The sequence below is a fragment of the Podarcis filfolensis genome, assembly GCF_964270895.1.
Source record: "Podarcis filfolensis genome assembly, chromosome: 4".
NCBI lineage: Eukaryota > Metazoa > Chordata > Lepidosauria > Squamata > Lacertidae > Podarcis > Podarcis filfolensis.
In genome coordinates, this window is record NC_139607.1 from 87,214,980 (window position 1) to 87,346,802 (window position 131,823).

The window sequence follows — 131,823 nt, forward strand, 5'->3', positions numbered from 1 at the left end:
AGTCCAGTCGAATACCAGTTGCACTGTGCCCCTGAAATCAAGGGTGGTGGTACCACGCAACGCGCCTTTTTTCTGCAGCAGTGCCAGGCTTGCAAGGCCAAGTACCATCTTTTAGATGCCGGCCAAGTCTGACCTTTTCGCCTGAGCCTTTAACAGCAATCTAAAACAGTTGCAATCTATCATCAATTTGTCCTGCCTGCAATTGTTTTTCCTGTTATTTGTAACACTGCTTGATTAGCTTCCCGCTTATCGTCAGTTATTTCTGGTTCTCATTTTATGTATATTTTTAAACCCTTGTTGCAAGCTGCCTTTCATTTATTTAACCGGGACTTTTTGAAACCTTAATGACATCACAAATGCTTTTTTAAAAAAAATCTGCCCTTTCTCCTGCTTGTTAAGCAGTGTTTTAGCTTGTTTGTCATACAGTGGTACCTCGGGTTACATACGCTTCAGGTTACAGACTCCGCCAACCCAGAAATAGTACCTCAGGTTAAGAACTTTACCTCAGGATGTGAACAGAAATCGTGCAGTGGTGGTGCAGCAGCAGCAGGAGGCCCCATTAGCTAAAGTGGTGCTTCAGGTTAAGAACAGTTTCAAGGTTAAGAACAGACCTCCGGAACAAATTAAGTACTTAACCCAAGGTACCACTGTATTGTACTTTGTAGTTTGACTGATTTTGATGAAAGCTGCCTTGAGTATTTCAGTTTTTCCTCTTTTCTTAAGGCAGTGTCTCTGCACTTAAACACACAAATTTTTGTGGGAATAAAATCAACAATATTCACTTGGGTGCACAAACATGAGAGACTCCAAAGACATGTATTTAACCAAGATGGTTGAGGGCCTGGTGCAGTTGACCTTTCCCCCCACCTACAAAAAAGGGTCCCCTTCTCCCTAAAGGAATGCATGAACTAAATAAACCTTATTTTATTTTAAAAATGAATGAATGAATTACGCCTATTAGTATAGTACAACACATGGAGATGAAGGGCTGAAGCACACTAGGAGCAAAACAACAGGCAATGAGGCCTCTTTGCAGGTCTCAACCCCAGGTACAATTTCTCCAATTGCACCACTATAATCCAGCCCTACTTTTAGCATCATGCATGAAGATACCCTCAGAGCATCTAATAATTTAGGGCACCAGGATAATGAAATTAATATTTGGGAATCTGTTGGTGAGAAAGAAAGTCTGCACAACTGCCAGAAAACAGGAAGACTCTGAAAAAACCAACAGCGAACAGATTAAAAAATAAATAAAGTTGTACTGGATGCCTAGTTCAAATCAAGCCATTCTGAGCTGGGGCTGGGTGGAAAACCAGGCAAGGCTGCTCTCTGTCGCCCATCAACACTGAGGACCTGGGCAGCAGGCTGAGAAGCCACCCAGAAACCACTTGGTCAAAGTCTTGTCCCCAAGAGGTACTAGGTGTCCCATTTAACTGATTGCAGCTATTTCTAAATTTGCATCTATACATACAAATTAATATGTGCAGATTTGTGCCACCTTTATGGTGATGCATTTTCGGGACTGTGGCGATCACACAGGGTCCCCAGACGTTTCACCGTCTATTGATCCCTGTGCCACCACTTTCTCGCTGCCACCACCCAGGCCCTACCTGGTACAATACTGAGTCCAGTCAGGGTTAAATCAGAACATAAGCTTCTGTTTATTTATTGCAGTTTAACAAGCGTGCGGTTTCATAAACAGTATCAGTCCATTACAGTCATGGGGTGCCTATCCAGTCCTATAACTTCCACTACCTGCTCTCACTAAACCACCTCTCAGATATTTATCTGTCTTCTAAGCCCCTAACTATTCCTGACTCAGCTTATTTTGCTACACTAACTCAACCTAGGGACGCGGGTGGCGCTGTGGGTAAAACCTCAGCGCCTAGGACTTGCCGATCGCATGGTCGGCGGTTCAAATCCCCGCGGCGGGGTGAGCTCCCGTCGTTTGGTCCCAGCTCCTGCACCTAGCAGTTCGAAAGCACCCTTAAGTGCAAGTAGATAAATAGGTACCGCTTTATAGCGGGAAGATAAACGGCGTTTCCGTGTGCTGCGCTGGTGCTGGCTCGCCAGATGCAGCTTTGTCACGCTGGCCACGTGACCCGGAAGTGTCTGCGGACAGCGCTGGCTCCCGGCCTCTTGAGCGAGATGAGCGCACAACCCTAGAGTCTGTCAAGACTGGCCCGTACGGGCAGGGGTACCTTTACCTAACTCAACCTACCCACAGACTCTATACCAATTCACTCCCACTCCAACCAACCACCCAACTCCCAACAAACTCCTCCCTTCGCCCTTCCCAGAGCTGCTTTTATAGTCCCTCTGACTCCACCCTTCTGCGTTCTGATTGGGTAACCTGTTTAACTATTTCACCTCCAGCACTCTCACATGTTAACATCACAGGGACTATATTAGCATAAGTGCAAACGCGATGCAAAAATGTGACTTCTTTCGGGTGTCCCCCAATGGGTGGCCATCCCAGAATGAGTCCAAGGTACCAATACATTTGTGGCACACAGCACCCAAACCACCTAGGAAGCCTTGTGAGTTTAAGTCCTTGGGGACAAACCAAATTCTGTCTCGTTTCCCCCCACCTCTCCTCATCCTTCAGAAATACTTTGCCAACGGGTGTCTAAGAACAAAGGGCATCTAACTCCAGCATCCTATTCTCACAGCGGCCAACTAGGTGCCTCTGGGAAGCCTTCTGCAGTTCAACAGCTCTCTCCCTGCTTGCAGTTCCCACCCAGAAACTGGTATTGAGAAGCAAACAGAGGAGGCAGAACTCCTGGCTTCCCCTTCAATGTCTGCATCCTTTATTCACAATGCCCGGTTTCCTCCTCCTCCTTTCCACTTCTCCCTTTCGTTTCCTGACAATTCTCCATGGAAGGGAATTGTTCAGATGTTAGAACAGCAGGTCTCATCCCACTATTCCACAGCCATCAGCATTCTAGAGAGGGCCAGCTGTGTGGCAGTGAGATTTTCCAAGTGTACACAGACTTGTGTGCATAGGGGATGGGGGGCAAAGCAGGGATCCATCAAAGCGATTGAACCATGTGAAACATTTTAAAGAATCAGTTTGTACACAAGTTCCTAGTCCTTACCGTTTATCCCACTTTCTCAGTGCCAATTGGCCAGAACACTACAGAAGGAAGCAGGGGCGTCTTACCCATCGAGGCTAGTGGCACAGGACACCAGGGCGCCAAGTTCTGGAGGGCGCCAGGGAAGAGGCAGAGGCTGAATGTGGCGCCTCCCGGCATCAGCTCGCCACTCTCGCCCGCCTCTGCCTCTTCCCCGCCGGAGGAGCCACCCTCCAGCCGCTGCAAGCCTCCTCCAGCCCTGCCGTCCTCCCTAAAAAAAGGTGGACAACTCTGGGAAAATGTGGGGGGCCGTCGGAGGGAGCTTTGCACCACGGCACTGGATATGCTTAAGACGGTCCTGGAAGGAAACTTCCTTCCTATGCCATGGCTCTCCAGAGTTTCAGGCTCTTTGTACCCAGTATACCTGAAGGAACGCCTCCACCCCCGTCGTTCAGCCTTGACACTGAGGTCCAGCTCCGAGGGCCTTCTGGCGGTTCCCTCCCTGTGAGAAGTGAGGTTACAGGGAACCAGGAAGAGGGCCTTTTCGGTAGTGACGCCTGTATAACGCCCTCCCATCAGATGTCAAGGAAATAAACAACTACCTGACTTTTAGAAGACATCTGAAGGCAGCCCTGTTTAGGGACGTCTTTAATGTTTTATCGCTTTTTATTATTAATATTCTGTTGGGAGCCGCCCAGAGTGGCTGGGGAAACCCAGCCAGATGGGCAGGGTATAAATTATTTTTTGTTGTTATTATTATTATTATTACAGTGGTACCTTGGGTTACATACGCTTCAGGTTACATACGCTTCAGGTTACAGACTCCACTAACCCAAGAATATTACCTCGGGTTAAGAACTTTGCTTCAGGATGAGAACAGAAATCATGGCATGGCAGCGGCGGGAGGCCCCATTAGCTAAAGTGGTGCTTCAGGTTAAGAACAGTTTCAGGTTAAGAACGGACCTCCAGAATGAATTAAGTTCTTAACCTGAGGTACCACTGTATATATATCTGTTACCTGGCACTAAAATGCCCTAGGGACACAGGATCTCCTAGAAAACTCCCTGCCACCATGCACTGGGGACCTGAACTGTGCATTTAAACCTTCTTGTCCCATCAGCTTCTGTACTAAACTTCCTCCCTATATCCAAAGGCCCATTCTAGGCCGGCATTCTGTTCTCATAGCAACCGGTCAGAAACACATCATGCCTGCTTCCCCAGTTTTTTATCAGGAGCAGCTAGCAAGATAGAGTCACATAACTTGCTTCAGGGGCTATCAAGCCGTCTGCTTGGAGGTGGCAGTGGTGGGTAGATCTGGGCACCATGGGCATGCCAGACTGGTTCCATTGGCATGCCCACCCCACCCTGCCCTCTAGCCAGCCAGGTAAGCTGAAGCAATCCTGCGGCCAGGAGGCCAGCACCGTCACAACAGCTCCTCATCCTTTTGCTTCCCAACAACTTGTACTCGGAGTCTTATCACCACTGACACTGGAGCCAGGACACAGCTAGTACAGCCTTAAACTCCACAAAGCTTTCCAGACCCCTTTAAAGCTGTTCAAATTGGTGGCCATTGCTGCATCTTGTGGCAATGAGTTCCGCAGTTTAATCCTGCGCCATTTACCGTAGATCAGTAAAGATTTTGGACCCCCAGTTCTTCAAGCACCAACAGCAACCAAACGGTGCCCCTGTGGGCATGGGCATAGCCAAGATTTATGCTGGAGGGGGCAAGACACCCGACTGCTGTCCTCATCCTCTGTCTGGCTCTGTCTAACACAGGGGTCAGCAACCTTTATCAGCAGGGGGCCGGTCCACTGTCCCTCAGACCTTGTGGGGGGCTGGACTATATTTTGAAAAAGGGGGGGGGGAGAACGAATTCCTATGCCCCACAAATAACCCAGAGATGCATTTTAAATAAAAGCACACATTCTGCTCATGTAAAAACACGCTGATTCCCGGACCGTCCATGGGCCGGATTTAGAAGGGGATTGGGCCAGATCCGGCCCCCGGGCCTTAGTTTGCCTATCCATGGTCAAACAGATTCGGAAGGAAACCGTCTCAACGACAGCTGTCTTCAATTAATTTCTTTTGACCCCGGACATAGCTCAGTTGGTTGGAGCGTGGCGCTGATAACGTCAAGGTTGCAGGTGTGATCAGCTGAATATTCCTGCCTAACAAGGGGTTTGGACTTAGGGTGATCCTCAAGATCCCTTCAAATTCTTTGATTCTATGACCCCAAGTGCTCAGAAAGGTGTGTCAAAATCTTTCTACGAGTATTTTTTTATTTATTTACTTGATTTGTGGGGTGCTGGGGCAGCCCACGCCGAACAGAGCTTAATTTCAAGACACACAAAAACCAGAGGCGGCCGTTTGGGACCAAAATGAAGACGATGATGGCGACAAGCGGGTCGTGCAAGCCTCTCCGCCTCCTCCTTTTCCCGCCCTCCCGGGCGCAGGAGAGATGCAGATTCCTCCTCCTCCCTTAGTGGGTGGAGGGACAGAGCATCATCCGCCCCGGCCGTGCGCACAGCACTGTGGGCTAACATGGCAGCTTCCTTCGCCACTCTCGGCTTCCCACTCCTTTGACAATCCGCTCTGCTCTTTTGATTTCCCGGGGAGGGGATTCCTTTCCCCCCGTCGGCAACACACACACACACACACACACACACACACACACACACAAAACCTCTGCACACCCTTAAGGAGATCCAGCATGGAGAGGAGCTCCAGCTGCGAGAGCATCGCCTCCAAGGAGGCTCCGCCCGCCACCCGCCAGCCCAGCCCGGATTCCCTCTCCAGGTAAAACCGCCCTTCACCCTCCAGGGTGGGAAAGCCCTGGAGGAGAGAGGGAGGGCGGGGCGCGGGGGGGAGTTGTTGTTTGGCGCTTTCGTATCTCTAGGGTTTGGTTTGGTTTGGTTTGTTTGTTCTGCGGGGGAGGAAGCGGACCCCCATATTCCCTCCATCCCCTTTCCATAACCTGCGCTTCTAACTGGCACAGGTCAGTGCTGGAGAGAGACGTGCGCTATTACGCACACACTGCGCCCGTTGCACCTGGGTGGCCTGTGTAGTTAAACCCAGGGGGAGGGAAGGGCCGGGTGCGATCGGGGAACTGCACATGCTCAGAGGCACTCTTCTTGGTAAACGCATGGGGGTTCCGGGTGGTTCCAGGGCATCCGAGGCCGAGCGCGCTCCTTGCAGCGGGATCCTCAGCGCGCTTTGCACAGGAGCCCATCAACCCGCGGAGGAAGCGCCGGTTTCGGTCCCCTGCGCTCGGGAGCGCGCCCTGTTTCCCCACCCCTCCCTCGGTGAGGCTTACTTCCGAGTAAACACGCAGAGGATCGAGCGCTGAATGGAACAGGGCGGGGTCGGCTTCCAAACATTTTAATGCTGCAATCCCGTGAGTGTATACCTGGGAGTAAGTGCCACTGAACACAGTGGGGCTTGTTTCCGAGTAAATGCGGAGAGGGTTGCGCGCTGTGAGGTTTTGGATACTTGGGCCATTCCGTGCTGCGCTATTTCGTGGTGGGAAATAGAGGACAATGCTTGTAGGATTGTGTGTGTGTGATTTTTTTCCGTATCTCTCTGTGTGTTTACTTTATTTTTATTTCGTCCTTAATGGAAGTGTTTGTATATCTTTATTTTAATTTATTCCATCAGAGCATATTTTCTTGTTTTATTTATTTTATTTCTCACTTTATATTGCCTTGTTTTTCCTGACCTGACTACCTTGTGAGGTTGACCACATCCTTGATTTGGAACGCTGAATTTCACCTATCATATTTCAAGGCAGGGTTGTGGGTGAGCTGGCGATCCACCTTGATTGTGGCCCCATCTGCACCAGACATTTAAAGCAGCATCATACCACTTGAAGCAGTTGTGACTTCCCCCAAAGAATCCTGGGAACTGTAGTTTGTTAGAGGTGCAGAGTGTTGTTAGCAGACCCCTATTCCAACCCACCCTCCAGCTGCAATTTCTAGAGTGGCTTACCAGTCTCTCTTCCCAGGGAATTCTGGGAACTGATATAAAAAGACACCTGGATAAGGGCCTCAACAAAATCTCTTCTGCTCCTTCAGGTCCTTAGGTAACCTGCCAGGGACTCTCCAGGCAGAGAAGCTACCACCTACTTTTTCAAAACCTGGAGATGCCAGGAATAGAAGCTTTGACCCTTTGAGTCAAATTGGGTCGTCCACCACCGAGTCATGATCCTTTCGCCATAAACCTTGGTCGCAAACATACCATACATTGTAAACACAGTGTCCCCTTTCTCTCCCAAAATCTTGGGGACTCTGGTTTGTTAAGGGTGCTGGGAAGTGTAGCTCTGTCAGGTGTAAACTACAGTTTCCATGGTAAAAAAGGCAAAGGACCCCTGGATGATTCAGTCCAGTTGATTTGGGGAGGAAACGATGCCTGTTAAAGGGGCGCCAATGTGCTTTAAATTGATGATTTATTTCCTTATTTCCATGCGTACATAATTTTTTTATTATTATTCTAGACTGATATGACAGTTGTTTCTTTTTTCATTTTTTTGTATTTTTATTTAGATTTTCCGTCATACAATTTAATTAAAAAAGCGAAAAAATACACAATAGAAAAGATACATCAAATCATTATACATTAAATTATTATACAATATCCAAAAAAGAAAAAGAAAAAACATAAACAAAATAAAATAAACCCACCACCCTATTTAACTTCTCTCCACTGCTACTCATCTTCTCTAGAATCAATTTTACCCTTTCATTGCATTCTGATTCTTTTTATTTTCTCAATATACATACCGTATTTTTTGCACCATAACACTCACTTTTTTCCTCCTAGAAAGTAAGGGGAAATGTCTGCGCGTGTTATGGAGTGAATGCCTGCGGGTGGTGGGGGGATCTGCTGCAGTCGTGAGCAGAGGATCCATGGTTCCCCTTCCTTCCTTCCTCCGTGGTTACAAAGCATGGATCCACATGGATCCTCAGGATTTTTGCATTGGGCTACTCCAAACTCACTGTCAGATCACATGTCTGTGGCCACAGCATGAACCACAAAAATCATATATCCACTATTTTGTTTAGAATATTTTTTTTCTTGTTTTCCTCCTCTAAAAACTACATGCGTGTTATGGTCTGGTGCGTGTTATAGAGCGAAAAATACGGTACATATATCATTGATAATTTATTGTTTTGATGCATTTACATTCTTAATCTAAGCATATTAGCATGTCTTTTTTAGAGCAATATAATACATAATTTTATTTTTATGCCGCCACTCCATAGTTCAAACCATGCTCAGGCAACATGACAAAAGTCCATAATCGTAACAAGGCTAAAGTCGCCATCAACAATAAATAAAGCATTAAAAAAAATACAACCAAACTGAACAGATTCCGCATAGCGATGTAGAAAGGCAAAGAGTTGTGCAGGGTACTCCTGCCTGACTCTGAGGCTGTGTACACATTACGGTATACTCTGGCTCCTGTGTGCTCCCACCACGGGTGTTTGAAGCTGAGTACGCATGATGTTCACCACAATCCCTAGGTGTTCTACAGCTTCTTGAGAAATGCTGCTGTTTGATGAATTTCCCCTCAAACCAGCTTCTAACCTGAGGTGTGTACATCTAAGACCACAGCAGTACATGCCCGGGTGGCAGTACACACAGAGTTTCACTGGCAGCAGGCCTGGATTTAGGTTTGATGAGGCCTAAGCTACTGAAGGTAATGGGGCCCTTTATATGTCCAGCTGTCCTTTTTGTTGTTGTTGTTTAGTCATTTAGTCGTGTCTGACTCTTCGTGACCCCATGGACCAGAGCACGCCAGGCACTCCTGTCTTCCACTGCCTCCCACAGTTTGGTCAAACTCATGCTGGTCGCTTCGAGAACACTATCCAACCATCTCGTCCTCTGTCGTCCCCTTCTCCTTGTGCCCTCAATCTTTACCAACATCAGGGTCTTTTCCAGGGAGTCTTCTCTTCTCATGAGGTGGCCAAAGTATTGGAGCCTCAGCTTCATGTAATTCAAAAGCATAAATTCTTCAGCGATCAGCCTTCTTTATGGTCCAGCTGTCCTTTGTCAACAACAAATTGTCCTTCTAGCTAGCTGCTTTGCTCTCAAAAGGGGTGGAATGCTGAACCTCCAGTATCTTTTCCCCCTGTGGCTGGCAAAGCAGGTGGGGTGGGAAGCAATTCTGAGTGCACCCTGCTAGCTTGGAAAATGCTAAACTCCACCTGTTTTTCCTGACTTTTTTCCCTTTTTGAATACAAAGCAGTTGCAAGCGTCACTACATAGTTTAGTCTTGAGGTTCTTCCCCCTTCATCGACTTTCAAACTTGCCTTCCATAGCCTTAAGGTCTAGAAACATGCTATTTTTAAAAAAGAAAAGAAAAGAAAGGGAAAACAAAAGATTCTCGGGAAGCTGGGTTCTATAGCCAGAACCAAAGGGTTGCACTCCTAGAGGCCTTTTGGCTCATGAATGGCCTGATTCACTGGAGCCTGAGGATTGTTCCATAGGAACACTGTATTGCATTTCAATGCCTGGTTGGCTTTCTGTTCTTGGAGTGGAGCAAAAAAGGACCAAACAATTCAGGCTTTGTTTACCAAGCGCCTTACACAGGCTGCAGGAATTCTGTAATTTAGCTTCCCCCACCCCACAAAATCCAGTATTTTTTTTTTTAAAAAGTCTAATAGTGTATGACTGCTGCTTGGGATACTGTAGGCTATTGTGTGATCATCGAATGGACGTAGCCAGAAAGAAGCTCACATGTGGTCAGAGTCTAGGGTACCTTTCTCAGTTTGCTTCTGGGAAAATATATCCTACAGATAAATTCCGCCGGGGTAACTGTGTTCATACGCTAGAGCATACACGAGGAAAGAGCATTGTGGTAGCTTAACAGATTTATTGTGGCACAAAGATTATGTGGACTGATCTGAACCTGGGTTGGGACATCCGTTTTGCAGAAGGCCAATCCCCATCCTCTTCAGGTAGGGCTGGAAATGTGGAGAGCTGCTGCCAGCCAGTGTAGACAGTATGGAACTAGATGGGCCAATAGTCTGATTCGGTAAAGGGAAGCTTCCTATATTGTTATAGCTCAGCTGGTTACAGCATGATGCTCATAGTGACAAGGTTACTATCCCTGCAAGGGACAACGGCATGTTCCTACATTGCAGGCGGTTGATCTAGATGACCGTCAGGGTCCCCTCCAACTCTATGATTCTATTATTGTTATAGATTTTTTTGGGGGGGGCCTAAACCAGGGGTCAGCAAACTTTTTCAGCAGGGGGCCAGTCCACTGTCCCTCAGACCTTGTGGGGGGCCGGACTATATTTTGGGGGGGGGAATGAATGAATTCCTATACCCCACAAATGACCCAGAGATGCATTTTAAATAAAAGGACACATTTCACTCATGTAAAAACACGCTGATTCTTGGGCCGGATTTAGAAGGCGATTGGACCGGATCCGGCCGCCAGGCCTTAGTTTGCTAAAGGTAAAGGGACCCCTGACCATTAGGTCCAGTTGTGGCCGACTCTGGGGTTGCGGTGCTCATCTCGCTTTATTGGCCGAGAGAGCCGGTGTACAGCTTCCGGGTCATGTGGCCAGCATGACTAAGGCGCTTCTGGCGAACCAGAGCAGCTCACGGAAACTCTGTTTACCTTCCCGCCGGAGCAGTACCTATTTATCTACTTGCACTTTGACGTGCTTTCGAACTGCTAGGTTGGCAGGAGCAGGGACCGAGCAACGGGAGCTCACCTCGTCGCGGGGATTCGAACCGTGACCTTCTGATCGGCAAGCCCTAGGCGCTCTGGTTTAGACCACAGCCTACCCATGCCCTAAACCCTAGAAATTAATAATATGGCAGGATTTTGATTACCGTATTTTTTGCTCTATAACACGCACCCGACCATAACATGCACGTAGTTTTTAGAGGAGGAAAATCCGTAGGCATGCCACCCGTAGGCATTCCCTCCATAACACGCACACACATTTCCTCTTACTTTTTAGGAGGAAAAAAGTGAGTGTTATGGTGCAAAAAATACGGTATTTGTGAAGAGAATATTGCAGGCCAGTGGGAAAATACAGGTCTAAGCTTCCTTTCCAAGGCAGGCCCTCACCTGAGATAGAGGCATAATGTAAGATCTGGACTCCATGCAGATTGAAAGTGTCAGTAGGTGAATAAATAATATATCTTAAGTCTGCCACAGTCTCTGCAGCATGTTCAGTTCTCCAAACACCACAGGGCAGTTCACAGTATAAAAATACCTTCCATCAGCAGGTATCCGTTCTAAGATGTAGCTGTAAACAGTGGATTCATATTAATCCATAGCCCCTCTGCTGTCCCCTCCACACAGAGGCTAAATGTGGGCAGGGGCTCTGCAAATACTGGCCTTCTCCCAGCCCCCTGATGTCGTCATGCCCCTCTGGCCCTCCCTCTAATTTCGACATTCAACAGGATGTTTGAAAAGCAGCCGTTTGAAAAGACTTCCTGTGTAGGCATTCCCCACACGGTCAGGAATCGCAGTTGTGTGAGATGATGATTTTGGATGTAACGTATAACCATCATCATGCGTAAGAAATAAATGCTTTATTTTGTCTGTTCGCCTCCTTCGCCACCCATCCAGCTTCATCCAAATGACCTTCGGTTCTAATATTATGAGAGGGAGAAAAATGCCTCCCTATCCATGTTCTCTGCAGCGTATATAATTTTGTACACCCCCAATCTGCTGTTACTCACCTTTATTCTAAACTAAGTAACCCCAAACAGGAGGGGCTGGTGTGGAAGACTGGCTGGCACGGAGGGGAGGTGCTCTTCTGCCCCCCGATTCCAGCAGTGGCATTGCTGATTCTGAACAGAAGGATTGAATTCTACCTCTAGAGCAGCCTTTCTTTCTTTTTTTTAATTTTATTTTAACCTTTATTATTTTATTCACATAATATACATTCTTTACAACAAACAACTCCAAAATAAACAGTCCCAAATAAAATCACATGTAGCAAAACCATACGTCTAATGTTTTCATTTACACTGATCTAGAGCAGCCTTTCTCAAGTTGTTGGACTACAACTCCCATCATCCATAGCTAGCAGGTCATGGACGATGGGAGTTGTAGTCCAGTGACATATGGGGACCCAAAGTTGAGAACGGCTGCTCTAGAGTTCCATTACCCTGCCTGCATTCAGATATCATTATAACAAACCTCGGCTTATCCTGACAGGCTCCTCCTACCTACTAACCTCCTTTGACGTGGCTTAGAAACTTTTGCCTCTGTTTCCGATTAGCCGCAGCTTGTTGTGTTGTATGACCGCAACAAACTGATTAATCTCTTAACTGTGCTTTGTTTGAAACAAACCAACTTCAAACTGTGGCTTGCGAAGCTGGCTTATTTCATAGTTTACATCGCTCGGATGTAATACTAAAATGTGATTAACTTCCTCTAGACTGCACCAGAGGAGATAGACTGCACAAGCCTGGTTGGAGGGTAGGCTCATTCCAGTTTATTTTGACGTCCAAATGAATCGTAATGTTTGCTCCTTCACCATACCCTCATGTTACGGCCTGATGAACTTTGTTACTTTCTCCACCTCAGAATAGTTAAAAGACTAATCACCAATTGTCCTTGGGCCTCTTGATCACAGCAGACCTGTGAAGAAATTTCTCCAGAATGTACAATACTGCAACACCAAATAACTGTCTTTTTTCTCCATCCTTCTCCCCCTCATTCTTCCTCCTTTAGTGCTTCCACCTCACATTCAGATCACTCAGCCCATACAAAATCTGCTTCCGTCATCTCATCGGATTCCGTCTCCACTTCCACAGAAAATTTTTCTCCGGATCTAAGGGTAAGCCAATCTGCATGTGCAGCAGCGGAGTCATGTGATCATTCATTTTTATTTTATTGAATTTGTAGTACGGTAATGTTTTGTTATGGGACGCGGGTTAAACCACAGAGCCTAGGGCTTGCCGATCAGAATTAATTCAGAGAAAAGTTGTTGAGGAGTTTTTGGTTTTTTTTGTCTCAGTTGTTGAGAACATCTCTCCTCCCCACCCCCCGCCAAAAAAACCCCTATTTTGGGGCTTTTCTGGGATTCTAAAACAATGCTTACTTTAAAAAAAAAAAAAAAACACCCTACTTGCCATACGTCTAGGTTTTCCTGGACAATTTGGCGATTCAGCAAAAATCCGCCCAGACACCATTTTCAAGCTTGTTTCCTGGCTGTGTTTGGGAAAATCCGGACGTATGACAGCCCTATATATTTCCCCACAGAAATTCTGAATGCCATAATCCGGAAGTGGGAGAGGAGAAGCAACGGGATTTGCTGCATATGTAGAATGGCTATTCATCTAGTATTGCCATCTCAAGATATATCTGAGAGAGTCGCCTGCTTGAAACCTTGGAGGGCTGCTGCCAGTCAGTGTAGACAGTATTGAGCTAGGCAAATCGATGATCTGACTCTGCGTAATGCAGATTCCTATGTTCCTGTGTGCTTCCGCAAAATGCGCTCAGGAGATTGATCTGCATTCTAGAGTAGGGGCTGGCAGGCTTCAATCCTCTTTGAAAGGCCACCCAGGTTCATGGCCATTACTTGTTCCTGTGGGAGGGAGTTCCACAGTTTAACTAGGCACTGTGCAAGAAGTGCTTTCTTGGATCTGTCCTGATAATGTCACAGGAGCGGCAGGTGTGGAGGAATGAGGTCACTGTCACTTACTGGGGCAGGGCAGCAGCAAGATCACGGCTGCACCCATGGGTGCTCCCACGCACCTCTGACCTCACTGACACCCTTCCCAGCCCTACACAATCCAACGATGGTGCTGTCGCGAGTGCAGCAGATTAGTAGTGCCCCTCTGCACCAGACACTCCTGCAACCCAGGCAAGGAGGAAGTTACCTGTATGAACTGCATCAACCACATTGGTACCATCTGGGAGAGGGTCAGCACAGGCCGCTGTTAGAATTCCTGCTCTATGATTGCAGTCATGGGATTGTTGTCTATCGGGATGTTTGTGTTACTGTGTTTCCTGAAGTGGGACTATTGTCCTTTGTTCTTTTTCTCTTTGCTGTCTGATGCTAGAGAGAGAGGGAGCCATCTTGCAGTGCTCCGTGTGTGTTTATATGTAAATAAAGTAGATTAGCCAAAATGCTGAGTTGCTGAGGTCTGTTACGCAACTGCACAAACTCTGCGGATCCCTAAGTGTGCCGGTGTCAGTTGGCATCAATCGCTGTGATGTTCGGGCTGAAGAAAGCTTATGAAGCTCCCAAACGATCGACCAGGAGGGAGAGAACATGCCAGTCGGGCATGTGTCTCTGCCAGGGTGCTACTCGAGTGTAGGCCGAGCTCTTGACCCTGTAGTGCAGAGGTGGGCAGAAGGGGGATCCGGATCTGCTTATGGTGACTTGCAGTGAGATCTGCAAAGGTTTCTGACTTCCAACGTTCATAGAATCATAGGGTTGGTTGCCATTGGGGTGGTTAACATAACACAAAATGGCTGCCATTGACCGGGTGGAGCAACACAAAAAGTGGCAGGAGCACAACGGTTAATTGGTGCCAGCAGTGGAGGAAGCCTCTCGGGCACCTGGGTTCGCATGCCCAGGGATGGGGCGAACCGCCCATAGGGGCAGGGCATGGTGCCCATAGGGATGGGGCATGCTGCAGGGCCTCAGCCGCCCTACAGCTGGGGGGGGGAGTTAGCGGTCAGACAGCGCCGATCCTGTGGGCACCGAGACACGTGGCTTGTGTGTGCTGCAGGCCCTGTGGTGAGGGCCGCCCGCTATTTTGTCAACTCCCCCGTCAGGATGGCACCTGGGCTAGGCCGCACCCCCCCACACACTTTTCCTACGCCCCTGATTGGTGCCCATTGTTAACTTTTTAATACGTTTATGTGTTTTTGTTAAAAACCACTTTGATCGTCTCTTTTTTATGAAACAGCGGTCTATTTTATACACACACACACACATATATATATATTGCACAGCTTATAAATCAATGGAGCAGGCATGCCGTACCCCACATCAAGTACCCCCTGCAGTAGGGGGTGGTGGAAAATAGGTGTGTTTCAGCCATTAATGTGCTCCCTCACAGAGGGGTGGCTCTTTGTCGCTCTCCTCTGTTCAGAATGGAAGGGGAGAGGCATATCAAGTCCTGGCATCCATTGAAATGTGGGCAAGTTTAAGGGTGCATGTTCAATGTAGGAGACACTGAGGCAGCGCAAACAGGAATCGAGCAGCAAAGGCAGGTCTCTCGTGCACTGCGGATTTTTGATGGGATATTTACTGCGACCTTTCTCCTGCATTGTAGCTTAGGTGTATTTCAGTATTTGGCTTCATTTCTAACCGCATTGTGACAGCATTTCGGTTTCCCCCCCTCACGTGGAATTGTGCCCCAAAATGTGGGCTTCACTTCAGACCAGCTGTGCTTCAGCTTTCTGGTGGCAGCGATGTCCCCCCCAATGTCACCTGAAATGGGCTGAGACTGGCCACACTCACACTGAAAGCGCTTTTAACAGTCATGGCTTCCCCCAAAGAATTCTGGGAGCTGTAGTTTGTTAAGTGTGCTGGCAGCCATTGGGGGACTCCCTATTCTGCTCACATATACCAGAGCTCCCTGTAAAGAGGGGTTGATGGTTAAATTACTTTGGAAACTGTAGTTCTGGGAGGGGAGCAGGGGGTCTCCTAGCAATTCTCGGCTTCCTTGGCAAACTATAGTTCCCACAACTCTTAGGGTGAGATTATACTGCTCATTTCCAATGGGTTCATGTCCTTTATTTTCCCCACTGAAATCCAGTAACTTTTCATGCTGCAAGTGGTCTTTTTTTGTCTTGCTTTTGTTGCGCTATAGCCCCCTCCAGATAGTAATAACGTCATTGTGGAACATCTAGTAAAGCAGAACAAATCCATCAGTAACACACTATTATTGTGCCAAAGGCATGTTGCGGAATACACCTGCAAAAACCTAGAAAACAAACAAAAAACTCACCTAGAGGGGCTCATTATTTTCACTGCATGCCTCCCTTCTTCAAAGGGCATTCCATGGTTGTGGTGCCACAGCTAACAAGGCCCTGTCATTCGTGGTTTTGTCTGCCCTCAGTTTCTGAAGGCTGAGGAACGGGTGGGGGGTGGAGTTTTATGATACTGTCTTCGGTGCATGAGGACACACATGTGTGTTGCGTCATATTTCCAAACATGGAAATGCCCTTCAGGAACCGCAAGAACCTGTGTTGGCAACGCAGGAGCTTCTCTTTTCTGCATTGTCTGAAATGACCCTGACAGGAAGGAAGGTCGTGCAGCAATTTCTTTTTAACTCATCTTTTTTTTTCTTGGACCTTGGCGAGCCTAGCTCATCCACTGACTCTGCCTTCTTTCTGTGTACTTTCTTTTCCAAAGAAAGCTCCTCGGCATTGCCGTTTTTCCACCCGTCTGTGTCCCCCCCACCCCACCCTCACCCCAATAGTCTCCTGACAGGGAGGAATTCTGCTTATTTGAGCAGGATTTGCTTTTAATACCAAGTGTCCTTTCCCCCTGCCCTCTATTTATAGCTCTCTCGTCATAGACCTGTCAAGGCCCAGGTTACAATATATTGATTTAGTGCAAATGAGATCAGGGAGAGCCAGACTCGGTCAATCTTCTGTCTCTGAGGCAAGGGGGAAAGGAAGTGCCTCCGGAGCATGTTCATGTTTCAAGAGACAGCCAAAGGAGAAGGTGATCTTAATAATGTTCAAGGTCCTCTAGATGTTTGCATAGGCACTAAATGTGCCGTGCGAAAGCCGCCCTGAAACTATTTATGATTGTCATTCGCGAGGAGCTGAGCGCTTAAGGGAGTTCGCCCATGGCCTTGGGATGCCCTCTTGGGACGTGATCCATTATTTCCTCTGAGGCGTCCGCCTGCCTTCCTACCACGAGCCCTCCTGCAGACTTCTTTCCTTTTCTTTTTTGCAATGTACAACAGGGTAAGGGATTTTCTTCTTCTCTCTTATGAGTCAAAAAGGGAAGCAGTCCGAGTTGTGCTTTAGCTTAGATAGCCCTGCCGAGCATCTGAACAAAAGTAGATGGTTAATTATTACTATTATTATTGCCAAATATGTGTGGGTTTTGTGTGCCTTTTTGATCAAGAAAGGTTCTCGTTCTTTTTGTCAAGGAGGTTTGTGGCTGTGACGTTAACATATATGAGAGAGTGCTGGAGGGGAAATAGTTAAACAGGTTGCCCAGTCAGGACCGGGGGGGGGGGGCGTGTGTGGAGTCAGTGGGACTATAAAACCAGTTCTGGGAGGAGTTCGTTGGGAGTTGTTGGTGGGTAATTGGTTGGTTTTAGTGGGTTGGCTGGTTGGGAAAGGCAGTTGGTAATAGAGAGACAGTTAGGGCCGTGGGTTCTTGAGTGTGGGGAGGTAGAAGAGATAGAGAGAGGAAAATAAGACTAAGAAAGTAAAGAGCAACCACGTTTGGAATGCCGTAAAAGTTTGTTTGTGTCTGAAATAAAATACACTCTTCTTTATTAATTGAGCAGCTTACTGAGACTGAAGTGATTTTACCAGGGAGGACCTGGTTGGTGGCAGCGGATTAGTGGTGTACGGGTCAATAGTCCGTGAGACGACCGGGGGCTCCATACGAACGCCACAGTAGCTCGTTGTTGGAGTGCACATTTTGCATGCAACGATTGAATCCCAGGCATCTCCAAACAGGTTGGGGTTGTTAGACTCCTCTTCTAAAACCCCGGGGAGCTACTGCTAGTTAGTTCTGACAATTCTGGGACCAGTGACTAGGTGCAAGGCAGCCTCTGATGGAACTTTGAATTTTTAAAAGAGGTGCTACCGCTGCCTCATATTTGCGGTTCCAGGTTTGTGTCAAAATTCCCGCATGAAATTCATCCCTGGGTGATGAAGCCAATGCTCCCATCATTTGACACAATGGCAAATACACTTTACTTTCCTCCCACTCCACTTCCTTTTTTAGTGGTTGGGGGGCAGTTTTGATGAATTGATGCTATTGCACCAGTTTTCCGTTGGTGCTTCCCTTCTGCTTTGTTTAACTAACAGCTAAAAACAGGGATTTTCGGTACCACTTATTGGCATGCTGTAGTTAATTTAACAGTGGCATGAGAGGTGGGTGCAGTCTGAACAATTTTGGGGATGTTTTCGGAGGAAGAAAATGTATGAGGATAATATTAGAATGAATGGGAAATATACTTTCCAGGGGGAAAGTCAGCTGTCTGAGGGAAGAACTAGATAGCGTGAGCTTTTCTGTCCTCCTGGGCTAGACGTTGCCACTATGTTCCTGGATCTGATTTAGGAGAAAATGCTTCAGGGCAGAGTCTGCTCAAAGGCAGCCAGAATTGCCATTGACATCAAGTAGGAAATGCTGTGTCCGCCCTATTAGGCTCTTGCACTATTTATTTATTTTTCAGTCCACGTTGCCGCACTTTGCAGAAAAAAGCAGCAACAACATAAGAGTCTATGAATGACAACTTTCTGTATTTCAAAGCAGGGTGCCAACTTAATTCTTTATGTCCGGTTTGTAAGCAAAATGGGATGCTGTGAGATGATCTGCAGAATCGGATTGGCTGGCAAGCCTATGGCCTGCCGCTTGATTGGCTGCCTAGTCTACGGCATGCCTCCAGATTTCTTCCATGTGCATCATCATAAAACGACCCATCTGCATATGGTGTTTCTGCATGGTTTTATTTCCCTCCTTCTCCCCCCGCTCTTCTAAAAAGCCAAAAGATTAAGACACAAGGCTTTTCCATGGGATTAGTGGTTTTGCTGGCTGCTTCGATCATTCTGACTTGAGTTATTCTCCCCCACCCCACCCCACATCTGTTTATTTAATCCCCAGAAAAAAGCCCCTTCGCAACCATAATAAAGCAAGGCAGTTGGCTTTTTGTTCTGTTGTTGGGGGGGGATTTACAGCAGATCTATTGTGTAGAAAGTTGTGAAAATCCTGTGGTGGTGCAGTGTGACAATTTTGTGCAGGTCCAAATATGCAGCAGTTTACACGTAAGTAAAAGAAAAGTGCAAAAGGAGTAACTCCAGCAATTGGTGCAAGATGTCCTTGTTGTCAGTATCTTGTTTTTAAAACACACACACACACACACACACACACACACACACACACACACACACACTTTAACCCAGGGCATTGTCAATGCTGGCTGGGCAATCTGGAACAACATTTGGAGGGTAGTAGGCTCCCCATCTTTGCCCTTATGGAGACAGGTTTCTCACAAATTGCAATCTACATGTACAATTTTGCTGCGCAGGTCCTACAGAGAATCAACTTTCAGACAGGAATTGTGTGACAACTGGAGCGAAGCAGCTACCTCGTGTGACTGATTTTGGGCAGGTTGAAAGAATGGCGGCAGACTGTCCATTATTTCATTTATTGTGCATCCAATTATCAGTGGATAATTATATTTTTTTTCACGAATGGAAAGAGTAAAATTTCAGATGGTTGGTTTATGAACAAGCCTGGTCTTTGGAACTGTGGGACTTAGTCATTCCTACCCCCGGGAAGAACTAACGAATTGCACAAACAAAGGAGCACCCAGAAGTCCGATAACTTATATGATTCAGCTTGGCTTAGTTTTATTTCATATGCTGCTCAAAAAAGAGCATTAATGTGGAGCTCCCAATTCATGTGGAGACTTTTACAGGGTGAGTCCTTTAAAAGAGGCCCCGTGGATACAGAGTATACATGTTCCATGGGGCCTCTTTTAAAAGACTCACATTGTAGAAATATACGTTTGTGTGATGGGCAATATCGTTTGTATTGTTTTATTATGAAAATCAGTGCTGTACTTCTTTGAGAAGGGGCTTGTTCATCTTGCCATTACCTGGAAAACAATATAATCATCTTATTTTTTTAAAGTATTTCACATTGATGTAGCTGATTTTCATCTTAGGTTCTCAGGGAATCTAATAAATTGGCTGAAATGGAGGAGCCCCCGTTGCTACCAGGAGAAACCATTAAAGACATGGGTATGTGCAGATATTTCTCTTTGACGTTTTCCCCAGGGTAGATAGCACTGGGTTACACATACATAGGTATGACAAGCAGACACAATGGTTTAATATCAGATATTCCTTTATTTTTCAGCATACTGTATGTTAAATCAAGACTGAGCTCCTATCATTTGTACTTCAACTGACCTCTGTACCCCAACCTTAATTGTACTCCATTTATTTGTTGCTTTTGTTGAAAAATCAATTTTAAAAACCCATTTATTTATTCAAAAGGAATAGAAGAAATGGGATGGTACCACTTTTTTCCCTTTTAAAACAGAGAGAAAGGAAAACGTGAAGCCATTTCTCAGAACAAAGCACAGTTTCTTTTCTTAGGATTGAACACAAAGCTCTTCCCCTTTGTTGAAATTCCTTCTGTGTTCAGGAACGATGACCAGCTAGTAAATAGTTATGTAAAACCCTCGTGTTTCTATGACTACGGATGGGTTAGTTAGTTGTTAAAGAACTTCAGAGGGGTTTTTTGGTTTTTTGCTGGGGGGAAGGGACAAGCGCAAAGCACGTTTGGCCAAGGTGTTCAAGGAAAGCCAGAAAGGGCCAGCATCTTCATTATCTATCCATAAAACAGTATTCTTAGGCTGGATAGATATAAACAGTGTTATATGATGCTACTCCCATATGCCTGAGTGTGGGTATGAGGTGTGAAATTCCCTTTCTTTAGTCATCGTTTACATTACATTACTTCTCTTGGTGAAACTGAAGGAGAGCCACTGAGAAGAAGCTTTTAAAGTGTTTTTTTTAATAAATTTTTATTGATTTTCCAACATATATTAAAACACAATACAACTGACAACACATAAACAAACAAACATATAAACACGTATAATTTCATAACCTCTTTTTCTTAAACCTTATTTCAACGACTTCCCCATACCTCCCTTTTCTGCATCCCTGTTTTAAACTTTTCCAGCAACCCCTAGTTTCAATTACTTATAATTCACTTTCTTTGATCCTTTTTCTCTTACCCAATTATTTGTCACTGCAATTCTGTTTTACATTACCCATGACATTTTAGCACTCATTAATTTTACAACAGTTCTTAAGATAAACTTTAAATTTCTTCCAATCTTCTTCCACCGTCTCTTTCCCTTGGTCGCGGATTCTGCCAGTCATCTCAGCCAGTCCCATATAGTCTATCACCTTCGTCTGCCACTCTTCCAGCGTGGGTAGTTCTTGTGTCTTCCAATACTTTGCTAAAAGAACTCTTGCTGCTGTTGTAGCGTACATAAAGAACGTCCTATCTTTCCTTGGCACCAATTGGCCCACCATGCCCAGGAGAAGGCCTCTGGTTTCTTATGAAAGGTACACTTAAGTACCTTCTTAATTTCATTATAGATCATTTCCCAGAAGGCCTTGATCCTTGGGCACGTCCACCAAAGGTGGTAGAAAGTACCTTCAGTTTCATTACATTTCCAGCATTTATTATTGGGCGTATGATAGATTTTTGCAAGCTTGACTGGGGTCATGTACCACCTATAAATCATTTTCATAATGTTCTCTCTTAAGGCATTACATGCCGTAAACTTTATACCGGTGGTCCATAACTGTTCCCAGTCAGCAAACATAATGTCATGACCAATGTCTTGTGCCCATTTAATCATAGCTGATTTAACCATCTCATCCTGTGTATTCCATTTCAACAGCAAGTTATACATTCTTGACAAATTCTTAGTATTGGGTTCCAACAATTCTGTTTCTAATTTTGATCTCTCCACCTGGAAGCCAATTTTCCTGTCCTGTTTGAAAACTTCATTTATCTGGTAATAATGAAGCCAGTCTCTTACTTTAGACTTCAATTTCTCATAGCTCTGCAATTTCACTTTTCCCTCCTCTTGTTCTATAATTTCCCAGTATTTTGGCCATTTAGATTCCATATTAAGTTTTTTCACTTCTTTAGCTTCCATTGGTGACAACCACCTAGGGGTTTTGTTTTCCAACAAATCTTTATACCGAATCCAAACATTATATAGTGCTTTCCTAACAATATGGTTTTTGAAACCTTTGTGAATTTTAACCTTGTCATACCATATATATGCATGCCTGCCAAACCTATTATTGAACCCTTCCAGATCCAAAATGTCTGTGTTTTCAAGAAGCAGCCAGTTTTTCAGCCAGCAAAAAGCCGCTGATTCATAATACAATTTTAAGTCCGGCAGGGCAAACCCCCCTCTTTCTTTTGCATCAGTTAATATCTTAAATTTTATTCTGGGCTTTTTGCCCTGCCAGACAAATCTAGATATGTCTTTCTGCCACCTCTTGAAACAATCCATTTTATCCACAATCTGCAATGTTTGAAACAAAAACAACATTCTCGGCAAAACATTCATCTTAATAACAGCAATTCGGCCTAACAAGGAAAGTCTCAAACTTGACCATATTTCTAAATCTTTCTTAACTTCTGTCCAACATTTCTCATAATTGTCTTTAAATAAGTTCACATTCTTAGATGTCAAATTAATCCCCAGGTATTTCACTTTCTTTGCCTTTTAAAGTTTTTTTTCAGTGGCAAGGAAAAGCACAAGTTGAGCTGATTTCACCTTAGAGCAGGAAACCATTTGGCCCTCCAGGTGTTGCTGGACTACAAATCCCATCAGGCCCAGCAAACAAGACCAATGGCCAGGAATTGTGGGACTTAAAGTTATTATTATTATTATTATTATTATTATTATTATTATTATTATTATTCCATTTATTAAATTTGTATACCACCTTCCATCCGAAGATCTCAAGGCGGCTTATGGCATTAAACTACAAGATAAAAATACAAAATACATAATGAAAACAAGAGCAAAACAATAACCTTCCCACCCACACCCACAACATATTTAAAAGGATAGCAGTGGTTCTCAAACTTTATTCTCTGGGCCACATTTTCGGAATAAAAATTTGCTTGTGCCACACTGAAATTTTTTTATATATATATAAGAAATAGCTCTGGAAAGCAAAAAGAAGCAACTCCTAGCCGTGTTTGATTTTGAAAATATATCTCTCCATATTCTGCAAATTTTAAAAAAGTAAATGATACTATACTATACTGCGCTGAAATGTTTAAATGCTTATTTGATTGCCCTTGAATCTTCCCTCAACACTTAACCATCCTCTCCTGCCTTTGAGAACCACTGGGACAGAGGCTGTTTGTTCAGCTCCATCTCTTGAAAGCTTCCTCCTCACCTGCTTTGAGAGACATTGAAAGGTGTTCCAAGCCTCGTTGCAGCACCTCCATGTGGAAATACATATAATATGTATATAAAACATATTTCTTTCTTTCTCCTAGCAAAAGATGTTACTCACATCTGCCCATTCACCGGCGCCATTAGAGGAACTCTGACAGTTACAAATTACAGGCTGTATTTTAAAAGCATGGAAAGGGTAAGGCTCAAATTGAGCAACTTTTCACTGTTTTTTTTCGGGGGGGGGCAGGTACCTTATTTATTTCAAGTGCAAGCTGGGAAGGGGCGGAGCTCAGTGGTAGAGAGTGCATGCTTTGAAAGAATTGGGTAGCCGGTGTGGGGGAACGACCTCTGCGTCCCACTTTACAGAGGATGGTCCTTTTTTGGAAGCATCCTGTTCTTTGGGCTGCTGTCTCATCCAAGTCTAGTTTAAAGAGAAAGAACCCTAAGATAATAATAATAATAATAATAATAATAATAATAATAATAATAAATTTTATTTATATCCCGTCCTCCCCAGCCAAAGCCGGGCTCAGGGCGGCTAACAACAATCAAATAATCAAACAATCAAATAAACCAACATTCTAAAAATATTTCATTATAAAAATTAATTAAAATCAAGTTGATGGCAACCATTAAGCAAAACTCTGTGCAGGTTGCCAGAGGAGGGAGTCAGGCTGCGCCCTGACCAAAGGCCTGGTGGAACAACTCTGTCTTGCAGGCCCTGCGGAAAGATGTCAGGTCCCGCAGGGCCCTAGTCTCTTGTGACAGAGCGTTCCACCAGATTGGAGCCGCAGCCGAGAAGGCCCTGGCTCTAGTTGAGGCCAGCCTAACCTCTCTGAGGCCTGGGACCTTCAGGATGTTTTTATTTGCAGACCGTAGGTTTCTTTGTGGGGCATGCCAGGAGAGGCGGTCCCGTAGGTACGAGGGTCCTAGGCCATATAGGGCTTTAAAGGTTAAAACCAGTACCTTAAACCTGATCCTGTACTCCACCGGGAGCCAGTGCAGCTGATATAGCACCGGATGAATGTGGTCTCGCAGCGAAGACCCCATAAGGAGTCTCGCCGCGGCATTCTGCACCCGCTGGAGTTTCTGGGTCAGTCTCAAGGGCAGCCCCACGTAGAGCGAGTTACAAGAAGCCAGCGTCCTGGCCATAGTCTTCCCCAATATGGTGAGGAGTCTTGTTAGTTGGTTGGTTGGTGTCCATTTGTCTTGGGAGAAAATTGAGGAGTGTGCCTTTGGGGTGAAGTCCAACTACAGTGGTACCTTTGGTTGCGAACAGGATCCGCTCTGGAGCCCTGTTCGCAACCTGAAAGGAACACAACCCGCGTCTGCACACGTGCGGGTCGTGATTTGCCGTTTCTGCGCATGCACGTGACGAAACCCGGAAGTAACCATTTCCAGTACTTCCGGGTCGCCGTGGGATGCAACCTGAAAAAACATATCATGAAGCAAACGTAACAAGAGGTATGACTATAGTCACTGAGCAGCATCCAACTAAATATATCCCCCAGTGCAGGGATGTCCAACCAGTAGATCTCGATCTACCGGTAGATCCCCTGGTAGATTGCAGGATCCTTATCATGTACAAAAGTTATGGGGGGAAAGCTGAAAAACTCTTCCCCCAATCCTCCCCCAAAATAGCTCAACAACTCTAGGCAATCCACCCACCCCACCCACACTCCTCCAATGACAATGAGTAGATCTACTGGGAGTAGATCGCAGTCTGTTGGGCGTTGGACATGCCTGCCTAGTGAAAGGATTTCCACTTGCTCCATGGAACTTCTCCCCGATTCTCCCCATGCATGGCCTGAAGGGTTAGGGGGTACACCTCCCCCCCTCAAAAGTAGACTGAGAGTAGGGTTGGACAACGTATCATCCAAAACCGGTTCAAAGTCCATATTATGATATTGGTTTCATAGTTTTTGATCTGCCAATATATCACAAATCATTATGTGTGTTAGGGCTGCCCAAAACTGGTTTCAAGTCCATATCGTGATATCTGTTTCATAATTTTTGAACTGGCAATATATTGTAGATCATGATGTGTGTGTGCGCATGCTATGCAAAAATCACAATGCGGGGGGTGGGGATGTGAAGCCAGCCGATGTCCCTACATAGCGCCATCCTTATTTCAAGCATCATGATAGAGCAGTGCATCTAGATATTTCGCTGGTGATATATCACGAAGCTGAAAACCAGATATCGCCCAGCCCTGCTGTTCGCTGCTACATACTTCCATCCTTATTTCAGACGTTGTGACATATCAGTATGTCGCAATGTTTAGCTGGTGATTTATTGCTGTGTTGAAAACCACATGCCACCCAGCTGTAATGGAGATCTCCGTGAGGAACATAAGGAGAGGTCTCTTTGCAAAGTCCCTTTGCAAAGCCCAAAGCCCTTGCTCTAGCAGATCTATTCAGTTGGGTACCACACGCAATTTCCAAATTTGCCTCTATCTTTATGAATTAGCATATGCATTTCTAGGCAAATCAGAGTCTTTTTCTGAGTATGAATTTGCTTTTCTTTCTTTCTTTGGGAATTTGTAAGTGGCTGCCGAGCCTAGAATATACTGCCAGTCATAGCAGACAATACTGGCTTAGGTGGACCAGTTTCTGACTTGGTACGAGTTAGCTTTACACGCTCGTGAGTTTATTGGTCCTGTGGAATTGTCTCAAGGCACTGATGCCACCACTGTGCTGTAACCAAGTAGTCTGGTCTGTGCCTGGATGGGCAACCACCTGGGAATCCCATGTTCTATGGGGAAAGAAAAGTGGAATGTGACTGTAAGAAGATCAGTGAATGTATCAATGCATCTCCAGCTTCGTCATCAAGACGTTCAGCTTTTGGGTGCTCCAAGCTCTGTCTAACAGTAATACAGTCGTCCCTTGGTTTTCGAACAGCTGAATTCTCAAACGTTTTGGCTCCTGAACACACAAACCCGGAAGTGACTGTTCTGGTTTGCAAACTATTTTTGGAAGCCAAGCATCTGATAGGGCTTCCGCAGCTTCTGATTGGCTGCAGGAGCTTCCTGCAGCCAATCAGAAGCTGTGCATTGGTTTCCGAACGTTTTGGAAGTCGAACGGACTTCCACAGTACGACTGTACTTTGTTTTAGGAGGTTTTAGACTTTTCATTAACACACTACATTTCCTCCCCAGGACCCTCCGTTCGTTCTTGACGGTCCTCTGGGAGTGATCAACAGAGTGGAGAAAATTGGAGGCGCTTCTAGCCGCGGCGAAAATTCATATGGCCTTGAGATTGTGTGTAAGGTAAAGCAGATCCATCTATGGTTGGTGAATTATGGGTAGGTTCTTGCCCCACAGCAGTGGTCTGTTATGTTCCTAAAAATCACATGTTTTTAAATTCCTCTTCGCTGACTTTAAATAGAGCAGCCCTGCAGAAAGCTGCCATGTAGGACTTGAAGCTGAGTTGGCTAAACCAAGAAGAAAATACTGTATTTTTCCGTGTATAAGACTATATTTTCCCCCAATTTTTTTAAGTTTAAAACTGGGAGTCGTCTTATACAGTGGACCCTCTGGATACAAATGTAATTCGTTCCAGGTTTCCATATGTACCCCAAAAAATCTGCAAGGAGAGGTGCTGCTTCTGCGCACGGCGCAATAGAGCACTTCTGCTAATGCGCACGTGGCAAAACCTGGAAGAATACACTTCCAGGGTTGCCGTATTTGCAACCCAAAAGTTATGTTACCCAAGGGTAATGTAATCCGAGGGTCCACTGTACACAGAATGCTGCAATTATTTATTTCTTAATTTGGGGCTCAAAAAATAGGGGTCCTCTTATACATGGGGGCGTCTTATACATGGAAAAATACGGTATATTTTTTCCCCAGTGCTCTATATTGAAACCTCCATACACACTGCCCAGGCTTGTACCCCTGGGAGGTCACTTTGGTGCTGCTAACACATCGGTTTGCCTTCACCCCTGGAGGCATACTCCATTGTCTCTTGATACAGATAGAGGCCAACAACAATAGTACTGAGGTTTCAGAAGATGCACAGAAACATAGCAAAACCAATCCCAAGCCTTTTAGACCTTCAGTCCATCATGGGAACGACTCATCTGTTTCTGTCGTTGGCATCTGTTCCTATTTGAACTGAAATATGAGGTCTTTGGGATTCCAAAGAAGGCTCTACCCTGCACCGTAAAGTCAAGTGTAAGAGGTGTGATTCTTGCAGTCGTGTAGGTGCTCTTCTTGCTGTGTCCTATCCCTTCAAGATATTGCAGTTCTACTTGGGGGTAAGAAAGAGCCCCCACCAGCATAGCTAGTGGTCAGGAACGATGGGATTTGTAGTCCAGTGACATTTGGAGGGCACCCGATTGCAGAAGGCTGGTCTGCTGAGTTTGGCCTAACATTTTTCAGGATGTCCGGAATCTCCGGTTTGCTCATCGCCCCGAGGGCCGCACGAGAAGGTCCATATTTGAGAACTTGACAAAATACGCATTTCCCGTGTCAAATCATTTGGTAAGTGCTTTTCTGCTGCTCTTGTGGTGCACATGGTAAAATCGACATGAATTTAACCATTCTTAAGAGATAAATTACTTTGGGTCATAGGGGATGACAATCTTTCATCAGCAATATATATATATATATATATATATATATAAAATTTCTGCTTTACAATTTCAAATAAACATTTTACAAACTTTAAAATATCCAGCAACTTCCCTTCTTCTCTTTCCATGGTTCATTTTGCATATCTTGCATCCCTGCATATTTTACAATAAACATTCCAATTGGTTTTCTACTACTACATCCATGAAGAATTATTTACTCTGTTGAATTTATCTTAAGGCTGCCAGCGTTTTCAGCGGGACACCGTTATTTTCCACATACTCATTAAATGTTTTTCAGTCTTTAAACATATGATGTTCTTGCTCTCTTAGTCTATATGTTAAATCTGGTGCACCTTAAAATAATTCCCAGTGGCTCCAGCTTAATCTTGAGCTGGGAGACCTGGGAACTTTTATTCCCCAAGCTTCCCAGTGGCAATTTGGAGCATTTTGGGGGAAATCCACTGGTGCTTGCAGCCTTAGACTTGGGCAGAAACCCTCCAGGTCATCGCTGGTTTAGCTTACCCCATAATTTCACACTGTAATCCAAATTAAGGCAGTTGAGTTCCTGACACCCTCGCCTTTCCTGAGGTGAAAAATATTGGTACCACTACTGATTGTAACCTCCTCATAGCGCACCACAAAACATGAGCATCCCATGGCTGTTTTTGGTTTTAAAAAGCCAGGATACTCGTAAGGTGAATTAATTTTGAATTTCAAATTGTTGTAACCTGCCCTGAGACTTGCTGGTGAAGGGCAGGTCATAACTTTAATGATAATTAAATTTTGTAGGACTCGAACCAATGGCTTCAAGTTAACAGAAAGGAGATTCTGACTCAACATTAGGAAGAACTTTCTGGCAGTAAGAACTGTTTGACAGTGGAACGGTCTCCACTGGGAGGTTGTGGATTCTCCTTCCTTGGAGGTTTTTAAGCAGAGGTTGGATAGCCATCTGTCATGGTTGCTTCAGCTGATATTCCTGCATTGAAGCGGGGTTAGATTAGATGACTCTTGGGGTCCCTCCCAACTCTACAACTCTGTAATTCTATCATTCTATAATTATAATTGTGCTGTGGATGCGGGCACAAAATGGCTGTCATAGGCAACCATCACAAAAACGGAATAGGTGTCAGCCATGTGATGTTGCCTTGAAAGACTGCTCTGTATTTACACTGCCAGAAAAAAATAATTATTTTTACACAAAGTCCCTTTTCTCCTCAGCCCCCTTTTCTCCCCCCTTTTTCACTCCCTTGGAGATTTTGTAGGTAATAGATCAGAATACAAAGGAATATGAAGAAGTGTACGCTGATGTGTTAATTACAACGTACAAAGACAGTTTCTTTTCAGGTTGATTTCAAAATAGTCCTTTAACGTTTTTTGGGCCTTTTTCACAATCTCTTGATCTCTTAATAAGGTGTCATTCATTCTCCATCTGAAGGAACCGGTTTGGGTAAGTCTAAGTTCTAGTTTCAAAGCATTGTGGTCGGAGCATGTTTTTGGGCAGATTTCCACCTTTCTAGTCTTGGGTGCCAGCCCTCTAGATGTCCAGATTTGGTCGATCCTTGTCCATGACAGGTGGGCCTCAGAGAAGAAAGTTCCTTCTTTACCTAGGGGGTTCTTTGTCCTCCATATATCAATCAGATCCAAATTGTCAATCAGTTCAAAGAAAGTTTTAGGCAGTCTGCCATCTGATGTTAAGTTTTGATTTTGAGACTTATCCATATGTGTAGATACCACTCCATTCATGTCTCCCATCATTATGATGTTGTTGTAGTCCATATAGTCCAACATGGTCTCATGCAGCTTCTTAAAAAATTCTGATTTCCCGTCATTTGGCGCATATATTCCTAATATCAAAATTTTTTCTCCTTGTGTCTGGATTTCAATCGCCAAGATTCTTCCTTGCTCATCTTTAAATACAAATTTTGGTGCCAGGCTCTCCTTGGCATATATCACCACGCCTCTTTTCTTAACCTTGTCTGATGAAATAAATTCTTGGCCTAGTCTTTTGTTAACTAAAACTTTTCTATGAAGCCTGGTCACATGGGTTTCTTGTAAACAAATAATGTCCAATTGTTCTTTCTTCAATATGTGAGATATTTTCCTTCTTTTTTCCGGGGAATTTCCGCCATTTATATTCCAACTAAGTAGCTGCAGAGACATCCTGTACTGTTTTGTTACACCTAGAGTGGTGTATCTTCTGGTCCCGAGGGTGTAGGGCCTGCTCCGCCTCCAGGCGGAATCCCAGCTCGTGGTAGAGGACAAAGTGCTGCTGCTTCTTTTTGGAGATCTTCACCGTGATCGTGCAGGAACTTTTGTAAATCCTCTGGTGTTTTTATCTTTACCTTCTTCTGCTTGTAAGTAAATGATAACCCTTGTGGAAACTCCCACCTATAACGAATTGTGTTGATTCTCAGCAGTCTTGCCAGTTCTGAATAAGTGGTTCTCAAGTCCAATAACTGTTTTGGGATATCTCGGTAGATTTCCACCCTTTTATCTTGTATCACCAATGTATTTGCGAAATGTAGGCCTAATATTTTGTCTCTCTCTTCCCTTGATCTCAAAATTATCAAACAATCTCTGGGTCTGTCCTTCCTTACCAATCTTCCCAGCCGAAAAGCTGACACTATTTTAAAGTCAGTTTCTTCCTTAATGCCCCAGAATTTTGAAAATTCTGTTGTCAAAAATCCAATTAAATCTTCTTGTTCAATTTCTGGGATTGCTCTTAATCTGAGGTTATTCTCACGATTTTTCAATTCCACCATCGAGAGGTAGGCTTGTTGTTCACCAATTTGTTTATGCAAAGGTTTAACTTCACCTCTAACTTCCTCGACCTCTTTTCTAGCTGCCGTTGCAATTTGAACAGCTTCCCCAGCCAAATTACGGTTTTCTTGTGTAGCTCCTTGCAATTTTTCAATTGCTTGTGTATGCTGGGAAACCTGATCTGTCAATTTCTGGATCGAAGATGTAGCTTGGTCAATTTTTGATGATTGGTTGTCAACCTTTTGATTTAAAGCTGCCAACTGCTCCAAGATTTGTTTCAGAACTCCCTCAGATGCTCCTGCTGCCATTTCTTCCTCTGCTGGAATTTTAGACTTTTCGGCTTCTGCCTTTTGTACGCCCAGGACAGCTGGAACTGATGATCTGCGTCCCTGAGTCAAAGTTGTTTGTACAAGCTGTGCCTGCTTTTTTTCCTTTTCCTTCTCCTTAGCTTCCTTGGCTTTGGCTGCTCTTGTCTTTCCTGTACCACTCATCAGTCAATGTTCAAGGTCAAATTGTTATTGTCCCATGGGAAAGACAGATCCAATTTAAAAACAATCCAGTGAGAGAGAGTAAACATAAAAAGCTGTTCCCAGGCCTTATATTCCCAAAATCCTCTAGGGGGAGTACCACCAAAGTTTCAAAAAGAAGAAGGCAACTTTTCCGCCATTAAAGTCCCCTGTATGTTAAAAAACAGAAATGCAATAGTCCCAAATGGTAATAAACAAGTCCTGCAGAGTACTTTAAACTTTTAACAAAGTTTCAAAAAGGTGCCTACAATTTGTATCCAGTCCAGCTTGTTAAAGCTCAAAAGCTCAAGGGTATCCATACGTCTGTAAAAGTTTGTAACAATTTGTAACAGTTCCGCAGTTAAACAGTTTCCCCTCCAGCAGCCCGACGATTTGGAATTTAGCTTTGAATGATCTTACTGGGGAGGATCGCTCCAATTTTCCTTTTAAAAAATTGCTCACAAATAAGTCTATCTTTTCTCGTTAACAGTCACTTCTGAAAGTGCATGAAAGTCCCTCTTTAAAACATCCCTTTTCAGCCGCTTTTCGCTTCTCTAATCCCTTGCTTTGATCTTGTAAGCAGCTCCGGGAGGCGGACTTCCTTTTTAACGTCTCCCGGTTACAGCCAAAATTTTTTTTCAAGAATTTACTGCCGAATTTAACGTCCTTACTCACGGGTTTGTTGTTTCAGTCGGATCTTTAAAGGAAGAAAGGTCGGCGCTCATCTGCAACAGCTGCGCGGCTTCACTCCCGCAGAAAGAGCGATGAACTCACAGCACCGCTACCCCTCTTTCACTCCGGAGCCCCTTACGGGGTTCCTTTCGCGATTTCGGGGTCGCTCCAGGTGCCCGCCGAGTCCCACGGCCACGAGCTCACTCTGCTCGTGGTTTTTCTTGATGGGTCGTCGCTGTGCCGCAGCGAAACGACCCTTTCCTGCGGAGCCCCTCTTCAGACTAGAAGAGGACCGCCATTACAGTTTCGCGCCGCCTCCGGAAGTCTCCGGAAGACTAAGGTTTTGGCCAAAAACTTGACATCTACAGAAACAGAGGGGTTTCAGAGAGAAACAGAATTAAATGTGGTTAAAAAGGTGAAATACCTAGGGATTTATTTGTCTTCCAAAAATTTGAACTTATTTAAAGACAATTATGAAAAATGTTGGTCGGAAATTAAGAAGGACTTAGAAATTTGGTCAAGATTAAAACTTTCCTTGTTGGGTCGAATAGCAGCTATAAAAATGAATGTATTGCCGAAAATGTTATTTTTGTTTCAGACCCTACAGATCGTGGACAGAGTGGAATGTTTTGGAAAATGGCAGAAGGATATATCTGGGTTTGTCTGGCAGGGCAAAAAGCCTCGAATAAAGTTTAAAATACTAACTGACTCGAAAGAAAGAGGAGGGTTTGCCCTGCCGGACTTGAGGTTATATTATGAATCTGCAGCCTTCTGCTGGTTGAAAGATTGGTTTTTGTTAGAAAACACTGATGTCCTGGATCTGGAAGGGTTTGATAATGCTTTTGGTTGGCATGCATATTTATGGTACGACAAGGTTAAGGTTCATAAACTGTTCAAAAATCATATTGTCAGAAAATCAATTTTTGCAGTCTGGATGAAATATAAGGACTTATTAGAGAGTAAAACCCCGAGGTGGCTATCACCAGTGGAGGCCAAGGCTCGAAAAAGACCCAATATGGAGGCCTATTGGCCGAAATATTGGGAAATAATTGAAAAAATTGGAGACAACTGGAAACTGCAGAGTCAGGATAAACTAAAAAATAAGGTGCGAGATTGGTTACACTATGCTCAAATTCAAGAGGTTTTTAAATTGGATAAAAAAGTTGGTTTCCAAGTGGAAAAATCGAAATTGGAGACAGAATTGCTAGAACCAAAAACTAAGGTATTATCGAGAATGTATAACTTGCTGCTTAAGTGGAACACACAGGATGAGACAGTTAAATCTGCCATGATAAAATGGGCACAGGATGTCGGACATAACATTATGTTTGAAGACTGGGAAAGGTTATGGAACAACGGGATAAAATTTACGGCATGTAGTGCCCTGAAAGAAAATATTATGAAAATGTTATACCGGTGGTACATGACCCCAGTCAAACTAGCTAAGATATATCACCTATCTGATAACAAATGTTGGAAATGTAAGGAGGCAGAAGGGACATTTTTTCATCTCTGGTGGACCTGCCCAAAAGTGAAGGCCTTCTGGGAAATGATTTACAATGAACTGAAAAAGGTATTTAAGTATACCTTTCCCAAGAAACCAGAGGCCTTCCTGCTGGGCATGGTAGACCAGAAAGTGTCAAAGAAAGATAGAACTTTGTTTATGTATGCTACCACAGCAGCAAGAATACTCATCGCAAAGAATTGGAAGACACAAGATTTACCCACGTTGGAGGAATGGCAGACGCAGTTGATGGACTATATGGAACTAGCTGAAATGACCGGCAGAATCCGAGATTTGGATGAAGAATCAGTCGAGGCGGATTGGAAAAAATTTAAAGACTATTTGCAAAAATACTATAAGCTGTATGAACTTTAAGACAGTGCATGTTTTTGGAAAGGTTACGCTTTAGCAAATATGATTAAGCAAATGGTAAAATTAATGACAAATGAGAAAAGAAGTCAATGTGAATCAAACATTTTATGTTTATTTTAAAAGGTAACAAAGTTAAGATACAATATACTGAATATGGGTACATAATAATGGAAAGTTCCAACAAGGTTTGAAATAAGGTAACAAATTGCTGATATTGCTACTACAAAGAACGCAGATCTGGAAGGTGTGGGGAAGTCCAATGGTTTTCTTTTTTGTTAAAAAAATCAAAAATTGTTTCTTGTATTTGGGTCTTTCTGTATTGTATTGAATTGTCAAAATTATGAAAAGAAACGTAATAAAAATTATTTAAAAAAAAAAAAAAACAAAGACAGTTTCTTTTCGTTCATGCCTCAGTGTTATAGAAACAAAAAAGACTGTGCAGAAATTGTTATTTGAGATGCCAAATAAAATGGAAAATGAGCTGAAAAGAACTGATTTTCTCTCTCTGTCTCTCGTTTTTAAGTCTCTTTTTGCATTTGAATACAAAGAAATTTTCCCAGAAAATGGCTGGAAGGTTTATGATCCTGTTGTGGAGTACAGGAGGCAGGTAAGCACCTCCATTCTACCTCTTGATTTACACTCCTTCATGTATGTCAAAATTATTGATTTAGGCTCGAGGAACCTCTGATCTGTAGGTGAACTTATTAACCCAAGTCCAAGCTGGGCCCAGATCAAGCATTGCACTAAATAATTTTTAACTTGGTTGGTCAAATTCTGGCTCTGGAGCCACCATGAGTGGCAAGAGCAAGGAGGAATTCTGGCACTCCTGGACTAGAGCCTTCCCCAGCTGGTGCCCTCCATTTGTTTGGGGCTCCAGCTCCTTATCATCTCTAGTCAGCACGACCAGAGGTCAGGGATGATGGGCGTTGTAGTCCAAACCATTTGGAGAACAACAGATTGGGGAAGGCGGGCCAATGGCTAATCAAAATTTAAAAAGCAGCATCAAGCCTGTATTGTATGCTGTTACTTTCTCCCAGGCTCAGCAAACCAAAAGCACCCACAGGGGCAATGGGCTCTGTCTCGCCAGAAGAAAGCACTCATCTTGCATTTTGTACCGCGACAATCTTGCCAAAAGGTTATTCGTAAGGGGATTTATATGGAGTTTATATTGGTCCATTTAAGGTAGTGCTCAACTCCCCAAGGTCTCAGTTCAAAGTCTTTGTGGCTACATGAGGACCTTTATCAGGAGATAACCAACTGTGTGTGTGTGTGTGTGTGTGTGTGTGTGTGTGTGTGTTAGATACCAAGCATATGAGCATCTTGATGCTTGAATTGTGCTACAGTTCATATTCGATGGCCGTGTTCTTATTCACGGAAGCAAGGTCAACAGCATATGCCTTCAGGAAGGGCCATAGATAGCTCAGTAGCAGAACATCTGCATTGCATGTGGAAGGTTCAGTCCCTGTTATTTCCAGGCAGAGACCCTTGTCTGAAACCCTTGAGCACCGCTGCCAGTCAGTGTTAAGCCAAGCTTCCTCAAACTCAGCCCTCCAGATGTTTTTGGCCTACAACTCCCATGATCCCTAGCTAGCAGGACCAGTGGTCAGGGAAGATGGGAATTGTAGTCTCTAAACATTGAGGAAGCCTGGTGTAAGGAGTAATGGGCTGGATGAACCAATGATTTGACTCTGTGAAAGGCAGCTTCCCCTGTCACCAGCTCTGAAATAATTTTTAGATTGCCGGGGTTTTTTGGAGAGCGGTGGTGGTAGAAATCCTAAATAACTTCATTGAACTTTTAAAACCCTAAATGGCCTTGGCCCAGTATACCCTGAAGGAGCGTCTCCACCTCCATCGTTCAGCCCAGACACTGAGGTCCAGATCCGAGGGCCTTCTGGCGGTTCCCTCACTGCAAGAAGCGAAGTTACAGGGAACCAGGCAGAGGGCCTTCTCGGTAGTGGCACCTGCCCTATGGAACCCCCTCCCACCAGATGTCAAGGAAATAAACAACTACACAACTTTCTGTACACATCTGGAGGCAGCCCTGTATTGGAAAGTTTTTAATGTTTGATGTTTTATTGTTTTTTTAAAAAATATTTTCTTGGAGCCATCCAGAGTAGCTGAGGCAAACTAATCGGATAGGCAGCATATAAATATTATTATTACTATCAGCGCCCTGTTGGATCAGCTGGGACATAAGCACTAAACCTTCTTCTGCTGTTGTTCCCCAACAACCGGCATTCTTCTAGTATATTTGACTCCCCTTGTCTCCTGTTACATTTTATGCAGGTATTGATGTAAGCACTTCCATTTCCGTTTCTGAGCACAATTCAAAGTGTTGGTGCTGACCTTTAAAGCCCTAAACGGCCTTGGTCCAGTATACCTGAAGGAGCATCTCCACCCCCATCATTCTGCCTGGACAAGGAGGTCCAGTGCCAAGGGCCTTCTGCTGTTCCCTCACTGCGAGAAGCCAAGTTACAGGGAACCAGGCAGAGGGCCTTCTCGGTAGTGGCACCCGCCCTGTAGAACGCCCTCCCATCAGATGTCAAAGAGAAAAACAACTACCAGACTTTTAGAAGACATCTGAAGGCAGCCCTGTTTAGGGAAGCTTTTAATGCTTAATAGGTTATTGTATTTTAATATTCTGTTGGAAGCTGCCCAGATAGGTTGGGGAAACCCAGTCAGATGGGCGGGGTATAAATAATAAATTATTATTACATTATTGTATTCTATTTGAATGATGGGAACGGGAAGCCCAAACATCCCTATCTCTTTCCAAAACAGGGAATCCCTAATGAAAGCTGGAGAATTACCAAGGTGAACGAGCAGTACGAACTGTGCGACACCTACCCTGCCCTCCTGGTGGTTCCTGCCAACATCTCGGACGAGGAGCTGAAGCGAGTAGCCGCATTCCGGTCCAGGGGACGCATACCTGTAAGCTTAACATTGTCCCTTACTATGGCCACAGCCACACCATGCCTTTAAAGCACTGCGGTACCGCTTTAAACAGCTTCCTCCAAAGAATTCTGGGAGTTGTAGTTAAAGGCCCGTATTCCCCTCCCGGAGCTTCAATTCCCAGAGTTCCCTGTGAAGAGAGATTGATTGCTGAACCGTTCTGGGGAATCCTAAAAAAAGTCCTCGAAAAATTCTTTGGGGCCTCCTAACAACAGACAGCATCTTAAAAAGCAGAGACATCACCTTGCCAACAAAGGTCCGTATAATTAAAGCTATGGTTTTCCCAGTAGTGATGTATGGAGGTGAGAGCTGGACCATAAAGAAGGCTGATTGCCGAAGAATTGATGCTTTTGAATTATGGTGCTGGAGGAGACTCTTGAGAGTCCCATGGACTGCAAGAAGATCAAACCTATCCATTCTGAAGGAAATCAGCCCTGAGTGCTCACTGGAAGGACAGATCGTGAAGCTGAGGCTCCAGTACTTTGGCCACCTCATGAGAACAGAAGACTCCCTGGAAAAGACGCTGATGCTGGGAAAGATGGAGGGCACAAGGAGAAGGGGACGACAGAGGACAAGATGGTTGGACAGTGTTCTCGAAGCTACCAGCATGAGTTTAACCAAACTGCGGGAGGCAGTGGAAGACAGGAGTGCCTGGTGTGCTCTGGTCCATGGGGTCACGAAGAGTCAGACATGACTAAACCACTAAACAACAACAACAACAACAAGTCTCAGTACCCTTAACCTACAGCTCCCAGAATTCTTTGGGGGAAGCCATGGCCGTTTAAAGAGGCGTCGTAGTGCTTTAAATGTATGGTGCAGATGTGGTCTGTTTCTTTGGCCTCGTATTTATTTTTCTTTTTGAATAAATAAAGCCTTCCTTCTACTCGAAAGGTTTTGTCCTGGATTCACCCGGAAAGCCAAGCCACGGTTACGCGCTGCAGCCAGCCGATGGTGGGCGTGAGTGGGAAAAGGAGCAAAGAGGACGAGAAGTATCTGCAGTCCGTCATGGACTCCAACGCTCAGTCCCACAAGATATTCATCTTCGATGCCAGGCCAAGTGTGAACGCTGTAGCCAACAAGGTTGGATAATCGTGCCTTTCCCAACAGCAGGAGTCAGGAGCCTCATGTGGCCCTCAGAGCCCTTCTGTCTGGCCCTCTGTTCTCTTCCCAACCCACTCACTGGCCCTGTTTTGGTTTGCCTGAACTCTGATAATGCCTGGGTGTATAAGTGTGTGCAAAAACTTACCTGGTGCGCAGAAGTAAAGTTTTCCTTGGATTCTGCACCCTCTTTTGGCACTGGCCCTGCCTGCCACTGGCATGTGGCCCTTGACATGTTGCCCAAAAAAGGGAATAGAAGCCCTTGGCTGTAAAAGGTTCCCCATCCTTACCCAACTGTGTTGAGGAATCTGAGCAGTAATTAAAAACAAACAAACCAAAAACCTGATACTGTATAAGATTCTCCTTCCCCTGTTTCCTCCCAGAAATGTTCTCTGGAGGGTTGGAAGCTCTGGAAAAGTGTGGGAGATTGTTCTGGAACTTGAAGAAAGGAAAGGAGGAGGAACTGATCGATAATTGTCCTTCCTCTAGCAGGTGCCTTCGCTGGGGCTGCAAAGAATCCTGGGACCTGTAGTTTATCCCTCACCATGCTGCAATTCCTAGTACTCTTAACAAACTACAGTTACCAGGATTATTTGGGGGTAAGCCATGTGCTCTGTGTGTATATGCAGCCGGGGTCTTGAGCCAAGAAGGGCAGGCTTGGATCCAGCCCAACAGAACACTTGATTAAAAATACAATTAGAAAGGGCAGTAGAATTAAAAGAGTAGTAAATCAAAGCAGCATTTTTTTAAAGAAAATGCAGCACTCAGTCCCCAAAAGGCATTCTAAAAAGTTGGATAAAGGATGGTCCTATCCCATAAGCCGCATCTGTTGAGCACCACAGATTCCCTGTCCCTGCCATAGGGCAACACACTTGGCAAAAGTTCAACCTGCAGGCTTAGGGTCTTACTCGGGACAAAGGCGGTCTAACCTTCATTTTCTTCTTCAGGCCAAAGGAGGAGGTTATGAAAGTGAGGACGCCTATCAGAACGCAGAGTTGGTTTTCCTGGACATCCATAATATCCACGTTATGAGAGAGTCATTGAGGAAGCTGAAAGAGATTGTCTATCCCAACATAGAAGAGACGCACTGGCTGTCTAATTTGGAATCCACCCATTGGCTGGAACACATCAAGGTACATTGATGTGTGTGTGTGTGTGTGTGTGTGTGAGAGAGAGAGAGAGAGAGAGAGAGAGAGAGAGAGTCCTCCTATCGGTGTGGTTTTGGCAACTTCCCCCCATCCTTGGCAGGCTGCAGCACCAGACTGGTTGCAAATTGCAGTGAGTGTCAGAGATGCAAAAGCCTAGATGTTCTGTGACTTATCATGCTGCTGCAACATTGCAGCTAAGAGACCATCAAGAGCGGAAGTTTAATTCATCAGAGTGTTTTGTGTAGGAACCTGGCTGCCTCTTCAAAAGAAGTCTCTCCCCCGGCCCCAGCTTTTGAAAGAGGGAGGGAGAAGACAAAACTGAAAAATATGTGGTTTGTTAAAGGAGTGTGTAGATGATCAGCCTTAGGAGCAGGACGTCTTGAAATGCTCACAAGTTGTCCCTTTTGAGACATAGAAAGCAGCTGCCCCTAGCTGGAACTGTGGAACTCACTCCCACAAGAGTAGCAATGGCCAACAGCTTTCAGAAAGAACTAGAGAAATTCATGCAAGATCAGGCTATCAGTGGCTGTGTTCTGTCTCCATTTTCGGAGGCAGTGTGGCTCTGAGTACCTGTTGGAGGGAATTGCAGGTGGCAAAGAGTGCTGTTGCCCTCAGGTTGTGCTTCTGAGCTTCTTGTTGACCACTGTGAACACAGAGCTGGGCCAGATGGGCCATTGGCCTGATACAGCGTGGCCCTCTGTATCCTTTTGTATATTGCTGAATGCACACATCCAGCATTCAAAATTCGCCAGGCGCGTTTTGCACCTTGCTATTGTCCACTTGCAACCAAGTGAAGACATCCCTGTGTCAGCATGGCGCCTGATGTCTCCAACCCTCTGGAGGTGCATGCCTGGGGGTCCTTGGATCTTGACTGTTTTCACACACTAGCAGCACGTCCTATAGAATGCTATCCATTATATTGTCAAGTAGGACCCTGGCAGAGACACATGCCCGACTGGCATGTTCTCTCCCTCCTGGTCTTTTGTTCGGGAGCTTCATAAGCTTTCTTCAGCCCGAACATCACAGCGACTGATGCCAACCGACACCGGCACACTTAGGAATCTGCTGAGTTTGCGCAACTTGCGTGACAGACCTCAGCAACTCAGCATTTTGGCTAATCTACTTTATTTACATATAAACACACCTGGAGCACTGCAACATGGCTCCCTCTCTCTATAGCATCAGACAGCAAAGAGAAAAAACAAAGGACAATAGTCCCACTTCACAGAACACAGTAACACAAACATCCTGTTTCCGTCACTTCCCACTCTGTGGAGTCAAAACATATACCGTCATATGAAAGACAGCAATCCTAGGACTGCAATCGTGGAGCAGGAATTCTAACATATATGCCACCTGCACAATCAGAATGAATTTCATGAACCCAAAAGAGTATTATCCAGCCCCAAAAATGGAACCAGGCATTCCGCTTTGGTGAATGTAACCCTGGTTTAAGGAGCCGTTGGGCGCCTAGCTTATGTACCTGAGTTTCTAACATGACATACAGTGGTGCCTCGCAAGACGAAAAGAATCCGTTCCGCGAGTCTCTTCGTCTTGCGGTTTTTTCGTCTTGCGAAGCAAGCCCATTAGCGGATTAGCGCTATTAGCGGCTTAGCGGGCTTAGCGGATCAGCTGTTAAGCGGCTTAGCGGGTCAGCTGTTTAGCGGCTTAGCGGATCAGCTGATAAGCGGCTTAGCGGCTTGGGAAGAAGGGGGGGGGAGGAAAAAAACCCCGCAGGAACTCGCAAGACATTTTTGTCTTGCGAAGCAAGCCCATAGGAAATTCGTTTTGCGAAGCACCTCCAAAACGGAAAACCCTTTCGTCTAGCGGGTTTTCCGTCTTGCAAGGCATTCGTCTTGCGGGGCACCACTGTACATCATTGTGCAGGTCGCAAAATTGTAAAAAAAAGACGTGTGATCGCTCCTTGTGGAACATCCTTTCTCACTCGTTCAGTCCTCACCTCTGTAACCTGGCTATGCAGACAAAAACCCAAGTCCTTGTTCCCATTCTCAATTTTAATTGTCATGTGGGGGGGGGGAGGTTTTATGTTGTCTTATGTCAGGCCATTCTTGGTTTATAATGGATATCGCAGCTGCAAGGCCCCTTTTCTCCCCAGTTGATTCTCGCTGGCGCTCTTCGTATTGCCGACAAAGTGGAGTCAGGCAAGACGTCCGTGGTCGTGCATTGCAGTGATGGTTGGGACCGAACGGCCCAGCTCACCTCACTTGCCATGCTTATGCTAGACGGCTACTACCGGACAATCCAGGGCTTTCAAGTGCTGGTGGAGAAGGAATGGCTGAGTTTCGGGCACAGATTCCAGCTGGTGAGTCGCCAACCCCTGGAGTTACCAAACTGACTGCTATAATTTAGGGTGTGTGGGAATTTTTCAGCTTTCGCATTCCAGGAATGAGGGGTGCTAAAAAGTTGTAACGTGACCAGGGAATCCAAAAGATATTTTGGTTAAATTAATAATAATTTTGTTTTGCTTGGTAAATGGAATGTGTGTAAAAATTGCATGGAAATCATTGAAAACGATTGCCAAATACTTGCACTTATATCACTAGTATTAGTAGTATTAGTATTTAACATTACCTGACACTTTCAGAAGGTAAAACTAAAATTCTTTCGTTTCCCAAAAGAAGTTTACGTGCTTCTTCGTCAGGCAAAGGCTTGCCAAGTTAAATGTTGTTCAAACATAAAAATAGCAGCAGATTTGAATTCCTCACACCCAAAAACATATTTTTAAGGCCCCTCATTGAAGAAATGTGCAGAAAATACGTTATGGAACAGAAATGGTAGGAAAGTGTACATACATACCTGTCAAATGAATTTGTGTGTCGTTTTGTGTCCTGTGGGTCTGTTTATGCCCTCCTCTCACGTTTAGGGCTTAATCCAGGTAAGTCATCCTCAGAGTAGACTCGGCACGTTGGCGATTTGCCCGATTTAATCTGTACGACTCCTATTTCTATAAATGACACTGGTTTTCAGATGCACATCCTGTGGCCTCTCGTTTTGTTTTAGAGAGTCGGTCACGGAGACAGGAACCATGCAGATGCAGACCGATCTCCTGTTTTCCTCCAGTTTGTTGACTGTGTCTGGCAGATGACAAGACAGGTAGGGATACCTACCTTTCTATTTCTAGGGGTACATACGGGGCCTTTGTTGGGACAGAGCTTGGGATTTTTATTGGGTTTTTTAAAATAAGGGGCTTTTATTGGGAGAGGATTTGAGTTACTTAGGTACAAGGGTGATGTTTGGGGATTGTTGCTTTTTAAAGCACAAAGTACGCATGTGTAATTTAACTTGTGGAACTCACTACCACAAGATGTGATAATGACCACTCCATATACGTATGAGAGAGAGAGAATGATGGTGTATAAATAATTTTGTTATAAATACATAAAATAGATTTGAGATCTCTCAGTGGAAACCGGTCAACAAATCCTGTAAATAAAATTAATTCTTAACTGGGTGTCAAAAGAGGGGTGGTCCATTTCTCCCTTCCCTCCCACCCCTCTCCTCTCATCGATACTCCCCAGCCCCATATTCTCTCCAGTATAAACACTTTGCAGGAATAATGTTTTCATGTCCCGTTGGGGAAGTGTCCAGTGAAAACAAAATCTCAACCGCTTGTCTTTTGAAGTTTCCCACCGCGTTTGAATTCAACGAGTGCTTCTTGATCACCGTCCTGGACCACCTGTACAGCTGCTTGTTTGGGACGTTCTTGTGTAACAGCGAGCAGCAGAGAGTCAAAGAGGTAAAACAGGAACAACCATTCCCAAACCCCAGGGGTTGCTTAAAAAAAACACACCTTTTGCTTTCCTACCTACCATTGTTGGGGCCCACGGATTACCATAGCTGTCAAGTGTCCCTTATTTGAAGGGACAGTCCCTTATTCCAGCGCCATGTCCCGCTGTTGTCCCTTATTGATGGATGTCCCTTAAATGTCCCTTAAATGATGTCCCTTAAATTTCAAAGGAAGCAGCTCCTCTCCCTCCCTCCCTGCCGGCCAGGGAGGAGGGAGGCTCCAACTGTGTTGCTTGGCTGTGTTGCTCACCAAATAAGAAGTCTAAGAACGACTGGGGGTTGCATGCCTTGTGTGTGGCTAGTTAATGCAAGCTGAGGGGGTTTTTGAATGCTGGACGCCATTTTGTTGCACGTGCTGCTGCAAACTTTGCAGTGCAAAGCCAGGCCGGGGAGCCATCTTAAGTTGAGGCTTCATAGGCCATGTGGTGCATGTGATTCAGATTCTATTCAGTTGAACCTCTGGATACAAAGTTGGTTGGACAGTGTTCTCGAAGCTACCAGCATGAGTTTGACCAGACTGCAGGAGGACAGGATGACTGGAGTGCCTGGAACAGGTGAGGCTGCAGGTCCCTTATTTTGGCTGCTGGTCCCTTATTTTCAAGGCTGCTGGTCCCTTATTTTCAAATCTGTAAGTTGACAGCTATGCGGATTACTCACACATGAGGGTGGATGGAAGGACCCTGAGTGAGACCAGGGAAGACCTCCTAAGGTGAGAGACTGAGAAAGGAAAGGGATGCTCCCAGGGGAGATCTGGGAGGGTCTACCACTTTCTGGGTGAGACAAGATTTGAGAGCTCCTTTTGAGAGACGACTCTGTGTTTTCTTTTCTCTTTCTTTCTCTGTTTTGGTTTTTATTTAGATTGGTTCCTTTTATCTTATTGTATCATGAAAAGGCTTTAATAAAATCTTTTTTATTTTTTTATTAATGTTTTATTGGTTTTAAAACTGTATAACAGAAATAATCAACGCACAGAATAATTACGGACAGAAACTCAATCAAAACCTGCCAACGGATTGATATTTTGACAGTATTCTTTTACATAAACTCTGTAGATGTCCCACTCTCTGGTAAATTTTTCATCTGTAACGTCTCATAACCTTGCTGATAGTCTCGCTAGTTCAGCGTACTCTCAATTTATTTTGCCAGTCTGATTTGGATGGGGTAGCCTCTCCCTTCCAACCTTTTGCGATTAGAATTCTGGCAGCTACTGTAGCATACATAAAGAATCTCCTGAACCTTTTTGAAAGTTCCCTGTGAAGAGAGATTGATTACCCATCATTCCTAGCAAAAAGGCTTCAGGCTTTTTAGGGAAAGAGCATTTAAACATTTTCTTAAGTTCATTATAAATCATTTCCCAAAACTGTCGTGATCTTTTTACAGTTCCACCACATGTGGATCCATGTGTAAAGGCTTTAATAAAATCTTAAGGGGAAAAAGAAATAAATAGAAGATTCATGCCTCTTCTACAAAGCAGGCGGTAGACAACATGGTGCCCTCCAGCGACTCCTGGTCAAGGATAATGGAAGTAGCAGTCCTAAATCTGCAAGTTGCTAAAACTCCCCAGAACTGTGCGAAGACATTCTTCTAATGTGCCACAAATACAGTAAAGCATCCGTCTTCCCTCCTGTTTTTCAGGGCCTTCCCAAAAAGACGGTTTCGCTGTGGTCTTATATAAACAGCCAGCTTGAAGACTTCACCAATCCCCTCTATGCCAGCTACACCAACCACGTTTTGTATCCCGTGGCCAGCATGCGCCACCTGGAACTCTGGGTAGGCTACTACATCAGGTGGAACCCGCGAATGAAACCACAGGTAAGGTGACTGGGAGGAGGAAAGGGGTGAAAACTGGGGAGGTCAAAGTTTCTCTGCATTGCATGCTCCTCAGAGCCTGAGCGCATGCTTGGGCGGAGAGCCGCTGGACAAGAATCTTGCTTGATCCAAAGGCTGGCGCCCTTGCCAGACATGATTAACTATGGGACACAGGTGGGTGGCGCTGTGGTCTAAACCCCTGAGCCTCTTGGGCTTGCCGATCAGAAGGTTGGAGGTTTGAATCCCCGTGACGGGGTGAGCTCCCATTGCTCAGTCCCTGCTCCTGCCAACCTAGCAGTTCAAAAGCACACCAATGCAAGTAGATAAATAGGTACCACTCCGGCGGGAAGGTAAACAGCGTTTCCATGCGCTCTGGTTTCCATCACGGTATCCTGTTGCGCCAGAAGCAATTTAGTCATGCTGGCCATATGACCAGAAAAGCTGTCTGTGGACAAACGCCGGCTCCCTCGGCCTGAAAGCGAGATGAGCACTGCACCCGATTTGCCTTTGACTGGACTTAACCGTCCAAGGGTCCTTTACCTTTTTTAAAAAACTGTGGTTTACATGTTACAGCTTCGCTGTGTTCTCTCTTTTTTCTTCTTTTCTTTGTGTTGGAAAGTTTTATTGAGACTTTTCATACTGCATTGCAATAAATAAAAAAAGAAGCAAAAATAAAAACACAAAGTCTTCTCTCCCAGGTAGATCTAACCTCTTATCCCACAGAGAAAGAGCTGGACCCTCCCAGCTCTCCACCTGGGAGCTTTCCTTTCTTATCCCAGTCTCTTACCCTGGGAGGTCTTCCCTTCTCTGTCTCTCACACAGGGTCGTTTAGCAACCATCCACTTCCTTGATCTGTGTGTAGTCTCCTTGCTAACCCAGACTGGCTTATAAAAGCAAGAGCAAAGTAAAAAAAGAAGCAGCAAAAATAACAGAAAGATAGAAATAATAAAGGGATAGAAAAGGGTTTTTTTAAAAAAGGAAGAAGAGAGAGAGAGAAAGTGGGAAACAAAATTTAAAAGAAAAACATTAGAAAAATTTCCATTTGCTGTTTACATTAAAAAAGCAGAATACGATTGTTTAAAACTTTCAAGCTATGTACTTCGCTGGGTTCTGGGCTTTAGTTCTGGCGTTGAAAATAGCTTCGGGGCTAAAAATAGCTGATCTCTGGTCCAAATGAAGTTCCTACCTGTGGTTCTCCTCCATCTCCCAAGACTTGAGTGTGATGCTTCCTGTCTTGCTGTAGGAGCCGCTGCACAACCGCTACAAGGAACTGCTGGCCAAACGAGCTGAGCTCCAGAAGAAGGTGGAAGAGCTCCAGCGAGAAATCACCAACCGTTCCACTTCCTCCTCTGAGAGAGGCAGCTCTCCTGCCCAGTGTGCCACCCCGGTCCAGACTGTGGTATGACGCAGCTGTGCAGACTCTTTGATTTGTCATCTCTCCAGAATCGCGCGATAATGGCAGCTTGTCCAGAAATGGAAACTTCAAAAAGAGAAAACTTTGCAAACTTAGAAAGCAGGTCAGACACACTATTTATTATGCTACGTCCCTGCACCAGGGTTTATTATTATGTTTATTAAGGATGTAACACTACAGGAAGCGAAAGCCGTTTTTCTTTCTTTTTTTGTTCTGCTTATTGTCGTTTAAAGGCGTCATATATAATTATCTTACTCGGGGGTGTAGTTACAAGGAAGCTTGCTGGCACAGCCTCCCGAGACGAAACCAGGACGCTTGTTCATTGAGCTCAAGTTGTGATGAAAGTGGTGGTGTTGCTTTGAAACGGAGAACATTGCTCTCACACTGGAAGCTGCAGACTTCAAACAGTGGTATGACCACAGTGTAGCTTGCATCATCCTGTCCCCTCCCTCGCCATCTGATGAGCTGCTCCCAAAAACTCAGAGGAACCTAAGCAAAGAACTACATTCCAGAAAAGGGAAGAATTAGGAAATCTTGGTCTGCACGCAAAAGCAGTTGTGCTCATTTGGTTTCCGGACACTGTCGACAAAGGAGCTTGTCCCATTATTTGGGAGGAAATCCCAGTCTCATCGTGTTCTTAAGGCAGTGCTTTGCATCCTTTGCAGCCTTTTTGTGCCGACAGTGATTCCCCAAGCAAAGGTGACAGCAATCCATCTGACTCACAGAGTGCCATCTTTGTATAGGTATGAAGCCGAACACAGTTTCTGTGCCAGCTTTGTATGGCAGGTTCTGCTCCTGCATGGCCACCATATTTGCTGAGGGATTTTGTAGCCACAAAAAAACCACTGCAGGCAGCTGCAGTCCACGGGTGGACCACGAACAACAGTTTGCTTGCCCCCGCTTCAAGAGGCAACATCAACAGCTAGCAAAATTTATCCGTTGGGGGTTGTCACCTGACAATTAAACTCCCTCTAGATTTGGAAAAACAAAGAATGGCTCGCTATAAACAGTTTAATTCTCATCATTTGGGTTAAAACAAAACAAGGGAGCATCGTCACGAGGCTTTAGAGCTTTACATTCGTTAATATCTGGGTACTACTTGCTAGCAATTTGCTGTTAAATATAGTTAACCACGTTCCAGTGCTAAAGCAATGCCTTACTTAATTGGAGTAGAAACGTCATGTTATTTGAAAGTTCCGTTGAAAAGCATTTCCATGTTGCGCCCGCGTCCCCCTTTTGGGACATAAGTTGCAGCAGCAAGAAAATCATCATTCCCTACAACACAAATGTCAACATTGTCCTAGGGCAGGGATGGGGAACCTGTGGCGTTCAGATGTTGTTGGACCACAGTTCTCAGAGTCTGAGCACTGGCCATACCAGCTGGGGCTGATGGCAGTCCAATGACATCAGGAGGGCTATGGGTGCCCCATCCCTGAAATAAGGGGTGCCAATGACCCATAGTCTTCCAGTTTTCCTCTGGTTTCCATTGCTATTGGCAAAGGGGACATGGGGAGCTATGAAACTTGCCAAGAGTACGTGTTTTGTCTTTCCTGACATCAGGAAAAAAGAGAATAAATCATATACTTTGGGGAAAGAATTGCACCAACACACTGACACACACACTATGGCAATGGTGTTGGATAAGGTCTCCTTTCTGCATGGGTTGGGTTGCAGGGAAAACGTACTGGGAATCGCATTGTGAAGTGTTAGGCTGTGGGTGATGTGATGTTGCTTTCTGATGGTGGTCTCTGTTGCTTGGGTTCTATCGCATTGTTCCAGTGACTTGAAAAGGGATTGGTGTATTTGTATGTTTGTGTGTATGTGCTGGCACATCCCAGTCATACTGCTGTAGCCGCCTCGTGTTCAGTGGTGTGCGTGCAAACACGGGCGTTTCAGGATGACAGACCGGAGGATCATGAAGTCCCACCTCCTGCACCAAAGCAGCCACAGATTGCCGGTGTAGTTTCTCTGCTGTGTGAGAGAGACACCGCTTGCCATTATTGTGCCGATGTCTTGGTACTGGTTTGGTAAGCTGTGCCTTCAGCCGAGCAAACATAAACATAGGTTTTTGAGAGGGAGCAGAAACATCCCCAGTCCCCAAACTCAACTCTGTGGAAGCTGAGCCTCACCTTTACTAATTTGGGGGTGGGGGCAAAACGTAAGTGCTTCACTTGGGGACACCACAGCAGTGTACACTCCCCAACTCTGGTCACCATGGCCTTTAAAACGATGGGGAATGCGTGGTCCTCCAGCTGCTGTGATTTTCAGCCCCAGCTGGCCCAACCAAACGTCCAAGATGATGGGGGTTGGGGTCTTGCTCTCTTAAGAATTCCATGTACTGTATGCATGCAGGGTGCCTTTCTTGGCCTGCACAGAGACCCATTGCGGCTCCCCCAGGTCTGTGCAGCGTACACACCTGCTCCCTCTTCCCCCTTGACTGCGCATAATGCTGGACATTCTGCTAAAAGCACTAAAGGGTCACCATATGCCTCTCCAGCGATGGTGCTGTGCGCAAGAAAACAAGTGATTGCATTGTGATGGGCGGATGCTTGCTGCCTAAACCCCCAACCCATCTTGAACCCATTTTGTTTCCTTGCTTTTCCTCTCACCTGTCTAATGCCTTATAAACAGGTGAGCTCTGCCAAGCCAATTAGCTTTTTTATCCTCCATGCTCTTGGAAGAACCCGGCGTGTCCAACTCTTGCTGTTGTGCCGGGGTGAGGAGCCCATGGTCTTTCCGATGTTGGACTAACAGCTCCATCACCCATCCTTGCCGATGCCCGTTTTGCCATAAATCATGTTTCACCAACCTTGGATCCCAGGTATTAGGTAACAGCCCACATCCTCCCCAGCCAGCATGGCCAATGGGTGGAGATGGTGGGCGTTGTAGTCCAGCAATATTTGGGGAGCCATGGGTTCCCCACCCCTAAGCAACAGCAGCAGTTGGGCATGTCCACATCTTCAGGTTCAAGCAAGACTGTGATGTGTTTCCAAGTACAGTAGTACCTTGGTTTAAGAACAGCCCTGTTTACGAACTATTCAGTTTACGAACTCCGCAAAACCATAAGTAGTGTCCTGGTTTGCGAACTTTACCTTGGTCTAAGAACAGAAGCCGAACGGTGAAAGGGCACTGGCAGCGGGAGGCCTCATTAGGGAAAGTGCGTCTTGGTTTAAGAACGGACTTCCGGAACAGATTACGTTCGTAAACCAAGGTTCCACTGTACCTCTTACTAGCTGGTTGTTATTTCATGTTCTAAACCAGCGTTCTGCCTTTCCCAGGATGGATACAGCAGAAATTATGGAGGGGACACCACATTTATATTTCTGGCAGTGTCTTCTTCATCAGTGATGGAAGCGTTTGCCTGGGTTTAAAAGGCTCGGGAGAAGGGGGAGCAGGGATGGTAGATCAAACTGATGTAATCCCCATGTTGCAAGACTAGGCCCAACCTGGAACTGCTAAAAGCAAGGCTGGTGGGAACTGGGAGCTCAACATCTCAAGGTTCCCAGGTCCCCAATCTAGACTTTCTTGGCCATCATGCCTCTACTTTTACTGAATGTTCCCAAGTGTGCAGTTTACATGCTGAAAAGCACACCCTGCCTGTAACCCAAATGTGTCTTCAGGATCTTTCTGAAGATGGCCAGAGCAAAGTATGGCATCGCTCTGACTTTACAATGTAACATAATCCTGTTCCTTTTTGTTACTTGCCGGCATTGGTTTCTGTTATTTGGAAGCAAAAGGGTGCAATTATTTATTTGTGAACGGACGGTGGATGTTGATTATGACAACTTAGGGCACTGCAGTTTGCCTAGGGTTGGTGCATACCTGCAGCTGAATGAGGAGAGCGGATTGTCCCACTTCAGACCACAGGGCGGGGGGGGGGGACGGGATAATTTTCTTCCCAATATAAAGCTCCCTACAAATGACAAACTAGCGAAATATGGGGGGAATAGGCCTAGCTCAGCCCTTGCTGTGCTAGGGTTTTGTTTTTAAACTCTGGTTGCTTTTCCATGCAACAGAACATTTAAAACATGCCATTTCCTTCACCTGCAGTCTGAAGTGGTACAATCTGTTCTACCATTCTGTTCTCTATTCGGACCAATGGTGGTAAGGGGGACTCTGTGCCAGTTCAAATCTTTCTGGACTCTAGTTCCCATCAGCCCCCGCCAGCACAGCCGCTGGTCGGGGGTGATGGAAGCTGTAGCCAAGCAGTAGCTGGAGGCCACAGGTTTCCGACTCTTGTGTAGACCAAAACCTACTCTGCAGGCCCTTTGACTGTATTAGGTTGCCCTGGGTGGCGACTTTCCTGTGTATTACTATTTTTAACATGATTGTCGACTATATATTGTCTCAAACGGAAAGAGCTATGATAAACAAAGTACCAAAATGTTCTCTTGCCGTTTCTTGGTAGTGTTTCAACTGTTTATACGGTCAAACTTGGAACGTACAAGAACAAGCATATTTGCAGGGTTCCAGCCCTCCCAAGGAACTAACCAGCAATTGCACATTTAAGACTGGTGTATGATTTAGATTTTTATTTTTTAGCTTTAAAATAGCGCCTTATATTTATTTATGCATCAGTCTTCCGTGGGGCTGCTTGTGGCCTCCTTTCCAAGGGAGCAATCAACGTTCAGGTGCTTCCAAGTCGCTCAAGGACAAATGACCATTTGATGTCACCACTAACATGACTGTACAGTACAGCTGTCACTCGTTCTGGACACGTGGGAATTTGCTTAAGGTAGGTACTTTCTGTATCTGAGCTCAATTGGTGGGGAAACTAAGGTAAGGTGGAAGCAACTTAATTGCAAATATATCTCAAAGTTGGCACACCTGGTTTAACATTTTGCATTCCACTGGCTTGCTTAAGGCTTGAAGGGCCAAGAAGGGACTGGGACACAACTCTAGACAAAAGGAAGGGCATATTCGATTGCTTTCGATTTGCTGTGGCCTTGTTCCAGTTCATGCAAAGGCAGTCCTTTGCCATGACGCAGAAACGGCTCAGGGAGACCCAGGTGATGCATGACACCCCCTGAGCCGTGGGTCCTGCTGCTATTCCTCAGGGCATATGAACAGAGATGGCAAAGACAGCATTGCCTTGCTGTCTGCTCACAAAGGAGGGCGAGAGAGGGGAGCTTGCAGCCGATCCACAGAAAAAAAACAGCCAGGGGTCCTTGTTTTTGCTTTAGCAGGTGATGAGGATTTTGCATGTACTGTCCAGGTTGCATGCTGGCCAGTCTCACTGCAGGAAGCACAGGCTATACTTAACATACGCAAAAGCATCAATCTCTGAATGCAACCAGCTTTCCAGATTGGTTTAGAGCATATGGATCCCTGAGTTGCACTAGTACTTGTAAAGTGGAAAAGTTCAAGAGAAGCTGTTTTCCGCCTAATTTATTCAATTGGCAAGTTGCCTTTATTGGATCCCAATCAAACCTCAAAAAGCACAATTTTTGAGTCATCATTCCATTCCAATCATTGGAAAGACTTTACATTATTAATGTAATAAATAATATATCTCTGTGCATGTGCGTGTCTATAAAAATCCATAGTACCACAACAGCCACCAGATCTCCTAGTCCAGTTAAGGATAAAATTATTAAAAGCCAAGTTAAAAACCAGCTGCCAATACCAGAACAGCCATGACCAGAGGTGCTGTTGTGTGTGTTTTTGTCTAAAGAAACACATTGACTTCACTCTTCTGCAAGGAGAAAAAAACCAAGAGAGAAGATACAGACAGCTGTTCAGTTCCTCTTTGAAACCACATTATTAAGATTCCAAGGATGGAAAAACACTGCAGGAAGCATCCTTAATTATAAGCTGAGGTAAAAGCCTTTAGGTAGTCAACTGAATATTGAAGAGGTCACTCTTTACAAAACTTCCATATTTCGAAATGAGAACATCTTACTGAGAATGTTTGAACATCTGAGGTGGAAAATACCCAACACCACACATAAAGCAATTTTGGGAGGAAACACAGGGGAGGGAGCAGTTTAAGGCTGAAGACAAAACAATGCATTTTAGGAGAGTTGAAAGGTAATGTAATAACACCTTTGTGTGTCTTTCACCCCACTGGTCAAGACGGCAGTGGACATTTTTGAAGCAGGGCAAAGGCCTGCAAAACCTGCATGCCGGAGACAACTATGCCTCCATCATACCCTCTTCTGTGGAGGGGAGTGGGGAAGAAAATCACTATTGTCTGCCTCTAGGCTTAGGAAAGAGCCGCCCCTGGTGAGCAATTAGATTAATTGCCTGAGTTGTAGGGTAAGGAGAATACAATGGTTCACAGCAAAGGGATTGGTAATGTGCTAAAAGAATAATAAGGGTTATCTTATTTCTTCCCTCCCCACCTCCTGCATCAGGATTAGGGGCTGTAATCTGATCAGGCCCACAGGTGGGGAATGAGGGGCTTTTGTTTAGAAAGTGCAGCCCGGCAAGGAAGGCAGCTGAGATTGGAGCCAGCAAGCCGGGAAAGGTGCAAAAAAACAATCACACAGACGCAAGACGCCTCAGTAGTCCCAACTGTTGTCATCTTTCTGAAGGGAGGTCTGTATGCTTTGCATCTCCCTCAGCAACTGCAGACTCTTCTTGCCCTGCTCTCCGGGTCTCCTCTTCAGGCCGGCATCTTTCACCCGGTTAACCTTCATTTTCGCTTCACAGCCTCTGCTTGGCTGCTGAGGACAAGAGAGCCTGCCTTCCCTCTTCTGCTTCGCCAGCTGCGAGGTCAAAAAGGGAGAAGGCAAGAGGGCATTTCAGAATGGCCTGCTTTTTACCTCAGGAATATTCTTCCTTCCCTCCAATCCCCTTCACCGACTCTGCGGGGAGAGAGGTTTTTCTTCTTCTCATCGAGAAAACTATATTCTATACCCCTATTATGTTCTACAGTTATTCTACCATAACATGTTTTTTTCCTCATAGGTTGTTCTAGATGTTATTTTATACAAAGTTGGACCCATTGGTGTAGAGAGCCAGTGTGGTGTAGTAGTTAAGAGCGGTGGAGTCATAATCTGGTGAACTGGGTTCGATTCCCCGCTCCTCCACATGCAGCTGCTGGGTGACCTTGGGCCAGTCACACTTCTCTGAAGTCTCTCAGCCCCACTCACCTCACAGAGTGTTTGTTGTGGGGGAGGAAGAGAAAGGAGATTGTTAGCCGCTTTGAGACTCCTTCGGGTAGTGATAAAGTGGGATATCAAATCCAAACTCTTCTTCTCTTCTTAGCACTGTCTACACTGACTGGCAGCAGCTCTTCAATATTTCAATGGTTGTAGAATTGTGGAGTTGGAAGGGACCACAAGAGTCCTTTAGTCCAACCCCCTGCAATGCAGGAATCTTTTGTCCAATGTGGGGCTCAAACCCACAAACCTGAGATTCAGAGTCTCGTGCTGTATGTACAAAATGAGCTATCCCGGCTGTTCTACCTGTAGACTGGACCTTGTGCATGCAAAGCAGATGTTCTACCATTGAGTTACGGCTCGAAGCCACCCTGACATTCATTTTTAGGTTTTATTTATTTCGCAAAAAATTATATACAGCTTAATGGAAAAACAATTATCTTAAGTGGTTCATATTAGCATAAAATACTCATCAATGGACCAATTCACACTTTGAAAGGTGGAATATAAGTGCATTGAATCGGAGAAGGGGAACCTGCAGCCCACCAATGGTGGACTCGGACCCAGCCAGCATGGCCAAGCAATGGGAGTCCAAAAACATCTGGAGCTAGTCAAAGTAGTAGTCACGGACACCTGTGGCCATCCAGATGTTGCCGGACTACAGCTTCCAGCACCCGACCATTGGCCATGCTGGCTGCTGCTGTTGGCAGTACAACATCTGGAAAGCCACAGCTTCCTCCATCCCTAGAGGAGAGAGTACAAGCTCAGGTGCACCTCCTTTATCTGTTGTACATTTGCCTTGTGCAGGGATGGCCAGCGGGGCACTACATAATTCTTTGCCACCACCTATTATAAAAAGCAATCGAGCTGCTCAAAAGTTGTGGCATCGTTGTTCAACCTGCGGTCCTCTAAGGGTGGTGGACTCCAACTCCCATCGGCCCCAATGGTCAGGGATGATGGGAGTCGTAGTCCAGCATCATCTTGGGGGGAGTGACTGTAATGATTCCTTCTTTCCAGGTGCCTGAACTCAGGCAGGAGGGCAACTCACCCGCGCCCGATGCCTCTGGATTTTACAGATCTGTTCTGCCTTGGCTTCCATCTTCTTCACCAGCCCTTCCAGCTCCCTCTCTAGGTCTTCTCTTACAGCAATCGTTGGAGCCTCATGGATGAGTTTTACCAGCTGCTGGTGATCGCTTACATGCAATAGAAAGATTCAGGGCAGGGAGTGGATTAAACTTGCTTTTTGCTCTCTAAGAACATGTTTCATATACATTTTCAGAGTCGCTTTGCAAGTAGAGGACACAATCCAAATTCAAAATCTAGAGCTGTTAAACCAGCGACAAAAAATATTATTTTTTCGACTGGTTACCAGGCAGATGAATAAGCACATTTACCAACATAAAGGGTGTTTGCGATAGATTGGAGGAAAACAGAATTGGTGGATTAAGTTGTCAGCTATCCATCATCGTTAGGAATGGCAGGGAAAGAGAGGAGGCTACAATGTGACCAAGAAGTCAGTCTTTAAGTGCATTTGCATGGGGTGGGGAGGCAAACCCCCAAACAGATGCTTTACTGTAGCAAAGCTGCCATTTTAATAAGGGTTTTTCTCAGGGGCAGGATGGTCCTATTCTATGATTTTAGTCAACTTCCTTGCAGTAGCACATCACTCAGGGCATGCTTTTTCTTCTTCTGGACATCACTTTATTTGCTTTGCCCCCTCTCCAGTTCCAGAGTGCCTTTTCTTTGTCAGCATATAGAGGCCCTTTCCCCCAAACCATGCCCACCTGCCCTACACATGACATCATCTGTGATGTCATAATGGGTAGGGACGCATCTGCAAGGAACAATCAGAAGTCTTGAAGCGTGCTCCCGTTATTCCTTGCCAAGTGGGGCTAGCTATCAGCAGTGACAGCAAGCCCCGGAAGAACTGTTCATGCTTTGGAGTTCCCAAAGCAGGGCTTGCTGTGTGCACAAATATTCCTTTGCATTGCCAAGCTTGATTTCAAGTCGGCAAAGCAAGGCTCTTCCAATCCAGCCTGCTCACAAAGGAAATACATTATTTTGGGTCATCTGGGATCATTGTGATGTCTGGTGATTGGCAGGTGGGTAGCCCCACCCAGCTGTCAAAACGGCCCTAGCAGTTTTCTTTTGACACTCCCAAGGCTGCAATCCAATGCTCCTCTCCCTGAGAGCAAGCAACACAGACTTTGCTTCCAACAACATTCAGATAGAATTGTGAAGGATGACCTGCGCTTCTGCTCAGGGGGGTCTGTGGCGTGGCTACCAGAATCGAGTGTCACACAATGGAACATAGAAGATCCGCAAGGCACTCAAGTGTTTTGACTCACAAGCTCATCTGCCCAAGTTCGTCTTGCAGCGTCAACAGCACCTCGGAAAGGTCTCCCTGGGACGTGGAAGAAATGGAAGAGCTGGAGTTCCTCCTTCCTCTGCCCATCGGCTTGCTCAAGGGGACATTGCTGACCACGCGCTCGTTGCAAAGGGCTTTCGAATGATGCTTCATCAGGTGCAGCACATGCTGAACGTTGGCTCCCACGGAGTGGCTGGGGCTTGTGGACTGAAAGTAAAGGGAGGGGAAAGGTGAAGAGGACAAAGGCGACCTGGGGAATTGAACGCTGAGCAAAATGTACCACAGAGATGCATCAGTACATACAACGCTGGCTTATACAGTGGAAACTCAGGTTGCGAGTGTGATCCGTGCAGGAGGCATGTTCGCAACCCACAGTGCCATGTCTGCGCAGGTTGTGATTCAGTGCTTCTGCACATGCACAAAGCACGATTTAGCACTTCTGCGCATGTGTGACTGCCGAAACCCGGAAGTAACCCATTCTGGTACTTCCGGGTTTCGGCACGTCCGTAACTCGAAAACGCGCAACCTGAAGCGTCTGTAACCTAAGGTATGTATGACTGTGCGGAGTTGGGACTTTGGGACAGGCAATTAAGGGGAGCTGCGATAGCAGCCTTCCAATATCTTTGTACAGAGCCTAACTCAGGGAGGGTTTGAGACCCACAGCTGGGCGCCTTCATCTGCCCCAGCTGCAACAAAACATGTCTCTCCCACATCAGTCTCTACAGCCACAGCAGGAGCTGCAACCATCCAACAGCTTGACCTCGCCTCCAAAGACACACTCCTCCACCATCTTCCGAGACAGATAAATGCCAGCAACATGTTGTGCAGAAAGTGGAGAAGAACCAGGAGGTGGAAAGGACAGCCGATTTCAGCTGAACGTTAGGAGAAACAGCTGTTTGCCTATGGAAGAGACAGCCTCTGGGGGATGGCAGGCTCCCTTTTGCTGGAGATGAGGCACAGGTTGAGCAGCCAGCTCTCAGGGATGCCGTGGTTGCAAGGTTCTCCACCCCAAGCAGAAGGTTGGACCAGGCGACTTCTAGGGTACCTTGAAACCCCATTTCCTAGTATTGTCTCTGAACACAGAGCCCTCCATTCAGTTATCAGGGCTTGGGAAGTCATTGATTCCTTACCTTTCCAGCGACAAAAGGCACATCCCCCAGACGCAGCCTATAGTGAGGCTGTGCATGGCAGTGAACCATTCCAGGGTCATTCTAAAAAGAGAGAAGAGAAACACTCACATTAGGAGAAATTAAGTCAACCAAGGGTGGCAACAAATGGTGGGAGGAGCCAGAACTGATGATAGGCGAAACTACAGCCAATAAAGAGCAGAGTCTGCAGCACTGGGGGGGTTCCACAGCTGTCCCTCACCTCCACCCCATCTATGAGGGCTGCATGAATTCAGGGCTTTATGTGGATTACGGGCCACAGGTAAACAGGGATGTAATCTAAGCTCTTTTAGCACCAGTGATGTACCTTTTCCAGCTGCTTTGCTTTCTTCTTGATCTTCTTTGGTTTCAAAGGTTCCACCAACACCACAGGCTGCGTTTGTGCTTCCAGCAACTGTCTGTTCTTCTCCAAACCAGTCTGAAGCTGCCAAGATAAGCCTGGGGATTATTATTATTATTTTCTTTAATTCAAAATAATAGAAGCTGAAGTTGGGGGATGTTGCAGGACTCCCAAGTCCCATTAGCCCAGCCAGTATAACAATGGTCAGGGGATAGGAACTGTAGTCCAACAATATTACAAGGGCTGGAAGCTCCTCATCCCTGACACAGTCCAGAAGTGCTAAACACATTCAGCCACAGGCATCCAGTTGTTGAGGAAAGTGTTAATTCCTCCGTAAGCTGGTAAGAATGTTCCTTCCTAAAACGCAGCTGCAGAGGGCTTGTGATTCCTTATCTCTGCTGCTATGCAACATGGCATGTAGAGCCGGCCTACGTAAGAGGCCCCCTTTTCAGCATTCCTGCATGGAGACGAATAGGGGAGACAAACTGTGGAGATGTGCAAAGATACATTGAAACTGCTGGGAGAGAAACTGAAGATCCAAAGGCTGTTGGAAAACTGGACGAAGAACAGTGTAGTTGCAGGACTTTGGCAATCGGACTTCATTCTTGCTTTGTGGAATTGGTCCAAGCAAAGATTCTGAAAGCTAAAACCCTCTCTGGGCTCAGAGAGAGAGGGGACTTCTTAAGGCAACTGTTTACAGGGTGTGTATAGTGTGTCTTGTCTTCACTGTGCAAAGCAGTATTATTAGATATTCATCCCAGCCCTGGTTTTCCCCATCAAAAGTCTAGCCTGCCCATGGATGGTACCAGAGCCTTAAATGGGAACAACCCAGAGGTGCTATCCAAACTCCTGTTCCATTGCTTCTGTATCAAACTTCTCCCAACCTGCTGCCCTCCAGATGTTGTTGAAACTCCAGCTCCCAGAAGCTCAAGCCAGCAAGAGTCGGGGATGATGAGAATTGTAGTGCAAATTCAGGCACTAGGCTGGAGAAGTCTGCTTTGTGGTGGAGGCATGGAACTGATACACAAATATCTATATGTATATCTACTGCATGTAATTGGAGGCATTTGCATTGAAGGCTGGAGATGGGGAGTTCTATCCCAACAAACTGGATGTAGGTTTTCAACTAAAAATGTTTGCAGTGTCCTAAAATTAATAATAATAATCTGCAGACACAATAACTGGCCCACCAGTAGGCCTGCAGACATGCTACCCAGCAGCTTGTGTCTGGACATATTCTTGCAATCTTCTGGAAAAAAAATTCTACCATGACTGTAGCCTACGCACAGAAGGAAGTTTCTGATCATTCCATGTTTCTGCAAGGAGGCAGATCCTACAAATCCTACATGCCCTCAGGAATTCTTTCCTTTGCAGAGAAATTCAGGCCACAAATCGGAAGGACTTGCCTCTGCCGCTTTTTCCTGCACCCGTTTCCGCGCTTGTTCTTCCTCCAGGAGCTTCTCTTCCAGCTCTTTCATTTTTTTCTAGTTTAAACAAAAGCAAAACCTAAGATCACCCAACAGCCAATTTAGTCTTGCCTCCTGCCTCCAGCAGGGTGTCCCGCAGGCAAAGATCTGTCTGGGGATAGCCTGGTTCTAAACCCACCCTTTTTCTTTTAAAGGGAAGAAATAATCTAGCCTCCTTTTAGGGTTGCTGGGGAGTAAGATCTGCTCTGACCTTTCTGGAGTAGAATACAAAGGCAACAAATACATAATAGAAACAGATCTGGAGTCTACCAGAGCCACAGCTCACAAAAGTAGGAGACATGGCTATCTATGCAGTTATATTCAACCACTAGGGGGATCCAGAAGAAAACTAAATTTACAAAAATCAAAATAGGTGGCACAATGGGGGGGGGGGGAGGAATCTAAATATGAGTGTAAGACACACACCATATTAAGCTAAATAAATGTGGCATAGCATAATTTTGGGGCTGAGCTTTTAGGTTTACTTGCGAGCAGATTTCATGTTTTATTGGAGCAGAATTTGGGATTCAGAGGTTCTCATGCAGAACACTACAGCAGCAGAAAAAACCTAAACATTACCCTATTTAGTACGGCTGCCATCTGACTGAAAAAATATTTATATCAACTCAATCAAATGAATTTAATTGATTTCATTTGCATATGAATAAAAGAAAGGATAAAACACATCCCAGTGTTTAGAACACAATACGTGCCATGCTTACCTTTAAAATAGCAGAAGCACAATACTGCAACTTTCAGACTGTTAACCCTATACATGGTTTTCTGGGAGTAAGACCCACTGAGGTCATTTATATATCTCTGCTCCAAGTTCCAGTATAAAAATTGAGTGGATTCAAACGTTAAGGAAGTCCTTCTTGTATCAGACCAATAATGGCCAGCCAGATCGTGTTTAGAAAGCCCATTAGCGGGGCATGACGACGACAGGGATGTAGAAAGTTGTGACTCCCCCATCCGCCCCAGCCAGCATGGCCAATGGTCAGGGATGATGGGATTTACAGCCCAGAAACATCTGGAAGGTCACAGGTTCTCCATCGCTACATTACAAGAATGCTGAGCATCCACTATGAGCACAAACCTGGTCTTGGGCGTCCAAACGAACACAACCTACCTCTGCATGAGACTGCATCGACGTAAGCCTTGCATATTCTTTCTCGAGCAGATCCAACCTTTCCAATTTAGATGTCACATGTGATTGATCAAGAATTCTCTCTCTTTCTAATGTGGCCTGGAAAGAGGAAGAGGAAAGCTATTCATGTTGTGGGGAGGCGGGAAAGAAGTGATGGGAAGAGCTTCACCAGCTGAATTTCTGCCTGCCACTGAAAAGCACAGGGGTGGCCAACAGCAGTAAAAGTCTGCAACCCTAGTCAACTGCAACATCTCACTAAAAAACAGCAACATAATGGGAGAAAAGTGAAGCAGGGTGTGTGTGTGTGTGTGTGTGTGAAGCTCACAAAAGGCTCGTGTCAAACTTTTTAATTCTAGGGCTGAATATTGTGACGTTTGAGACTAGGGCCTATATCATGTCAACAGCAGGCCCCAGTAGCAGATAGGGTGGCAAAACTGTTCAATGAAGGGGAATAGTTTTCAAGATCCGCATGATGGCAACCCAGTCCCACAACGTAACCTAATAAAAGCCTGATTGGGCCAGACTGATGGTCCACCTACTCTGCCATTCAGTTTCCCACAGAAGCTGACCAGATGCCACATTTGAGGAAGCCCAAATGTTGGACATGAAGAGGCAACAGCTCCTCCGGTTGGAATTCACCTGCAGTTGATTTTCAGATGCACTTTGATACTGGAGGTAGGGAATACCCACCAGGACTAGTACGTCTTCTCTGAAATTTGTCTCACTCAGCTTTGAAAGCCATCTAAGCTTGTGGCCATCACCACATCTTGTGGCAGTGAGTTCCACAAGTGTGTGTGTATAACCCAGATGTATTATGGCTGTTGGCGAAATTCATAGAGTTTGCATTAAGAAGGTCAGATGACACCAAGGCAGACGACGTACCTGCTTCTGCAAGACAGTGGTCTTTTCGAGTTCCGCCTGTGCAATCATTTGTTTCATGTAATCCAGCTGCTTTTCCAGAAGGCTGCAGCGAGTCTCGGCACCTGCCAGCTGAGCTGCCAACTCTGAAAGGAGGGCAATGAGAGATGGCTAAACCACAGAGTTAAACCACAGAGCCTAGGGCTTGCCGATCAGAAGGTCGGCAGTTCGAATCCCTGCGACGGGGTGAGCTCCCATTGCTCGGTCCCTGCTCCTGCCAACCTAGCAGTTCAAAAGCACGTCAAAGTGCCAAGTAGATAAGTAGGTACCACTCTGGCGGGAAGGTAAACTGCGTTTCCGTGCACTGCTCTGGTTCGCCAGAAGCAGCTTAGTCATGCTGGCCACATGACCCGGAAGCTGTACGCCAGCTCCCTCGGCCAATAAAGCAAGATGAGCGCCGCAACCCCAGAGTCATCTGCGACTGGATCTAATGGTCAGGGGTCCCTTTACCTTTACCTTACAGCCCCAATGCTAATAATGGACCCCATGAGGACTATACAGGTTGCAAGCTATGGGGTACTGCCAGCTGTATTCAGGGTAGACTCATTGGTGGGCCTAAGTTTGTCGTGTCCGTCAATTTCAATGGGTCCATGTGGGACTAACAATGGATACAACCCTACTGCTCAAAGTAAACCACTAAATTTTCAGAAAAGTCCAACCTAGGTCCATTAATTTCAGTGGGTTTGCTCCATGAAGAATTTAGTTGGCTACAGCCCCAAGCGACTAGTAGACTAGGCCTAGGCAATGTACTGATACGGTTTAAAGTTAAAATCACAAAAGCGATTTCAGACTGGGCAATGTACTTACAGCCAGCACAGCGCACTTCCCTCAGGCACCTGATGCTCGTCCACTCCCTCCCTCCCTCCCCAGCCTAGCCACCAGCCTCAGGAGTGGGGTTTGCCTGTCTGCCAGCCAACATCTTCATTTTCTTTCTCTGGCTGTGCAAGCGCTGGCAGGCTGCCTCCTTCCTCCGTTCTTCCTCGCACTGAACAGTGGCTCCTCGTAGCCACTGCTTGTGTGGTGAGACACTGTGGTCAGGGTGAGCCATGGTTGGCAGTTCCGGGGAGGCCGGCGTCATATCATGCAATACAACAGCTGATGTGCTCCGCCCAGGGCAGTGCCACTTATCCAACCTCGCCAGTAAGAGGCAGAAACTGCACACAGTGATGCCAATTGTCTCCGTGGCCAGCAACGACCTTCTTCCTCCCCGCCTCCTTTCTGACGCCATAATATACCGCCATATCGGCAGTATATTACGATGCTGGGAAGCAGATATTGCCCAGCCCTACAATAGAGCAAGGACAGGCTCTTCAAAATTCTAAATGGTCCAAGAGATGGAGTGGAGGAAGCACTCATCTGAACACCAGTGGGGCAGGTAAGATGCCATACGTACGTGCTTCAGATATATACTATGCAGAGCCCAAAGCTGAGATGCTCAGACCACCTGCAGCTGTGCCTCAACACAGAAGAGGCGAGCGGAGAACGAGCAGCAGCTGAAGCACAGCCATACCCCCAACTTCAGCCGTACGCTGACAATGGGAGCCATACAAAGACACCTGTCAGTTCCACAACAAGTAAGAACAATCAGGTATCATGGTAACTGGAGTTTTTTTTGGAACTGGGCTCTGCATTCTAATTCCATGAGGCTACCAATACAGTAAAGGCTCCTGGATAGATCTCTTCAACCTGGTCTTAACGACACCGATTCTCCAACACAGGGGTTTTCAAACTGTGTTTCAGGGTGATCCGGGGTTCCTTGGAAGCTTCTCCTGAAGGAGGAGATCTTAAGCGGCAGGCAAGCTCCCCTGAAAGGCAGCTTGCTCATCACAACTGATCCTGCCCTCAAATGTACATCCGCATGGTTGTGTAGGATGAGCTCAGCATGCTGAGCTGGGTTAGGCGTCCTGGTGCCCCTCAGAAGTCCTGGGCTACACCTCTCTTTGTCCCTGGCCATTGGTTATGCTGGCCAAGGACAATGGGAATTTATAGCCCAGAAGGTCTCCATGGCACTTGGCTGCCCACCCTTACTCTAAGTGAACAGCTGCTACTTGCAGAATAATGATCTTTTTGGATCTGAAGAAGGCAACGTGCAAAAATAAATGGTTTTCCCCACCTCTTTCAGAGCATCTCAGCTTCACGCATGACATAGCATGTATCTGCCCCAGATAGACCGGGAGTTGGATCGCTGGAAAACACTTCCACTGCCAGAATCCTCTATAATGCACCAAAATGCTTTGGACTGTAAATTTTTGGACATTAACCTGTTTCTTCTACCCCTTTGCTTCTTGCTTCTCCCTCTTACACACATGCCATAGGGTGCCTCCACAACTATAGAGGATTCTGATAGGCTCACATGCTGTCCAGAAGCAGAGATTTGCGGGGGGGGGGGATTCACTTTGGCCAGCGCACACACTGGGTCATGGGAAGTGACCTCACTGAATAACTTTAGGGGGCTCATCCAAACACCCCTAGAATTATTAATCTGTAGTTGAGCAAAGGAGATATTTGCACACCTACCTTCGTTTTTCCTGGACACCTCAAACTTTGTCTGCTCTTTTTCCATCAGCTGTTCGCCCAGCACTTTCTTATAGTCTGAGGTTTCCTTGGCCAGAGATTTCACACTCTCCTCTGCTTGAATCCGTTCCAGCTCCAGCCGCCGTATTTTCTCTTGCAGGTTCTTCAGAGCTGAGAATATTGCTAACAAAAACAACAAATAGAATTAGAACCAGCTATTAATGAGCTAGCATAACGCAGCAGACACAGGGTAGGATTTAAGACGGCAGGAAGCTGCATTCAAAGACTGCTCAGCTGTGTGTGGACCTGAGCAAGTCCCTAGCTCCCTCCCTAACCTATTTCACAAGGATGGTTGTTGAAGCCCAGATGGGATATGCTGATATATGTTGTTCCTAGGCTATACATCTGATGAAGTTACAACAAAATCCAGTTTTCTGTGAATCTTAGATAGTGCGGTGTGTTTCGTTGTGCTTACCTGATTGGTGTGGTGGTCGTGAGGGGCTTATGAATACCCCTTATTTCATTCTCCAAATCATCTCCCAAGTACTCTGCAGCCTCCCTGGGTGTCCGCTCTCCAATTAAAGGTGGCTCCTCCCATTGCGCTTTTGTCAGTCAGGACGTGTGGGCAGTGAGGGAGGCTTAAGGAGTGCTGGAGAAATGGTTACTGGAAAGGAAAGCATACATACCGCCCTTGGCCACCTTCCAGCAACCAGGTAAGCTCAAAACACAACACCCACCCAAATTCTACAGGAATGATAAAGTACTTTGAAAATGAGGCAGAAAAAAAGGAGAACTGCTTTCACAAAGAAATTTTTCAATAAATTGGATGGATATTGGCACAGCCTTACATTTGACTTTTGGCACTAAAGCTTGCCCTCAGCAAGACCTTCCTGATATTATATTGCTATTGCTCCTTCCCTGGAACTTTTGTTAAGGCAATGTTTCTCAAACTTGGGTCCCCAGCTGTTGTAGGACTACAACTCCCATCATCCCTAGCTAGCAGAACCAGTGGTCAAGGATGATGGGAATTGTAGTCCAACAACAGCTGGGCAACCCAAGTTTTAGAAACACTGTGTATATTCTATGCTTTTTAAAGTAAAAGTATCTGGAACTGGACTCCACATTCCCAAATCCCAGTCACATTTGAAGCAGAACTGGCCCTGAAACTTGAGAGTCAGCATCTAGCCACACATACAGCATCAACACCATAAAATTATTCCCAGAGAAAATATTTGAGCAAACGGACCTTCTGCTGCCAAGGAGGAAAACAGAAGGCTACCAACACTGTGTGAATTCAGTTCCCCAGGCTCTGACATCTGGCAGAGCTGAAAGGAAGTCTCATCAATAATTAGCAGACCCACTTCTCTGTAATAGCCAACGGAGCTCCTTGCCAGCACAACCCACATTTAATTAGCAACCGCTTCAAGAAGGAAAGGAGGTTTAGATCTCACAGGGTAGTTTTAAGCTCTGAGTTTCTCAAACGCTATCTTCACCTACTTCCCCAAGGTCAGGGAACCTGTGATTTGACTATTCCCACATAACTGTAAGAAATGAGTGGACAGGCTGTTATGTCTGAGCCAGAGACAGAAATGGGAAGAGTGATAAGTATGAAGGTTGCCTTTGTACTGTAGCCTCATTTCTTTACCCTCACATACCCCTCTGCCCTCCATCCAATCAAGCCAGAAGCATGATCAGAGTCCAGTGACACATCCTGCCCTGTCAAAAGCACTTAAGGAGGGTGAAAAGCTGGGAATGTGTGCGCTGCGGCTCAGTAAGTATATGGCCTGGACAAGGGGAGTCCCAATGGTCATAAGACCCTACCTGCCCACGGACTGTCTTGCTAGTGATGCATGCTCTGGTTATCTCCCGCTTGGACTACTGCAGTGCGCTACCTTTGAAGGTGATCCAGAAACTACAACTGCAGCAGCTAGACTGGTTACTGGGAGTGGCCACTGTGACCATATAACACTGGTCCTGAAAGACCTCCATTGGCTCCCAGTACGTTTCCGAGCACAATTCAAAGTGCTGGTGCTGACCTTTAAAGCCCTAAACGGCCTTGGCCCAGTATACCTGAAGGAGCATCTCCACCCCCATTGTTCTGCCCGGACACTCAGTTCCAGTGCCGAGGGCCTTCTGGCAGTTCCCTCACTGTGAGAAACAAAGTTACAGGGAACCAGGCAGAGGGCCTTCTCAGTAGTGGCACCCGCCCTGTAGCGTTTCCTCCCATCAGATTTCAAAGTAATAAACAACTATTGGGCTTTTAAAAGACATCTGAAGGCAGTCCTGTTTAGGGAAGCTTTTAATATTTGATGAATCATTGTATTTTAGTATTCTGCTGGAAGCTGCCCAGAGTGGCTGGGGAATCCCAGCCAGATGGGCAGGGTATAAATAATTATTATTACTGTATTATTATTATTATTATTATTTATTATTATTAAGGCCTGATGGTTTGTGTTTGGTCTCTGGGCCTGACATTCCCCATTCCTAATATAGATGCAACAGCAGATTCACGTAGGACTCCCAGAAATCTTCACAAGCGAGCAGAAATGACAAACAAGCAGGCCTGACAAATCTCTTTCCGCAAACCATTCCAGAGAGAGCGCTGCTCCAGAAAAGGGCTTGCTCCACAATATCCACATGCTTCACTTCAGAGGGGGGTGGGGGACATGGAGCAAGGCATCCCAAAATCACACTGAAAGAACGTATGGTTTACTGGTTGAAGTAACCCAAAGATGCTGCTTTCCTTTGCACTGGGGAATTGGAAAGCAAGGATTGCAGAGGAAACAAGGGTCAAGAATATGCCTGGTGGGAAGAAAGCAACTCATTGTCAACTGGTTCTTAAAAACCCACAAGGACCATGTTTTTGCGAAGCCACCGCATTTTAAAACAACCCACCTTTTAGTTTTCTTCAGATCAGCTGATAAGATTTTATAAAAGTCATTTTAAAAAACCAAAACACGGGCATCCCACCCCCTCAACAAGGGTAGTGCTTTCACACTAATTTGAGGGTTCTGAACCTTCCAGATGGACATACAAACAAACCGCAAACTTATTCCCAACGCTATCCCAATTCCTCCAAGTCAAATCGTTACCTCTGCTGTTACTCTCTGGATATGCAATGACTGGCTTGGCAGGAGGTCGTCGCAAGTCAGCGTTAATGAAAGGTTTGTGCCTAGGGTACTCCGTAAACGATGCTGCTGAAAGCCCATCTGTGAAGGATGAGGTCCTGTGACTTGTACGGAAAGCAGCACCCTGGAAAGAGGTGGATGGAGATGGTCACTTGAGCTGTCTGATAGACACAGAGGATGCCTCATCAGTCCAGAAAGACCAATCTGAGTTTTCAGAGTGCAATCAGAATGAGTGTCCAAAAAGCCTTTGATGAAGAAGTAGGTCTTTAGGAAAACCTAAGAAAGAGTTCACCACATAGCCAACAGGAGCAGCATGACAGAAAACACCAAGCAAGTGTGGCACAGTGGTTTCAGTAGCAGACTAGGGTCATGGAGAATATTTAGAATCACAGAGTTGGAAGGGACCCGAAGGACCTAGTCAAACCCCTGTAATGCAGGATTCTGCAGGTGTCCCTTACGGGAATCGAACCTGCAACCTTGGCACTACCCGCACCACACTCTAACCAACTGAGCTATGCAGGAAACTTGCACTTCAACTCTATTCAAGTTTACTTTGAATGAAGTGCCACCAAGTTCAACAGAACTTACTTTCCTAGTAAGTGGATTTTGCAGGATATTAGAGCGAGATTATGTATAGAATTTTGAGCTCCTTGGAGGAAAGGCAAGATAGAAAGGTAATCAGAGATAAGAGCTGGCCAGAAACATTATCCTGAGTTCCCCGGTGACGGGGGAAATGTAATCAACAAACTTGACCCGTGCTATGACTGTGTCCCTCAGCCCTGCCTGCTCAGAAGTGTCCAAGCAACTTCACATTGATTCCAAGTCGGCTTGTAGGTAGCCAAATCTGATTGCCTCTGATAAGTAAGCGTCTAGTCTAGGTGATCAGGCACAGAAGAGTTACAAAAAGTTGGTAGTTTTTTCTTTTGGACTACCAATGAGGTACGCCCCTCTTAGTTTGTCTCATTTGCAAGTATGACTGCAATTAAACATTAACAGGATTGCAATGTCAAATTGGGCATGGCTACAATTGAGCTGCCATGATCACGCTTTCACTGTAGCTATTTTTCAACTCTTTTGCCGGCCTCCTACACACCCTCAGTGAATGGCTTAGGCCACATGGCAGGGGGCAGCACATGCATCTTTTATGGCTTATTGTCCATAACCTGAGTCCAACTTAAGTGATAAATGCTTAGTTTCCGTATGTTGCTCAGCTGGTCCCTACGCAACACTGTCAGCAAGCTTCTCTCCTGGAATACGAAACTGGAGACTTAAAAGACAGGGGGTAGATGAGAGAAACTAATCAGAATTATTCATTCTGCAAAAGCACTCAAGCGAGTCCCTGAAAGCATGCAGACAATACAAAGAAAGAGGTAGGAGGCTGAGGATTTTTAGTAGTCTGACCCTACAATCTTAGAGATTCCAGAAAGGACTCAAAGGGAGCATAGCTCCCAGCTGATATATTTAGAGCATGGATCCATGGGCCAACCCTATGAACACTTACTTAGAAGAAGAGGAGGAGTTTGGATTTGATATCCCGCTTTATCACTACCCGAAGGAGTCTCAAAGCGGCTAACATTCTCCTTTCGCTTCCTCCCCCACAGCAAACACTCTGTGAGGTGAGTGGGGCAGAGACTTCAAAGAAGTGTGACTGGCCCAAGGTCACCCAGTAGCTGCATGTGGAGGAGCAGGGAAGCAAACCCGGTTCCCCAGATTACGAGACTACCGCTCTATCTTGTGGCTCTCCAGATGTTGTTGGACTCCAGTTTCCATCGGACACAGCATAGCATGGCCCATGGTTAAGGCTGATAGGAGTTGTAGTCACTCTCAGCCAGACTGACTACAAGAATAAAACACCAGGAGCCTACAGGTGTGGCCCTGAATTCTAATTACTGGAAACCACAGATGAAAACACTCTTGTGCTAATGTTCTGCTCACTGGTTTCCCACAGACATCTATCCGGTTGCCGACTGTGATAAGAAGATGCTGGACTAAATGAGCCACTGGCCTTTTTCTTTTAATTTTTAATTCATTCATTTATTGAATTTATATACCACCTTATACCCGGAGGTAACCATAGTTTAACCATACTGTAGTTTTAACATTTTCTATTTCGACTCCCTCCTCCCTCTTTCTGCGGTTCCTTACATTTGTAAGGGCTGCTGGCCAGACCCAGCAGATCCTTCCTATGTTCTTAGGGACATTTGTAGGGCATTTGGAAAAGAGATAATGGGAGAGTAAAGCAGCATCAGCACGGAGACGCTGCAATTTTTAACGACCAGGGGATGGCCCTCTGTGGTGCAACGGGTCAATGCTGTTAACCAGAAGGTTGGTTCGAGCGAACCCAGGGATGGCTGTGGGCAGAATTCCTGCACTGCAGCGGGTTGGACTAGATGACCCATCTCTACAATTCTATGAGCACCTATGCGATGGGTGGACCATCTAAAACGAACAGTGAGAGCTTCTGAGCACGCAGGAAGCTAAGTGCAGAGTGTGATGGAGAGAACTTGGGAAATATCCAAAACGCAATGTGAGATGGTGTGGAAGAACCTGCGGAAAGGCTAAAGTTCAGTGTTAAGAGAGCAAGTGACCTTCTGCAGGTGAAGGTGTCCAGTAAAGTATATATCCAGTACAGTATATCCAGTTATGGTGGGGAAAGATCTCAAATACCAGGCTTGGAAGTGGGTGCTTAATGCCCTGCAGAGCCCCGACTATTGACCTCTGGCAAATATTGCGACCAGGGTTTAAATCACCCACTTGGGTGGTCTTGCGCGCCAGTCACGCTTTCTCTCTCAGCCCACCCTACCTCACGGGGTGGTTGCGGGAATAAAACGGGGAGGAAGAGAAACTCGCCCGCCGCCTTGAGCGGGGAGAAAGGCGGGCTACAAATGCAACAAAATGAATACCGTTGAGAGCTGAAAGGGCTCTGGGTGCGAAGAAGGGCTCGCTTGGAGATCCCTCCTTATACTGTGCCAGCGCCGAGAACCCGCGAAGTTCACCCTCGCGGGCGAGCGTGCCCCTGCGCATGTATAGAGTGCCTTCATCCCCCCCCCCCAGCAGCCACGCCCAACCTCCCGCGCGGACGCAAGGGAAAACAGAGGCGGTTTCAGGGCCTGCCGCTCCATCAGGCTCCCCTCCGGGCTCACCGTGTTCTCCAGGTCCCCCGCCACCGCCATGTCGCAAAAGGGCGCCCGCGGAGGGCGCCTGTCCCTTTAAGGCCAGCGGGGCCCGGAGAGCGGAGACTACTGCCGCCTCCCGCCTCCTCCAGCTGCCCCACAAACACCGCGGCCGCCCCAACCAGGCCACTCTGTTGAGTGGCATATGAAGCAGCCAACGGAGCCTCGCCTCGCCCCGCCCAAGAGCAACATGTCCGCGCCTCTCCCGCGTTGCCTTTTACGGCGCGCTTGCGTCACAGAGCCGCGGGGGTGATGGACGCCCGGATTAACCAACCAGAGTTGAGGAAGAAGAAGGGGGGAAGAAAGCTGCCACAGCCGGCGCTCGGATTTATTTCCTTATTATCGCCTTGGGGTTTCAAGAGCGAGCGAATCAGAAGCCACGGCGAAGATACGCTCCGGATTTGTTTGTGTAGCTTTCGGTGGGTGGCAGGAGGAGGAAGGAAGCGAACTGCGCTTATCTCCCTTCTGCGCAGGCGCAAACTAGCGAAGGCGGTTTATTGCTGCGACTCTTGTATGGAAAAAAGGGCATCGGCGCCCGGCCAATGAGAGGCGGCGGCGGAGAGCGGATTCCGCCTTATTTTATTTTTCTGATTGGTCTGGTCTTATAAATCGTGACGCAAGCACGGCGGGCGTGGGGGGGGGTGAGGGACGTCGCGCGGCTTCCCCCGCCTCCTCATTGGGCGGCGAGGTTTGAAGGCGGCCTTGCCGCGCCGCGCTGATTGGGCGAGGGCGCCGAAGCTCGCGCTCCGTCGGTTTGCTCCCTGGCTCGCGCTCGGCCTCTGTTTGCGTGAGGAGAAAGGAAGAGGAGGAGGAGGGGGGAACGGAAGGGCCTCTTGACGCGGATGCCGACACAAGGAGGAGGAAAGCGGGCCTAAGCGGAGGAAGAAGCGGCGGAGGAGCCGAAGGAACCAACAGGCGCGCGCGGCGGAGGGAAGAATCTCTCCTCTCTCTTTCTCCCTCAGCCGTTCGTTCGCTCCTGCCCGCCCGCCGGTGGTTGGTTCCTTCCCGGCTCCTTCGGCGCTGTGAAGGGAAGGCGGATGGCGGCAACATCCGGGGCCTCCGGGGTGGCGGCAGCGGCGGCCGTCGCCGTCGGAGGTGGTGGAGGTGGGTCCGTCGTCGCCACCGCCGCCGCCCCGGCTCTCTACGCCTGCACCAAGTGCAACCAGCGCTACCCGTTCGAGGAGCTCTCCCAGGGACAGCAGCTCTGCAAGGTGCCGCTCCCCGGGGGCTGCGGGGGTAGGCCGGGAGGCGACGCCGAGGGAGGGAAGGGCGGCTCGGTGGGGTGGGGACGGCAGGGCAGGCCGGGCGGCCAGAGGATATCCCGCTGCGCGGCGGGACGCGCCCGCTTCCGGGGCTGAAGGGGTTTGAAGGGACGGGGCGGCCTGGAGCTTCCTTAACCCTGAACCCCGAAATCTCGGGGCTCCTCTAAAGCTTTTAGTGGGGCTCCCATACTCAGTAAGTGATACATCAAACGGGGGGTCGCTGTTAACACCCAGAAAACCAACGTCCCATCCACTCCAAAGTTCTGTAGAGCCCCAACAACAACTAACTCGGAACCCCTAAATTTGAGACCCCCCAAAGTTCTGTAGAGCCTAGTGCAAATCCTGTGTTTTGTAGGTTCTTTCTCCCCCCCCCCAACAACTAACTCGGAACCCCTAAATTTGAGACCCCCCTCTAAACCTTTCGTAGGGTATTGTAAGGGAAAACCCTGCATTTTGACCCTACATATCGTCTACAAAAACCCTAGGAAAGTTTTGGGGTCAGTCCCAGATTTCGGGGTTTGTGGTTAACGAAGCCGCGGCCTTGGAATTACAAGGGGGCTGACGAAGCAGAGGAGTGAAGGCAAGGGAAGGGTTTAGCTTCAAGGACACAACGCTCCTGATAAGCTGCTGTGTGGTTTCTTTTTCACTTGGAGCATTTATTCCGCACTTTTTTAAGCGAAGGAAATGTCCTTGCTGGCATCTGGTGAAGCTGAATGTTGGAAAGCTCAGGACAGATAACAGGAAGCACTTCTCTTCCATGTAGCACATAGTTAAAATTATGGGGATCTCTTCCTCAGGGAGGGAAAGTGATGACCACCAACTTGCATGACTTCAGAAGAGGAGAGCACTATTGAAGGCTACTAGCCATGATGGCTATCCTGTGGTTCCACAGTTGGAGGCAGCAGCAGTTCTTCTGAGTACAAGTTGAGGATGGGTCAGGTGCTCTTGCGCTTGGATCCTGATTGCCTAGTTTCCCACAGACACCTTGTTGGCCACTATGAGAACAATATGCTGGCCTGGATGGGCAACTGGCTTGTCCCAGCAGGCTCTTTATATGTTCAGAGAAGGTGACATAGATCAGTCGCAAAACAGGCCTCGTTTTCAGAGTTACAAACTAGTTTTACACACAATGAAAAAGGGATGAGGAGAGGTTATATATGTGTCAACCCCAAAAGTTAGTCTCATTTGAGTTCAGTGATACTTGCTCTCCATGTGCCTATATGATTTCAGCCTTAGTGACTAATTCCAGGGTGATCAGTTCTTTTCAGATTACTCAGTGGGAGGTGCCAGTCTGCCACCCAAACTGCCCTGTGGTGTAGGTGTTGTGGCCCATTTGTTATGCCTGGCATGATGGTGCCACCCAGAATGTCATCACTATGAGATTCTTCCCTCTATATCATGTCATCATATTTTGCATTTGCTCTAACCCCATTCTGAACCATAGTGAATTTCCCTCCCACTGTCAGACAGTATACAGCTTTCACTACATGGTGATGGGATGGGGTTTACTATTTTCAGTGGCAATCAGTCCTCAGGATAGTTCTGTCCTGAATTTATTATACATATTGGAAAATTTTGATGACTTTTACATTTTGATTTGTTCATTTTGAACAGGGCAGAACCTTCAGCCCTCCAAATGATGATTGGGCTGTAATTCCCATAGTTTCTGTCCATGGTACCTGGAGACTTAACAGCATCTGGAGGGTCTCATGTTTTCCATCACTGATTCATTGCATCTTTGTCACACATTAAAAAAACACACCTAAATGTGTTACTTCATCCCTTGCTTGCTGTAATGAAGAAACACCTGTTTTGGTTTTCTTTTTAAAACAGGCTATAGTACTCTGGGAGCTAGCTAGTCTTGTGGCACAAGCTTTCATAGGCAATCAAAGTCATCATAGATCATTGCTTGTTACAGCAGCTATGTGACAGATTCTACTTGCAGGAGTCCATGGTATCAAAAAGATACTTAGTTTTGCAGCATTAGCAGTCAGTGGGTTTTTAATTAGTTATCTTAAATTCCATCTCTTAAACCTGGCTTATAATCAAGTAATAAAGCACTTTATTTTGCAGTCTTATGATGGTGACATAGACTGTATAATAAGTCAGATCAGGAATTCTCTTGCCCTGTAGTTTGCAGCCACATATGGAAAGCCAAAGTGACTTGGAACAACTGTAACTTATACATGGGAGCACCATAAAATGTCCACAGAGCAAATAAGATAAAATGAGATGAATTTATTGTGTCAGTAGTTTCTCTATAGTAAAACAATTTTGACTTTTTTTGTCTAGGAATGTCGCATTGCACATCCCATGGTAAAATGTACTTACTGTCGATCAGAGTTTCAACAAGAGAGGTAAATCTTTTTCATGTTATTTCACACTTGTGAACTATCAGCTATTACTTGAAAACTGCTATATGCCCCATAAATGTAATGCTGGTCAGTCAAATTCCATATGCAGTTTACCTTGAATTATATGGCTAAAAGTCATCCACGTATTGGGGAAAATGTTGTCTGCCTACCCTGGTCCCATGAAGGAGGCAAAAGAGCAAGGCAGAATAAAGAAGAGCCTCTGGTGAGCAACTTGTGCCACCTTTTTGGAGAACTAGAGTTCTTTTAGAAGAAGAGTTTGGATTTGATATCCCACTTTATCATTACCCAAAGGAGTCTCAAAGCAGCTAACATTCTCCTTTCCCTTCCTCCCCCACAACAAACACTCTGTGAAGTGAGTGGGGCTGAGAGACTTCAAAGAAGAGTGACTAGCCCAAGGTCACCCAGCAGCTGCATGTGGAGGAGCGGAGACGCGAACCCCAGATTACGAGACTACCGCTCTTAACCACTACACCACACTGGCTTTTAAGGGCCTGTCCTGAATATGGGTACTTCTCCTATGTAACTAAGTATTTGAAAAACTGGATTTTATTTTCTTTTCTTTTAGCAAAACCAACACAATATGCAAGAAGTGTGCCCAAAATGTAAAGCAATTTGGAACGGTGAGTTAATTCTGGATCTTTTTTGTGACTGGGCTGCTAAATTCATAGTCAGGGACTTATTCAAATTTGGATTTAAGAAAATTACAACAACTATGACATTTCATTCCACACTGGTTGAAATTGCCTTTTGCTTTGCATAAAGTTTTAAACATGTACATGCTGAAGAGTGGAACCCCGGTATTCTGGAGAGCTACCGGCTGTGAAGCAAACTAGACTTGACTGTAGCTCTTGCTCTAAGGTTAACTGAACACTGGTTATGACACATAATTGTACCTACCATGTGGCAGTATGGGCAGCCAAGAAGATGCACTTTGCAGTCTCCATTGCACCTTTAAGCAGCTGGCTGTAAGAGCTTTTTGGATAGTCTAGAGATTGCTTACTTTCACTGTAGGAGAAGGATCCACACAAGAAGAGCCTATTGGATCAGGACAGTGACCCATCTTCTCCAGTGTCCTGTTCTCACAAAAGCCAACCAGATGCCTGTGGAAAGCCCACAAGCAGGAACTGAGCACAAGAGTACTCTCCCCTCTTGCAGTGTTCAGCAACTAGTATTCAGAAGCATTCTGCCTCTGACCATAGAGGCAGAGCACAGTCATTGTGCTTAATAGCAATTGATAGCGTAATTCACCATGAAAATACATTGACTCCGTAGCTGCAGTTCCATAATTATAACAGAAATGCTTTGTATTACTGTTTAATTTTTTATTAAGCAGTTTATACATTTTCCTAAATAAAAAGAAACAAATTTCAGTTAGCAAAATAATGTTTTTCCTGCAGCTGACATCAGGAAAGTTTAAAGAAACTTTGAATCAGTTAATAAAATGTAACATAGTTTCAGCATCAAATATGTAACTACTGTACTAAGTGAAGTCTGTATAATGAGCTTGTTTAAGCAGCAGTTTTACTTTTTCTTTACTTCAGTGACTCTAGGTCATTTTTGCATAAAATGTTGACATATTGAAACAAGGAATGGCATTCTTAATTTGTTGTTGTTTTTCTTCAGCCGAAACCTTGCCAATACTGTAACATCATTGCAGCGTTTATTGGCACAAAATGTCAGCGCTGCACAAACTCTGAGAAGAAATATGGACCCCCTCAAACATGTGAACAATGCAAGCAGCAATGTGCTTTTGATCGCAAAGAGGAAGGAAGAAGAAAGGTATAGCTTTGTCTTGCTGCTACTCATACTTGGTCTCAAAGTGGTAACTGAATGATGAACATCATCGTATTGTTGTATTTTGATTTGCACTTGTAACATTTGTGCGCACTCCCCAACCTGCCCTACTTGTCCGGCAAGACCTGGCTGAGAGAGAGGGGTGCACAGAAGCGTTTTCAGAACACAAAACAAACAAACAGTAGTTGCTGCCACCACTTCCTTATCTTAGAACAGCCCAGAAAAGTAACCTAAGGAAGGAGATTACTCTTCAGCGTTACCGGGCTGCCCCGCCCTGCGTCACTTTACCATGGCACAGACAGAAATCCAACAGGCTCTGGTAGGCGACTAAGTGGTCAGGTGCTGGTTTACTTTCCCCGACAGAAAGGCAAAAAGACAGAAACAGGAAAAAGTCCTTTTTCCAGAATTTATTAAAAAACAAGATTATTCAAACATAAAAGTTTGCACATCTCTTACAAATCCCAAACAGAAAATAAAAACATGGTTTAGTATAGCTAACTACAGAACACACTCACAACGAGAACCGGTCGGTTATTTAGATTAATTAGCAATTCGCCAATGGTTACATAGAAGGACAATAACTCAAACTTGTTAGGGGAATTGGCAGCTGAATCCTGTTTATCCCAAGACCTTGAAAATGAAAGGGCATCCTCCCTTATTCTCAGACACACACCAGATTCCCCTTCTTATTGTAATAAGGCTTGATGACCTTGTTCACACAGAAACAGCATCTCAGATAGCCAGGTGTCAAGACTACAAATCAACTATGAGCCTCCCTCCTGCAGCTGGAGAAGATAACTTATTCACACTCCCAAAGACACTAAGTCTGCATTTAAAGAAGCAGACACACATTCCCCAGTGTTTGGCTCTCCCACAATGCTCTTCTTAGGCATGAGCCAAAGTTTTAACTTGCTAAGATTTCGCAACATCACTATAGCACTAATGGTCTATCAGAGTGCTGTTCATTGATCCCAGAAACTGTAAACCACATGTGGAGAATGGGGTCCCCCAACTCAGGCATACTTTGCTCATGAGCCTTTCCTCTAGGAAACACAGATCTCACTTCTGACACCAGTATTGGTGTCAGAATTTGAGCAGTGTGAAAGTCCAGGGGTTCCAGGCACACTTACCTAGGGTCCATGTTTACTTAAGTCATGTAATTGGATGCTCCCTGCACTTCTGGCATGAGGTGTTCTATAAGAAACCTTTAGTCAGTTTTAAGTGAAGGTTTCCAAATAGTTATGGAGAAATAGAATTTATATTATGTATTTGTATTACTCTTCAGTTATCAGTTTACATAGCAGCACTTGACTGCTGATCCATGAAAAAATTCAAACTCACAAAACAGTAAACAAGATAATTGAAAGTATGCCTTTTTGATAGTTGTTTTCAGAGGCTATAAAAAACTGGTATCTAGTCTGCCCAGTTGTTATTGATGGAATATAATATATTATCATTTTTATTTCACCATTCTTTCGTAATCTTTTGTAGATTATCAGACAGTCTCCCAGCTTAGGCACTGACCAGTCTCAGACCTAGCTAGTTCAGCATGGTTGCTTGTCATCCACATTCGGACAATGCCCCATTGTTGCTGCAAGTGGTCCCTTAGATTGCATTTATTTTATTACAGTATAATGAGTATTCACACATTAGAGTTTAGAGTAGACTCTTGGATAAAGCCTACTGAGAACCTTTTCCTCCAAGATGATAGTTAGCAACCAGTTGGGATGGTGGATCCTAGATAAATCATTGGCCAAATCTGAGGAGAGCTGTGGGGTATCCTGGAAATTGGGTGAAAGACTAAATGATACAGGGGAGATACATCCAATGTTAGTTACAGTCTACATAGATCCATTGAAAGTTCATTGATTTCAGTAGGTCTACCACTTGAGTATGAAATGAGTATGTGTTGGATCCTAATACCCCTTGAGAGGGGTTCCACTCCTGACACTCTCTTAACGGAAGAGGCAAGGTAATTCCTTCTCGATAAAGGTTATGGGAGTTTTGGCAAAAATGTTCTCTTCCCTTCCTTTAGTGGGGGCCTCTGCTGGATCAAGAGCCCTTCTGTCCATGGAAGAGGCCTTTTATATCTTGACAGGTGTGCTCACCTAAAGGAAATAGGTTGCAATATTTTTCACCCAGTTTTCAGCAGAATGTCCAGTATGTTTAATTTTACGTGCTGCTGTTCTGTACTATGTATTTTCAACTTGTTTGTATTAAGATGTGTGCACAAGGAATGACAGCAGAAGTATTTGATAATTTTATTTTGGCTGTTGTATGTCTTTTTAGCACTGAGTACGTGTAACATAACTTGCTGCGAATGATTTCCCAAAAGGTTGATGGGAAGCTGTTGTGTTGGCTCTGTACGCTGTCCTACAAGAGAGTACTGCAGAAGACCAAGGAACAGAGGAAGAGCTTAGGGTCTTCACATTCTAATTCTTCCTCCACATCTCTTACTGAAAAAGACCAGCATCATTTGAAACACCAGCGCCATCGCCATCACCACCACCGTCACAGCAGCAGCCATCACAAGTAAGTTTTGTGAAACTTGTGGAATAGAGGTGGTACCTGTATTCTCTGAAACTAAATCAAGATACAGTAAGAATTTTGCTGCTAAATTGGTAGATTTAATCTATTGCGCTTAAAACTTATTTCTGCTATTAATATTTCCTTAGGTTGAAAGTGTGAGATGGCAGATAGGGAGTTGGGTCTAAGACTTTTTCTTTATTTAGGCTAGGATCCAAGGATCTGCCCAACTGGTTCCAATTGTCCAAGGGAGCTTTGGGTTTGTTTTCTTGAAAAAGAAGCTTCCCACATAGCAAATTGTTTTGGAAACCTAAGAGAGGTTTCATAATAACAGGGCCTGTTATTCAAAGAAAGTCACATTTCCGATTGCACAACATCCTGCCATAACTTTTAGAGACCGTATGTGTATAATTGGGAGTCAGTTGTTTTTTGTAGAACACAAAACCTATATGAAACAGCAACAGTTTAGAAACATTTGAGTTGCAAGCTGGACTTTCAATTCTAATGCTGTTGCTAATACACATAGCTAGGCATGGCCCCTTTCTGAATGAAGAAGAGATGCATAAATGCACCAGAATCATAGAATTGTAGAATTGGAAAGGACTCCAAGGTTCACTTAGTCCAGCCTCCTGCAGTACAGCAATATCAGCTAAAGCATCCATGACAGATGGCCATCCAGTCTCTGCACATTCCAAATAAGATACATTGTGGTTGAAGAGAGGTTTCACTTGTCATGAGAAAATGGAAATGCTAGCTAATTGTGTTGATAGACGTTGCCCAACAGCTTCCATTTTCGTTCTGTACATCAGCTGCTTTCAATAATATCAGTATTTTATTTATTATTTTATTATACTTTTATCTCATCACGGAACTTAAGGTAGTGTACCTGGTTTTACAAGAAGTCTTCCATCCAGGCACTGACCCAGACTTAGACCTTCTTGGCTTCAAGGTTATCTGGATGAGTGACATATGGTGCCATCTCAACTCTCCTGATTCCTCAAAGACAGTGAAGACCCCGAATTGTTTTATGGAGGTTGTTAATCCACATTTAGCACATCAGAGTATGATAATTAATCCAGACAAGACAGAAGTAACTAAAAGACCAGATTTATGGGAGTACTTCTAGACCTGCCGCCACTCTTGGAAGGTCAAGTGATTGTGGCCAGCAGTACTTTTACATAGCTGTGCCTGGAGTTCTGCTTGCAGTCTTCCCTGGAAAGGACAGGTTTGCCCTTTTGTTAGGCATGCTTTGTTGCATCCATATAGGATTGCACTGCGCTGTTATATATGTGGCTATCTCTGAAGAATATTCAGAACTGGTAGCTGTAAATAAAATAGGGCTTTTTTTGTTTGGTTTGGTTTTTTTTGCAAACCGTGATTGAGGTGGCCATTCTTAAGCCTATTGCACGTTCTGCATTTCAGAATCAGCAGCCTGAGTCCAGAGCAAGATCAGGGATTGTGGAAACAGAGGTAAATGTTGACTATTAAAAAAAAGAACAATTTGTAAGTCCAGCCTGTTCCTTACTTTGTCAAATTATTTAGAAATCTATGTACATGCTGTTTTGTGTAAATGTAGATGTATAGTCATACAGATTGTGTTGGCGTCTTTTCAGCCATAAATCCTCTGCAGCTATTCAGAATGAAACTCCAAAGAAAAAGCCCAAAATGGAATCCAAGCCATCTAATGGAGATAGGTAAAAATATGGCCTTCCTTACAGTTTTTCCCATTGAAATTATTGTTCGTTTTCCTTTTCTTTTTCATTTTATTCTGAAAAAGTCAACATGACTTCATATTTTGGCCATATGCCTTGGTGTAAACTTTAGTGGAAAATGATGGCTCTACACTCCTTATTCTGGAGATTTTGGGGTAATCAACTAAAATATAGCAGAAGGAAAACAGCCCAACGTGCAGTGCATCTAGGAGCAACAGTTCAGTTATTTGTAGCTATAAACCTGCTTTGATTTGGTTCTTATGGACAAGCTTTGTTCCATGTGCATCTTGTTAGGTGAGAGAGATTGTATACAACAGTCTCTGACAAACAATTGGAATTTGTGTAAAAGGCTGCTTCGTTTAGAAAGTCAGAAGCTAATGCTTAATTCTATTTCTTTAGGTATTGATAATGTTTGCCATTAGTAAGTTAATTTGCTAGTTTCATCTATTTCTGTCATTAGGACATTTGTGAAACTATTTCAAATACATACAGTTTTCCCCCCTCATTTAATCACAGCCCACACTTTTCTTTTTACAGTAGTTCTATAAATCAGTCAGCAGACAGCGGAGGTACTGACAACTTTGTCCTCATTAGTCAGCTGAAAGAAGAAGTGATGTCACTGAAACGCCTCTTGCAGCAAAGAGATCAAACAATTCTGGAAAAAGATAAAAAGGTAAAAGCCTCAACTCACAAGTAGCTATTTTGTAAATGTTCTAGTTCCAAATGAAATCAGTATTACAAATATGAATTAAACAACCCAAACCCAGAGTTCATTTGGAATGCATTTTGGTCATATGTTACTCGAAATAATTATATTTAGATGAACTTTTTTGTCCACAAGGGGCCAATTTTATCTTCTTCCTCCACAGTATGCCCTCCTCCCCAGCTGGCCAGAACCTACCCTGGCTAAGGTTTGATGCTGACAAAGGGTAGGAGTAGTTGAGGTCTCCAGGTATAGGACAGTATATAAATTCAATTAATAATAATAATAATTAATAATAGGCTAAACCCGCACACATAATACTGTATCCTCATCATTTCTGCCCATCAAACAATTGCTTTGGGGGAAAAGGGAGGGTGAGCCATTATGGTATTAGCCAGAGGTAATCTTTTCCCAAGTACATCTGATACATAGTAACATATTTGTAGTTTATATGGGTTACTCTGGATGCTTCGGAAGGCCTTCCCTCTTGATCCTTTCCCCATATTGAGCTTGCATTCGTTGAGAGGTAGGTTGGAGTTTACACTCCAAATCCATAGTTTCCACCATTTGGGGGCATCTTAAATCCCACACAGCTTCATTGTATTTTGCTCTCTTCCCAAGAGAGAAGTGTAGTGCCTGGCTTACAAGTGTGTTGTGAAGGAGGTGATCTTGCACATCTGGGAATAACTGCTGTATGGTTTATTTATTTTTCCTTAACTGTGTACGTAAGGACAATAATCTGGACTATGACAAGTAAAAATGTTTAGACAACATTCTGTCTTACGGATATACTCAGCTTACTTTGTTTGTGCAGATATAATATTTAATGCTATGTATTGTTTTCATTACTAGTTTTCAAATCAGTGGAAGAAATTGCTTTTATGGCTTTTAAAATGTTCATCTGACAGACACCAGGAATCTATCTTGTTGACGTGAGGGTTATCACTTTAAAGGAGGCCTGGAACAGTATTTTAAAGATCTCCATTCTTTTTCCTAGTTGACAGAGCTGAAGGCAGACTTTCAGTACCAAGAGTCCAACTTGAGAACAAAGATGAACAGCATGGAGAGAGCTCATAAAGAAACTGTGGAACAGCTACAGGTAAATACCGCAATCGTTCACAGAAAACATTATTGGGCTAAGGACTTTGGGAGCAATCAAAACCCAGGATCTACTGGGATGGGTGAGTTAGGATCCAGTTGCTCGCCCAGTGTAAGCACCACATCCAAGTTTTGCTGGAGACACGCTGGCATAATTCCCTCAGCTGACTGAGCCACGTAATTTTTACACTGGCATAAGACCTGAAAAATGGGGATTGGTGAGGGCGCTGCCAGGCAGGGGAGACATATGAAGGATCCTAACTCTGTTTAGCTTGATCACACGACCTGGCAGAGCTTATGCTGGCAAAAAGGGAGGTGCAATTCAAACACTCTTTTTATGACTTGTTTTTCCCTCTTCAAGGTTTAGGCCGGCTCAGTGGGTAGTAGCACTGCTCAGCAGAGTTTGGAATTGGGGTAATTATGCAAGTTTAACTTAAGCTGGTGTCAGTCAGCTTCCTATGCTTATGATAGTTCTGTTATATATAATTTATATAAGAACAAATGGTCATGAGATAGGCAACCTTTTGAATCCAGTTCACTCTTCTTGAACTATCAATATTGTACCCCAAGATAGCATTGAATTCTGGCATCACACCAAGAAGAACCCACAAGCCTCTGCAGATATTGAACTTCACAAGCTGGATCTCTAGTCATCCCAGCATTGATGAAGAGTAGATTGTAATTGATCTACGTAACAATGTTTGCAATTTTTTTATCCATAAACACTCAGCCGTGAAATAATTAGCAAGGCTTACATCAGTTAGGTCCCATTGATTGACTTTCAGTAACAGGGGAAGTTGTTATTCCCCATTTTTGTTTTCAGCTATAGCAACTAAAGAAATTGGCTTCTAGCTAGCTAGGAGAGCTGCTTTGGTGCAAATCTGTTTCACCTGCACCTTCAGTGTTGTACACAGCTGTGTCTGTGTTTTCTAGAGAGGGACTTGGTTGCGATGAATGGTGGTCATGTTTGCCTGGATAACTCCCTAGGCTGCTAGTGCTGAAATAGCCTCTGCTTTTTAGTGTGTTTCTTTAGGTGAAATCAACATTCCAATCTCTTCACACAGTGTTAAGCTCCAGCTGACTCCCAAAGAATCATAAATTAGCCAAATTATTAAACTGGGCTGGGGGGGAGGGAGAGAGAGCTTTGGACAGTGTCATGTTGAGACAGCTTTCCATTTAAGCATCCGTCTGTCTGAAAATGTGCTTTAAGGCCCTTCTTTAAAAATATCAAAATGAAAGCTGTCTAATAATACAGTATTTTTACTTCAAGATGTAATGAATGCTCTTGACAGGGTTCCAAAAAGGACCCGAGACATCTATTTCTCAAGCATTACCTCGTCATACCAAACAGTTTGCAATAGGATTGGGGCGGGGGAGGAACTGGAGTACCAAAACCCTTGGGCCGAACCTTACATAACTCTTTGGAGCCGTGGCTTTGAGCCCTTTTCAGCAGCACAGGCGTTCGCCTACATGTGTTAGACATTTCTGCAACTACCATGGGAATGGTGCAAAGAGGGAAGTGGAGCATTTTCCAACATTGCATGGCAATGTATGTACGATACAACCTACAGAATTATAAGGGGTGTGTTGTTTTTTTGCAGGCAAAAAACAGAGAACTGCTCAAACAAGTTGCGGCTTTATCAAAGGGCAAGAAGTTTGACAAGAGTGGGAGCATACTCACATCTCCATGAAGTGCTGGCTGTTTGCATGGGTGTTAATATTCAAAAGGTAAATGACTCTGTGGAAACTCCTTAGAAGCCTGTGTAGTGGAAAAAAGGAATATTTTTGCACACAGAGTAGTTGGCATGTTTCCTACACCTTTTTGTAACTGATAATGCAGTGGAACTTTTTTTTTTTTCCTTTTTAAGTTTAAGCCATTTGGATTAAAATACTTCAGCTGGCTTGAAGAATGCTTTTTAAAAAGAATTTATACAGGAGAGGACTTCTTGCCAGTTACTGGTAATCAGTAAGAGTGCTCTTATTTTTAACCACATCATGCAATAACATATGCAAGGCAGCAGTTTGAGGGAGCAGTCCATCAAGTATGGCTATTGTGCAGAATCATTAATCTAAATTGGATTTATGCAGGACACCTAGGCAAAAGCAGAACTTGCCCAGGAGCTGGGCAGATCCACATCAAGAAAAATAATGGTCAACCATATCAGTATTCCAGCAGCAACTAGCTTGGAAACAGAAACTGGAGCACTAAATGCCTGACAATTGTGCATTATCTTTTGGTCGAAATAAGAGTACGTTGAAAGTCTAAAATCATGGTGCTTTTATGACAAGAAGCTTATTACCTATAAATATGTAAAAGAATTTTAACAGTTCTATTCTTAGTGATAACTGGTGTTTTACATTTCTTGTGATAGAAATTTAAAGAGATATTCCCTATTGTAAGTATCTGAACAAAACGTGTTTTTTGAAAATTTACTGTAGACTTTTTCTCTTGCAAGTGCCTTTTCTCCTAACTGTTTATTATTTATAGGAATGTTGGTATTTTGTATATAAAGTTTTTCTTTTTTTAAAAAAAAATCATGTTTAAATGTTCCTTTGTGGATGTATATAAATAAATGTATGTACAGAATAATCAGATGTTAAGATCAGAGTTGTTTAGGATGCTAGAGAAGGTGTTAAGATCTGGCAGGAAAGGAATATTGGCTGTACATAATTGTAACAGATTTGTCTGTGTAGAAGGTGTTTGTCTTAATTCATGTTGTGCCTAACTTAATTTTTTTCCTCCCACACACTAAACTGTAGGGCTTCTAAAATATATTTCACCTTTTATCTCAGTGCTAATTTGCATAATATTCCCTGTGGCATGTTCTAAATTGAATGACGCAGGAACAGTATTTGAGCTAATGTAACTCTTTGGCAATTTCTTTTATTAACATTTCATCGTACTATGCCTTTTTAAACTGCTGGGAGAATATGCCTTTTCATTTCTCAAGAGTGAAACAAACACCCCCCACACCAACAGCTTCACATTGCTAAGGGTGCAGTCACACTGTTCTAGGACAGGTTACCCAGGAGCCAAAAGAAATGGCCCTGGAGAAGCTCTCACATGAGACAAAAAACGCCAGTCCCATGGACCCTCACTGGCTTTGCAGCCATATAGTCAAGTGGGATCAGTACAGGATAAAGAATCATGTACCCAGTAGGAATTGGATAAATCTCTTAAGACAAGTATCTCATTCCTCAATAAAGAGCCAGATGCTGGCATTCAGAAAGTCCTATGGGAAGCTGCAGGATTCCATGGAAACATAAATAATAGCATACAAAGTTCTCTGAAAGGCGGGCAGCTTGCCCATCACTACTGATCTCAAGCTGCAGGAAGTGTATTACATGTGCTCTATATGTACTCCCAATTTGTTCCGAGGAATAGCGAAGCCCATAAAGTCTTGTCTGCATTGCACAAGCGCAACTGTGCATCCCTAGAACAAGTCCCAGGATTCTGAATAAAGCAGTTCGGTAATAGACAGGCAGACATCCCTCAGCAGAATGTGGAAAGCAATACCCGAAGGTGGGAAGTTTCAGATCCCTGTCTTACATTTCTTCAGATTATTTTTTTTTAATGTTCCCTTTGGGAGTTACAATATGAATTACTATATGATATGAATTCATTCCAGAAGGCATGGCCTCATCAGCTTAAAAATGAAGCTGCTTTTCCATAAAATGGAAATCCTATTTGATTCAAAGGTGCTCAAGTTACTATCAAGTTACTTAAAAGAATAACTTGCGCTTCAGCTAGCGTTAATGTGTTGTTTTTGGACCTCCAGCTACCTGAAGATTGGGAGGATTTGTTCCCAACAGACTACTGAATAATGTAATTTGAAAGAAAAAAAAAGCTGCTTTCTACAATATTGAGGATTATTTTTAATTTTTTGTATACTAGACGAACTTTGTAAATTTATAAATACTATTTGATGATCTTAACATGATAAAACAGCTAGGGTAGAATATACTGCTGCTATCCTATTGGACTGTTTAATCATTAAGAAGGTGGGTTTTTTTCATTACTTACTTGCATTTCAGAGTATTTTGATACTTTTTCCAGTCAAATGACTACCTGTCACTGGTAGATTTGGGTGGTTTTTTTAATACAAAAACCTGCCAGAACTTTTACCATGAATCTGATTCACTTTCTGATCAAATCATTCTCATTGAAACCTGCTTATGCTGCAACAGGAACATTCTAGAAAAAAGAGACCCAGCATTTTAATTTTTAACTGCCAGAGCTGTACAAATCCTAGTATGGACCCATTTAGGGACTTTACAGTGTTTGAAGAGAAATCACTCTGGTTTTATAAGTTTCATACCCTCTCTTCACTTGGGAGTTTTTAAGGCTAGGAACTAGCAAATGAAATCCTGGAGTTGTAGCTATCTTCACAATGAACTTTTTAATGTAAATTTTGAGGGTGATACATTGTACTATAATGTGCATTTAAGTCAGTTTTCCAATTGTTAATTAGCATTGAACAAAACCTTTCACTTGGGCTTCAGTTATTTATGTATTTTAAGCCTGTGAATATTGCAGTTTCTTTTTAGTTAGAAAGTATGTCCATTCTAAGGTGAAGCTGTTCAGCTTGCTACATGTGTATATACTGTTGAAATTCTGTACTGGCACACATTTGACAGTTGACATTTTTGTACTTTTTTTCTAAATCCAATATTTCACAATAAAAGCTTGTTAAAACATCATTATGCACCTCTTCTATTTTTTATTATTTATTTTTATTAAAGATTTTCTTGGTTTACAAAACTACATGCCTTGTCTCTTTTTCAGGTTGTACATTCTCTTACAATCAGTTACATTTGTTGTGAGGCATTAGTGCTGAGTACAGAATAAGGTTGGGGGAGAGAAGAGGTGGAGTGTTTATATAATGTACATGTGGGGTTTGGGGTCAGCGTCAACTGGGTAGGTTCTCTTTCTATTGGTTTATTACATTTCCTTGGTAGTGAGAGGTATTGTGGGGCAGGGTGTGGTTGGTTGGCTGCAGTGGGGTTTGTTTGCATTTGTGAAGGGGTAAGGGCTTGTTGGATCAGGTAAGCCAGAATGATTCCTATGCTGTCAGTGGATTCTTCTTGTTGAGCTGTGTATGTGATAAATGGGAGCCATACTGGCATCCTCTTCTATTTGTTCCCATGTCAGTTTCAAGTTTATTAGCTAGCTTTTCTAGTAAGGCTGTTTCTCATACAATTTGATACCATTGGTCCATGTCTACTGCTGAGAGGTCTCACCAATGTCTGGCTGTGAGGATTCTGGCTGCTGAGAGTAAGTGGGTTATGAGCCCTATATAATGTGAGTGGTTATTATGATCTTGGAAGATGTTCAGTAGGGCCAGTTCTTGGTTGAGTTTTAATACCTGTTTAGTTAGTTTTGCATATCTCTTATAGGACTGCTGTCCAGAAGGGTTGGATTTTAGGGCATTCCCACCACATGTGGAGGTATGTGCCTGTGGAATTGCAGCCTCTCCAACATCTTGGTGAGGTTCCTGGGCGTATCAGTGCCAGTTTCTGTGGTGTTGAGTTTCAGAGTGAGTTCCCTTCTTTTGGCTGATAAGGACTTAAAGGGAGGTTTAGACCACATTCTAGTCCATTGGGTGGGGTTAATCTCATAGCCTATGTCGTGCTCCCATTGTTCTTTGATGGCGTCAAGGGGTTTTTTGGGATTTTGGAGCAGTATTTTGTATATTGCGGATACCATTGCTTTGACGTGTCCCTCTGCTGTCAGTAGAAGGTTTTCAAAGGTGGTCATGGGCCTAGTGGATGCTGATTTTACTGCTGGATTGTTTAAGAAGGCATGTATCTCATAGTGTGTTATCCAACGTATTTGGGTGTCCCCTAGTTTGTCTTGTATTTCTTGTGTTGGTATGGGTTTGTTGTTTTTGTAGAAGTATTTTAGACAGTGTAGGCCTTTGGCTTGCCAGGTTTTTATCTGGAGGTTTTGTTAACAACATTATTCACCAGTCCATTAGTTTGAGGTGGTTTCTGGGTGCTTCATTTGGCAGTAGTTGTTGTTGCAGGGTTGTCAATCTGTAGTGTGGGTTTAGCTGAGGTTGCTTCATAGTCTTGTGTTGCGTGTTCTGCGGGGCTGTTCTGTGAGTCGTACTTGACTGTCTGCTTTGTCATGTTGTTTCTGTTGTTTCTTCTTTCTCTTGTTGACTGTTGTCCAATCATTTGCTGTATTTTTGCCTTGGTTGTCGTTTGGTGGGTGATGGTTGCCATTCTGGTGGAGGGTTAAGCCTGAGCTTCTCCAGTCGCTGCAGGGCTTCAGGTATGTCCGTGGCTGTGTTCTGTGTCAGTTGTGTCAGTTGTTACAATGAGACGAAAGGGAAAGCCCCATCGGTACTTGTAAGAAATTGTGTAAACTACTTAACCAAAACATTCCCTTAAACTTCTCCACATAAAACAATAGAGTAACTTATCTGTAAAATACAGAGCAACAGAATTCAAAAACAAGTATAAAGGTAAAGGGACCCCTGCCTGCTAAGTCCAGTCACGGACGACCCTGGGATTGCGGCATTCATCTCACTTTACTGGCCGAGGGAGCCGGCGTTTGTCCACAGACAGCTTCCGGGTCATGTGGCCAGCATGACTAAGCCGCTTCAGGCGAACCAGAGCAGCGCACGGAAACGCCATTTACCTTCCTGCCAGAGCGGTACCTATTTATCTACTTGCACTTTGACGCGCTTTCAAACTGCTAGGCTGGCAGGAGCTGGGACTGAACAATGGGAGCTCACCCCGTCGCAGGGATTCGAACTGCCGACCTTCTGATCGGCAAGCCCTAGGCTCTGCGGTTTAGACCACAGTGCCACCCATGTCCCTTTAAAACAAGTATACATGCCTGAATTATGTCTGAATAAGCTTGTCAAAATAAAGTTTTCAGCAAGCACCAATAACTGAATAATGAAGGTACCTGCCTAATGTTAATGGCGCATGTCCCAAGCACAGGCATTACTTCACTAAAATACTGACTTCCTACAGATGAGTGATGAATAGTAGTAAGGGTTAAATGTGAAATCTTGTTCATGTTTGCCTTGAACCCGTTTGTGAATCTTTCCCGCATCGAAATACAGTTTTTACTACATTGTTCTGAAATTCTTAATTAGAAAAAACAAACCCATGGAAATATTATACGGTACGGCCTTAGTTTATGCACGCTCTAGAATGAATGTACTGTATGATGATGTAAGAAAAATTGGCACAGATGTTTCACACGGTGTGTCTAATTTTTAGTATTCACCACCAACTATTTACAAATAACTGCCTTTACCCAGTTGGCCACCAGATGCTGCTTTAGTCCCACGTACAATATTAGAAGCATTCCTATGTAAAGTGTCTTCTGACCCAAAAGTGTGTGTTACTAGGGCATAACCAGACCCAAGCTGTTTGAAACATTTTCAGGTAGTACCACATAGTAGCAGCTGGAGAATGGGTGGATAGGTGGCCTCTTGGTGAGGAACCAGTGGTGCTTTAACTATGAGGAGATCTCTCTGCCAAGTGGCAGCTTATTCAAGAGTTTATGTGACACTCGTGCTTAATTGTGAATGGTGCATATCTCTTTAAGTGCCCAGGTTTACTTGCAATAAACAATGAACAATTGAGGTCACTTTGCTGCCATTGCTTCTCTGTGTACTGTACAGAAACATTGCCATTTAAACATATGTGAACTGATGGCGTCACATGTGCATTTTCCTGTTTAAAGTTTGGTCCCTTTGTGAATTTGTCCTGGGGTTGGGACTGAACTTTTGATGGGGTTCCGAAGGGAATGTAGTTCTGAAACGGAGGGCTGGTAATCTGGGGGGAAGTTCTCGGGAGTGATTTCTGTTCAAAATTGTCACTGGGCAGTCACCAATAAAAGAGAAATGGCTTGAGAAAAGGAGGCACAGAGTCGAAGCTAGTATTGCACTGTGAATCTCAGCATCGCACCTTGTATTGTGTTTGGAAGAGCACACACACACACAAAAAAAACCATCATTTGGATGTAATCTCTAAAATTACCATGTTCTAGCCAACAAGTCCCAAGCAAGATTCAAGGACGAGAACAACTACTTTGTAAATGGGTGACTAAAAATTAGTGGTTTGCTTTGCCCAGCATGATCACCCAGGGGCTCAGTGTGCCAAGCCTCGAATTGTGGGGAAGTCAGTTTTGTACATTTGAGGCGTAGGGCAGAGCAACTCCAAGGTTTACCTTTAAATTTATAGCCGCAGACCAGACGCAGCACAAATCTGTTAGGTGGCAATTGTAGTGGTTTGGTTGCAGGCAAAAGTAGCAATCCTAAACACGCTGACTCCCAGGTAAGCAGATATAGGATTGCAGTCTGTTAGTTTTATTATTTTATTAATTAAATTTGTATACTGCCCTTCATCCATAGGGCAGTTCACAACAACAACAACAACATAAAAATGGGGGGGGACACCCAACCTCCCACAAACTAATAACCTGGTTCCCATTGAAATCAATGGGGTGAAGTTAGTTGTGACTTGTCTTATGGTCCTTAGATTTTAATTGGAACTACAGCTCCCTTAGTCTGTATCCAACCTAATAATATTTTTCCTCTGTATGATCGTGACATAGGAATTGATTGAGTGGCTTTCTTCTCTTCCAAAAGTCACTCAAGAAAAAATATTCCAGATTACCAAGTAATCAAATTCCTTGTACATGATGCAAAATTCTGTGGCTTTCATTGATTGTAACTCATACTTCCGAAGGGAGTCCTCTGCAATTTTGCTGCCATTGTCCATGCCCTAGTATCTCACAAGTACCCACACCCAAGGAGCTGTTCCGAAGTCACTCTGTTTGGACCCACAGCCTGCATCCACTCATAGTCCGTAATGTTGAAAACTGCGTTAAGCCATCCCCCCAAATTCCTGCCTGTATCACAGGAGGAGGTTCACCCCGTTGATATGCCTGCTTGACATGTGAAAGCTCCAATCAGCAGCATTCAGCTTCGCAGAGGGAGCCAACTGAAGACTCTGCCATTGTGGGGAATGGGGCCTCCTGAGCTGGGGAGAGGCCCCACACACAGCACCCGCAAATGGGAGCCCTTCTTTCCCTCCCCAGCCCAGTGGCAGCCCCCTCCACCTCGGCTCGGCTGCAGCTGAGATAAGAACAGTTAATGCTGGGAGTTTCTGCCCACTCAGAATTCAGCTTCACTTAAATGAATGTTGCTCCTCTTCTGACCTAGATGTGGAAGATAAAACCAAGTTCAAGCCAAAGGAACTGAAACCAGACTCTCTAACCTCCGCCATCTCTGCCCACAAAAAGGCCATTATGCGCCTCTCGCCTTGAAAGGGAGAATTCAGAAGTTTATAACTCGTATCAACAGCAGTATTCTTTCCAACCTTTGGGAAGCCATAGAGCTTCTTTTCGTCTCATGAGTGGACTGATCTGGAGCAGAGTTCATCGCCTGGAAGATTTAAAAAAGAAGAATCATCAATTAAATGTTTCGATCAAAAAAGGATTGTCAAGGGCAAAGGGAGTGAGGCAGAGTGGTGAGCCCTGCCCTTCACAGGCCACTTCCAGCAGGCTTGCCTAAGCTGCCATCTTAGATTTCCCACAATGCCTTTGACAATGCATCATTCCGGTGCACCGTGGCGAACTCAAATGGTAGCTCCAAGTTGCTAACTTTTGGGGTGGGGAGTCCCAGGGGGTTTAAACTGCAGCAGCTACCAAGGGTGTTTGGGTGTGCAGATGTCTGGCCCGGCATGAGAATAACTTTTCTTTGCACCCATGGCCATCAGTATCTACCTATTCACTATTAGGCAGAATGTTAGATCGTTTCTGGTGAAAGCATCATCTGTGTTTCGCCAGTAGCATATTCTCAGCCATCTGCATTGCCTCCCACTCGCGCTCGCTTAATCAGAGCACACAAACATACCTTCTGCTGAACTTTAGAAGGTGGTTCTCTGCTCATAAAGCTCATTAGCTTTGTAGCAGCAAAGGATTCTTCAAAGCCTCTGCTGGCAGCAGCAAGGGTCTGTTAATCTGGATTTACTGCCAACAGGAGCCCAAAGGAGGCAGCGACAACAATTAGGTTGAATTATTTATTTTCACTTGGGATTCAGGAACATTTGGGGCCAGGCTTTGTGAATATCTTGCTTGATGAGCATATCTTCCCTACAATGGTGAGATGCATTGCATTTCTCTTTAAACTAGTAACTATTTCTAAATTATTAAATTTAAACTTCATATAAATCAGCATATGCAAACTTCATGCAAATCTGTCCCTTTCATGGTGGGATGGAAAGGGAGGAAGGTCTTTCCTCTTTTTGGCAAAGCATAAGTGGCCAGTCTGGAGGGGAGCATTTATTTCTGCTCGCCTGCTCACCTCTTTCCTTATTCCTATAATGCCTCCCACGTCCCGTCTACTCTACTGAACTTTGTATGCGACCAGAGGAGGCATGCACATAGATATATGAAACTGATAGACATTGTGGGGTTGTATCCAACATAGAGTCTCATGCTCTATGTAGAATTTTGTATCAGCTGCTTATTCTTTTTTGATTGGATTGGACTTTCAACTTCAGGGATTGCTTCTTAAATGCAGAGTTTATGATAACTATATGAATAAAAACATAAGGGCTGCTTCCCAAGTCAACATTTTTACACAGGTGAAAAAGTGGATAGATAGATAGATAGATAGATAGATAGATAGATAGATAGATAGATAGATATTCATTCAATCTGGCTGCTGTCACAATTATATTACAGCCCCTAATAATATTTTAAAGGACACAGCAGTTCTGAAAACATAACACAGCAAAAACTTTTTCATGTTTAATTAATTAATTAATTAATTAATTAATTAATTAATACAACCAGTAGTGTTGCTCTTAGGAAGCCTTTGCAAATCATAGTTACAGCTGGGTGAACATAGCTACTTTTTCCTACAACAACGAAAGAACATATTTTCTGTGCTGTGGACCAAAAGCCTAATTTAGTCAACGGTACATAATCTCTTCTTGAATCTGTCTACAAAGACCACAACTAAGCAAAAAACGGCGCAGATCTACTAACCTTGAGCCATGCACAAAAAGATCCATGCTCCATATGGGGTTTTATTGCAAGCTTGGCTAATGCTCACCAAGGCTTGCTTTGGGATCTCAGGGCTGTTAAAGCCTTTCTCAGGGGTGCTGCTACAAGTTAGAAATGAAAGTGGAGTTGGAAGGATGCCCTAAGGAAAAGAGGGGCATTCTGGGATCAGATCAGAAACTGGGACAGCTGTAAATCTGGATGTGTCCCTGGAAAATAGGGACACTTGGAGGGTCTGCTACCTGAATCCCTAACTGGGGGGTATTTGACTGAAAGCTACTTATTGAAATGCTCCAACATCAGTCTTGGGGCGGAAACCCAGAGACCCAGCCTAGTATGGAAGAAGGTAGCTTGGACTGAGGCCCACCGCAGTCCAACACAGGAGGAAGATGTCAAAAAGAAAACAATTTCACTGGAGACCTTTTCCAAAGTCTGTCTGTTTCTAGAACTGGACAATGAAAGGAAATGGAGTTTATATGTTCTGTCCCAAGGAGTTCATAGTTTACTCTTTAAAAAGATAGGCTGGGCCTTGTGTAAATACTTGTCCCCAAAATATATATCTGCTATTTTATAAGAAAAACAAAATGAATGAAAAGGCCACCTTAAAGTTAAGGAAGTTTGTTTTATTTTTACTCATTCATTTCTGTTCCACCAACAGGGCTCCAAAGAGCAGCTATTAACTGCAAATCTATTCCTGACAAACTTAGATTTACTCCCAGATTAACAGTTTGATCCTAGCCATGTCTACTCAGAAGTAAGTCCTGCTGAATTCAATAGGGCTTACTTCCACTTAAATGTGGTTAGGAATGCAGCCTAAGTGGATTTTAATGGTGTCACACTTGGGTTAACTGCATTTGTGACGTGCGTGATTTTTTAAAATAGGGCTTGCTTTTATGCTTAGCTTTGATTCTGCTGTGAACGGCTTGGATTCCTTTGCAGGTTAAAATAATATAGACACGATTAAGTAAATAAAAAAGGTGGGACTTGGGGGGGGGGATGACTCCTTTCATCTCTCCCAACCTTGTTCTGCGTCCTAGAAACAGGTTTGCTAGTTTTGTAAGAACTAGAACTTTCCCTGTCCTGTGTTATGTTTATTTTTCACACCAGATTTTTCACATGCAGCCAATCTCAGGGCAAAAGAAGGCAGCCCAGGGCAACCAGAGCCAGCAATCTGAGAGAATCGCCTCAGGCGGCAGAGGCAAGGAGAAGCTTCTGCAGGCGTCTCCTCCTTCCCACTCCGAGGTCCACGGGGGTCTTCCTTAGGGCAAGGCATTCTGGGTGAAGAAGAAGCATGACATCAGGCAGGGTGAACTCTGAAGAGCGCCACTATCTCAGGGGTGCTGTGGAAAACAAATATGGTCTGGTGGCCTGAAATATACTCGGAGTCGAGAGTGGATTTCATGCTCTTTATTCAGCTCATAGTGGTGAGGAGGAATGGAAGTTCCCCCAGACTGTCTGCTTTATATACATTATTTACACAATGGGCCTCACGTGATCGGCTAATTCCGGGATTCACCTGTAGGCCAATCAGGTTGCGGATTCACTTCCACCTGGAGCTGGATTGGGTGGCTCCTGTGGACCAGTCAGACTGCTGCATTCTGGACCCTATTGTTTTAGTACCAATCAGACTGCTGCATTCTGAATCCTATTGTTCTAGGACCAATCAGACTGCTGCCTTTTGGATCCTATTCAACTCAGTACATAACATGGTCATTTTAATTTCCCACACAGTGTTAGGAGCAATGCTATGCACTCTGGAGCGTTGTGGAAAATCAAAATGGCTCCCAGCCACTGCTGAAAAAAACAGGTGATCCCATTTGTTGGTTCCCCGCCCCAAGAAATGGGAACTGGCAACAGGCATGCAGCAAAATAGGATGGCAAAATGGGCTGGCAGCCGTTGAGAATGTGGATGGAGCGTGATGTCTTTTGAATGTTCCCTGGAGTTTAATATCTTCCCCGCAAACAGAAAACCAACAGAGCCGGCCAAGTTCTGGGGCCTAGTACCTTTCCCCCCCTTTCTATTTGCAGGGAGTTTCTTGTGCTTTGGATTTAACGCTGAAGGAACATTTGGCCGCAGGATTCCCCCATCTGTAGCTTGGGAGCGGTGCAGGCTTTCCTACCACTTTCTTTTGCACGTCATGCTAGGGTAGAGTGTGACGTCAAGGGTGTGACCAAGAGACAGACCATCGGGAAGCTGCCTATTTTAGACTGATCGTGAACAGCCATGAAGCGGGCTTTCTAATTATGTTTCTCTGCAGACATTTATCTGGCAGGTGACCAACCTTCCCTTCTTCTCCCCAGCCTCAATCTGCCGGTTTTGATGAAGTTAACAGAAGGATATTTAGGGAAAGTTCTTGCCTTTCTGAATAAAAAAAAAGGAAAGGTTTGTGTTTTGTTTTGTTTTCCCCCCAGGAGGAGCTAAATGACCTCAGGGAATATTATTTCCATGGCTGTTTTTCGGGAAAATGCATTGTGCAATGAGTTGGTAGTGTCCTGACTTGCTGAGGCACCTTCCCATATTTGCAGGGACAACAAACACGCCCTGTAAATGCTGTCATTAAATGGACACCAAGCCCCTGGAAAACGGCTGCACTTCAATTAAGAGGACGGCACGCCTTTCCAGAAAGGAGCTAATGGCTCACGTAGCTTTGAGTTGTGGGCGCAGGCCTTCGCTCCTGCCTCATAAACATCTGCATGGCACTGGAATCCCGGGAGTCATGAGGAGGAGGAGGAGAGGAGGCCCCCACAGCAGCCAACCTTCGAGCGCCAACTCCCTTTGGCCACATCTGGATGTCACACTAAACCGCGACTGTGTGCCATGTAAACAAACTTAGGCCCCGTCTGCGCTATCCATTTAAATATCACGACACCACTTTAAACAGTCCTGAGGGCTCCATTGCAGCTTAGCTTGGTTGGTTAGCATGTGGTGCTGATAACGTCAAGGTTGCAGGTTTGATCCCCGTGCGGGACAGCTGCATTTTCCTGCATTGCAGGGGGTTGGACTAGACGATTGACAATTCTATGATACAGTGATACCTCGGGTTAAGAACTTAATTCGTTCTGGAGGTCTGTTCTTAACCTGAAACTGTTCTTAACCTGAAGCATCACTTTAGCTAATGGGGCCTCCTGCCGCTGCTGCACAATTTCTGTTCTCATCCTGAAGCAAAGTTCTTAACCCGAGGTAATATTTCTGGGTTAGCGGAGTCTGTAACCTGAAGTGTATGTAACCTGAAGCGTATTTAACCCGAGGTACCACTGTACTCCTAACAGTAAATATAAGCCAAACCTTCAATATATGGTTCACAGGGGCAAAAGACATTAGGGCCCCAAACAGTCAAATCAGCATTTATCATTCATTCATTCATTCATTCATCTATTCATTCATTTATTCATTGCATTTATTTCTCACTTTTTCCTCCAAGGAGCTCAAGGTGGCATACATGGTTCTCCCCACCCCCACCCCCAGCTCCTTGTATAATTCCAGCAACAACCCTGTGAGGTAGGTTGGGCTGAGAGAGGCAGCGACTGGTCCAAGCTTCGTGGCCGAGTGAGGATTTGAACCCTGGTCTCCCCAAGTCCTGGTCCAACATTCTTAACTGCTAAACCACACAACCATACCACTTTAAACCATTAGGGCTTACCTCAAAGAATGCTGGGAACCGTAGTTTGTTCAGGGCGCTTAGAGTCGTTAGGAGGCCCCTAATTCCCTCGCAGAGTTCTTGGAACGGTTTCTCAGTTGTTCCCTCTTTCCAGGGAACTCTGGGAATGGTGGCTCTGTGAGGGGAACAGGTACCTCCTAACAGCTCTCTTGACAAACTACACTTCCCATGATTCTTCGGAGGAAGCCAAAACTGTTTAAATTTGGCACAATGCTGCTTTTAATCGATAGCGCTGATGGAGCCCTAGCATCAACCCAGGCTCTTGTGCGGCTGAGACCGTCCTGAATTTTCTCTGCCGCTTTTCCTTAACCGCAGTTTCCCACATTGTCCAAACTAGGAACTGGTTAACATTCACCACAGTTAGTATTAACAACCTGGTGTCTTCCTGCTTTCGACTGTGGACCTACTTTCCGCACTGCCATGCCCTCCACCCCATAACGTAGCCCTTGACAAAGAGTCCTAACCTTTGTCTTATACAATATACACGTACATATGTGCATGTACATAATTTGCATTATTCATCTAGGCTAGGAGAGAGGTGCAGGGAACAAGCTGCTCCCCCCCCCATTTTCTTTCTACTTTTTTGATGCATACTAGTCAGTGCCAATTTGTTCAGAGCAGAACGGACCCAGTCCTGAGGCCTGGGAGAAAATATATTTCATGGTTACCTCTGCTTAACATCTCAGGCGCGGAGCCAGGCCAGTTCTGGCACCCATCCGGACCTGTGCAAGCCCCACCCACCCAGATACACAATTCTGTTAGAATAAACAGTTGCATGAGAAGTGTTTCTTTCCGCACTGAATGCTGCTGAAACTCTCTTTTTGCCTGGGGACGTGGGTGGACTCGGGAGAGGTGCTACATTAATGTCAAGAAAAGAAACAGGAAACAACCAACCCGGGCCCCCGCTTCATGTTTTTGCAAACTGTATACAGGACTATTTGCTCACAGCGACTTTTGGTTATAAACAACCAAACAACTGCACTTAACTTGTTCGTTTTAAACACACGCGTGCACGGTTGTTTCTTAAAATAAGAGGAGTAACGTTGCACTAAGATGCAGGGCCTTTTCCTTCGTGTTCTGAAGAATCTATGCAAATATAAAACTTATCCGTTGATTTTGGGATCGCAAAGAAAAATCATAGCAGAAGAAACCCCCCTGCCTGAGAGGAATAATAAAGAAATGGACAACCTAAAAATAAAATTTAAAAACGTCAGAAGAAAGACAAGCAGCTTAGCTGTCTGATCATTGTGAAGCAAAAGTCTTAATTTGAAGGCTGACTGGTTCTGGGGGACCACTAGCAAACCAGATGCTTTGGGCTACAACACCCTTTTTCCTTGACCACTGGCCATGCTTGGGAGTTGGAGTCTAGCAATACCTGCAAGGCTTCAGGCCTCCCAGCCATGCTTTTAACAAATTGCCTATACAGTGGTACCTCAGGTTAAGTACTTACCGTAATTCGTTCCGGATGTCTGTTCTTAACCTGAAACTGTTCTTAACCTGAAGCACCACTTTAGCTAATGGGGCCTCCTGCTGCCGCCGCGCCGCCAGAGCACGATTTCTGTTCTTAACCTGAAGCAAAGTTCTTAACCTGAAGCACTATTTCTGGGTTAGCGGAGTCTGTAACCTGAAGCGTATGTAACCTGAAGCGTATGTAACCCGAGGTACCACTGTATGAGGAGGCAGTGAGCTGGATTGGGTCCGTGCCCATTGTAACTAGTTGGTTCTGGGGGTGTCGTGGTTCTGTTGCGGCTTCGTCAAAGGAAAACCTACGCCACGGCAAAGCACGTGTGAGAAACGCCGCGGCTACTTTGGCCCCAAAGGTTCAGATAACTGCCTGCAGCGTATGTCTGTCACACGGCTGCAAACGAAGGAGAAGGGGAATGGAGCCGCAGTCCTGCAAACTCCAGCCAGAGTTTCCCATGCAGAGAGCGCAGGGTTTTGCTTCGCTTCTGGCTCAGCCAGCGTGTTGCTAAAGTAATTATGACATTACCTCATCCTTGGCTCGCAGCCCTGTGTTATCATGCTGAGCAAGTCTTTTCGGGAACATCTTGAGTGGGCTAAATGTTTACAGCTCAACAACAGTTAGTCATTGAAGCAGCCTCTTATTTAAACCCATCTTTCATACTGCAGCTTCTCTCTCTCTCCACCCCCCCACCTCCCATTTATTTTTTTGCTGTCAAGGTCTGAAAATTACTGAGATGGAATTTTTAATACAGTATAAGGGGGTGGGGTGGTACAGGCTGTAAACAGCAAAAGCTGGAGCTGAAGAGCAGGGCCAAAGGTGGGTTAGTGAGACGACTTAGCAGATGATGATAAGACATTGGCTGCCATCCTAGTAACCACTTAACTGAGAGTACGTATCCTTGAACTTAATGGAGCTTACTTCTGAGTAGAGAAGTATAGGATTGCACTGTTATGCTGCCTCCTTAGAATCATAGAATTGTAGAGCTGGAATGCTGAGGAATCAAGTCTCATTCCTTCTTCAAGTCTAATTCTTCAAATCTAATTCTTCTTCCCAAGATGTTGCTCATAGGTATGGAAACATAGAATAGTATCTTAAAGATCAGAAGTGTAACTCTAGTCACTCACTTTGGAGTAAGCCCCACTGAACTTCCCAACCCAGGTGTAGACCCTGCAAAACTTCTCATTTACAACATCTGCAAGGGCAAAACATTGGTAAGATGTACTGCAAATATTTTGCAAGTCAGACATAAGCTCGTGTACAGCACTATGAATGCCTCATTTTTGTAAAATAGTTCCGAATTCTTTTATGCTGGGGGACACTTTAGCAGCAGCTATAAAACAGTGTTATTGTTGTTGTTGTTTTACTGTTTCTGGAGGCTTAAAACATTACTACATCTCACATAGTGCCTGTTATTCTTACGAAATTGTTCAAAGTCATCTTTCAGATCATGTTCGATGACCTTGGAATCTGGTAAAATGCTTGACACTCCAACCAGATATGGTTGGATTAGATGTAGTATTTTCAGTGTCTCCAGTGGTAAGGGTGAGTTTCCTCGACTTCTCCTGATAATCGGAGGAGACAGGCACATTGGAGAGTGTTGGTAGAGCAGCAGAATCAGGCTCTCGATGCTCTTTGGCAGAAACTTGAGGTTCATTAGCAGGGAAAAATGAGAGCCCAGCTGCAAATGGCAAAAAATATATTTTAGGCAGAAAGGCTGTACAAAGGATTAGTAACTGAAGCTACCGGGTTAAAAGAAAGCAGGATAAATCCATTAACACACACACACGCACCCCAGTTTGTGTTTCTGTGCTTTTAAATTGTAAACCGCCCTGTGATCTTTCTATGAGGGCTGGTACAGAAATTAAATACATAGTCATAATAATCTCACCCCAAAATAATACAGTGGTAACTCGGGTTACAGACGCTTCAGGTTACAGACTCCGGTAACCTGGAAGTAGTACCTCGGGTTAAGAACTTTGCTTCAGGATGAGAACAGAAATCGTGCTCCGGCGGTACGGCGGCAGCGGGAGGCCCCATTAGCTAAAGTGGTGCCTCAGGTTAAGAACAGTGTCAGGTTAAGAACGGACCTCCAGAACAAATTAAGTTCTTAACCCGAGGTACCACTGTATGAGAAGGGATAGTATCCAATGACATCTCCCTTTTTTCCCCAAGCCACCCTTCCTTGCTCGCTTATTTATTCCCAACATTCCTGTCTCTCTTTCTTTGTAATTTTTCTTCCCTTCTTTTCTCATTTCCCCTTCCGTGCTGTTTTTCATTTAGTAAGAAAACTGTTATGTACTGAGTTGAATAGGATCCAAACTGCAGCAGTCTGATTGGTCCTAGAACAATAGGATCCAAAAGGCAGCAGTCTGATTGGTCCTAGAACAATAGGATTCAGAATGCAACAGTCTGATTGGTCCTAGAACAATGCAGCAGTATGATTGGTTGGCAGGAACCACCCAATCATGCTCCAGATAGAAGTGAATCCACAACCTGATTGGCTTACAGTAGAATTCCGGAATTAGCCAATCATGTGCAGCCCATTGTGTAAATAATGTATATAAAGCAGATACTTTGAGGGGACATTCATTCATTCCTCCTCACCTCTATGAGCTGAATAAAGAGCATGAGATCACTTTGCGACTCTGAGTATATTTCAAAAACGTTCGAACCGGGGGCATGTGCCACTTCCTTGTGCGGTAGAGGGGGAAATTGTAGAATAACCCCTGAATAGGGAGCAGAATTGAGGGTGGGGTCTGCTTGCAGTGGGTGTTGCTTGCCTTGATTTCACAAACAAGAATCTGAGCTCAGAGCAGTCCTTGTTTATTTGAGCAACACTCCTTTCAGTCCTTATCCAACCCACAACTGGTGTATATTCACATACAAACACAGTGTTCTGCAAGGGCCCTGCTTGGCTGATCATGTCTTCTGGTCTAGAAGTATTATTACTGTGGTTGCAAGAATGTTATTTGCCCAAAAATGGAAAGAGAAAGAAGTTCTGAAGAGAGAAGAATGGATACAGGAAGTAAAGGGGTATGCAGAAGTGGCGAAACTTAACCAGAAGAATGAGAAATCAACAAACTTTTTAGAAGGGAATGCAAATGTTTTATTGAGTTTTTACAAATTGTAAACAGATGAAGACATGGGCAGGATTATTGTAAAAGCCTGCAGTTTCAAAAACGTATATGAGATATACATGGGAATAGATGAATGAAAGAGTAAGTTAAGATAATTCGGAGTATGCAGGAAATGATGGCAATAAATGTAAAGAACCACAGAAAAGGGGGGAACGGAGTAGAAATCTGAAATGTTAGAATGTTTGTTGAATAATTGTTGTAAATGAAAAATATAAATAAAATTATAAAAACTGTTTTGTTGTTGTTGTTGTTGATAATATCCCACCTTTTTCCCTGACAGGGACTCAAGGTGGTTTACAGATAAAACAAGAACAACTAAAAAAATTTAAAAAACCAATAATTAAAAAACAATTTTATAGAATTAAAACTATTTATAAATACAAAAGAGAAGAATTCAAGGCTATGTGGGCTACTGGTTTGTCCTGATGAAGCCAGCCTTCTCTGCAAAATCCTCAGGCTGGCTGCCTTTGATGCTCCTTTGCACACACTCCTGCGCTGTGTGGTTTTCCTGTTGTCGCACTTGTTTTCTGCCCTTTGCTGGGAAATCAGCCATGCAACCTGCCGTCTTGCTGTCTGTTCGGAAAAGGTGCCAAGCCGAGCATTTGCTTGGGCCCACGTTAATGGCCCTCGCAGTCCACAATATACTGAGTCCCTGCTCAAGGAATTGCAGGCATACTCCGAGGACCCTTTCTAGAAACAGTCCTGCGGGAGCAAAGTCAGGCATGGGCATTACAAAGAGTGCACTCTCCTGAGGGATATGCCTATCACCTGGCAGTAGCAACTTGCTCCATGGGGTGGAGCAGCAGCACTATAGCAGCCCAGCAGACCTGTGCCTCTGCCACTTTTCCAGGAAAGGGGGTGATGCAAGGCAGCTGGAGCAGTGTGGGCTCACCAGCAGGATCCTCAGACTGGTTCCTCTGGTGCGACTACCTCCGTTTAAGGCTTTATAGGTCAAAACCAACACTTTGAATTGGGTCTGGGAGCTACAGTGGTACCTCGGGTTAAGAACTTTATTCGTTCTGGAGGTCTGTTCTGTTAAATTGTGGGTGAACATATCAGACGACACAGCGATTCTTCAAACAGCTCTTGTTTATTCACAGGCCAGAACAGAACTGAACTGAAGGGTTCAGCCAGCCTGCTTATATAGAGCGGACCACGACAACGCAACAGTAACCATTTTCTGTAACTATCCAATCACTGAATGTCACTTTCAATCCCTTATTTGCATATGTGGACCTGAGTGAAAACTATCTACAATATCCCCCTGCTGGCCCAGGGTAAGAACTTCAGTACATAACACGTTCTTAACCTGAGGCACCACTTTAGCTAATGGGGTCTCCCGCTGCTGCACGATTTCTGTTCTCATCCTGAAGCAAAGTTCTTTTTTTTTAAAAGATATTTATTCAGAGTTTCAAGAATACAGAAAAGAGAAGAAACAAAAAACAAAAAAACAGAAGAAAAAATACATAAAAACCAATACAACAACAACACAACAAAAAAGAAAAATACAAATCCCATATTACATCTTTCATTTGCTTATTTCCTTGACCTCCTCACACCTCCCTTTTTGTATTCTAGCTTAATTAGTTATTTCAGCAAATTCTTTCCATCTTTCTCAGTTTTTATTTGAATAATTTATCTTGGCAGTCTAGCCTATTAATTAACTCAGCAAATCCTTTCCATCTTTCACCATATTCTGTTATTTAATTTGCCTTAATTTGTTTAACCTTATCTTACCATAAAATACCTTAAAGTTTAAAACTGAATACTTATTTATACATAACTCCTTATATCATTTCTACTAAAGCCAGATATTTTCATTCCAACATTTTCCCTAATATTCATTAATTTTACACTAATTCCCAAAATAAAAAATTTTTCTTTATAGACTTTCTTCTAATTTTCATCCAACGTCCCTTCTTCCTGGTCTCGGGTTATGTCAGTCCTTACTGTCCATTCCATCCAGTCCATCAACCTGGTGATCTTATGTCCGAGGCCCTTATGTCCATGCCCCTTCTGCAGATTTTCTTCTTCTTGTTTATACTTGCACTTTTCCTTATCCTTTGTTGATCTCTTTCTTAATTTCTTTCCTTTCTCCTTGAGGAGTAGATCCCTGGGGGATTCCAGCCGATAGTTATTTCCATCTCCCCTCATCAGACCAGCCCATTCCCCACAGTCCCACTCCCCGCAATCATCAATGTGATCCAAAAAATAGTTAACAGCATATTTCAAAGTCCCTCCAAAGTTAAGAGCCTCCTCAGCTCCAGGGTCCCCCTGGCCCACTACAAATTCAATCTTCAAAGACAGCAGCTTATGCTCCTGCAGGGCCTCGGTTCTCTCCATTTGCATTACTTGAGGTGCATCCGCCACCTCCTCCATTATCATCTGCCCTTGCACTTGCCCAGTCGAACCAGATTCCTGAGTTGGTCCCTGTATGATTTCTGTGTCAGTATTCCCTGTTTGTCCACATTTACTGACTACAACAGTCATCAAATCCAACTTCTCATTCATCAGATCCATCTTCTCATGCAAATGCTCCAGCAAAGCATTTGTTTTACAAAAAGCCAGCACCAAGACTTCCTCCCAACACATTTTTATTCAAGGTCAGAAGACTGGTCCCACGATCTTAATCTCGCAGCTGTAAAGTCCCCTAGTGGACTGCAGCAACAAATTAACAAGCTCCCTCTAGAGGAGACAATTTCTATTTGTGTCCATCTTTTTAAAACATATCCAACAAAGGAAAGTTACTTTCATTTTTCAAATATTTTGTTTCTTTAGGATGCAAAAGGCAACATTGGAATCAGTTTGTTTCTCTCTTTTTTTGCTATCTGTCAAAATGTTCCATTCACAGTCAATGAACGTCTCCAACAATTTCTGTCTCTGACACCCCGTTCCCAGGTTTGAGACGGTGGAAACTTACTTTTCTTTTACTATTCTCCTGCAGGCTTGAACAGTCAAAATTCCCCCCCCCCTTTTCTCCTGCTTCCAAGGGGGTTTTAGTGGTTATAAATGAAGGAGATTTCGACCTTTACAAACGACTTTCCAGGCTATTAGCTTACAAGGTTTTTGCTTCAATCTATTTACAAAAAGCGGAAGGCGGACTTCCTGTTTTAAACCTTCCCGCTTCGATGCCAAATTAGAATGTTTCTTGATCCAATTTTCCGTTTCTACTCACGGGTACTTGTTTAGAGTCCAATTGTCCACAGGAAAATGTCAGTGCTCTCCGGCAATGGCTATGCGGCTTCCCTCCGTGAAAGTAGCAATCAGTTTGCAGCACCGCGCCACTCACCCCACTTCGCTCCGGAGCCCCAAAATGGGGTTCCCCGTGAGTGGGGGATGCGCTCCTGGTGCCCTGCCGAACCCCACGTTCCCAGGCTTCCTCCACCTGGGATTTCTAGCGGGTCCCCACCTTCGCCGCAACGGGAAGACCCAGTTTCCACGGAGCCAGTTCCTCCGGTCGGAGGAACTCCGCCATTCACTGATGGCGCTAACCCGGAATGGGGCCTCCCGCTGCCGCCATGCCGCCGCGCGGTTTCTGTTCTCATCCTGAAGCAAAGTTCTTAACCTGAGGTAATATTTCTGGGTTAGCAGAATCTGTAACCTGAAGCGTATGTAACCCAAGGTACCACTGTAATTGGCAGCCAGTGCCGTCAGGCCAACGGGATCCTGGATGTCAGAAGTGCACTTTGCCACCCCCAAGGATGTTCAGCCTCTGTTTTGAAAGGTGACACACTCTAGGGACACACACACACACACACACACAAATCTGTTGTTGTGTAGTAGATTAATAGTTGGCCAGTACAGTGGTACCTTGGTTTACGAACTTAATCGGTTCCGGATGTCCGTTCTTAAACCAAAACCATTCTTAAACTGAGGCGCGCTTTCCCTAATGAGGCCTCCCGCCACCAGGGCCCTTCCACCGTTTGGATTCCGTTCTTAGACTGAGGTAAAGTTCGCAAACCGGGTCACTACTTCCAGTTTTGAGGAGTTCATAAGCCGAATCGTTCGTAAACAGGACTGTTCTTAAACCGAGGTACCACTGTACTGAACAAAGAGAGTCTGCAAGAAATCAAAACCATGTAGTTGGGCCCTTTTGCAAACTTTGCTCAAAGAGCTGTCCCTAAGCTCTTACAGAAGCCAGGGCCTGAGTTAGGAGCATACGATTCAAGAAGGATGAAGGTTTAAAGCTATTTGCTGTGATTAAGTAGGATTATGGGGCTTGAACACAGGCTGGAACGCCAGTGAAGTGAAAAAACAAAAATGTCTTCTAAGCTTTTCCTTCCATCCTCCCCCCACCCCACCCCAAATGCATCTCAGGCTGAGGGACCAAGCAAAATAGCAGAGGTTAGAAGAGCTAAGCCTGATCTTCTCCATATTTATTCAGAAGTAAGCCCCACTGATATCAGCGGGACTTGCTTGCAAGAGAACATATGCTTAGGACAGCATCCAAATGGCACTTTTGCCCAGTAAGCATGCCCGATCACTTATTTTTGCTGTAGTGTGATACTGTCACAAGGCTTTATAATTGTGCCATAGATTTTCCATTCACAATATATTTGGAGGAGCAGGGGAGAGAAATGTGGCCCTGATGTGGTTTGCCGATTTATTTTATATCTGGCTAGATACATGTTTCAGAGCAAAAGGGCGGTGTGTGTGTGTGTATAATCACTAAAGAAAACTACAATCGAACTGAAGAGCTTCTGAGGAACGGCAGCTACGCAAGGCACAAGCAGATCCAGAGTTCATCAAGTAAGTGGTTCCCCCAGTACAGACATTAACATTCCAATAGATCTTGCTTCCCTATTAAGTTTCCAGGAAAGCCTAAGGTTTGGTTCCAGCACAAAGCAAGGCAAGCTTCTGTGCCTCCGGCTTCCAGCATCCACCAAAACTCTCTCTCACACAGCTCACCTTTAGCCTATGGTTCTCCCTCCTAGGATGGCCTGGCAACCAGCCAGGTGATGTGGGAATGGGCCCATCCATTTGTTTATATGGCAATAGGGCAATGTTTGGGGACAGGTAAGCTGCAGTATTTAGGGATGCAGGTGGCGCTGTGGGTTAGACCACAGAGCCTAGGACTTGCCGATCAGAAGGTCAGCGGTTCGAATCCCCGCAACGGGGTGAGCTCCCGTTGCTCTGTCCCTGCTCCTGCCAACCTAGCAGTTCGAAAGCACATCAAAGTGCAAGTAGATAAATAGGTACCGCTCTGGCGGGAAGGTAAACGGCATTTCCGTGCGCTGCTCTGGTTTGCCAGAAGCGGCTTAGTCATGCTGGCCACATGACCCGGAAGCTGTACGCCGGCTCCCTTGGCCAATAAAGCGAGATGAGCACCGCAACCCCAGAGTCGGCCATGACTGGACCTAATGGTCAGGGGTCCCCTTTACCCTTTAAGCTGCAGTATTTAACTGGCCAACTCAGGCCATTTAACAAAGAAGCTGGTTTGGCTGATTGGGCAGTTGTTATAGATTCTAACCTAGGAGATTCAGAAACATATGCTTGGAAGGGAACCACAGACAATATCATCCCCAATCCTATAACAATATATACTCTCCATCAAGATTTTTGAAAGTCACAATCCATCTGAAAGTCCTGACCAATTTAGACCTTCTCAGCATATTACAGTTCCTAGTATTTTTTTAGGAGTGGGATATTTAGATTTAAATAAAGGAGCCCACATCCTGTATGAGTGAATTTGTACAGACCCGAATCTCCATTCTTATTTTATTCTTATTTATTGTTTACATTTTTTCCCAACCAGCCCCCCTCCCTCTTCTAAGCTCCATTCAGTCTTCACTACAATCATGTAAGGCAGGCTTCACAAAGAAAGAGCAGCTAGCCCAAGATTGTACAGTGGGATTGATCAGGAATTTGAACCCAGGACTCCTGAGCCAAGTCTCTTACTAATTTAAGCTATTTATACCACTTCGTTACTGCAGTTTCTAAGTGGTGTGCAAAAATTCCAAAAAGCACATAGTGGGTGAGACAAATTAAAATTAATAGTGAAAACAGAAAACACTCTTTCCACACCAAACTGGATGTCATTATTTTTATTTTCTAATTAAATACCCTAGAGATCTAAGGAACAGGTGTGAGCTGTCTTGAAGATGTGACCTAGAAAATGCAAGTCACTTGAAACTGCAGGAATCTAGTTTTACCTGTATTCTTTTTCTTTCTTTTTTCAAAAAAGCAGTAAGCCCTGGAGCGCTTAGGAGGTTGACAAAAAGCTAAGCTGACAGCCTGCCACATAAAAGGCCCCTTTATAAAAGAGAGAGAGAGAAATATTGTATATTTCTGAAGTAGTCTGACTTCTTTGGGATCTTCAATCCTGAATCTGCCCCTGACCATAAAGAGCTTGGGCTGGTCCGAGCCCTCAAAATTGCAGGCTGGGTTTTGCTCCTGGGTTCCTTTTGGGTTGAGCCACAAATTTGCTTACCCCCCTCCCTCTCCCGCCACCACAGGATTTTATTGAAGGGCCCAACCACAAACAGTACACACAGCTGCCTGTTTACTTTCTTGTCCCAGTTTTTTGTAATGAATAGCATCCGTGGGAGTTTCTAAATTGGAGGAAGGGCAAAGGTGAACATGGTGGGAATGGCTTATATACTTGGCCGTATTATTTTGTGTGCAGGAAGCTGGCTTTTACTAAGTCAGACCACTGGTTGCTTGCCTTGACTGTCATCGGCTTCCAGACAGGTGTGTCTCTCCCAGGACTACCTGGAGATGCCAGGAATTTTAATTTGGGGACCATCTGCATGCAAAGCAGATCACAGAATCAGAGAATTGTAGAGTTGGAGGGGATCCCGAGGGCCAACTAGTCCAACCCCCTGCAATGCAGGAGTCTCAGCTAAAGCATCCATGGCAGATGGCCATCCAACCTCTGCTTAGAAACCTCCAAGGAAGGTGTTATGTACTGAGCTGAATCCTAGAACAATAGGATCCAGAATGCAGCAGTCTGATTGGTCCATAGGAGCCACCCAATCCAGCTCCAGGTGGAAGTGAATCAGAGACCTGATTGGCCTGCAGGAGCAGCCAATCAGGCTCCTGGATGAAGTGAATCAGCAACCTGATTGGCTTACAGGAGCAGCCCGGAATTAGCCAATCATGCGGGGCCCACTGTGTAAATAATGTATGTATAGCTAGACTTTTGGGGGAAAGTCTCATTCATTGCTACTACGAGCTGAATAAAGAGCATGAAATTCACACTCGACTCCGAGTATATTTCAGAAGGAGTATCCACCAGCTCTTGAGGGGGTCCCTTCCACTGTCAAACAGCTCTGACTGTCAGAAGGTTCTTCCTGATGTTTAGTCGGAATCTCCTTTCTGCTAACTTGAAGTCCTGCCCTCCAGAGCAGGAAAAGACAAGCTTCCATGTGACAGCTGCTGTTATATTTGAAGATGGCTATCATATCTCCTCTCAGTCTTCTTTTATTCAGGCTAAACATGCCCAGCTCCTTCAGCCGTTCCTCATAAGGCTTAGTTTCCAGACCCTTGATCACCTTGGCCGCCCCCCTCTACACACCTTCCAGGTGAATATACGATAATCTTTATTGTCATTGTCCCATACAGAACAACGAAATTGAAAAAATATACATCAGACATTAAAAAAAAAACAAGCCTGCTATCCCAGCTATCCCAGCCTGGTTAGCCCCCTAAAAACTCTGATACCACATAATTAGATGCAATATACTCCCATAGAGACTACCTTACACTGCGTTTAAAACCAAAATCGCATTTGGATAGAAACTGTTTCTCAGGCGGCTAGTCCTAGTCTTTATAACCCTGTACCTTCTTCCAGAAGGCAGAAGCTGAAAGAGACCATTTCCGGGGTGCGCACTATCCTGCACTATCTCTTCAGCTTTCTTATGACACCTGGAAGCGTAGATTGGATCCAAGGTGGGAAGAGTGCACCCAATTATTCTCTCTGCAGATGCTCACGTATGCTGTGCTCTGCTCCTTGGTTACATTAGCAACAAACCAGGTTCCCCGTATATACACAGTTGTATTTTCTCATGCGGTTGCCAAGAAGTAGAAAAGTAGGTTAGAAAGTTCACAGGGGCTGTGTTCATGCCTTACACGTTACTGTATGGCCACAGCCATCACAAAGTGTGGAAGGGAGATGTAGGTCAGAAGCATTGGTGGATATCTGGTGGCAGCCGTCCCATCAGACTGAAGCAGGAAGGCGTGCAGGCCTTGAGGAGCTGGCGGTTCTAGGGCATGTGCTGTGGGCCCCTGGTCATGCTTGAAACCTCCACAAGCCTACCTCTTTCTCTTTAGATATCAGGGCTCTCACCATACACAGGTCCACCTCTCCCTGCAAGGCAGTATGGTTCTCATCAAAGAAGAACAAAGAGCAAACTCAGAAAGCCACTGGCAATAAGCCACAGCTTGTTTGTTTTCCAACCCAACTGCATTTTTTCACTGTCATTTTGAACGTGACCTCCTGGAGACCCACTTCTCTGGCTATATAAGGCAAAGAAGTCGGGCCCCACATCAGATTTGGGACCGAGAGGCTTCGAGTTTCAAAGACCATGAAAGCAGCAGTCTCTGGACATACATTGGGACAGAGGGGGAAATCAGCCAAACTGGCCAGAGTCTAGATTTTCAATGAGTAACTTGAGGGCAAAATTCTTTTATGCGCTCGCATAGCTTCTTTCTTTTTTGACTATTGCTCGTAGCCGAGTATGATAGTCTTCCATGAACACTGTCTTTACTGTGAGTCCATAATGCCTGTGTAAATATGGTGGCGGGGGATCTGGGGTGGGAATGGAAGCAGCTATCGTATTTTGAGAGGCAGAGATTGTGAGCAGAATATGACATCCCGACATGAGGCAATCTATGGCAGCACATGAGAGTGACACAAATCATTTGGCTATCCTTGAATTGGCAGAAGGAGACAATGTCCACGGACTCTAAAGGCAGGTTCCCCTGACATGCAACTTCTTCTCACAACACATGAGATTATGCTAGATCCAAAGTATAGTATAACTTGTTGGTGATCCTTGATGATAGTTGATTTGAGAGAGAGGGAGAGAAAGAGGACTCGGCTAAAGGTAAAGGGACCCCTGACCGTTAGGTCTAGTCGTGGGCGACTCTGGGGTTGCAGCGCTCATCTCGCTTTATTGGCCAAGGGAGCCGTCGTGCAGCTTCCAGGTCCTGTGGCCAGCATGACTAAGCCGCTTCTGGCGAACCAGAGCAGCGCATGAAAACGCTGTTTACCTTCCCGCCAGAGCAGTACCTATTTATCTACTTGCACTTTGAAGTGCTTTCAAACTGCTAGGTAGGCAGGAGCAGGGACCGAGCAATGGGAGCTCGAACTGCGGGGATTCGAACTGCCAACCTTCCGATCGGCAAGCCCTTGACTCTGTGGTTTAACCCCCAGCGCCACCCCCAGCTGCAAATAAAACGTTTTAAATGTGTGGTAAAGTACATACAAATGTGACACTAGATGGTGACAGCAAGCTATGCAAAATTCGATGTATTTTTCAAAACGTTTTTTTAAAAAGCATTTTCACAGCGTTTTTTTAATATGTGTATAGATTCCACCATAGATATGCCATCATAGTTTTGCTGGGACTAGAGAGGACTTACAATATGTTGTTTTATAACTCTCCTAACTCTATATAGACTCATCATTAAATCATTCTCTGCGTGTATATCAGGCATAGGCAACCTCGGCCCTCCAAATGTTTTGGGACTACAATTCCCATCATCCCTGACCACTGGTCCTGTTAGCTAGGGATGATGGGAGTTGTAGTCCCAAAGCATCTGGAGGGCCGAGTTTGCCTATGCCTGGTGTATATCCTTATATAGCTACCACATGTTCCTAAGTGGCAAGTATAAGCAGGCTTGGGGAACCCTGAGATTTGTAGAGGTACAAAAAATATCTAGGGGGGAAAACCCCAAGTGGGCAGGGAATCCAAAAACATGAAACAGAGCATACTAAGTGAGCTCTAAGTGGTGGGAATAGGACAGAAGAGCCAGGTGGGAGGGGGATGGAATGGAGTGTCCTGGAACAGGGCATGGCTGGTTGGCTGGAAGCCTGATCAGGAGCCCTGAAACATTTTCTAGCACGTTCCACTTATAATTCTTAACACTGGGAGGAATTCAACATAGCGCCTAGGAGATCATTCCATCACTGCAAGCATTTTTGCTTGCCCAACCAAACAATCTCCCCTTTCCACCCACTGCACTGGGGGTTTCTCCAGACCCACCAGAGTGGGTTTGGGGGTGCATGGAGGGAACAGAGGGAGGAAAGGTTGGAGGAAAGCTCCATTGTGCTAGGACTGGCTTCGTCTAGCAGAATGGGGTAGTTGACTCTAGCCCACTGAATCTCTCTCTCTCTCTCTCTCTCTCTCTCTCACACACACACACACACACACAGACGTGTGCCCTACTAATTTAGCTGATGCTTCCAGTAAGACTTCTGTTATGCTCAAGGATGCTTCCCTCCCCACCCCCAGTTTCTAGGAAGCAATACCTTATTTAAAACACATCAGTAGATATGTGTGAACTTAGGGTGTGTGTTCCGGTTACATATGCCTTTGAGCTTTCTCTAGAGTCAGGTTTCAGATCTTCCCCATGAAAGTGGCAAGATGCAAATATAACAAAATTTTAGCTAAGCAATTCTGCCTTGTTCTTAAATGGTTGGGGAGGGATTGTTGCTATGCTGTGAAGACTCAGCAAATCACTTCTCATTCTCTTTGGGTTAACTTGTCTTCTGGGTATTTAAGCGGGGAGGTAAATCGGTTTTTGAAAAGGAGGATTGGATCCTCAGATTCAAGTTGTTGCAGAGCTGAAAAGCGTCATTATTAAAAAACAAATAAACCCCTTGTAAATCTCCCTTGGTTTTTAAAGCTTGCTTGCTTGTTTAAATGGATTACTGCTCAGAAGCTTTGTTCAGTGTATGTTTTCATCTCCTTCATTGGGCTAAGCTGCCAACCGTTTTGCTTGTTGACATTGTTAAGTTCAGAGTTTTGCAGGCACACATTGTGCCTTAAGGCAGAGATCCTCAAAATGTGGTCCACCCACAGACCACTAGCAGTCCTCAAGCTGTGTTCAGGTGGTCTGCAGAAAACTGTGGGACAGTTGAGAATAAATCTAATGTGATTTTACATCCATGTTCCTGGATGGCCACTGGAGACTAACCATGATGTAGTGGTTAGAGAGCTGCACTAGGTCTGGAGAGGCCAGGGGTGCGTTTCAACATGGCGCTAACTGGCGGGTGGGTTGAGGCCGTTTACGTAACTGAACAGTGGGCACTTATTATGTTCTTAAGAGTATAGAGCTGGTGTGCCACATGAGCTTCTCTGTGCCCCCCTAAGTTAACCTGCAGCCCACAGGTTTGATGCAGAGTTGAAGTATTGTGGAACAAAAGAAGCGGCCATTTTGTCCTTTCCCTCAGGCAGCAAAATGTCTTGGGCCCAGCCTGGCCCTACTGTTTGACACCCCTAACAGGTGACAGCAGGGAATCAACCTGAGATCTTGTGTGTACAGAATATGGGCTCTGTCACTGAACTATGGTTCATCCCCTGTTTATTTACGTCCCCCTTCCCTCCCACTTTATCACAATACAAAATGATACTGAGGCAGAGAATCTGTGTGAAACATGACGGTGTTGAATAGTGGCTTTTCTTATTTTTTGTAAGCATCCGATGAATTGTATGTCTACCCTGTAATGGAGATTACTGGCTCCCTTAAGTAGCTTGCAGGGGACTTTTGTACTTTCTTAAGTAATCAGGATAAATAATTTAGGGTGGCGCATGAATAATACACCAAGCAAATCTTCTCACCGTTCTGCTTCCCCTTCCATCCTCCTCAGCTTTGTCTATTGGGCCGCCTGAAAGAAGAATAAAGAGGAGCCCATCTCTGGGGGAAGTGCTGTGTGTTTCTAACAAAGACCACTGTTCCGCCCATCGCTGAATGAAATCGAAAACACATGGTGGCTCTGGGAGGGAGACATTTCTTTTTATAGGCCCTCCTGAAAATGTCACGATGCAGCTTGTTTGTGACGTGTTTACAAAGCCTTAGGAATTTTGATCTATGCTGGGCAGGACCAGAGCCAGCAAAGACATTTCTGTGCCCATTCACAAGGCTGTGTGGGTTAGAGGTTGCTTTTCTCCCTGCTGGTTTTAAAAATAATCTTCGCTGGCATGGCTCAACCAGCTCACACCTTGTATGACTTTGACGCTTCCAAGAAGTCTCTTCCCCGCCGGTGTCAAAGTCTAGCAACCACCTTTTTTCATTAGAACTAAGCTGGTTTGGGGGCTGTTGTTGTTTTATCACTCAAGATGCTTTTCTCCTCTTAAGCTAGAAGCAAAATTGCAGTTGACATTCCACGCTATTAGAGAAAATGATGTATGGAAGTAAGAGCTGGACCATAAAGAAGGCTGATCGCCGAAGAATTGATGCTTTTGAATTATGGTGCTGGAGGAGACTCTTGAGAGTCCCATGGACTGCAAGAAGATCAAACCTATCCATTCTGAAGGAAATCAGCCCTGAGTGCTCACTGGAAGGACAGATCGTGAAGCTGAGGCTCCAATACTTTGGCCACCTCATGAGAAGAGAAGACTCCCTGGAAAAGCCCCGGATGTTGGGAAAGATGGAGGGCACAAGGAGAAGGGGACAACAGAGGACGAGGTGGTTGGACAGTGTTCTCGAAGCTACCAGCATGAGTTTGACCAAACTGCGGGAGGCAGTGGAAGACAGAAGTGCCTGGCGTGCTCTGGTTCATGGAGTCACGAAGAGTCGGACACGACTAAACGACTAAACAACAACAAATTTCTTCTGAGTGTAGCTTGGCCTTCTCCATCCACACAAGTGGACATCGCATAGCTCTGTGGAGGGGGAGATCCAGTTCAACTGAGCAGCCATTTTTAAAAAATCAATCATAAAAATTAAATTTTATGAAACATCAATACGTATGTGCTGCGTGAAGAGCAAACTGATCCAGGACGTTTTGCTGCTGAGGGCAAAACAGAAAATTGTTACAAATTTTTTTTTGGGGGGGGAGCAAGCACTGAGTGTGGGCGTCTTAAATCCTGGATGTCTTTGATAAAAGGCGCTATCTTGTTTACTGAGCATCAGATAGCTCCTGAATAAGTTTCATCACACCCAAACCAACTACTCTTTGACTGGTGGTGGGGAACCCTGCATTTTATCAAGATTAGCAAGGGAAAAGCTTAACAGTTCTTACTGTGATACCTGTGCGAACTTGCCAGAATGATTATAAAAAGGAGAGTTAGAGCGAGAGAAGAATAAATAAGGAGTTACAGTCATGCTCTGAAATCCCTTCACATCTTAGGAGATAAGCAGCATAATATGGCACATCATTTACCACACACACAGCAGAGCGTTAAGCTCGTAAGAGCACCCACACGACCCTCTCATACCAAAGCAACTGGCTTAGGGTGCCCGGCGTGGCCAGCCATTTTGCAGAAACAAATCGAGCAAGAGATATGAGTGTGGTGTCTCATTTCTCTGCTGTAACAACACGGTGTTGTTCAAAGGTTGTGATTCTAGATAGGTTCTCACAATTTTGCTAGCACATTGCAAATTCTGCACACACATGCACTCATGCACACACACAAACTTTGTTCAGACAGACTTCACTTGTTAGCAGTTGATGGGTGCTTCAAGACGGCCTGTTTATTGATTGGTTTGATAGGAGATTAGATCATCATCATCACATCAGACAATTAAATAATTGACTATTTAATGAGCGTTCATCTGTTTCTCTATGGGGAGATTAGATGACATTGCCTCAAGCAAGTGTTGTCCCACACCTTCCAGGGTAATGAATGAATGATCTGTTTTGGCCACAGACCAATAATACACTTCCCAGTGCATTTCCCCATCACTTTCCTTACTGCAAAAAGTCATATTTTGGAGAAGCACGTTTCTCATGCAAGAGCTCCCAGTCGATGATAATCTTGCATGAGAACTCACCATGAAGGACCACACATATATGCTATTGGGTCCCTGAAGCACAGATTCACCCAAAGCGGCAAAACGTCCTTGCAGATTATTAACAGGATTTTTATTTGAAGTGCATATGCAAAACAAAGGTACATTGGTGCCCCGCAAGACGAATGCCTCGCAAGATGGAAAACTCGCTAGACGAAAGGGTTTTCCGTTTTTTGAGCTGCTTCGCAAGACGAATTTCCCTATGGGCTTGCTTTGCAAGACGAAAACGTCTTGCAAGTTTGTTTCCTTTTTCTTAACACCGTTAATACAGTTGCGACTTGACTTCGAGGAGCAACTCATAGAACGCAGTGTACATAGTAGCCTTTTTTGAGGTTTTTAAAGACTTTGGTGATTTTTGAAGCTTTTCCAAAACTTCTTTTGCAGCCATTTGGTAAGTTAAACTTTTAAAACTTTTTTGGGGGATTTTGGATTTTGGGTTGGGGTGTTTGGAATTCAAGGACTTGGTGTTGGGGAGGGGTTTGCAAGAATCTGGAAGCTTGTGTGTTTTTTTCCTGCATTTTTCTGATTTTCTGTGACCATTGGGCCACTCTGCTGTTTTTTTAAAAAAATTCTGGATTTGAATTTCTGTGTGCTGGGTGGCTGGGGGAACAGTTGGGGAGGGGTTTGCAAGAATCTGGAAGCTTGTTTTTTTCCCCTGCATTTTTATGATTTTCTGTGACCATTCGGCCACTCTGCTGTTTTTTTAAAAAAATTCTGGGTTTGAATTTCTGTGTGCTGGGTGGCTGGGGGAACAGTTGGGGAGGGGTTTGCAAGAATCTGGAAGCTTGTTTTTTTTCTGCATTTTTATGATTTTCTGTGACCATTGGGCCACTCTGCTGTTTTTTTAAAAAAATTCTGGGTTTGAATTTTGAAATGCTCTTTACAGTATGTGTGACTTTAAAGAGCAGTTAATAAACTCTTGTTGTACCAAATTTGGCTTTGTTTGGACTTTTTTTGACCATAGGAACGCATTAATTGATTTTCAATGCATTCCTATGGGATTTCGTGCTTCGCAAGACGAAAAATTCGCTAGACGAAAAAATTCGCGGAACGAATTAATTTCGTCTTGCGAGGCACCACTGTACAGGGCGATCAGTACGCAACCTGCACACCCAGTCAGGGTGCGTCCCCTCTATATAGATTTGCAGAATAGAATACCACCTGATCTCTTGTAAGTCACCTGATTTCTTGTAAACCACCTGATTTCTGGGAAATCGAAACTTATAATAAGTTCCTATTACCATGTAAGGTCTTGGTCTTCTATGCCTCCTTCCTGCAGCCTCCTTCATCCTGGTATTACAATAAATCCTTGTTCCTTATCTCTATCTGCCCAAGCTAGACATTCCAACGAGAGGCCCATTTGCACTGTAACATTTAAGCATGTCCTTCTGGTTGGTATAGAAACCTCCCCTTTTGGGATAATAATAGAACAATTATATTGTAATATGCCCCTTCAACCAGGATGTGACTGAATCACACCCAGAAATAGCAACAGTCTCAAGGTGCCCTTGGTCTCCTTTGCTACTCTGCAACTGCGCAAGTGGTTCCAGGAAAACTTGCGCAAAGCCACCTCCCTTGCTTCTTCCAAATCCCTCCTCAAAACCCACCTTTTCCTTGAAGACACAACTCCTTCATTCACATAGCCCACTGTAGCTCAGCCTTTGGCTTAGCCAAAACACCTGCATTCAAAACAGCCACATCATGCTTCCTTGTTGACCCCTGCCTCTACTTCCTCTCCCTCCCTCCCTCCTCTCTCTCTCTCTCTCTCTCTCTCTCTCTCTCTCTCTCTCTCTCTCTCTCATGTTAGCTTGCAAGCTCCTCAGGTCAGGTAACTATCCATTCTGCAACCATTGCGGCGTAAAACACCATACGCACTGATGATGCAATAGAGATTATTGGCAAAAGCAGTGCAGTTTGTAAACTAATAGGTTCAGCCTACCCAGGCTCTTTCATCTTCATTTTAGTGAAGGCTCCTTCACTTAGTAGTAGAGCATCTGCCTTGAATGCAGTAGATGTGAGGTTCATTCCAAGAGTTGGATCCCCAGGCGCCCAATCAGCTTGCTCTGCCACTGGATCAGTGTAAACACAGAACTAAATAGATCAATGGGTCTGGTTCAGGATAAGGCAGGTTCCTACGTTTCCTATCAGTTTTCTGTGGGCATGAAGAAGGGAATGCGCAGGAGAGGCCAATTTAAGTAAAAGGTGGAGCCCGCTAAGCTGGAAGAGGTCCGAATTTACCAAACCCTCTGGGCTTTCTTGCAAAAGCTAGATTCCGAAAAGTAGATAAGTCTTGGATAGACTTGAAAGCCACCTCTGCAAAGCCTCTAAACCACCGTGGAGTGCGATTGCAGTCATTATGTTTTGGAAAGGAAATGGTTATAATCTTCAGTATGTCATCCTGTGTTCCTTTCCCGTTGAATTTTCCTGCAAACGGCTGCACACTTCAAAAGATGCCGACCGAGGCCCATTATGTCGTTCAGCTACACGCAACCAGAGAAAAGAAGCTTTGCATTAGATAAAATTGTTTTAATTTCCCCTTAATTGTTCACACACATACACACCTCTGCCAGCTGGAAAACACTGAGGTGTGGGGTTATTGCAAATCACTGAAAACACTGATAACAATCCCCATTTGGCGTATACTGTGGGTGCTCCCAGGTGGGTATTTTTGGTTGGATTCCAATGCATGCATTTTTAAAATTTATTTTTTGCAATGCCCACATTATGTTGCTGGCCTCAGAATGCTAGCCTGTATTCCCCACCCTATTTCATCTGGATTTATCCTCTCTGGGAAAGATCTTATCTATCACCTATCTATATCTATCTATCTATCTATCATCTATCTATCTATCTATCATCTATCTATCTATCTATCATCTATCATCTATCTATCTATCTATCATCTATCTCACTTCACGTAATGGTTCAATTAGGCACAAAAGCATATCGGTTACATCCCACCTTCGTCGCCAGTGTTAAGTTGTGGGTGAACATATCAGACGACACAGCGATTCTTCAAACAGCTCTTGTTTATTCACAGGCCAGAACAGAACTGAACTGAAGGGTTCAGCCAGCCTGCTTATATAGAGCTCCACTACAACGCAACAGTAACCATTTTCTGTAACTATCCAATCACTGAACGTCACTTCAATCCCTTATTTGCATATGTGGACCTGAGTGAAAACTATCTACAGTATCCCCCTGCTGGCCCAGGATGAGAACTTCAGTACATAACACTATCTATCATCTATCTATCTCGAAAAAGCACTCCATGGAGGGGTGTATGTGGGAACAGGCTCCCCTGAGATGGTATACAACAAGTGCACCATCTCCTAGGGGCTGAGGCATTTTCATCACACCCAAAGTATTTTTTGAGGGGTCTGAGCCCCTTCAACATTGAGGGGGCTTTCTGCTCTGCGCCCTGGCTCCTTGCAGCATCGCGTGTGTTGCATCAGAGAGTTGTGCAATGCCACATGCTTGACGTCACGATGTCGCGCGGTGTCACACACGAGCCCCCTCAATCCTCTTAACAAGATAGCGCCTCTGGTCTACATGCTGCCCTTCTCCTCTTGATATTTACAAAGCTATGGGCAATTTTGCTTGATGCAAACTATCTGATGCGTTCACAGGAATGTCTTGGACGCTGTGTAGGAGAGAGATTATTTGGTACACATTCAAGCAAAGAGTTGTTCTGGTTTTGTTTTGTGTTTTTTGTTTTTTCGTTCTGAAGACAAACACATGAAATCTGATCCATTTGTGTTCCAAAACGACTGTGACATCCTTTTGGCCTTCCTATTACCTCAGCTTGAATTAAAAACAGCCTGCTCAAAGGTACAAGGGTGGCAGAGTTCACAGAAAGAAGAGGAATAACTAAAACATGTGGATTTAGCTGTGATGGTGATTTCAGTTTGACATAAACTTGTGTGTGTGTGTGTGTGTTCATTTATATATTTTCACATATTCTTTGAGTACGCATTCTTTTTTGGACAAAATGGTACTGAACAAGAGTGGAGTATGACCAGACTTAGGGATACCTCAAGGTTTGCAGAAGACTCCCCTGAAAAAGGATTCTGTGCCAGGCAGCACAGAAATTCAATTCAGTTTGCATTCAAACACGTATTTATCTAATTCACACTTTCTGAAACAGTCCGCAAACGGAAACACTCTGTGTCGGTTCTTTCATTGTTTTGGAAAATGAAAATTAGATAAACTTGCTTTTAAATGAAAGTTTATAATCCAGAATACTGGCTCACGTCTAGGAGAGATAGAGCTTATATTCAGAAACCAGCACACACTTAACCGGTGCTATTCTACGCAAATAAATAAGCACCACTATAAGAAAAAAATAAATATTTTTGCATTTTTGTCTTGGGCTGTGGCCTAATTTCCTTGTTCTGCTGGCATGGTCAGGTCTTGTCTGGATGTTTGTGAATGTACTGCATTGTCTGTTCTGTCTGTGTATGGGGAAAAACTTGTTTAGACTACAAATATTTCTTAGAAAGCAAGTCAAACATATTCTTTGTTGGATTTAGGGCACCATTTTGAAGGTCAGAGGAAGCCATGAGACTTTTAGCGGGTCTGGGAAGACTCCCTCACACAGGGAGGCATTCACCACCCCACAGAGCCCATTGCCCAGCCTTGCCTGGTTTGCTTTTATGAGCCAGGATGGGCAAGGATCAAGGAGACAGGTGGTCGGTTTCACTCTTCCAAGCAGCCTGTCCACATCCTCGGAGGCAACAGGTTGGAACTGATCCCATACAACTTGACTAGACAGGACTCTAGCACTCTCCCGCCCCAGCCCTGCTGCCCCAGCTCTTTCCAAATCTGAGCAGAGCACTCTTCCCAGAGTGCTCTATGTTTAGCCTGGATAAGAGGAGACTGAGAGGAGATATGATAGCCATCTTCAAATATTTCAAGGGCTGTCACATGGAAGATGGAGCAAGCTTGTTTTCTCCTGCTCTGGAGGGAAGGACCCGAACCAATGGCTTCAAGTTACAAGAAAGGAGATTCTAACTAAACATGAGGAAGAACTTTCTGGCAGTAAGAGCTGTTCGACGGTGGAATGGACTCCCTCAGAAGGTGGTGATCTCTCCTTCCTTGGTGGTTTTTAAGCAAAGGTTGGATGGCCATCTGTCATGGTTGCTTTGGTTGAGCTTCTTGCATTGCGAGGGCTAGAACACAACCAGGCTCCCTCCCAATTCTATGATTCTCCATGCAAAGAGAGCTATAAGAATTGTAGCTCTTTGAGGGGAGTAGGGACTATTTTACAGTCTGTTATTGCAGCCTCTTATTTTATAGTATTCTCTCAGCCTAACCTACCTCACAAGGTTGCTGTGAGGATGGAGGCGGGGGAAACATGTTCACCATATTGAGAACTTTGGGAGGGGAAGTGTATATACAGTGGTACCTCGTGTTACAGATGCTTCAGGTGACAGACTCCGCTAACCCGGAAGTAGTACCTCGGGTTAAGAACTTTGCTTAAGGATGAGAACAGAAATTGTGCGGTGGCGGCAGCGGGAGGCCCCATTAGCTAAAGTGGTACCTCAGGTTAAGAACAGTTTCAGGTTAGGAACGGACCTCCGGAACGAATTAAGTACTTAACCCGAGGTACTACTGTACAGTGGTACCTTGGGTTACAGATGCTTCAGGTTACAGACGCTTCAGGTTACAGACTCCGCTAACCCAAAAATAGTACCTCGGGTTAATAACTTTGCTTCAGGATGAGAACAGAAACCGCGCGGCGGCGGCATGGCGGCAGCGGGAGGCCCCATTAGCTAAAGTGGTACCTCAGGTTAAGAACGGACCTCCAGAACGAATTAAGTTCTTAACCCGAGATACCACTGTAAATGGAACGATGCAATTTCTTTTCCTGACAAGAAATCATAGCTCAAGAGGGAAGCCATCCCTCTCAAAGCAGAAATTAATTGAGAACTTCACAAGAGCTACAGTGCTGCAAGCATGGGCAGGAAGTATAGCTGGGCAGGAAAACAAGCCAATTCGATACACTACTCATTTCAAGGGACTACATGATTAATGCCCTCCAGCAAGGATGCAACTGTTTCTTCAACTTATATACTGTACCAGAGAAGCATTCTTTTTTTTAAAAAAAGTGTTCATAACTGCTTATTATTGCAACATTCACCCTTTTCTTTCTTTCCATATACGTCTCTGGGAGTTTTCTTTCTTGTTGATTATCCTCTAGTGCCTTTGTTCAGCTTCTTTTCTTTTCAACGACTTCCTCCTTTATGGATCTGTTCTTAGGCTGATGCGCATTCTTCACAGCATCACGCTGAGAAACTCAGGATGTTGTTGTGCTCCAGTACATCGAGCAACACCCGGCTGGCAGATTCCTTTTGCTGGTTGTTGTGCAACTCTAGAACCAACATGCAATGATCAGATGTCAGGTCACGAAGAGTCGGATTCATGTGACTTTTCAACTGGCAGCCAAGGGTGGGCAAATATGGATTCTCTCTGTTTCTCATTTCTCTTTAGTTTCCATTCTTCACACGTGCATTTATATATGCATGCTTTACCCTAGTATAAGGTAAAAAGGTAAAGGTAAAGGACCCCTGGATGGTTAAGTCCAGTCAAAGGCAACTATGGGGTTGCAGCGCTCATCTCGCTTACAGGCCGAGGGACCCAGCATTTGTCCACAGACAGCTTTCTGGGTCATGTAGCCAGCATGACTAAACCACTTCTGGTGCAATGGGACACCGTGACAGAAAGCAGAGCGCATGGAAATGCCATTTACCTTCCCTCTACAGTGGTACCTATTTATATACTTGCACTGGCGTGCTTTCGAACTGCTAGGTTGGCAGAGGTGGGACAAAGCAACAGGAGCTCACCCCGTTGTGCGGATTTGAACCGCCAACCTTCTGATCCGCAAGCCCAAGAGGCTCAGTGGCTTAGACCACAGCACCACCTGCATTCACATACATATTCCTTGGCCAACGAATTGCATTGCAAAATTCGGAGAAGTGAGAATTGTGACAGATAAACCTCACCGAAGGTGGCTGCAGGGTAATGCAACCCATATTATAGATGTGTTGATAGAAAAAAAGCTCTCCTTGTTTGCACATAGCAGAGGTCTAAAATAAACTGTGTGTAACAGCATTTATTGTTAAACATAGAAGCACACATAGAATCACAGAGGTGGAAGGGACCCCGAGGGGCATCTGGTCCAACCCCCTGCAATTCAGGAATCTCAACATGAAGTCCCCCATCCTATTTGAAACCATACCAGCCCCTGCTTAGCTTTGCAAATGTACTGGCAGTTTTATTGCTGCACCACTAGGAAGTATCCTGGGGAAAGGGTGCACGTACCTTTGCCCAGGAGGTGCTTGCTTATTAAGGTTGCAGGAAGCCACCTCTGCTACATAGGGAGCTGCCTTAGACTGAGTCATGTCATTGGTCAATGTAGCTCCATATTGTCTACACTGACTGGCAGCGGCTGTCGAGGTTTCCACACAACATTCTTTCCCAGTCACACCTGAAGATGCCAGGGTTGGAACTGGGACCTTCCGCACACCTTTGCTGTGTAGGGATGGACAAATGCGTCCACTTGGGTTTGTCTCTGCTTGTTTTCCCAATCTTAAATTCAGTTTCGTGTTTCCACATCGGTTTACACACACACACACAGTCCTCCTGAAAGCTCATCAGCATTTTAGTGCCAATTTCTCCTAATACAGTGGTACCTTGGTTTACACAGGCATGTCCAAAGTTTGTTTTGGTAACCTAATCCGGCCCACCGGTCGGTTTAATCTGGCCCCTGTGGCCCTTCACTTCATCAAATCTGGCCCTCTTTGAAAAAGTTTGGACCATAATCTGTTCCGGAGGTCCATTTGTAAACCAAAACAGGTTGTAACCCAAGGCGCGCTTTTGCCAATGGGGTCTCAAAAAAAAAATTGTTCGCAGTCCAAAAAAATGGGTTGTAATCCAAAAAAAGTTTGCAAACCGGGACACGCACTTCCGGGTTTGACTTGTTTGTAATCCAAAACGTATGCAAACCAAGACGTATGCAAACCCAAGTTACCGCTGTATACACATTTCTGTATGCAATTTTGCTTAATATGCCCATTTTTGCACACAATTTATTCTAATACAATGCATTTCTGTAAGTTGTTCTCGTTAATATACACACATGATTACTCAGGTAAATGCATTTCCTGTATACTTTTTGGTGGAGAAGTACGCTGCGAAATTCAGAGAAGTATTTGGGATTCCTTATTGTTTTTGAAAGTGTGAATTAGGTACGTTTGTCTTTAAATGCAAGCTAAATCTAATTTATCCGCCACCTCTAGTGCTGAGAGTTGTCTATCAGCTGTCTACACCCAGGAACATGCCACATCTGGATTGCTTGGGCAAAAGCTGGAAAAAAGCATATCCAATTCCCCTTTTTAAAAAATAGCACTCTGAACATGCTATTACTAAAGGGGTTCAATTCGTACGAGTTGTACCAATAATTCATCATTTTGCCAGATCACAAATCTGCAAAGTGAAACAACTGCTTTCTGAAATCAAAAGAAGTAACTCTTTGGAGCTCTTTGTAACAGTGCACAATTTCAAAGGAGGAAAATCATATAGGGGAAACCAGTATTTAGGTGATGGGAATGCCAGGAAGCACAGTGTCTCACAGTAATAGATGAGGCCATAAAACTGAATTACTCTTCAGACTAGTAAGAGAGTTATACAAGGAGACAAGCTGGCTGTAAAGTTTAACAGCATCGTCTAGCAAAGCGAGGAAAGGGCCACAGACTCCACTTGAAAAAAATTATTTTTAAGAGGCTTCGCTGACACCAGATGAGTAACAGAGTTAAATAGCACCTTGTGCAACATGGGGCTTACTTAAAATGGGCAGCCAGAGCCAATATGGGCATTTATAGTGGGGGGAAATGGGTGGTTTCAAGAGAACATTTGTGCAGTTCGAAAATTCAAGTCGTGCAAAAGTTGGATTATGTAGGTGATGTAAAAAGTGACTGTCATCAATGTGAAAAGTAATTAAGAAGAGCTTCCTGGATCAGGCCAATAGCCTATCTAGTCCAGCATCCTGTTCTCACAGTGGCCACCCAGATGCTTGTAGGAAACCGACAAGTAAGACCTGAGCACAATAGCACATTTCCCTTCTGCTGTTTCTGTTACGATATTCCGTTCCACCTTAACAGATATGTGGAGTTGTTGTATGTCACATGTCTGTTTACATTCCAGCACAGCTTGCTGGGAACTTCCGTTCTGTGTATAGCTTTTGCTTATGCTTCTTCTTTGGACATGAAGGAGAGCAGACATGTTTTCTGATACTGAATAAGATGCCTGTAAATACGCTTTACACAGCCTCTATCTGCCCTTCTGTTGCAAAGAGTTTACTCTGCTGGCTTGTGTGCTCAGCTTCTGAAGGTTTCTGAAGCTCGAGCCACAGTTACATGCTGATCCAAGGACCGGAGATCGCCCGGTTCCTGGCCGGTGGGCTGCAGCCAGCTGGGGGCCTGCCAATTGCCCCTGTTTCCTTGGACGCATCCCAACAGTTTCCAGCAATTGGTATTGAGAATCATTACTGCTTCCGACCATGGAGGCAGAGCATAGCCATCATGGCAAGTGCTCATTGGAAGTGAGTTTCTCTTTTTAGAGCCATCTAAGTTGGTGGCTGATTGAGTAGTCCAGATTCTGCTAAAAACCCAGACCCTCACCAGGCATCACCTACTATTCCTCCCCCTGCCGAAGACGCTCCTCACAGACTTCACTGCCAATGTCCTTGACGTTTCTTCGGTGAAAGTGGACTGTAATGTTTCTCCTACTCTACGTAGACTTCTAAATGTCACAGAGTGCGACTCTAAGTAGGAAATCCTGCATGCACACATGAGGGAAAACGCACCGCACAAGCGTTTGGTGCAGGAATTATAATTGCACAGCACCGGGCAGTTCTGAATTTTCCTTCGGAAAAGCACTCTAAAACCATAGCTGTCAACTTTTCCCTTTTCTCACGAGGAATCCTATTCGGAATAAGGGAATTTCCCTTTAAAAAAGGGAAACGTTGACAGCTATGTTTAAAACAGTCTGCACAAACATCATCTGTATAGCGAATAACAGTGTAACAGAACCTCCAAGTTTCTCTATTTTCCATGGACAGTCCCAGATTTATAGCTGTTTCTGATTTGATCCCAAATTGCCCTGCTTTTCCTTAGGAAGTCCCTATTTGCATTGGATAAGTGTTGCAGGATATGGGGTAATACTGTTCCTCATTGTCTGGCACCAGTCATCTTCTCTTACTTGTTTCCTTTCTAAGAAAGAGATTTTGTCAACCTCTGCCCAACATGTTTTAAGTGTGTCTCAACATACTCTTCAACATGTGTTTGGGATATGGAACTTTTGGCTAGTCTAGCTGAAATTGCCTTCCTTCTTTTAAAATTCCTCAAATGTTTCTTCTGAGGAAGAAGGAACTCCACACAGACATTATGAATTTCTTTGTAGATAAAATCTGCTAACTGTAATTGAACTTCCTTTGAATGTGTCTCAGCCAGAGCCGTCTTTCCCATTGGGCTTACTGGCGCATTGCGCCAGTGCACCGGCATCTCAGGGGCGCCCCAGCGAGTGGGGGAGCTGCGCGGCTTTGCCGGCGGCCTCCCCTTTCCCTCCTGCATGCCTGCCAGCTGCACCCTGTCAACCACATGGCTGGCGGGTATGCAGCTTCCTTCCCAAGCCTCCGCGGGAAGAGAATGATCCCTGCAGAGACTTGGAAAAAGGTCAACAACTCTGGGAAACGGGGGGTGGGGCACTGGAGGGATCTTTGCACCACGGCGCTGGATATGCTTAAGACGGCCCTGGTCTCCGCTATCTTACTTTAAAATCATTACCCACCTCTGTGTTAGCAGTCACCAAGACTTGCTCTAAGAACAACTTTTGGTCTGCACACTGGCACTTTTAGTTGCAGAACAGAAGAGGGGTGAGCTGTTCTCCTCCTGCCATGTTCTCCAGGACCCATTTCTGGACAAACCAATGAATATTTTGTCAGGATGCAATTACATGCCACCCCAGACGCTGGAAAAACACCAAATGAAGGTTAAGCCATCATTGACTTCCTCCCAGTGGTGGGCAGTCCATAAGTCTGCAATTGTCAGCCTGGAAAACAACAGCCTTGAACTCTTGCTCCCTGGTGGTAGGATGACGAGGATTAACCATGGAGCCTCCTGCTTTTCAAAAGTCACGAGGCCCTTACTTGACAATAATTAGCATTAGTCTTTTGAGAGCAAAGCACTCGAATTGAACCAGAGATATCCAAAGGCAGAGCAGAAGAAGAAACAGCAGAAGAGAAATTTGAGGGAAGAAAAAAGTTGTTATTTTAAGGTCTCGATTCCTCAAAGCGTTGGTGCAGGAAGGAAGGCAGGTTCCCACCTTCATCCCCAAAAACATACCCTCCAATATCCCACTGATCAAAATTGGGACACTCATTTTTCCATCCTAGGCTCTGGCGTGAGTCAGCTGTTTCGTGCAAAAGTGCAAGACTGAAAAACGAGCGTATTTTTATGGTCTGGCACTCTGACGTGAGCCAGTTGACTTGCAACAGAACGCCGAACCAAAAAATGGGAAATTCCAGGATCTAACCAGAAGCCAGGATGGCTTCTGTAATTCTGGGGTATCCTGCTCAAATCGAGGCAGTTGAGAGGTATTTAAATAGCCCTTAATTTCTAAGATGAGAAATTCTGCCTAAAAGTTGTGGAAGCTGGAGATGGTTACCCCAAGGGCACAGCCTCTGAAAGAACTTTGCTGAAGCTGAGGAGGTCTGGGTTTGATGAATGCCTAGGTGGGAGTCTGCACTGGACCAGTTGCGAGCAGGAAGGCAAGCAGGTGGGGCTGCCTACCAACCGACCTAGGCTGGTGGGACAGGCCCTCATTTGCCATACCAGACCAGCCTCCACCCATGTCAACTCAAAGCAGCCATCTTAGAAGCACCTAAGTGAATGAGAGTGACCATTAGCATTAACATTCAACTGGTTGCCCCCAAAATAGTCTCAGGGCCGAAGCCTAAGCTATGGCAACTTTACCTATTCTGCTGTCAGGGGATCTTTAAGATCCTGATGTACTCATCCAGCTGTTCCCCACAGAAACAACAGACTGGTATTCTTTTGTGTGTGTGTGTGTGTGTGTGTGTGTGTGTGTTGTTGTTGTTGTTGTTGTTGTTGTTGTTGTTGGTCTCGTGGAGAGAACAACAGAGCTGCAATCTTCTTTATTTTCATCCCCCCCAGAGACAGGTATATATGATGCTTGGAAGAATTTATGAATTATGATGAGCTAACGGTTCCTGTTCCTGTTTTGTTTTGTTTTCCCCATTCCTACAGGACTGGGCGGCCCGTACAGCTGGCTCACAACACCAGCTGCATTTCCTTTATAAGTCCCCACAAAGCTGTTGTGCTGCCCTCAGGACCACAAACTGGCTCACGTTCGTTTGAGGCCTGTGAAAATGGGAAACGTTCTCGTTTCTCTTTTAAAACAAAATATTTTGTGTGGTGGCTGCCCTTTTCAAGAGGCAGAGGTTTTGATATACAGATGTGTCAGCCAAATGGCAGTTTATTCACAGGCTGCCCCAGCTGTGCATTCTGTGAGGGGAATGAAATGTATGGATTGGAGATGATGGGAGTTGGGAGTGCAGGACATCTAGAGGACGCCATTTTGGCTGCCCATGGTTTAAATCATGGGTAGGCAAACTAAGGCCCAGGGGCTGGATCTGGCCCAGTCGCCTTCTAAATCCAGCCTGCGGACGGTCCAGGAATCAGCACATGAGTGGAATGCTTCCTTTTATTTAAAATAACTTGATGGGCTTGGGTACTATCTACTTGGGTATTTGACTCGGGTGGTGGTGGGATGGTGCTGGCACTGCTTGCTACCCAACCTCAGGCAGCAAAATGCCTCAGGCCATCCCTGCACGGTAAACAAACAAACAAACAAACAAACAAACAAACAAACAAACAGGCCAGACAAGTTTCTCTGTCCCTCACCCTCCTCTTTTTCCTTCTGTGCATGTAATTAATTAACCACAAGTCTCCACCACATTTACTGTGAGGTTCACTAGTATAAACCTCTTTACATTCCTCAATTCTGATCTGCTAATCCCCAATAAATCACCCTTGATTTTCTCAACCAACTCAAGCTAGAGTGAAGATTTATGCCTAAAGGATTTATCATTTCCCACAAGCCTTAATCCTGAATCTCTCTCTCTCTCTCTCTCTCTCTCTCTCTCTCTCTCTCTCTCTCTCTCTCTCTCTGTGTGTGTGTGTGTGTGTGTGTGTGTTTTGAAGGAACAGAGAGAGGAGAGAGAGGCCCTGTTCTCTACACATCTTTAAAGACAATCTGGACTCCCAAATAGAAACAACAACTCTGAACCACAACTTAAGTGTTCTGTGACTTCAGCGTTGTGACTTGCTTATGAGTTATTGAGAAGCATCTGATAGGCTATTGAGGGAACAATTTCTGGTTTTGGCAAAGGGCAGAAACAATAAGATTTTGGTGGGTGGGTGGGGTGAAAATTTGAAGACCCACTCTTGGATATACCGCATTTTTTGCTCTATAAGACTCCCTTTTTCCCTCCTAAAAAGTAAGGGGAAATATGTGTCCGTCTTATGGAGCAAATGCAGGCTGCGCAGCTATCCCAGAAGCCAGAACAGCAAGAGGGGTTGCTGCTTTCACTGCGCAGCGATCCCTCTTGTTGTTCTGGCTTCTGAGATTCAGAATATTTTTTTCTTGTTTTCCTCCTCCAAAAGCTAGGTGCATCTTATGATCTGGTGTGTCTTATAGAGCGAAAAATACGATACATATTCAAGAACAGTAGCCACAAACTCAGTGAGTTCTTAAGTATAACATACTATGGGGCTTTTAAAACTAAAAAGCAAGAAGCTCATAATAACTACATCAGCATCGTTTATCAAAATGTTTGTATCCCAGCCTTTCAGCCTCACAAAGGCCCCCCAAGACAGCTAACAAATATCACTTATAATAAAAGGCACAATTGTATTATAGACCCCTGCAGTGATGCTGGTGCCCATTATGACTGGTAGGGCAGAATCCAATAAGGTCACCGGTAGGTGGAGCCACAGCCAATCACAGGCAGACCTTCCCCCTGATTGGTGGTAAGTAAGAAGGCAGACTGAGATTGGTGGGGCTGTGCCCCTTTGCTTGAATGAACCCGCCTCCACTGGAATCCTGGGAACTGTAGTCAGACCCTCCACGTGTCTCTATTTTCCAGGGACGTCCCTGATTTAAAGAAGCCATACCAGTTTTTAATTTGATCCCAGAATGTTCTGCTTTTCCTTAGGACGTCCCTATTTTCACTGGAGAAACGTTGGAGGGTATGGAGTTATCTGACCCCTGAGCCATCGGAAGGCAATCCTGTATAAGGAAGTTTTTTAATGTTTAATGTATTATTATGTTTTTATATATGTTGGAAGTTACCCAGAGTGGCTAGGGCAACCCAGTAAGATGTGTGGGGTATAAATAGTAAAATTTCAGTTATGAAATGGGATGTCCCTTTTTTCATCGGAGAAATGTTGGAGGGGATGCTGTAGTATGACACAACAAAGACCTGTCTTATGTTGTTATAACTGAGAAAAGAAGGTAGGCAGGTTGCAGAAGGAAGGTGAAGGAACCCACAAAATGAGCTGAAAGGGGGGTTGAGGGCCTGTCCACTGATGTGCTGAGCTGCCTGCTGAGAGAGAGAGAACATAGTTTTTAATAGGGAGCTCTACCCAACTGAGAACAACATAGACACGCTAAATGATTCCAATACAACTCAGTCCAGTGCCATCTAGTGACTAAACTACATAATGACACTATCCACGCAAAACCCATTGGGGCCACAAGTGGCGCTACACAAGTGTGCGTGGATGCTCAATGCAAGAGAGCATGGATTTTGATTGGGCCCACAGGGAGAGAGGGAGAAGCAAAGGATGAGCAACAATTTCACTGGCGCGGTCAAACTGAAAATGGCCTCCGATTTCAGCATCAGCAATGACTGAAAGCCAGGTCTAAATGCTCTATGTTTCATAATCCTAATGACTCATAGCCCAAGGGGGAAGAATGAGCCTAGACAGTCAAACCTATTGTTCTACACGCAACAAAATAAACAAGGTCATTTTTCAACATGACCATAAAAATGTCAACAAATCGGAATCTGTTTTGCATGTTAAGAAAAGGCAGAGATGTGCAAATCGTTGGGAACTGGGAGTCCCTTGGATAGAAGGAAAATATCGAGCCATGTTTTATCACCTAAGCTCAGAAAAAAATGCAGGCCTGTTTCTTTGGTGTTTCCACCCAGTACAGTACTACTACCCCACCACACGTATCATGCATTTTAACATGCAAATTGTTGGACAGTCTTAATTTTCATCTTCACAATGACTTTTTGAGACTCTGCTGGTTCCAGGATTTTAGGATGATGGTTCTCAGTTTTTTCAGCATCTGCTAGCCATCGTTGCTACAACCCACCCACCCAGTTCCTCTAGGCCCAATCTCCAACACCTACCAGAGGGTAGTGGCAAGGTGGCAGAGGCATAGCTGTCAACTTACAGATTTGAAAATAAGGGATCAGCAGCCTCGAAAATAAGGGATCAGCAGCCAAAATAAGGGATTTTAGTCAACCAGCAACCAAACGAAGCCTCAAGTGGTGATTCCCACAGCGCAGCAACCCGGAAAAGGGGATGCAGCAATGAAAACCACCGTCCCCTCTCCACTGGGAAGCGCTGAGCAAAGGCGAGTCCCCAGGCAACACGCCCGATTTGATCGGCAGAAAGCATGCAAGCTCCACTCCCCAGTCGTTCTTAGACTCCTTATTGGGTGAGCAATGCAGCCAAGCAACAGAGCTGGTCGGCAGGGAGGGAGGGAGAGGAGCTGCTTCCTTTGAAACCCGGGAAATTTAAGAGACATCATCAATAAGGGACAGCAGCGGGACACGGTGCTGGGATAAGGGACTTTCCCGCTAAATAAGGGACAGTTGACAGCTATGGGCAGAAGTTACTGCTCTTACTCCTCTCCCTAGTTGCTCACTCAGAGACAGCGGATGAACAGGCAGCAACAGCGAGGAGCAAAGCTAAGCAGTGGGCCCTTTCTAGGGGGTTGGGCCTTGGTACATGCCTAATTCTGGAGCCAGGTCTGATTTGAGGTCAGTCAACAGTATAACGTCAGAGATAGGCATCAACATGGTGCCCTTCAGATGGTATTGGACTCAGCTCCCATAAGCCCAACAGTCTAGAAAAACTCTATGAGGAAAGCTTGCAGAACTTTTTGTGTCCTCCAACATTCCTCAGATGAAAATAGGGATGCTGGTCTGGGCTTTGAGGCGCAGCTTCTTCTCCCGATGCAGGTGGCTCTGGCAGGTGCCCAGATCCACCTCCAGCAAAACCACTTTCTCCTGCAAGGTTACCATCTCAGCTCCAGGGAATTCGGGGCTCTGTGTGACAAAGTGAGAAGCCATGATAGCTTAAGGGTTTCCGTGGCAGTCCCATCATTTTCAGGGCAGTTGGAGAATATGGTGTTTTTCTTCAGAGTTTGCCCGGCAAAACGAATCGAAAATGCTGGGGTCTTTAGAGGACAGCAATAATTAAACCTCTTTTGTCATTCTTAAAACACTTCGCTGGTTTTACCCAATGTGATATACCCCACCCTCTAGGAAACCCTGTTTGTATCCAAGGTATGCCGCAGAAATACTAGGGGATCAGAGGAAAAAGAGGTAGATCCAATCCGCCCCTGTCCCTCTCCTTGTATTTTGTGTTGTCCTTGCCCCCAGTCTGCTTGGCTAGTTTATTCCTTCTCGTGCACTTTTTAATTAAAGCCAATTGCTGAACATTCACAAAATACACAATCACTGTTCTGATGAATGCAGAGAGATGTACGGCCCTGTTGGGGTTTTTTTCTGCACGATGAAAGAAGTTCCACCAAATACTGCAGCGTCTGGTCTCGTTTTTGTTCTTTGCATTTTGATACAGGCCTTTGTAAGGTCAATGACTCTTTTAAAAGTAAGGAAAACATGGATACATGCCCAGCTTATATCCTGCTGACAGTGCAGTTCTCTGAAGCATGTACAGGACATTGCTGAAAAAAAGAAACCAAGTCCTGCAATCTATTATGCTGTATTTAATGGTACATTTGAACCTATAAGCCTGATCCAAACTATATTTAAAAAAATGCTGGATGCAGCAATCATCTTCTTCAACAACATCATAAACTTCATAAGCATGCGTCTGGTGCCTATGCTAATGAAGGCACTCCCATTTCCTCAAGCTGGCCACAATCTTCAAACCACTTTCTCCTGCGTAACCCCATTCATGTTATTCGGACAGAAGACCAGCAAATCTACCATCCCATTGCACAGCTCCAAGTTTATCAAAGTGGTTCCCAACTAGCTGAGTAATGTGGACTCCCTGTTTTTCAAAAGCCAAGCCATGGGCTGCCTCCTTTGAAAATTGTGAAATATCTATGGTAGTTTTATGTCATGTGAATGGTGCCATGGACCCCCTGGGTGGTTTAACGTGGACCCCCTGGGGGTCCGCGGACCACCAGTTGGCAACTATTGTTCTAGGGCAAAGCATGGGGCCCACGTCAAACCTTTGCAATGTTCTGTTCTCTCTTGTTCTAAAACAGAACACGTTTCTAGTCCTTGTGGAAATTAAGGTTACTAGTTATCAAAATGCATCACATTTTTCAGTCAGTGTGATGCTCGCGAATTATTATTATTTCTCGCCATTCTAATTTGTTCCGTTCTAAGTTACAGCCTCCTCCTCCTCCTCCTCCTCTTCACTATAACAATAAGTCTGCCCCCAGAGCCACGTGGATGTGGCTACCCAGTCCAGAAGCTGAATTAGTATGCAATGTGTGTGTGCACATCAGTACACCTCATAGCTGCACATCAGTTACACCACATACCAAAAAAATCACACCTTTGTTTTTGGTTT

General features: G+C 44.9%; 3 protein-coding genes and 1 long non-coding RNA gene across 8 annotated transcripts; 3 read left to right on the forward strand and 1 right to left on the reverse strand.

Moving 5' to 3' along the window:
* Positions 1-5,458: 5,458 nt before the first annotated feature.
* On the forward strand, positions 5,459-54,070 carry MTMR2 (myotubularin related protein 2). Of its 4 annotated transcripts, none has more exons than XR_014547114.1 (16): positions 5,463-5,873; positions 12,784-12,889; positions 19,935-20,010; positions 23,327-23,421; positions 26,383-26,493; positions 27,607-27,708; positions 34,138-34,221; positions 36,396-36,545; positions 37,458-37,646; positions 38,612-38,797; positions 40,929-41,135; positions 41,834-41,926; positions 42,456-42,569; positions 44,255-44,431; positions 45,672-45,945; positions 53,966-54,070. XR_014547114.1 is itself a non-coding variant. In XM_083609810.1 (15 exons), the coding sequence occupies exons 1-15, from the start codon at positions 5,536-5,538 to the stop codon at positions 45,831-45,833; spliced, it is 2,190 nt and encodes a 729-aa protein (XP_083465936.1). In that variant the 5' UTR covers positions 5,464-5,535; the 3' UTR covers positions 45,834-50,226. The 4 variants fall into 4 exon arrangements, 2 of the variants coding, with proteins under 2 accessions (XP_083465937.1, XP_083465936.1); XR_014547115.1 differs by lacking the exon at positions 53,966-54,070 and adding an exon at positions 46,076-50,226; XM_083609810.1 differs by lacking the exon at positions 53,966-54,070 and having other exon boundaries at positions 5,464-5,873; positions 45,672-50,226.
* On the reverse strand, positions 51,230-69,335 carry CEP57 (centrosomal protein 57). Its single transcript, XM_083609961.1, has 11 exons — positions 69,139-69,335; positions 65,960-66,119; positions 62,871-63,050; positions 60,318-60,439; positions 59,418-59,534; positions 58,229-58,306; positions 56,790-56,906; positions 56,447-56,527; positions 55,297-55,523; positions 53,997-54,141; positions 51,230-52,552 (listed from the first exon to the last, which is right to left on the reverse strand). Exons 1-11 carry the CDS (start codon positions 69,166-69,168, stop codon positions 52,346-52,348), a joined length of 1,464 nt encoding a protein of 487 aa, XP_083466087.1. The 5' UTR covers positions 69,169-69,335; the 3' UTR covers positions 51,230-52,345.
* On the forward strand, positions 60,431-62,465 carry LOC310760988. The gene is made up of 2 exons (XR_014547156.1): positions 60,431-60,902; positions 61,825-62,465. It is a non-coding gene; the product is annotated as an uncharacterized lncRNA (long non-coding RNA).
* An 89-nt stretch (positions 69,336-69,424) lies between the features above and the next one.
* Positions 69,425-85,339, forward strand: FAM76B (family with sequence similarity 76 member B). 2 transcript variants are annotated; one of them, XM_083610043.1, is made up of 10 exons: positions 69,425-70,379; positions 72,723-72,787; positions 73,371-73,425; positions 74,429-74,584; positions 76,935-77,131; positions 78,548-78,595; positions 78,739-78,819; positions 79,375-79,510; positions 80,538-80,639; positions 82,240-85,339. In XM_083610043.1, exons 1-10 carry the CDS (start codon positions 70,206-70,208, stop codon positions 82,327-82,329), a joined length of 1,104 nt encoding a protein of 367 aa, XP_083466169.1. In that variant the 5' UTR covers positions 69,425-70,205; the 3' UTR covers positions 82,330-85,339. The 2 variants fall into 2 exon arrangements, with proteins under 2 accessions (XP_083466169.1, XP_083466170.1); XM_083610044.1 differs by lacking the exon at positions 78,739-78,819.
* The last annotated feature ends 46,484 nt before the right edge of the window (positions 85,340-131,823 follow it).

Coding starts and splice junctions, on each gene's coding strand:
- MTMR2 (XM_083609810.1), top strand. CDS start 5,536: ATGCAGATTCCTCCTCCTCCCTTAGTGGGTGGAGGGACAGAGCATCAT. Junction 5,874..12,783: donor AGCCCGGATTCCCTCTCCAG/GTAAAACCGCCC, acceptor TTCCTCCTTTAG/TGCTTCCACCTCACATTCAG. Junction 20,011..23,326: donor AGAAACCATTAAAGACATGG/GTATGTGCAGAT, acceptor TCTTTCTCCTAG/CAAAAGATGTTACTCACATC.
- CEP57 (XM_083609961.1), bottom strand. CDS start 69,168: ATGGCGGTGGCGGGGGACCTGGAGAACACG. Junction 66,120..69,138: donor CGGGGGACCTGGAGAACACG/GTGAGCCCGGAG, acceptor ACCTCTTTCCAG/GGTGCTGCTTTCCGTACAAG. Junction 58,307..59,417: donor CGATGCAGTCTCATGCAGAG/GTAGGTTGTGTT, acceptor TGTTTAAACTAG/AAAAAAATGAAAGAGCTGGA.
- FAM76B (XM_083610043.1), top strand. CDS start 70,206: ATGGCGGCAACATCCGGGGCCTCCGGGGTGGCGGCAGCGGCGGCCGTC. Junction 77,132..78,547: donor CACAGCAGCAGCCATCACAA/GTAAGTTTTGTG, acceptor TCTGCATTTCAG/AATCAGCAGCCTGAGTCCAG. Junction 78,820..79,374: donor AAGCCATCTAATGGAGATAG/GTAAAAATATGG, acceptor TTCTTTTTACAG/TAGTTCTATAAATCAGTCAG.